This window comes from Vigna unguiculata, chromosome 7 (genome assembly GCF_037176805.1).
Source record: "Vigna unguiculata cultivar grain cowpea cultivar isolate G323 ecotype 2 chromosome 7, ASM3717680v1, whole genome shotgun sequence".
Taxonomy (NCBI): domain Eukaryota; kingdom Viridiplantae; phylum Streptophyta; class Magnoliopsida; order Fabales; family Fabaceae; genus Vigna; species Vigna unguiculata.
Genome location: NC_140798.1, coordinates 17,579,874 through 17,724,052, shown reverse-complemented (window position 1 = coordinate 17,724,052; position 144,179 = coordinate 17,579,874).

Sequence of the window (144,179 nt, the reverse complement as noted above, 5' to 3'; positions counted from 1 at the left end):
GGTGGCCTTCGATTAAACACCTTGTTTCTGTACTACCTTTTCCATCATCTTTTTCTTTACTTCCTTTTCTTTTTCTTCAATTTCCCTTCCTTCTGCAGTTTATATTTGTTCTTTTTCTATTCTTTCTTTTTCAATTTTCTCCTTCAGCCTATGTTGATCCTTACTAGCTTGTCTTGCTGTCATAAATTTTAACTTCATTTGATGTCCCTCATGCCTCAAATAAAGGGAACGTTCATCAAGATTGAGCGTTTTAAAATGAAGCCATACCCATCTTAAAAGAAGATGACAAGAGTTCGTGGAAGCAATATCACATAATACTTCTTTTACATATTGTCCTGTAGTGAATTTGATCCATGCTTGATTCGGATGAAAGCTTGGTTGTAACTAGAGTTTCTCCACCAATCTTTAGCTTACAACATTGTTGTCGCTTTCGTAAACGAATGCAACTAAACATGGGTGGCCCTCGATTAAACACTTTGTTTCTGTACTACCTTTTCCATCATCTTTTTCTTTACTTCCTTTTGTTTTTCTTCAATTTCCCTACCTTCTTGTGTTTATATTTGTTCTTTTTCTATTCTTTATTTTTCTATTTTCTCCTTCAGCCTATGTTGAACCTTACTGGCTTGTCTTGGTGTCATAAATTTTAAATTCATTTGATGTCCCTCAAGCCTTAAATAAAGAGAACGTTCATCAAGATTGAGCGTTTTCAAATGAAGATATCCCCATCTCAAAAGAAGATGACAAGAGTTCATCGGAGCAATATCACATAATACTTTTTTCACACATTTTCCTGTACTGAATTTGATCCATGCTTGATTCGGATGAAAGCTTGTTGGTAACTGGACTTTCTACACCAATCTTTGGCTTACAACATTGTTGTCGCTTTCGTAAACGAATGCAACTAAACATGGGTAGCCTTCGATTAAACACCCTGTTTCTCTACTAGCTTTTCCATCATCTTTTTCTTTACTTCCTTTTCTTTTTCTTCAATTTCCCTTCCTTCTGCAACTTATATTTGTTCTTTTTCTATTCTTTCTTTTTCTATTTTCTCCTTCAGCCTATGTTGATCCTTACTGGCTTGTCTTGGTGTCATAAATTTCAACTTCATTTCATGTCCCTCATGCCTCAAAAAAAGGGAACGTTCATCAAGATTGAGCATTTTAAAATGAAGCCATGCCCATCTCAAAAGAAGATGACAAGAGTTCGTGGAAGCAATATCACATAATACTTCTTTCACACATTGTCCTGTAGTGAATTTGATCCTTGCCTGATTCGGATGAAAGCTTGGTGGTAACTGGACTTTCTCCACCAATCTTTGGCTTACAACATTGTTGTCGCTTTCGAGAACGAATGTAACTAAATATGGGTGGCCTTCAATTAAACACCTTGTTTCTGTACTACCTCTTCCATCATCTTTTCCTTTACTTCCTTTTGTTTTTCTTCAATTTCCCTTCCTTCTGCAGTTTATATTTGTTCTTTTTCTATTCTTTCTTTTTCAATTTTCTCCTTCAGCCTATGTTGATCCTTACTAGCTTGTCTTGCTGTCATAAATTTTAACTTCATTTGATGTCCCTCATGCCTCAAATAAAGGGAACGTTCATCAAGATTGAGCGTTTTAAAGTGAAGCCATGCCCATCTCAAAAGAAGATTACAAGAGTTCGTGAAAGCAATATCACCTAATACTTCTTTCACACATTGTCCTGTAGTGAATTTGATCCATGCTTGATTTGGATGAAAGCTTGGTTGTAACTAGAGTTTCTCCACCAATCTTTAGCTTACAACATTGTTGTCGCTTTCGTCAACGAATGCAACTAAACATGGGTGGCCTTCGATTAAACACTTTGTTTCTGTACTACCTTTTCCATCATCTTTTTCTTTACTTCCTTTTGTTTTTCTTCAATTTCCCTTCCTTCTGCAATTTATATTTGTTCTTTTTCTATTCTTTCTTTTTCTATTTTCTCCTTCAGCCTATGTTGATCCTTACTGGCTTGTCTTGGTGTCATAAATTTCAACTTCATTTGATGTCCCTCATGCCTCAAATAAAGGGAACGTTCATCAAGATTGAGCATTTTAAAATGAAGCCATGCCCATCTCAAAAGAAGATGACAAGAGTTGGTGGAAGCAATATCACATAATACTTCTTTCACAGATTGTCCTGTAGTGAATTTGATCCTTGCCTGATTCGGATGAATGCTTGGTGGTAACTGGACTTTCACCAAAAATCTTTGGCTTACAACATTTTTGTCGCTTTCGAGAACGAATGTAACTAAATATGGGTGGCCTTCAATTAAACACCTTGTTTCTGTACTACCTCTTCCATCATCTTTTCCTTTACTTCCTTTTGTTTTTCTTCAATTTCCCTTCCTTCTGCAGTTTATATTTGTTTTTTTTCTATTTTTTGTTTTTCTAATTTCTCCTTCAGCCTATGTTGATCCTTACTGGCTTGTCTTGCTGTCATAAATTTCAACTTCATTTGATGTCCCTCTTGCCTCAAATAAAGGGAACGTTCATCAAGATTGAGCGTTTTAAAATGAAGCCATGCCCTTCTCAAAAGAAGATGACAAGAGTTCGTGGAAGCAATATCACATAATACTTCTTTCACACATTGTCCTGTAGTGAATTTGATCATTGCTTGATTCAGATGAAAGCTTGGTGGTAACTAGAGTTTCTCCAGCAATCTTTGGCTTACAACATTGTTTTCGCTTTCGTAAACGAATGCAACTAAACGTGGATGGCCTTTGATTAAACACCTTGTTTCTATACTAACTTTTCCATCATCTTTTCCTTTACTTCCTTTTGTTTTTCTTCAATTTCCCTTCCTTCTGCAGTTTATATTTGTTTTTTTTCTATTTTTTGTTTTTCTATTTTCTCCTTCAGCCTATGTTGATCCTTACTGGCTTGTCTTGCTGTCATAAATTTCAACTTCATTTGATGTCCCTCATGCCTCAAATAAAGGGAACGTTCATCAAGATTGAGCATTTTAAAATGAAGCCATGCCCATCTCAAAAGAAGATGACAAGAGTTGGTGGAAGCAATATCACATAATACTTCTTTCACACATTGTCCTGTACTGAATTTGATCCTTCCTTGATTCGGATGAAAGCTTGTTGCTAACTGGACTTTCTCCACCAATCTTTGGCTTACAACATTGTTGTCGCTTTCGTAAACGAATGCAACTAAACATGGGTGGCCTTCGATTAAACACCCTGTTTCTCTACTACCTTTTCCATCATCTTTTTCTTTACTTCCTTTTCTTTTTCTTCAATTTCCCTTCCTTCTGTAATTTATATTTGTTCTTTTTCTATTCTTTCTTTTTCTATTTTCTCCTTCAGCCTATGTTGATCCTTACTGGCTTGTCTTGGTATCATAAATTTCAACTTCATTTCATGTCCCTCATGCCTCAAATAAAGGGAACGTTCATCAAGATTGAGCGTTTTAAAATGAAGCCATGCCCATCTCAAAAGAAGATGACAAGAGTTCGTGGAAGCAATATCACATAATACTTCTTTCACACATTGTCCTGTAGTGAATTTGATCCTTGCTTGATTCGGATGAAAGCTTGGTTGTAACTAGAGTTTCTCCACCAATCTTTAGCTTACAACATTGTTGTCGCTTTCGTAAACGAATGCAACTAAACATGGGTGGCCTTCGATTAAACACCTTGTTTCTGTACTACCTTTTCCATCATCTTTTTCTTTACTTCCTTTTCTTTTTCTTCAATTTCCCTTCCTTCTGCAGTTTATATATGTTCTTTTTCTATTCTTTCTTTTTCTATTTTCTCCTTCAGCCTATGTTGATCCTTACTGGCTTGTCTTGGTGTCATAAATTTCAACTTCATTTCATGTCCCTCATGCCTCAAATAAAGGGAACGTTCATCAAGATTTAGCGTTTTAAAATGAAGCCATGCCCATCTCAAAAGAAGATGACAAGAGTTCGTGGAAGCAATATCACATAATACTTCTTTCACACATTGTCCTGTAGTGAATTTGATCCTTGCTTGATTCGGATGAAAGCTTGGTTGTAACTAGAGTTTCTCCACCAATCTTTGGCTTACAACATTGTTGTCGCTTTCGTAAACGAATGCAACTAAACATGGGTGGCCTTCGATTAAACACCTTGTTTCTGTACTACATTTTCCATCATCTTTTTCTTTACTTCCTTTTCTTTTTCTTCAATTTCCCTTCCTTCTGCAGTTTATATTTGTTTTTTTTCTATTTTTTGTTTTTCTATTTTCTCCTTCAGCCTATGTTGATCCTTACTGGCTTGTCTTGCTATCATAAATTTTAACTTCATTTGATGTCCCTCATGCCTCAAATAAAGGGCACGTTCATCAAGATTGAGCGTTTTAAAGTGAAGCCATGCCCATCTCAAAAGAAGATTACAAGAGTTCGTGGAAGCAATATCACATAATACTTCTTTCACACATTGTCCTGTAGTGAATTTGATCCATGCTTGATTCGGATGAAAGCATGGTTGTAACTAGAGTTTCTCCACCAATCTTTAGCTTACAACATTTTTGTCGCTTTCGTGAACGAATGCAACTAAACATGGGTGGCCTTCGATTAAACACCTTGTTTCTGTACTACCTTTTCCATCATCTTTTTCTTTACTTCCTTTTCTTTTTCTTCAATTTCCCTTCCTTCTGCAGTTTATATTTGTTTTTTTTCTATTTTTTGTTTTTCTATTTTCTCCTTCAGCCTATGTTGATCCTTACTGGCTTGTCTTGCTGTCATAAATTTCAACTTCATTTGATGTCCCTCTTGCCTCAAATAAAGGGAACGTTCATCAAGATTGAGCGTTTTAAAATGAAGCCATGCCCTTCTCAAAAGAAGATGACAAGAGTTCGTGGAAGCAATATCACATAATACTTCTTTCACACATTGTCCTGTAGTGAATTTGATCATTGCTTGATTCAGATGAAAGCTTGGTGGTAACTAGAGTTTCTCCAGCAATCTTTGGCTTACAACATTTTTTTCGCTTTCGTAAACGAATGCAACTTAACGTGGATGGCCTTTGATTAAACACCTTGTTTCTATACTAACTTTTCCATCATCTTTTCCTTTACTTCCTTTTGTTTTTCTTCAATTTCCCTTCCTTCTGCAGTTTATATTTGTTTTTTTTCTATTTTTTGTTTTTCTATTTTCTCCTTCAGCCTATGTTGATCCTTACTGGCTTGTCTTGCTTTCATATATTTCAACTTCATTTGATGTCCCTCATGCCTCAAATAAAGGGAACGTTCATCAAGATTGAGCATTTTAAAATGAAGCCATGCCCATCTCAAAAGAAGATGACAAGAGTTGGTGGAAGCAATATCACATAATACTTCTTTCACACATTGTCCTGTAGTGAATTTGATCCTTGCCTGATTCGGATGAATGCTTGGTGGTAACTGGACTTTCACCAAAAATCTTTGGCTTACAACATTGTTGTCGCTTTCGAGAACGAATGTAACTAAATATGGGTGGCCTTCAATTAAACACCTTGTTTCTGTACTACCTCTTCCATCATCTTTTCCTTTACTTCCTTTTGTTTTTCTTCAATTTCCCTTCCTTCTGCAGTTTATATTTGTTCTTTTTCTATTCTTTCTTTTTCAATTTTCTTCTTCAGCCTATGTTGATCCTTACTAGCTTGTCTTGCTGTCATAAATTTTAACTTCATTTGATGTCCCTCATGCCTCAAATAAAGGGAACGTTCATCAAGATTGAGCGTTTTAAAATGAAGCCATGCCCATCTCAAAAGAAGATTACAAGAGTTCGTGGAAGCAGTATCACATAATACTTCTTTCACACATTGTCTTGTAGTGAATTTGATCATTGCTTGATTCGGATGAAAGCTTGGTTGTAACTAGAGTTTCTCCACCAATCTTTACCTTACAAAAGTGTTGTCGCTTTCGTAAACGAATGCAACTAAACATGGGTGGCCTTCGATTAAACACTTTGTTTCTGTACTACCTTTTCCATCATCTCTTTCTTTACTTCCTTTTGTTTTTCCTCAATTTCCCTACCTTCTGTAGTTTATATTTGTTCTTTTTCAATTCTTTCTTTTTCTATTTTCTCCTTCAGCCTATGTTGAACCTTACTAGCTTGTCTTGGTGTCATAAATTTTAAATTCATTTGATGTCCCTCATACCTTAAATAAAGAGAACGTTCATCAAGATTGAGCGTTTTAAAATGAAGCCATCCCCATCTCAAAAGAAGATGACAAGAGTTCATCGGAGCAATATCACATAATACTTCTTTCACACATTTTACTGTACTGAATTTGATCCTTCCTTGATTCGGATGAAAGCTTGTTGCTAACTGGACTTTCTCCACCAATCTTTGGCTTACAACATTGTTGTCGCTTTCGTAAACGAATGCAACTAAACATGGGTGGCCTTCGATTAAACACCCTGTTTCTCTACTACCTTTTCCATCATCTTTTTCTTTACTTCCTTTTCTTTTTCTTCAATTTCCCTTCCTTCTGTAATTTATATTTGTTCTTTTTCTATTCTTTCTTTTTCTATTTTCTCCTTCAGCCTATGTTGATCCTTACTGGCTTGTCTTGGTGTCATAAATTTCAACTTCATTTCATGTCCCTCATGCCTCAAATATAGGGAACGTTCATCAAGATTTAGCGTTTTAAAATGAAGCCATGCCCATCTCAAAAGAAGATGACAAGAGTTCGTGGAAGCAATATCACATAATACTTCTTTCACACATTGTCCTGTAGTGAATTTGATCCTTGCTTGATTCGGATGAAAGCTTGGTTGTAACTAGAGTTTCTCCACCAATCTTTGGCTTACAACATTGTTGTCGCTTTCGTAAACGAATGCAACTAAACATGGGTGGCCTTCGATTAAACACCTTGTTTCTGTACTACCTTTTCCATCATCTTTTTCTTTACTTCCTTTTCTTTTTCTTCAATTTCCCTTCCTTCTGCAGTTTATATTTGTTTTTTTTCTATTTTTTGTTTTTCTATTTTCTCCTTCAGCCTATGTTGATCCTTACTGGCTTGTCTTGCTATCATAAATTTTAACTTCATTTGATGTCCCTCATGCCTCAAATAAAGGGCACGTTCATCAAGATTGAGCGTTTTAAAGTGAAGCCATGCCCATCTCAAAAGAAGATTACAAGAGTTCGTGGAAGCAATATCACATAATACTTCTTTCACACATTGTCCTGTAGTGAATTTGATCCATGCTTGATTCGGATGAAAGCTTGGTTGTAACTAGAGTTTCTCCACCAATCTTTAGCTTACAACATTTTTGTCGCTTTCGTGAACGAATGCAACTAAACATGGGTGGCCTTCGATTAAACACCTTGTTTCTGTACTACCTTTTCCATCATCTTTTTCTTTACTTCCTTTTCTTTTTCTTCAATTTCCCTTCCTTCTGTAGTTTATATTTGTTCTTTTTTTATTCTTTGTTCTTCTATTTTCTCCTTCAGCCTATGTTGAACCTTACTGGCTTGTCTTGGTCTCACAAATTTTAAATTCTTTTGATGTCCCTCATGCCTTAAATAAAGAGAATGTTCATCAAGATTGAGCGTTTTAAAATGAAGCCATCCACATCTCAAAAGAAGATGACAAGAGTTCATCGGAGCAATATCATATAATACTTCTTTCACACATTTTCCTGTACTGAATTTGATCCTTGCTTGATTTGGATGAAAGCTTGTTCGTAACTGGATTTTCTCCACCAATCTTTGGCTTACAACATTGTTGTCGCTTTCGTAAACGAATGCAACTAAACATGGGTGGCCTTCGATTAAACACCCTGTTTCTCTACTACCTTTTCCATCATCTTTTTCTTTTCTTCGTTTTCTTTTTCTTCAATTTCCCTTCCTTCTACAATTTATATTTGTTCTTTTTCTATTCTTTCTTTTTCTATTTTCTCCTTCAGCCTATGTTGATCCTTACTAGCTTGTCTTGGTGTCATAAATTTCAACTTCATTTCATTTCCCTCATGCCTCAAATAAAGGGAACGTTCATCAAGATGGAGCGTTTTAAAATGAAGCCATGCCCATCTCAAAAGAAGATGACAAGAGTTCGTGGAAGCAATATCACATAATACTTCTTTCACACATTGTCCTGTAGTGAATTTGATCATTGCTTGATTCGGATGAAAGCTTGGTGGTAACTAGAGTTTCTCCAGCAATCTTTGGCTTACAACATTGTTTTCGCTTTCGTAAACGAATGCAACTAAACGTGGATGGCCTTTGATTAAACACCTTGTTTCTATACTACCTTTTCCATCATCTTTTCCTTTACTTCCCTTTGTTTTTCTACAATTTCCCTTCCTTCTGCAGTTTATATTTGTTTTTTTTCTATTTTTTGTTTTTCTATTTTCTCCTTCAGCCTATGTTGATCCGTTCTGGCTTGTCTTGCTGTCATAAATTTCAACTTCATTTGATGTCCCTCATGCCTCAAATAAAGGGAACGTTTATCAAGATTGAGCATTTTAAAATGAAGCCATGCCCATCTTAAAAGAAGATGACAAGAGTTCGTGGAAGCAATATCACATAATACTTCTTTCACACATTGTCATGTAGTGAATTTGGTCCTTGCCTGATTCGGATGAAAGCTTGGTGGTAACTGGACTTTCTCCACCAATCTTTGGCTTACAACATTGTTGTCGCTTTCGAGAACGAATGTAACTAAATATGGGTGGCCTTCAATTAAACACCTTGTTTCTGTACTACCTCTTCCATCATCTTTTCCTTTACTTGCTTTTGTTTTTCTTCAATTTCCCTTCCTTCTGCAGTTTATATTTGTTCTTTTTCTATTCTTTCTTTTTCAATTTTCTCCTTCAGCCTATGTTGATCCTTACTAGCTTGTCTTGCTGTCATAAATTTTAACTTCATTTGATATCCCTCATGCCAAAAAATAAAGGGAACGTTCATCAAGATTGAGCGTTTTAAAGTGAAGCCGTGCCCATCTCAAAAGAAGATTACAAGAGTTCGTGGAAGCAATATCACATAATACTTCTTTCACACATTGTCCTGTAGTGAATTTGATCCATGCTTGATTCGGATGAAAGCTTGGTTGTAACTAGAGTTTCTCCACCAATCTTTAGCTTACAACATTGTTGTCGCTTTTGTAAACGAATGCAACTAAACATGGATGGCCTTCGATTAAACACCTTGTTTCTGTACTACCTTTTCCATCATCTTTTTCTTTACTTCCTTTTCTTTTTCTTCAATTTCCCTTCCTTCTGCAGTTTATATTTGTTCTTTTTCTATTCTTTGTTTCTCTATTTTCTCCTTCAGCCTATGTTGATCCTTACTGGCTTGTCTTGCTGTCATAAATTTCAACTTCATTTGATGTCCCTCTTGCCTCAAATAAAGGGAACGTTCATCAAGATTGAGCGTTTTAAAATGAAGCCATGCCCATCTCAAAAGAAGATGACAAGAGTTCGTGGAAGCAATATCACATAATACTTCTTTCACACATTGTCCTGTAGTGAATTTGGTCATTGCTTGATTCGGATGAAAGCTTGGTGGTAACTAGAGTTTCTCCAGCAATCTTTGGCTTACAACATTGGTTTCGCTTTCGTAAACGAATGCAGCTAAACGTGGATGGCCTTTGATTAAACACCTTGTTTCTATACTAACTTTTCCATCGTCTTTTCCTTTACTTCCTTTTGTTTTTCTTCAATTTCCCTTCCATTCTGCAGTTTATATTTGTTTTTTTTCTATTCTTTGTTTTTCTATTTTCTCCTTCAGCCTACGTTGATCCTTACTGGCTTGTCTTGCTGTCATAAATTTGAACTTCATTTGATGTCCCTCATGACTCAAATAAAGGGAACTTTCATCAAGATTGAGCATTTTAAAATGAAGCCATGCCCATCTCAAAAGAAGATGACAAGAGTTCGTGGAAGCAATATCACATAATACTTCTTTCACACATTGTCCTGTAGTGAATTTGATCCTTGCCTGATTCGGATGAAAGCTTGGTGGTAACTGGACTTTCTCCACCAATCTTTGGCTTACAACATTGTTGTCGCTTTCGAGAACGAATGTAACTAAATATGGGTGGCCTTCAATTAAACACCTTGTTTCTGTACTACCTCTTCCATCATCTTTTCCTTTACTTCCTTTTGTTTTTCTTCAATTTCCCTTCCTTCTGCAGTTTATATTTGTTCTTTTTCTATTCTTTTTCAATTTTCTCCTTCAGCCTATGTTGATGCTTACTAGCTTGTCTTGGTGTCATAAATTTTAACTTCATTTGATGTCCCTCATGCCTCAAATAAAGGGAACGTTAATCAAGATTGAGCGTTTTAAAATGAAGCCATGCCCATCTCAAAAGAAGATTTCAAGAGTTCGTGGAAGCAATATCACATAATACTTCTTTCACACATTGTCCTGTAGTGAATTTGATCCATGCTTGATTCGGATGAAAGCTTGGTTGTAACTAGAGTTTCTCCACAAATCTTTAGCTTACAACATTGTTGTCGCTTTCGTAAACGAATGCAACTAAACATGGGTGGCCTTCGATTAAACACCCTGTTTCTCTACTACCTTTTCCATGATCTTTTTCTTTACTTCCTTTTCTTTTTCTTCAATTTCCCTTCCTTCTGCATTTTATATTTGTTCTTTTTCTATTCTTTCTTTTTCTATTTTCTCCTTCAGCCTATGTTGAACCTTACTGGCTTGTCTTGGTGTCACAAATTTCAACTTCATTTCATGTCCCTCAAGCCTCAAATAAAGGGAACGTTCATCAAGATTGAGTGTTTTAAAATGAAGCCATGCCGATCTCAAAAGAACATGACAAGAGTTCGTGGAAGCAATATCACATAATACTTCTTTCACACATTGTCTTGTACTGAATTTGATCATTGCTTGATTCAGATGAAAGCTTGTTGGTAACTGGAATTTCTCCACCAATCTTTGGCTTACAACATTGTTGTCGCTTTCGTAAAGGAATGCAACTAAACGTGGGTGGCCTTTGATTATACACCTTGTTTCTGTACTACCTTTTCCATCATCTTTTTCTTTACTTCCTTTTCTTTTTCTTCAATTTCCCTTCCTTCTGTAGTTTATATTTGTTCTTTTTTTATTCTTTGTTCTTCTATTTTCTCCTTCAGCCTATGTTGAACCTTACTGGCTTGTCTTGGTCTCACAAATTTTAAATTCTTTTGATGTCCCTCATGCCTTAAATAAAGAGAATGTTCATCAAGATTGAGCGTTTTAAAATGAAGCCATCCACATCTCAAAAGAAGATGACAAGAGTTCATCGGAGCAATATCATATAATACTTCTTTCACACATTTTCCTGTACTGAATTTGATCCTTGCTTGATTTGGATGAAAGCTTGTTCGTAACTGGATTTTCTCCACCAATCTTTGGCTTACAACATTGTTGTCGCTTTCGTAAACGAATGCAACTAAACATGGGTGGCCTTCGATTAAACACCCTGTTTCTCTACTACCTTTTCCATCATCTTTTTCTTTTCTTCGTTTTCTTTTTCTTCAATTTCCCTTCCTTCTACAATTTATATTTGTTCTTTTTCTATTCTTTCTTTTTCTATTTTCTCCTTCAGCCTATGTTGATCCTTACTGGCTTGTCTTGGTGTCATAAATTTCAACTTCATTTCATTTCCCTCATGCCTCAAATAAAGGGAACGTTCATCAAGATGGAGCGTTTTAAAATGAAGCCATGCCCATCTCAAAAGAAGATGACAAGAGTTCGTGGAAGCAATATCACATAATACTTCTTTCACACATTGTCCTGTAGTGAATTTGATCATTGCTTGATTCGGATGAAAGCTTGGTGGTAACTAGAGTTTCTCCAGCAATCTTTGGCTTACAACATTGTTTTCGCTTTCGTAAACGAATGCAACTAAACGTGGATGGCCTTTGATTAAACACCTTGTTTCTATACTACCTTTTCCATCATCTTTTCCTTTACTTCCCTTTGTTTTTCTACAATTTCCCTTCCTTCTGCAGTTTATATTTGTTTTTTTTCTATTTTTTGTTTTTCTATTTTCTCCTTCAGCCTATGTTGATCCGTTCTGGCTTGTCTTGCTGTCATAAATTTCAACTTCATTTGATGTCCCTCATGCCTCAAATAAAGGGAACGTTTATCAAGATTGAGCATTTTAAAATGAAGCCATGCCCATCTTAAAAGAAGATGACAAGAGTTCGTGGAAGCAATATCACATAATACTTCTTTCACACATTGTCATGTAGTGAATTTGGTCCTTGCCTGATTCGGATGAAAGCTTGGTGGTAACTGGACTTTCTCCACCAATCTTTGGCTTACAACATTGTTGTCGCTTTCGAGAACGAATGTAACTAAATATGGGTGGCCTTCAATTAAACACCTTGTTTCTGTACTACCTCTTCCATCATCTTTTCCTTTACTTGCTTTTGTTTTTCTTCAATTTCCCTTCCTTCTGCAGTTTATATTTGTTCTTTTTCTATTCTTTCTTTTTCAATTTTCTCCTTCAGCCTATGTTGATCCTTACTAGCTTGTCTTGCTGTCATAAATTTTAACTTCATTTGATATCCCTCATGCCAAAAAATAAAGGGAACGTTCATCAAGATTGAGCGTTTTAAAGTGAAGCCGTGCCCATCTCAAAAGAAGATTACAAGAGTTCGTGGAAGCAATATCACATAATACTTCTTTCACACATTGTCCTGTAGTGAATTTGATCCATGCTTGATTCGGATGAAAGCTTGGTTGTAACTAGAGTTTCTCCACCAATCTTTAGCTTACAACATTGTTGTCGCTTTTGTAAACGAATGCAACTAAACATGGATGGCCTTCGATTAAACACCTTGTTTCTGTACTACCTTTTCCATCATCTTTTTCTTTACTTCCTTTTCTTTTTCTTCAATTTCCCTTCCTTCTGCAGTTTATATTTGTTCTTTTTCTATTCTTTGTTTCTCTATTTTCTCCTTCAGCCTATGTTGATCCTTACTGGCTTGTCTTGCTGTCATAAATTTCAACTTCATTTGATGTCCCTCTTGCCTCAAATAAAGGGAACGTTCATCAAGATTGAGCGTTTTAAAATGAAGCCATGCCCATCTCAAAAGAAGATGACAAGAGTTCGTGGAAGCAATATCACATAATACTTCTTTCACACATTGTCCTGTAGTGAATTTGGTCATTGCTTGATTCGGATGAAAGCTTGGTGGTAACTAGAGTTTCTCCAGCAATCTTTGGCTTACAACATTGGTTTCGCTTTCGTAAACGAATGCAGCTAAACGTGGATGGCCTTTGATTAAACACCTTGTTTCTATACTAACTTTTCCATCGTCTTTTCCTTTACTTCCTTTTGTTTTTCTTCAATTTCCCTTCCATTCTGCAGTTTATATTTGTTTTTTTTCTATTCTTTGTTTTTCTATTTTCTCCTTCAGCCTACGTTGATCCTTACTGGCTTGTCTTGCTGTCATAAATTTGAACTTCATTTGATGTCCCTCATGACTCAAATAAAGGGAACTTTCATCAAGATTGAGCATTTTAAAATGAAGCCATGCCCATCTCAAAAGAAGATGACAAGAGTTCGTGGAAGCAATATCACATAATACTTCTTTCACACATTGTCCTGTAGTGAATTTGATCCTTGCCTGATTCGGATGAAAGCTTGGTGGTAACTGGACTTTCTCCACCAATCTTTGGCTTACAACATTGTTGTCGCTTTCGAGAACGAATGTAACTAAATATGGGTGGCCTTCAATTAAACACCTTGTTTCTGTACTACCTCTTCCATCATCTTTTCCTTTACTTCCTTTTGTTTTTCTTCAATTTCCCTTCCTTCTGCAGTTTATATTTGTTCTTTTTCTATTCTTTTTCAATTTTCTCCTTCAGCCTATGTTGATGCTTACTAGCTTGTCTTGGTGTCATAAATTTTAACTTCATTTGATGTCCCTCATGCCTCAAATAAAGGGAACGTTAATCAAGATTGAGCGTTTTAAAATGAAGCCATGCCCATCTCAAAAGAAGATTTCAAGAGTTCGTGGAAGCAATATCACATAATACTTCTTTCACACATTGTCCTGTAGTGAATTTGATCCATGCTTGATTCGGATGAAAGCTTGGTTGTAACTAGAGTTTCTCCACAAATCTTTAGCTTACAACATTGTTGTCGCTTTCGTAAACGAATGCAACTAAACATGGGTGGCCTTCGATTAAACACCCTGTTTCTCTACTACCTTTTCCATGATCTTTTTCTTTACTTCCTTTTCTTTTTCTTCAATTTCCCTTCCTTCTGCATTTTATATTTGTTCTTTTTCTATTCTTTCTTTTTCTATTTTCTCCTTCAGCCTATGTTGAACCTTACTGGCTTGTCTTGGTGTCACAAATTTCAACTTCATTTCATGTCCCTCAAGCCTCAAATAAAGGGAACGTTCATCAAGATTGAGTGTTTTAAAATGAAGCCATGCCGATCTCAAAAGAACATGACAAGAGTTCGTGGAAGCAATATCACATAATACTTCTTTCACACATTGTCTTGTACTGAATTTGATCATTGCTTGATTCAGATGAAAGCTTGTTGGTAACTGGAATTTCTCCACCAATCTTTGGCTTACAACATTGTTGTCGCTTTCGTAAAGGAATGCAACTAAACGTGGGTGGCCTTTGATTATACACCTTGTTTCTGTACTACCTTTTCCATCATCTTTTCCTTTACTTCCTTTTGTTTTTCTTCAATTTCCCTTCCTTCTGCAACTTATTTTTGTTCTTTTGCTATTCTTTCTTTTTGTATTTTCTCCTTCAGCCTATGTTGATCCACACTAGCTTGTCTTGGTGTCATAAATTTTAACTTCATTTGATGTCCCTCATGCCTTAAATATAGGGAACGTTCATCAAGATTGAGCATTTTAAAATGAAGCCATGCCCATCTCAAAAGAAGATGACAAGAGTTCATCGGAGCAATATCATATAATACTTCTTTCACACATTTTCCTGTACTGAATTTGATCCTTTCTTTATTCGGATGAAAGCTTGTTGGTAACTGGACTTTCTCCACCAATCTTTGGCTTACAACATTGTTGTCGCTTTCGTAAACGAATGCAACTAAACATGGGTGGCCTTCGATTAAACACCCTGTTTCTCTGCTACCTTTTCCATCATCTTTTTCTTTACTTCCTTTTCTTTTTCTTCATTTTCCCTTCCTTCTACAGTTTATATTTGTTCTTTTTCTATTCTTTCTTTTTCTATTTTCTCCTTCAGCCTATGTTGATCCTTACTGGCTTGTCTTGTTGTCATCAATTTCAACTTCATTTCATGTCCCTAATGCCTCAAATAAAGGGAACATTCATCAAGATTCAGCGTTTTAAAATGAAGCCATGCCTATCTCAAAAGAAGATGACAAAAGTTCATGGAAGAAATATCACATAATACTTCTTTCACACATTGTCCTGTACTGAATTTGATCCTTGCTTGATTCGAATGAAAGCTTGTTGGTAACTGGACTTTCTCCACCAATCTTTAGCTTACAACATTGTTATCGCTTTCGTAAACGAATGCAACTAAACATGGGTTGCCTTCGATTAAACACATTGTTTCTCTACTTCCTTTTCAATCATCATTTTCTTTACTTCCTTTTCTTTTTCTTCAATTTCCTTTCCTTCTGCATTGTATATTTGTTCTTTTTCTATTCTTTCTTTCTCTATTTTCTCCTTCACCCTATGTTGATCCTTACAGGCTTGTCTTGCTGTCATAAATTTCAACTTCATTTCATGTCCCTTATGCCTCAAATAAAGGGAACCTTCATCGAGATTGAGCGTTTTAAAATGAAGCCATGGACATCTCAATAGAAGATGACAAGAGTTCGTGGGAGCAATATCACATAATACTTCTTTCTCACATTGTCCTGTACTGAATTTGGTCCTTGCTTGATTCGGATGAAAGCTTGTTGGTAACTAGACTTTCTCCACCAATCTTTGGCTTACAACATTGTTGTCACTTTCGTAAAGGAATGCAACTAAACGTGGGTGGCCTTTGATTAAACATCTTGTTTCTGTTCTACCTTTTCCATCATCTTTTTCTTTGCTTCCTTTTGTTTTTCTTCAATTTCCCTTCCTTCTGCAGTTTCTATTTGTTCTTTTTCTATTCTTTCTTTTTCTATTTTCTCCTTCAGCCTATGTTGATCGAAACTGGCTTGTTTTGGTGTCATAAATTTTAACTTCATTTGATGTTCCTCATGCCTCAAATAAAGCGAATGTTGATCAAGATTGAGCGTTTTAAAATGAAGCCATGGACATCTCAAAAGAAGATGACAAGAGTTCGTGGGAGCAATATCACATAATACTTCTTTCACACATTGTCATGCACTGAATTTGATCCTTGCTTGATTCGGATGAAAGCTTGTTGGTAACTGGACTTTCTCCACCAATCTTTGGCTTACAACATTGTTGTCGCTTTCGTAAAGGAATGCAACTAAACGTGGGTGGCCTTTGATTAAACACCTTGTTTCTGTACTACCTTTTCCATCATCTTTTCCTTAACTTCCTTTTGTTTTTCTTCAATTTCCCTTCCTTCTGCAGCTTATTTTTGTTCTTTTGCTATTCTTTCTTTTTGTATTTTCTCCTTCAGCCTATGTTGATCCACACTAGCTTGTCTTGGTGTCATAAATTTTAACTTCATTTGATGTCCCTCATGCCTTAAATATAGGGAACGTTCATCAAGATTGAGCATTTTAAAATGAAGCCATGCCCATCTCAAAAGAAGATGACAAGAGTTCATCGGAGCAATATCATATAATACTTCTTTCACACATTTTCCTGTACTGAATTTGATCCTTTCTTTATTCGGATGAAAGCTTGTTGGTAACTGGACTTTCTCCACCAATCTTTGGCTTACAACATTGTTATCGCTTTCGTAAACGAATGCAACTAAACATGGGTTGCCTTCGATTAAACACATTGTTTCTCTACTTCCTTTTCAATCATCATTTTCTTTACTTCCTTTTCTTTTTCTTCAATTTCCTTTCCTTCTGCATTGTATATTTGTTCTTTTTCTATTCTTTCTTTTTCTATTTTCTCCTTCACCCTATGTTGATCCTTACAGGCTTGTCTTGCTGTCATAAATTTCAACTTCATTTCATGTCCCTTATGCCTCAAATAAAGGGAACCTTCATCGAGATTGAGCGTTTTAAAATGAAGCCATGGACATCTCAATAGAAGATGACAAGATTTCGTGGGAGCAATATCACATAATACTTCTTTCTCACATTGTCCTGTACTGAATTTGATCCTTGCTTGATTCGGATGAAAGCTTGTTGGTAACTAGACTTTCTCCACCAATCTTTGGCTTACAACATTGTTGTCACTTTCGTAAAGGAGTGCAACTAAACGTGGGTGGCCTTTGATTAAACATCTTGTTTCTGTTCTACCTTTTCCATCATCTTTTTCTTTGCTTCCTTTTGTTTTTCTTCAATTTCCCTTCCTTCTGCAGTTTCTATTTGTTCTTTTTCTATTCTTTCTTTTTCTATTTTCTCCTTCAGCCTATGTTGATCGAAGCTGGCTTGTTTTGGTGTCATAAATTTTAACTTCATTTGATGTCCCTCATGCCTCAAATAAAGCGAATGTTGATCAAGATTGAGCGTTTTAAAATGAAGCCATGGACATCTCAAAAGAAGATGACAAGAGTTCGTGGGAGCAATATCACATATTACTTCTTTCACACATTGTCCTGCACTGAATTTGATCCTTGCTTGATTCGGATGAAAGCTTGTTGGTAACTGGACTTTCTCCACCAATCTTTGGCTTACAACATTGTTGTCGCTTTCGTAAAGGAATGCAACTAAACGTGGGTGGCCTTTGATTAAACACCTTGTTTCTGTACTACCTTTTCCATCATCTTTTCCTTAACTTCCTTTTGTTTTTCTTCAATTTCCCTTCCTTCTGCAGCTTATTTTTGTTCTTTTGCTATTCTTTCTTTTTGTATTTTCTCCTTCAGCCTATGTTGATCCACACTAGCTTGTCTTGGTGTCATAAATTTTAACTTCATTTGATGTCCCTCATGCCTTAAATATAGGGAACGTTCATCAAGATTGAGCATTTTAAAATGAAGCCATGCCCATCTCAAAAGAAGATGACAAGATGATGAAGGCATGACCACCTCCTTAGAAGCTCCATCAAGAAGGATCACTAGAAGCATGTCTAGAGGGGAGTCTTCTATTCCATCACCTTTATCTTTGTTTTGCATTACTTTAGTTTGAATTCCCTAAGTTGGTTTCTAGTTGATTTATTTTGGTTGACTTGTTGACTTTGATCCAAAGTTGACCTTTGACCAAGATTAGATTAACTTAAACCAACATGCTAATCCTTGTTTGTCTTGTTTTGTAGGTAATTAAGAGAAAGTAGAGCATGGCTAGGTGGCACTTGGTGATTGGAGCACTTGGATGAAGTGGAAGAGAGAGGAAAGCAAAAAGCATAAAGCAAAAGCAAAAGTAGACATGATGATGAAGGCATGACCACCTTCTTAGAAGCTCCATCAAGAAGGATCACTAGAAGCATGTCTAGAGGGGAGTCTTCTATTCCATCACCTTTATCTTTGTTTTGCATTACTTTAGTTTGAATTCCCTAAGTTGGTTTCTAGTTGATTTATTTTGGTTGACTTGTTGACTTTGATCCAAAGTTGACCTTTGACAAAGATTAGATTAACTTAAACCAACATGCTAATCCTTGTTTGTCTTGTTTTGTAGGTAATTAAGAGAAAGTAGAGCATGGCTAGGTGGCACTTGGTGATTGGAGCACTTGGATGAAGTGGAAGAGAGAGGAAAGCAAAAAGCATAAAGCAAAAGCAAAAGTAGACATGTACCTTGTCTCCTTTTGCCTTTGTGGTTTATGCCTTAGAAGGTCACTTGGTCTCCTTCCTCTTTTGGCCTAGAATCCTCATGGGAATGCCTCCACCAATCATCTTCCTTCACTTGGCCAAGACTCACTCTCACATTAGGTTTAGGGTTTGCTAGTTAATCCTTTTTCATGTTTTTGTATTTGCTAAAGGACCCCTATGAACTCCTATTTAAAGGGTGCTCCTTGTCTTGTAAAAGGGTTGATCATTTTGTTTCTAAACTATTGTGTTTCAACCTTTAAATTTTCGTGAGCTCTCCTTCCTAGAAGTGAACTCACCTTTGCCTTATCTTGCTTGCAAGTGGCGGCACCATCACTCATCTCTAGGGCTTGGTTGGCTTAGATCCCCCCCTATGAGTGGCGTGCTTCTTCCATGCTTCATCTTCTATGCTTTCCATTTTTAATGTTTCTTCTTTCATTTTGGTTCTTTAAGTGTTGTTAATGTTGTGTGAGTTTAAGCTTGAATCCAACTCTCTTCTTCCTTTCATGAGCTTGAGAAATGAACCTTCACATCTAGATAGCTTGCTATCTTAATGTCCAGTGGGAATTTTCAAAAAGCTTTCTTAAATAACTTCACCATATTCATAACTCTAAAAGGAAACAAGATAATCCTTCATCACAAGAGTTCATCGGAGCAATATCATATAATACTTCTTTCACACATTTTCCTGTACTGAATTTGATCCTTTCTTTATTCGGATGAAAGCTTGTTGGTAACTGGACTTTCTTCACCAATCTTTGGCTTACAACATTGCTGTCGCTTTCGTAAACGAATGCAACTAAACATGGGTGGCCTTCGATTAAACACCTTGTTTCTCTACTACCTTTTCCATCATCTTTTTCTTTACTTCCTTTTCTTTTTCTTCATTTTCCCTTCCTTCTACAATTTATATTTGTTCTTTTTCTATTCTTTCTTTTTCTATTTTCTCCTTCAGCCTATGTTGATCCTTACTGGCTTGTCTTGTTGTCATCAATTTCAACTTCATTTCATGTCCCTAATGCCTCAAATAAAGGGAACATTCATCAAGATTCAGCGTTTTAAAATGAAGCCATGCCTATCTCAAAAGAAGATGACAAAAGTTCATGGAAGAAATATCACATAATACTTCTTTCACACATTGTCCTGTACTGAATTTGATCCTTGCTTGATTCGAATGAAAGCTTGTTGGTAACTGGACTTTCTCCACCAATCTTTGGCTTACAACATTGTTATCGCTTTCGTAAACGAATGCAACTAAACATGGGTTGCCTTCGATTAAACACATTGTTTCTCTACTTCCTTTTCAATCATCATTTTCTTTACTTCCTTTTATTTTTCTTCAATTTCCATTCCTTCTGCATTGTATATTTGTTCTTTTTCTATTCTTTCTTTTTCTATATTCTCCTTCGCCCTATGTTTATCCTTACAGGCTTGTCTTGCTGTCATAAATTTCAACTTCATTTCATGTCCCTTATGCCTCAAATAAAGGGAACCTTCATCGAGATTGAGCGTTTTAAAATGAAGCCATGGACATCTCAATAGAAGATGACAAGAGTTCGTGGGAGCAATATCACATAATACTTCTTCCACACATTGTCCTGTACTGAATTTGATCCTTGCTTGATTCGGATGAAAGCTTGTTGGTAACTAGACTTTCTCCACCAATCTTTGGCTTACAACATTGTTGTCGCTTTCGTAAAGGAATGCAACTAAACGTGGGTGGCCTTTGATTAAACACCTTGTTTCTGTACTACCTTTTCCATCATCTTTTCCTTAACTTCCTTTTGTTTTTCTTCAATTTCCCTTCCTTCTGCAGTTTATATTTGTTCTTTTTCTATTCTTTCTTTTTCTATTTTCTCCTTCAGCCTATGTTGATCTACACTAGCTTGTGTTGGTGTCATAAATTTTAACTTCATTTGATGTCCCTCATGCCTTAAATATAGGGAACGTTCATCAAGATTGAGCGTTTTAAAATGAAGCCATGCCCATCTCAAAGGAAGATGACAAGAGGTCATCGGAGCAATATCATATAATACTTCTTTCACACATTTTCCTGTACTGAATTTGATCCTTTCTTTATTCGGATGAAAGCTTGTTGGTAACTGGACTTTCTCCACCAATCTTTGGCTTACAACATTGTTGTCGCTTTCGTAAACGAATGCACCTAACCGTGGGTGGCCTTTGATTAAACACCTTGTTTCTGTACTACCTTTTCCATCATCTTTTCCTTAACTTCCTTTTGATTTTCTTCAATTTCCCTTCCTTCTGCAGCTTATTTTTGTTCTTTTGCTATTCTTTCTTTTTGTATTTTCTCCTTCAGCCTATGTTGATCCTTACTGGCTTGTCTTGTTGTCATCAATTTCAACTTCATTTCATGTCCCTAATGCCTCAAATAAAGGGAACATTCATCAAGATTGAGCGTTTTAAAATGAAGCCATGCCTATCTCAAAAGAAGATGACAAGAGTTCATGGAAGAAATATCACATAATACTTCTTTCACACATTGTCCTGTACTGAATTTGATCCTTGCTTGATTCGAATGAAAGCTTGTTGGTAACTGGACTTTCTCCACCAATCTTTGGCTTACAACATTGTTATCGCTTTCGTAAACGAATGCAACTAAACATGGGTTGCCTTCGATTAAACACATTGTTTCTCTACTTCCTTTTCAATCATCATTTTCTTTACTTCCTTTTCTTTTTCTTCAATTTCCTTTCCTTCTGCATTGTATATTTGTTCTTTTTCTATTCTTTCTTTTTCTATTTTCTCCTTCACCCTATGTTGATCCTTACAGGCTTGTCTTGCTGTCATAAATTTCAACTTCATTTCATGTCCCTTATGCCTCAAATAAAGGGAACCTTCATCGAGATTGAGCGTTTTAAAATGAAGCCATGGACATCTCAATAGAAGATGACAAGAGTTCGTGGGAGCAATATCACATAATACTTCTTTCTCACATTGTCCTGTACTGAATTTGATCCTTGCTTGATTCGGATGAAAGCTTGTTGGTAACTAGACTTTCTCCACCAATCTTTGGCTTACAACATTGTTGTCACTTTCGTAAAGGAATGCAACTAAACGTGGGTGGCCTTTGATTAAACATCTTGTTTCTGTTCTACCTTTTCCATCATCTTTTTCTTTGCTTCCTTTTGTTTTTCTTCAATTTCCCTTCCTTCTGCAGTTTCTATTTGTTCTTTTTCTATTCTTTCTTTTTCTATTTTCTCCTTCAGCCTATGTTGATCGAAACTGGCTTGTTTTGGTGTCATAAATTTTAACTTCATTTGATGTCCCTCATGCCTCAAATAAAGGGAATGTTGATCAAGATTGAGCGTTTTAAAATGAAGCCATGGACATCTCAAAAGAAGATGACAAGAGTTCGTGGGAGCAATATCACATAATACTTCTTTCACACATTGTCCTGCACTGAATTTGATACTTGCTTGATTCGGATGAAAGCTTGTTGGTAACTGGACTTTCTCCACCAATCTTTGGCTTACAACATTGTTGTCGCTTTCGTAAAGGAATGCAACTAAACGTGGGTGGCCTTGGATTAAACACCTTGTTTCTGTACTACCTTTTCCATCATCTTTTCCTTAACTTCCTTTTGTTTTTCTTCAATTTCCCTTCCTTCTGCAGTTTATATTTGTTCTTTTTCTATTCTTTCTTTTTCTATTTTCTCCTTCAGCCTATGTTGATCTACACTAGCTTGTGTTGGTGTCATAAATTTTAACTTCATTTGATGTCCCTCATGCCTTAAATATAGGGAACGTTCATCAAGATTGAGCGTTTTAAAATGAAGCCATGCCCATCTCAAAGGAAGATGACAAGAGGTCATCAGAGCAATATCATATAATACTTCTTTCACACATTTTCCTGTACTGAATTTGATCCTTTCTTTATTCGGATGAAAGCTTGTTGGTAACTGGACTTTCTCCACCAATCTTTGGCTTACATCATTGTTGTCGCTTTCGTAAACGAATGCAACTAAACGTGGGTGGCCTTCGATTAAACACCCTGTTTCTCTACTACCTTTTCCATCATCTTTTTCTTTACTTCCTTTTCTTTTTCTTCATTTTCCCTTCCTTCTACAGTTTATATTTGTTCTTTTTCTATTCTTTCTTTTTCTATTTTCTCCTTCAGCCTATGTTGATCCTTACTGGCTTGTCTTGTTGTCATCAATTTCAACTTCATTTCATGTCCCTAATGCCTCAAATAAAGGGAACATTCATCAAGATTGAGCGTTTTAAAATGAAGCCATGCCTATCTCAAAAGAAGATGACAAGAGTTCATGGAAGAAATATCACATAATACTTCTTTCACACATTGTCCTGTACTGAATTTGATCCTTGCTTGATTCGAATGAAAGCTTGTTGGTAACTGGACTTTCTCTACCAATCTTTGGCTTACAACATTGTTATCGCTTTCGTAAACGAATGCAACTAAACATGGGTTGCCTTCGATTAAACACATTGTTTCTCTACTTCCTTTTCAATCATCATTTTCTTTACTTCCTTTTATTTTTCTTTAATTTCCTTTCCTTCTGCATTGTATATTTGTTCTTTTTCTATTCTTTCTTTTTCTATTTTCTCCTTCACCCTATGTTCATCCTTACAGGCTTGTCTTGCTGTCATAAATTTCAACTTCATTTCATGTCCCTTATGCCTCAAATAAAGGGAACCTTCATCGAGATTGAGCGTTTTAAAATGAAGCCATGGACATCTCAATAGCAGATGACAAGAGTTCGTGGGAGCAATATCACATAATACTTCTTTCACACATTGTTCTGTACTGAATTTGATCCTTACTTGATTCGGATGAAAGCTTGTTGGTAACTAGACTTTCTCCACCAATCTTTGGCTTACAACATTGTTGTCGCTTTCGTAAAGGAATGCAACTAAACATGGGTGGCCTTGGATTAAACACCTTGTTTCTGTACTACCTTTTCCATCATCTTTTTCTTTACCTCCTTTTGTTTTTCTTCAATTTCCCTTCCTTCTGCAGTTTATATTTGTTCTTTTTCTATTCTTTCTTTTTCTATTTTCTCCTTCAGACTATGTTGATCAAAACTGGCTTGTCTTGGTGTCATAAAATTTAACTTCATTTGATGTCCCTCATGCCTTAAATAAAGGGAACGTTCATCAAGATTGAGCGTTTTAAAATGAAGTCATGCCCATCTCAAAAGAAGATGACAAGAGTTCGTCGGAGCAATATCATATAATACTTCTTTCACACATTTTCTTGTACTGAATTAGATCCTTTCTTGATTCGGATGAAAGCTTGTTTGTAACTGGACTTTCTCCACCAATCTTTGGCTTACAACATTGTTGTCGCTTTCGTAAACGAATGCAACCAAACATGGGTGGCCTTCGATTAAAGACCTTGTTTCTCTACTACCGTTTCCATCATCTTTTCCTTTATTTCCTTTTGTTTTTCTTCAATTTCCCTTCCTTCTGCGGTTTATATTTGTTCTTTTTGTATTTTCTCCTTCAGCCTATATTGATCAACACTGCCTTGTCTTGGTGTCATAAATTTCAACTTCATTTCATGTCCCTCATGCCTCAAATAAAGGGAACGTTCATCAAGATTGAGCGTTTTAAAATGAAGCCATGGACATCTCAAAAGAAGATGACAAGAGTTCGTGGGAGCAATATCACATAATACTTCTTTCACAGATTGTCCTATACTGAATATGATCCTTGCTTGATTCGGATGAAAGCTTGTTGGTAACGGGACTTTCTCCACCAATCTTTGGCTTACAACATTGTTGTCGCTTTCGTAAACGAATGCAACTAAACATGAGTGGGCTTCGATTAAACACCCTGTTTCTCTACTACCTTTTCCTTCATCTTTTTCTTTACTTCCTTTTGTTTTTCTTCAATTTCCCTTCCTTCTGCAGTTTATATTTGTTCTTTTTCTATTCTTTCTTTTTCTATTTTCTCCTTTAGCCTATGTTGATCCACACTGGCTTGTCTTGGTGTCATAAATTTTAACTTCATTCGATGTCCCTCATGCCTTAAATATAGGGAACGTTCATCAAGATTGAGCGTTTTAAAATGAAGTCATGCCCATCTCAAAGGAAGATGACAAGAGTTCATTGGAGCAATATCATATAATACTTCTTTCACACACTTTCCTGTACTGAATTTGATCCTTTCTTGATTCGGATGAAAGCTTGTTGGTAACTGGACTTTCTCCACCAATCTTTGGCTTACAACATTGTTGTCGCTTTCGTAAACGAATGCAACTAAACATGGGTGGCCATCGATTAAACACCTTGTTTCTCTACTACCTTTTCCATCATCTTTTCCTTTACTTCCTTTTGTTTTTCTTCAATTTCCCTTCCTTCTGCAGTTTATATTTGTTCTTTTTCTATTCTTTCTTTTTCTATTTTCTCCTTTAGCCTATGTTGATCCACACTGGCTTGTCTTGGTGTCATAAATTTTAACTTCGTTTGATGTCCCTCATGCCTTAAATATAGGGAACGTTCATCAAGATTGAGCGTTTTAAAATGAAGCCATGCCCATCTCAAAAGAAGATGACAAGAGTTCATGGAAGCAATATCACATAATACTTCTTTCACACATTGTCCTGTACTGAATTTGATCCTTGCTTGATTCGAATGAAAGCTTGTTGGTAACTAGACTTTCTCCACCAATCTTTGGCTTACAACATTGTTATCGCTTTCGTAAAGGAATGCAACTAAACATGGGTGGCTTTCGATTAAACACCTAGTTTCTCTACTACCTTTTCCATCATCTTTTTCATTACTTCCTTTTGTTTTTCTTCAATTTCCCTTCCATCTGCAGTTTATATTTCTTCTTTTTCTATTCTTTCTTTGTCTATTTTCTCCTTCAGCCTATGTTGATCCTTACTGGCTTGTCTTGCTGTCATAAATTTCAACTTCATTTCATGTCCCTCATGCCTCAAATAAAGGGAACGTTCATCAAGATTGAGCGTTTTAAAATGAAGCCATGGACATCTCAAAAGAAGATTACAAGAGTTCGTGGGAGCAATATCACATAATACTTCTTTCACAGATTGTCCTATACTGAATATGATCCTTGCTTGATTCGGATGAAAGCTTGTTGGTAACGGGACTTTCTCCACCAATTTTTGGCTTACAACATTGTTGTCGCTTTCGTAAACGAATGCAACTAAACATGAGTGGCCTTCGATTAAACACCCTGTTTCTCTACTACCTTTTCCATCATCTTTTTCTTTACTTCCTTTTGTTTTTCTTCAATTTCCCTTCCTTCTGCAGTTTATATTTGTTCTTTTTCTATTCTTTCTTTTTCTATTTTCTCCTTTAGCCTATGTTGATCCACATTGGCTTGTCTTGGTGTCATAAATTTTAACTTCATTCGATGTCCCTCATGCCTTAAATATAGGGAACGTTCATCAAGATTGAGCGTTTTAAAATGAAGTCATGCCCATCTCAAAAGAAGATGACAAGAGTTCATCAGAGCAATATCATATAATACTTCTTTCACACACTTTCCTGTACTGAATTTGATCCTTTCTTGATTCGGATGAAAGCTTGTTGGTAACTGGACTTTCTCCACCAATCTTTGGCTTACAACATTGTTGTCGCTTTCGTAAACGAATGCAACTAAACATGGGTGGCCATCGATTAAACACCTTGTTTCTCTACTACCTTTTCCATCATCTTTTCCTTTACTTCCTTTTGTTTTTCTTCAATTTCCCTTCCTTCTGCAGTTTATATTTGTTCTTTTTCTATTCTTTCTTTTTCTATTTTCTCCTTCAGCCTATGTTGATCCACACTGGCTTGTCTTGGTGTCATAAATTTTAACTTCGTTTGATGTCCCTCATGCCTTAAATATAGGGAACGTTCATCAAGATTGAGCGTTTTAAAATGAAGCCATGCCCATCTCAAAAGAAGATGACAAGAGTTCATGGAAGCAATATCACATAATACTTCTTTCACACATTGTCCTGTACTGAATTTGATCCTTGCTTGATTCGAATGAAAGCTTGTTGGTAACTAGACTTTCTCCACCAATCTTTGGCTTACAACATTGTTATCGCTTTCGTAAAGGAATGCAACTAAACATGGGTGGCTTTCGATTAAACACCTAGTTTCTCTACTACCTTTTCCATCATCTTTTTCATTACTTCCTTTTGTTTTTCTTCAATTTCCCTTCCATCTGTAGTTTATATTTCTTCTTTTTCTATTCTTTCTTTGTCTATTTTCTCCTTCAGCCTATGTTGATCCTTACTGGCTTGTCTTGCTGTCATAAATTTCAACTTCATTTCATGTCCCTCATGCCTCAAATAAAGGGAACGTTCATCAAGATTGAGCATTTTAAAATGAAGTCGTGCCCATCTCAAAAGAAGATGACAAGAGTTCATCGGAGCAATATCACATAATACTTCTTTCACACATTTTCCTGCACTGAATTTGATCCTTGCTTGATTCGGGTGAAAGCTTGTTGGTAACTGGACTTTCTCCACCAATCTTTGGCTTACAACATTGTTGTCGCTTTCGTAAACGAATGCAACTAATCATGGGTGGCCTTCGATTAAACACCCTGTTTCTCTACTACCTTTTCCATCATCTTTTTCATTACTTCCTTTTGTTTTTCTTCAATTTCCCTTCCTTCTGTAGTTTATATTTCTTCTTTTTCTATTCTTTCTTTTTCTATTTTCAACTTCAGCCTATGTTGATCCTTACTGGCTTGTCTTGCTGTCATAAATTTCAACTTCATTTCATGTCCCTCATGCCTCAAATAAAGGGAACGTTCATCAAGATTGAGCATTTTAAAATGAAGTCGTGCCCATCTCAAAAGAAGATGACAAGAGTTCATCGGAGCAATATCACATAATACTTCTTTCACACATTTTCCTGTACTGAATTTGATCCTTGCTTGATTCGGGTGAAAGCTTGTTGGTAACTGGACTTTCTCCACCAATCTTTGGCTTACAACATTGTTGTCGCTTTCGTAAAGGAATGCAACTAAACATGGGTGGCCTTCGATTAAACACCTGGTTTCTCTACTACCTTTTCCATCATCTTTTTCATTACTTCCTTTTGTTTTTCTTCAATTTCACTTCCTTCTGTAGTTTATATTTCTTCTTTTTCTATTCTTTCTTTTTCTATTTTCTCCTTCAGCCTATGTTTATCCACACTAGCTTGTCTTGGTGTCATAAATTTTAACTTCGTTTGATGTCCCTCATGCCTTAAATATAGGGAACGTTCATCAAGATTGAGCGTTTTAAAATGAAGCCATGCCCATCTCAAAAGAAGATGACAAGAGTTCATGGAAGCAATATCACATAATACTTCTTTCACACATTGTCCTGTACTGAATTTTATCCTTGCTTGATTCGGATGAAAGCTTGTTGGACTTTCTCCACCAATCTTTGGTTTACAACATTATTGTCACTTTCGTAAAGGAATGCAACTAAACGTGGGTGGCCTTCGATTAAACACGCTGTTTCTCTAATACCTTTTCCATCATCTTTTTCATTACTTCCTTTTGTTTTTCTTCAATTTCCCTTCCTTCTGTAGTTTATATTTCTTCTTTTTCTATTCTTTCTTTTTCTATTTTCTCCTTCAGCCTATGTTGATCCTTACTGGCTTGTCTTGCTGTCAAAAATTTCAACTTCATTTCATGTCCCTCATGCCTCAAATAAAGGGAACGTTCATCAAGATTGGGCATTTTAAAATGAAGCCGTGCCCATCTCAAAAGAAGATGACAAGAGTTCATCGGAGCAATATCACATAATACTTCTTTCACACATTTTCCTGTACTGAATTTGATCCTTGCTTGATTCGGGTGAAAGCTTCTTGGTAACTGGACTTTCTCCACCAATCTTTGGCTTACAACATTGTTGTCGCTTTCGTAAAGGAATGCAACTAAACATGGGTGGCCTTCGATTAAACACCTAGTTTCTCTACTACGTTTTCCATCATCTTTTTCATTACTTCCTTTTGTTTTTCTTCAATTTCCCTTCCATCTGTAGTTTATATTTCTTCTTTTTCTATTCTTTCTTTGTCTATTTTCTCCTTTAGCCTATGTTGATCCTTACTGGCTTGTCTCGCTGTCATAAATTTCAACTTCATTTCATGTCCCTCATGCCTCAAATAAAGGGAACGTTCATCAAGATTGAGCATTTTAAAATGAAGTCGTGCCGATCTCAAAAGAAGATGACAAGAGTTCATCAGAGCAATATCATATAATACTTCTTTCACACATTTTCCTGTACTGAATTTGATCCTTTCTTGATTCGGATGAAAGCTTGTTGGTAACTGGACTTTCTCCACCAATCTTTCGCTTACAACATTGTTGTCGCTTTCGTAAAGGAATGCAACTAAACATGGGTGGCTTTCGATTAAACACCTAGTTTCTCTACTACCTTTTCCATCATCTTTTTCATTACTTCCTTTTGTTTTTCTTCAATTTCCCTTCCATCTGTAGTTTATATTTCTTCTTTTTCTATTCTTTCTTTGTCTATTTTCTCCTTCAGCCTATGTTGATCCTTACTGGCTTGTCTTGCTGTCATAAATTTCAACTTCATTTCATGTCCCGCATGCCTCAAATAAAGGGAACGTTCATCAAGATTGAGCATTTTAAAATGAAGTCGTGCCCATCTCAAAAGAAGATGACAAGAGTTCATCGGAGCAATATCACATAATACTTCTTTCACACATTTTCCTGTACTGAATTTGATCCTTGCTTGATTCGGGTGAAAGCTTGTTGGTAACTGTACTTTCTCCACCAATCTTTGGCTTACAACATTGTTGTCGCTTTCGTAAACGAATGCAACTAAACATGGGTGGCCTTCGATTAAACACGCTGTTTCTCTAATACCTTTTCCATCATCTTTTTCATTACTTCCTTTTGTTTTTCTTCAATTTCCCTTCCTTCTGTAGTTTATATTTCTTCTTTTTCTATTCTTTCTTTTTCTATTTTCTCTTTCAGCCTATGTTGATCCTTACTGGCTTGTCTTGCTGTCAAAAATTTCAACTTCATTTCATGTCCCTCATGCCTCAAATAAAGGGAACGTTCATCAAGATTGGGCATTTTAAAATGAAGCCGTGCCCATCTCAAAAGAAGATGACAAGAGTTCATCGGAGCAATATCACATAATACTTCTTTCACACATTTTCCTGTACTGAATTTGATCCTTGCTTGATTCGGGTGAAAGCTTCTTGGTAACTGGACTTTCTCCACCAATCTTTGGCTTACAACATTGTTGTCGCTTTCGTAAAGGAATGCAACTAAACATGGGTGGCCTTCGATTAAACACCTAGTTTCTCTACTACCTTTTCCATCATCTTTTTCATTACTTCCTTTTGTTTTTCTTCAATTTCCCTTCCTTCTGTAGTTTATATTTCTTCTTTTTCTATTCTTTCTTTTTCTATTTTCTCCTTCAGCCTATGTTGATCCTTACTGGCTTGTCTTGCTGTCATAAATTTCAACTTCATTTCATGTCCCTCATGCCTCAAATAAAGGGAACGTTCATCAAGATTGAGCATTTTAAAATGAAGTCGTGCCCATCTCAAAAGAAGATGACAAGAGTTCATCGGAGCAATATCATATAATACTTCTTTCACACATTTTCCTGTACTGAATTTGATCCTTTCTTGATTCGGATGAAAGCTTTTTGGTAACTGGACTTTCTCCACCAATCTTTGGCTTACAACATTGTTGTCGCTTTCGTAAAGGAATGCAACTAAACATGGGTGGCCTTCGATTAAACACCTAGTTTCTCTACTACCTTTTCCATCATCTTTTTCATTACTTCCTTTTGTTTTTCTTCAATTTCCCTTCCATCTGTAGTTTATATTTCTTCTTTTTCTATTCTTTCTTTGTCTATTTTCTCCTTCAGCCTATGTTGATCCTTACTGGCTTGTCTTGCTGTCATAAATTTCAACTTCATTTCATGTCCCGCATGCGTCAAATAAAGGGAACATTCATCAAGATGGAGCATTTTAAAATGAAGTCGTGCCCATCTCAAAAGAAGCTGACAAGAGTTCATCGGAGCAATATCACATAATACTTCTTTCACACATTTTCCTGTACTGAATTTGATCCTTGCTTGATTCGGGTGAAAGCTTGTTGGTAACTGGACTTTCTCCACCAATCTTTGGCTTACAACATTGTTGTCGCTTTCGTAAACGAATGCAACTAAACATGGGTGGCCTTCGATTAAACACCTAGTTTCTCTACTACCTTTTCCATCATCTTTTTCATTACTTCCTTTTGTTTTTCTTCAATTTCCCTTCCATCTGTAGTTTATATTTCTTCATTTTCTATTCTTTCTTTGTCTCTTTTCTCCTTCAGCCTATGTTGATCCTTACTGGCTTGTCTTGCTGTCATAAATTTCAACTTCATTTCATGTCCCGCATGCCTCAAATAAAGGGAACGTTCATCAAGATTGAGCATTTTAAAATGAAGTCGTGCCCATCTCAAAAGAAGATGACAAGAGTTCATCGGAGCAATATCACATAATACTTCTTTCACACATTTTCCTGTACTGAATTTGATCCTTGCTTGATTCGGGTGAAAGCTTGTTGGTAACTGTACTTTCTCCACCAATCTTTGGCTTACAACATTGTTGTCGCTTTCGTAAACGAATGCAACTAAACATGGGTGGCCTTCGATTAAACACGCTGTTTCTCTACTACCTTTTCCATCATCTTTTTCATTACTTCCTTTTGTTTTTCTTCAATTTCCCTTCCTTCTGTAGTTTATATTTCTTCTTTTTCTATTCTTTCTTTTTCTATTTTCTCCTTCAGCCTATGTTGATCCTTACTGGCTTGTCTTGCTGTCATAAATTTCAACTTCATTTCATGTCCCTCATGCCTCAAATAAAGGGAACGTTCATCAAGATTGGGCATTTTAAAATGAAGCCGTGCCCATCTCAAAAGAAGATGACAAGAGTTCATCGGAGCAATATCACATAATACTTCTTTCACACATTTTCCTGTACTGAATTTGATCCTTGCTTGATTCGGGTGAAAGCTTGTTGGTAACTGGACTTTCTCCACCAATCTTTGGCTTACAACATTGTTGTCGCTTTCGTAAAGGAATGCAACTAAACATGGGTGGCCTTCGATTAAACACCTAGTTTCTCTACTACCTTTTCCATCATCTTTTTCATTACTTCCTTTTGTTTTTCTTCAATTTCCCTTCCTTCTGTAGTTTATATTTCTTCTTTTTCTATTCTTTCTTTTTCTATTTTCTCCTTCAGCCTATGTTGATCCTTACTGGCTTGTCTTGCTGTCATAAATTTCAACTTCATTTCATGTCCCTCATGCCTCAAATAAAGGGAACGTTCATCAAGATTGAGCATTTTAAAATGAAGTCGTGCCCATCTCAAAAGAAGATGACAAGAGTTCATCGGAGCAATATCATATAATACTTCTTTCACACATTTTCCTGTACTGAATTTGATCCTTTCTTGATTCGGATGAAAGCTTTTTGGTAACTGGACTTTCTCCACCAATCTTTGGCTTACAACATTGTTGTCGCTTTCGTAAAGGAATGCAACTAAACATGGGTGGCCTTCGATTAAACACCTAGTTTCTCTACTACCTTTTCCATCATCTTTTTCATTACTTCCTTTTGTTTTTCTTCAATTTCCCTTCCATCTGTAGTTTATATTTCTTCTTTTTCTATTCTTTCTTTGTCTATTTTCTCCTTCAGCCTATGTTGATCCTTACTGGCTTGTCTTGCTGTCATAAATTTCAACTTCATTTCATGTCCCGCATGCGTCAAATAAAGGGAACGTTCATCAAGATGGAGCATTTTAAAATGAAGTCGTGCCCATCTCAAAAGAAGCTGACAAGAGTTCATCGGAGCAATATCACATAATACTTCTTTCACACATTTTCCTGTACTGAATTTGATCCTTGCTTGATTCGGGTGAAAGCTTGTTGGTAACTGGACTTTCTCCACCAATCTTTGGCTTACAACATTGTTGTCGCTTTCGTAAACGAATGCAACTAAACATGGGTGGCCTTCGATTAAACACCTAGTTTCTCTACTACCTTTTCCATCATCTTTTTCATTACTTCCTTTTGGTTTTCTTCAATTTCCCTTCCATCTGTAGTTTATATTTCTTCATTTTCTATTCTTTCTTTGTCTCTTTTCTCCTTCAGCCTATGTTGATCCTTACTGGCTTGTCTTGCTGTCATAAATTTCAACTTCATTTCATGTCCCGCATGCCTCAAATAAAGGGAACGTTCATCAAGATTGAGCATTTTAAAATGAAGTCGTGCCCATCTCAAAAGAAGATGACAAGAGTTCATCGGAGCAATATCACATAATACTTCTTTCACACATTTTCCTGTACTGAATTTGATCCTTGCTTGATTCGGGTGAAAGCTTGTTGGTAACTGTACTTTCTCCACCAATCTTTGGCTTACAACATTGTTGTCGCTTTCGTAAACGAATGCAACTAAACATGGGTGGCCTTCGATTAAACACGCTGTTTCTCTACTACCTTTTCCATCATCTTTTTCATTACTTCCTTTTGTTTTTCTTCAATTTCCCTTCCTTCTGTAGTTTATATTTCTTCTTTTTCTATTCTTTCTTTTTCTATTTTCTCCTTCAGCCTATGTTGATCCTTACTGGCTTGTCTTGCTGTCATAAATTTCAACTTCATTTCATGTCCCTCATGCCTCAAATAAAGGGAACGTTCATCAAGATTGGGCATTTTAAAATGAAGCCGTGCCCATCTCAAAAGAAGATGACAAGAGTTCATCGGAGCAATATCACATAATACTTCTTTCACACATTTTCCTGTACTGAATTTGATCCTTGCTTGATTCGGGTGAAAGCTTCTTGGTTACTGGACTTTCTCCACCAATCTTTGGCTTACAACATTGTTGTCGCTTTCGTAAAGGAATGCAACTAAACATGGGTGGCCTTCGATTAAACACCTGGTTTCTCTACTACCTTTTCCATCATCTTTTTCATTACTTCCTTTTGTTTTTCTTCAATTTCCCTTCCTTCTGTAGTTTATATTTCTTCTTTTTCTATTCTTTCTTTTTCTATTTTCTCCTTCAGCCTATGTTGATCCTTACTGGCTTGTCTTGCTGTCATAAATTTCAACTTCATTTCATGTCCCTCATGCCTCAAATAAAGGGAACGTTCATCAAGATTGAGCATTTTAAAATGAAGTCGTGCCCATCTCAAAAGAAGATGACAAGAGTTCATCGGAGCAATATCATATAATACTTCTTTCACACATTTTCCTGTACTGAATTTGATCCTTTCTTGATTCGGATGAAAGCTTTTTGGTAACTGGACTTTCTCCACCAATCTTTGGCTTACAACATTGTTGTCGCTTTCGTAAAGGAATGCAACTAAACATGGGTGGCCTTCGATTAAACACCTAGTTTCTCTACTACCTTTTCCATCATCTTTTTCATTACTTCCTTTTGTTTTTCTTCAATTTCGCTTCCATCTGTAGTTTATATTTCTTCTTTTTCTATTCTTTCTTTGTCTATTTTCTCCTTCAGCCTATGTTGATCCTTACTGGCTTGTCTTGCTGTCATAAATTTCAACTTCATTTCATGTCCCGCATGCGTCAAATAAAGGGAACGTTCATCAAGATGGAGCATTTTAAAATGAAGTCGTGCCCATCTCAAAAGAAGCTGACAAGAGTTCATCGGAGCAATATCACATAATACTTCTTTCACACATTTTCCTGTACTGAATTTGATCCTTGCTTGATTCGGGTGAAAGCTTGTTGGTAACTGGACTTTCTCCACCAATCTTTGGCTTACAACATTGTTGTCGCTTTCGTAAACGAATGCAACTAAACATGGGTGGCCTTCGATTAAACACGCTTTTTCTCTACTACCTTTTCCATCATCTTTTTCATTACTTCCTTTTGTTTTTCTTCAATTTCCCTTCCTTATGTAGTTTATATTTCTTCTTTTTCTATTCTTTCTTTTTCTATTTTCTCCTTCAGCCTATGTTGATCCTTACTGGCTTGTCGTGCTGTCATAAATTTCAACTTCATTTCATGTCCCTCATGCCTCAAATAAAGGGAACGTTCATCAAGATTGGGCATTTTAAAATGAAGCCGTGCCCATCTCAAAAGAAGATGACAAGAGTTCATCGGAGCAATATCACATAATACTTCTTTCACACATTTTCCTGTACTGAATTTGATCCTTGCTTGATTCGGGTGAAAGCTTCTTGGTAACTGGACTTTCTCCACCAATCTTTGGCTTACAACATTGTTGTCGCTTTCGTAAAGGAATGCAACTAAACATGGGTGGCCTTCGATTAAACACCTGGTTTCTCTACTACCTTTTCCATCATCTTTTTCATTACTTCCTTTTGTTTTTCTTCAATTTCCCTTCCTTCTGTAGTTTATATTTCTTCTTTTTCTATTCTTTCTTTTTCTATTTTCTCCTTCAGCCTATGTTGATCCTTACTCGCTTGTCTTGCTGTCATAAATTTCAACTTCATTTCATGTCCCTCATGCCTCAAATAAAGGGAACGTTCATCAAGATTGAGCATTTTAAAATGAAGTCGTGCCCATCTCAAAAGAAGATGACAAGAGTTCATCGGAGCAATATCATATAATACTTCTTTCACACATTTTCCTGTACTGAATTTGATCCTTTCTTGATTCGGATGAAAGCTTTTTGGTAACTGGACTTTCTCCACCAATCTTTGGCTTACAACATTGTTGTCGCTTTCGTAAAGGAATGCAACTAAACATGGGTGGCCTTCGATTAAACACCTAGTTTCTCTACTACCTTTTCCATCATCTTTTTCATTACTTCCTTTTGTTTTTCTTCAATTTCCCTTCCATCTGTAGTTTATATTTCTTCTTTTTCTATTCTTTCTTTGTCTATTTTCTCCTTCAGCCTATGTTGATACTTACTGGCTTGTCTTGCTGTCATAAATTTCAACTTCATTTCATGTCCCGCATGCGTCAAATAAAGGGAACGTTCATCAAGATGGAGCATTTTAAAATGAAGTCGTGCCCATCTCAAAAGAAGATGACAAGAGTTCATCGGAGCAATATCACATAATACTTCTTTCACACATTTTCCGGTACTGAATTTGATCCTTGCTTGATTCGGGTGAAAGCTTGTTGGTAACTGGACTTTCTCCACCAATCTTTGGCTTACAACATTGTTGTCGCTTTCGTAAACGAATGCAACTAAACACGGGTGGCCTTCGATTAAACACGCTTTTTCTCTACTACCTTTTCCATCATCTTTTTCATTACTTCCTTTTGTTTTTCTTCAATTTCCCTTCCTTCTGTAGTTTATATTTCTTCTTTTTCTATTCTTTCTTTTTCTATTTTCTCCTTCAGCCTATGTTGATCCTTACTGGCTTGTCTTGCTGTCATAAATTTCAACTTCATTTCATGTCCCTCATGCCTCAAATAAAGGGAACGTTCATCAAGATTGAGCATTTTAAAATGAAGCCGTTCCCATCTCAAAAGAAGATGACAAGAGTTCATCGGAGCAATATCACATAATACTTCTTTCACACATTTTCCTGTACTGAATTTGATCCTTGCTTGATTCGGGTGAAAGCTTCTTGGTAACTGGACTTTCTCCACCAATCTTTGGCTTACAACATTGTTGTCACTTTCGTAAAGGAATGCAACTAAACATGGGTGGCCTTCGATTAAACACCTAGTTTCTCTACTACCTTTTCCATCATCTTTTTCATTTCTTCCTTTTGTTTTTCTTCAATTTCCCTTCCATCTGTAGTTTATATTTCTTCTTTTTCTATTCTTTCTTTGTCTATTTTCTCCTTCAGCCTATGTTGATCCTTACTGGCTTGTCTTGCTGTCATAAATTTCAACTTCATTTCATGTCCCGCATGCCTCAAATAAAGGGAACGTTCATCAAGATTGAGCATTTTAAAATGAAGTCGTGCCCATCTCAAAAGAAGATGACAAGAGTTCATCGGAGCAATATCATATAATACTTCTTTCACACATTTTCCTGTACTGAATTTGATCCTTTCTTGATTCGGATGAAAGCTTTTTGGTAACTGGACTTTCTCCACCAATCTTTGGCTTACAACATTGTTGTCGCTTTCGTAAAGGAATGCAACTAAACATGGGTGGCCTTCGATTAAACACCTAGTTTCTCTACTACCTTTTCCATCATCTTTTTCATTACTTCCTTTTGTTTTTCTTCAATTTCGCTTCCATCTGTAGTTTATATTTCTTCTTTTTCTATTCTTTCTTTGTCTATTTTCTCCTTCAGCCTATGTTGATCCTTACTGGCTTGTCTTGCTGTCATAAATTTCAACTTCATTTCATGTCCCGCATGCGTCAAATAAAGGGAACGTTCATCAAGATGGAGCATTTTAAAATGAAGTCGTGCCCATCTCAAAAGAAGCTGACAAGAGTTCATCGGAGCAATATCACATAATACTTCTTTCACACATTTTCCTGTACTGAATTTGATCCTTGCTTGATTCGGGTGAAAGCTTGTTGGTAACTGGACTTTCTCCACCAATCTTTGGCTTACAACATTGTTGTCGCTTTCGTAAACGAATGCAACTAAACATGGGTGGCCTTCGATTAAACACGCTTTTTCTCTACTACCTTTTCCATCATCTTTTTCATTACTTCCTTTTGTTTTTCTTCAATTTCCCTTCCTTCTGTAGTTTATATTTCTTCTTTTTCTATTCTTTCTTTTTCTATTTTCTCCTTCAGCCTATGTTGATCCTTACTGGCTTGTCGTGCTGTCATAAATTTCAACTTCATTTCATGTCCCTCATGCCTCAAATAAAGGGAACGTTCATCAAGATTGGGCATTTTAAAATGAAGTCGTGCCCATCTCAAAAGAAGATGACAAGAGTTCATCGGAGCAATATCACATAATACTTCTTTCACACATTTTCCTGTACTGAATTTGATCCTTGCTTGATTCGGGTGAAAGCTTCTTGGTAACTGGACTTTCTCCACCAATCTTTGGCTTACAACATTGTTGTCGCTTTCGTAAAGGAATGCAACTAAACATGGGTGGCCTTCGATTAAACACCTGGTTTCTCTACTACCTTTTCCATCATCTTTTTCATTACTTCCTTTTGTTTTTCTTCAATTTCCCTTCCTTCTGTAGTTTATATTTCTTCTTTTTCTATTCTTTCTTTTTCTATTTTCTCCTTCAGCCTATGTTGATCCTTACTGGCTTGTCTTGCTGTCATAAATTTCAACTTCATTTCATGTCCCTCATGCCTCAAATAAAGGGAACGTTCATCAAGATTGAGCATTTTAAAATGAAGTCGTGCCCATCTCAAAAGAAGATGACAAGAGTTCATCGGAGCAATATCATATAATACTTCTTTCACACATTTTCCTGTACTGAATTTGATCCTTTCTTGATTCGGATGAAAGCTTTTTGGTAACTGGACTTTCTCCACCAATCTTTGGCTTACAACATTGTTGTCGCTTTCGTAAAGGAATGCAACTAAACATGGGTGGCCTTCGATTAAACACCTAGTTTCTCTACTACCTTTTCCATCATCTTTTTCATTACTTCCTTTTGTTTTTCTTCAATTTCCCTTCCATCTGTAGTTTATATTTCTTCTTTTTCTATTCTTTCTTTGTCTATTTTCTCCTTCAGCCTATGTTGATACTTACTGGCTTGTCTTGCTGTCATAAATTTCAACTTCATTTCATGTCCCGCATGCGTCAAATAAAGGGAACGTTCATCAAGATGGAGCATTTTAAAATGAAGTCGTGCCCATCTCAAAAGAAGATGACAAGAGTTCATCGGAGCAATATCACATAATACTTCTTTCACACATTTTCCTGTACTGAATTTGATCCTTGCTTGATTCGGGTGAAAGCTTGTTGGTAACTGGACTTTCTCCACCAATCTTTGGCTTACAACATTGTTGTCGCTTTCGTAAACGAATGCAACTAAACATGGGTGGCCTTCGATTAAACACGCTTTTTCTCTACTACCTTTTCCATCATCTTTTTCATTACTTCCTTTTGTTTTTCTTCAATTTCCCTTCCTTCTGTAGTTTATATTTCTTCTTTTTCTATTCTTTCTTTTTCTATTTTCTCCTTCAGCCTATGTTGATCCTTACTGGCTTGTCTTGCTGTCATAAATTTCAACTTCATTTCATGTCCCTCATGCCTCAAATAAAGGGAACGTTCATCAAGATTGAGCATTTTAAAATGAAGCCGTTCCCATCTCAAAAGAAGATGACAAGAGTTCATCGGAGCAATATCACATAATACTTCTTTCACACATTTTCCTGTACTGAATTTGATCCTTGCTTGATTCGGGTGAAAGCTTCTTGGTAACTGGACTTTCTCCACCAATCTTTGGCTTACAACATTGTTGTCACTTTCGTAAAGGAATGCAACTAAACATGGGTGGCCTTCGATTAAACACCTAGTTTCTCTACTACCTTTTCCATCATCTTTTTCATTTCTTCCTTTTGTTTTTCTTCAATTTCCCTTCCATCTGTAGTTTATATTTCTTCTTTTTCTATTCTTTCTTTGTCTATTTTCTCCTTCAGCCTATGTTGATCCTTACTGGCTTGTCTTGCTGTCATAAATTTCAACTTCATTTCATGTCCCGCATGCCTCAAATAAAGGGAACGTTCATCAAGATTGAGCATTTTAAAATGAAGTTGTGCCCATCTCAAAAGAAGATGACAAGAGTTCATCGGAGCAATATCACATAATACTTCTTTCACACATTTTCCTGTACTGAATTTGATCCTTACTTGATTCGGGTGAAAGCTTCTTGGTAATTGGACTTTCTCCACCAATCTTTGGCTTACAACATTGTTGTCGCTTTCGTAAAGGAATGCAACTAAACATGGGTGGCCTTCGATTAAACACCTAGTTTCTCTACTACCTTTTCCATCATCTTTTTCATTACTTCCTTTTGTTTTTCTTCAATTTCCCTTCCATCTGTAGTTTATATTTCTTCTTTTTCTATTCTTTCTTTGTCTATTTTCTCCTTCAGCCTATGTTGATCCTTACTGGCTTGTCTTGCTGTCATAAATTTCAACTTCATTTCATGTCCCGCATGCCTCAAATAAAGGGAACGTTCATCAAGATTGAGCATTTTAAAATGAAGTCGTGCCCATCTCAAAAGAAGATGACAAGAGTTCATCGGAGCAATATCACATAATACTTCTTTCACACATTTTCCTGTACTGAATTTGATCCTTGCTTGATTCGGGTGAAAGCTTGTTGGTAACTGGACTTTCTCCACCAATCTTTGGCTTACAACATTGTTGTCGCTTTCGTAAAGGAATGCAACTAAACATGGGTGGCCTTCGATTAAACACCTAGTTTCTCTACTACCTTTTCCATCATCTTTTTCATTACTTCCTTTTGTTTTTCTTCAATTTCCCTTCCATCTGTAGTTTATATTTCTTCTTTTTCTATTCTTTCTTTGTCTATTTTCTCCTTCAGCCTATGTTGATCCTTACTGGCTTGTCTTGCTGTCATAAATTTCAACTTCATTTCATGTCCCGCATGCCTCAAATAAAGGGAACGTTCATCAAGATTGAGCATTTTAAAATGAAGTCGTGCCCATCTCAAAAGAAGATGACAAGAGTTCATCGGAGCAATATCACATAATACTTCTTTCACACATTTTCCTGTACTGAATTTGATCCTTGCTTGATTCGGGTGAAAGCTTGTTGGTAACTGGACTTTCTCCACCAATCTTTGGCTTACAACATTGTTGTCGCTTTCGTAAACGAATGCAACTAAACATGGGTGGCCTTCGATTAAACACGTTGTTTCTCTACTACCTTTTCCATCATCTTTTTCATTACTTCCTTTTGTTTTTCTTCAATTTCCCTTCCTTCTGTAGTTTATATTTCTTCTTTTTCTATTCTTTCTTTTTCTATTTTCTCCTTCAGCCTATGTTGATCCTTACTGGCTTGTCTTGCTGTCATAAATTTCAACTTCATTTCATGTCCCTCATGCCTCAAATAAAGGGAACGTTCATCAAGATTGAGCATTTTAAAATGAAGTCGTGCCCATCTCAAAAGAAGATGACAAGAGTTCATCGGAGCAATATCACATAATACTTCTTTCACACATTTTCCTGTACTGAATTTGATCCTTGCTTGATTCGGGTGAAAGCTTGTTGGTAACTGGACTTTCTCCACCAATCTTTGGCTTACAACATTGTTGTCGCTTTCGTAAACGAATGCAACTAAACATGGGTGCCCTTCGATTAAACACCTAGTTTCTCTACTACCTTTTCCATCATCTTTTTCATTACTTCCTTTTGTTTTTCTTCAATTTCCCTTCCATCTGTAGTTTATATTTCTTCATTTTCTATTCTTTCTTTGTCTCTTTTCTCCTTCAGCCTATGTTGATCCTTACTGGCTTGTCTTGCTGTCATAAATTTCAACTTCATTTCATGTCCCGCATGCCTCAAATAAAGGGAACGTTCATCAAGATTGAGCATTTTAAAATGAAGTCGTGCCCATCTCAAAAGAAGATGACAAGAGTTCATCGGAGCAATATCACATAATACTTCTTTCACACATTTTCCTGTACTGAATTTGATCCTTGCTTGATTCGGGTGAAAGCTTGTTGGTAACTGTACTTTCTCCACCAATCTTTGGCTTACAACATTGTTGTCGCTTTCGTAAACGAATGCAACTAAACATGGGTGGCCTTCGATTAAACACGCTGTTTCTCTACTACCTTTTCCATCATCTTTTTCATTACTTCCTTTTGTTTTTCTTCAATTTCCCTTCCTTCTGTAGTTTATATTTCTTCTTTTTCTATTCTTTCTTTTTCTATTTTCTCCTTCAGCCTATGTTGATCCTTACTGGCTTGTCTTGCTGTCATAAATTTCAACTTCATTTCATGTCCCTCATGCCTCAAATAAAGGGAACGTTCATCAAGATTGGGCATTTTAAAATGAAGCCGTGCCCATCTCAAAAGAAGATGACAAGAGTTCATCGGAGCAATATCACATAATACTTCTTTCACACATTTTCCTGTACTGAATTTGATCCTTGCTTGATTCGGGTGAAAGCTTCTTGGTTACTGGACTTTCTCCACCAATCTTTGGCTTACAACATTGTTGTCGCTTTCGTAAAGGAATGCAACTAAACATGGGTGGCCTTCGATTAAACACCTGGTTTCTCTACTACCTTTTCCATCATCTTTTTCATTACTTCCTTTTGTTTTTCTTCAATTTCCCTTCCTTCTGTAGTTTATATTTCTTCTTTTTCTATTCTTTCTTTTTCTATTTTCTCCTTCAGCCTATGTTGATCCTTACTGGCTTGTCTTGCTGTCATAAATTTCAACTTCATTTCATGTCCCTCATGCCTCAAATAAAGGGAACGTTCATCAAGATTGAGCATTTTAAAATGAAGTCGTGCCCATCTCAAAAGAAGATGACAAGAGTTCATCGGAGCAATATCATATAATACTTCTTTCACACATTTTCCTGTACTGAATTTGATCCTTTCTTGATTCGGATGAAAGCTTTTTGGTAACTGGACTTTCTCCACCAATCTTTGGCTTACAACATTGTTGTCGCTTTCGTAAAGGAATGCAACTAAACATGGGTGGCCTTCGATTAAACACCTAGTTTCTCTACTACCTTTTCCATCATCTTTTTCATTACTTCCTTTTGTTTTTCTTCAATTTCGCTTCCATCTGTAGTTTATATTTCTTCTTTTTCTATTCTTTCTTTGTCTATTTTCTCCTTCAGCCTATGTTGATCCTTACTGGCTTGTCTTGCTGTCATAAATTTCAACTTCATTTCATGTCCCGCATGCGTCAAATAAAGGGAACGTTCATCAAGATGGAGCATTTTAAAATGAAGTCGTGCCCATCTCAAAAGAAGCTGACAAGAGTTCATCGGAGCAATATCACATAATACTTCTTTCACACATTTTCCTGTACTGAATTTGATCCTTGCTTGATTCGGGTGAAAGCTTGTTGGTAACTGGACTTTCTCCACCAATCTTTGGCTTACAACATTGTTGTCGCTTTCGTAAACGAATGCAACTAAACATGGGTGGCCTTCGATTAAACACGCTTTTTCTCTACTACCTTTTCCATCATCTTTTTCATTACTTCCTTTTGTTTTTCTTCAATTTCCCTTCCTTATGTAGTTTATATTTCTTCTTTTTCTATTCTTTCTTTTTCTATTTTCTCCTTCAGCCTATGTTGATCCTTACTGGCTTGTCGTGCTGTCATAAATTTCAACTTCATTTCATGTCCCTCATGCCTCAAATAAAGGGAACGTTCATCAAGATTGGGCATTTTAAAATGAAGCCGTGCCCATCTCAAAAGAAGATGACAAGAGTTCATCGGAGCAATATCACATAATACTTCTTTCACACATTTTCCTGTACTGAATTTGATCCTTGCTTGATTCGGGTGAAAGCTTGTTGGTAACTGGACTTTCTCCACCAATCTTTGGCTTACAACATTGTTGTCGCTTTCGTAAAGGAATGCAACTAAACATGGGTGGCCTTCGATTAAACACCTGGTTTCTCTACTACCTTTTCCATCATCTTTTTCATTACTTCCTTTTGTTTTTCTTCAATTTCCCTTCCTTCTGTAGTTTATATTTCTTCTTTTTCTATTCTTTCTTTTTCTATTTTCTCCTTCAGCCTATGTTGATCCTTACTCGCTTGTCTTGCTGTCATAAATTTCAACTTCATTTCATGTCCCTCATGCCTCAAATAAAGGGAACGTTCATCAAGATTGAGCATTTTAAAATGAAGTCGTGCCCATCTCAAAAGAAGATGACAAGAGTTCATCGGAGCAATATCATATAATACTTCTTTCACACATTTTCCTGTACTGAATTTGATCCTTTCTTGATTCGGATGAAAGCTTTTTGGTAACTGGACTTTCTCCACCAATCTTTGGCTTACAACATTGTTGTCGCTTTCGTAAAGGAATGCAACTAAACATGGGTGGCCTTCGATTAAACACCTAGTTTCTCTACTACCTTTTCCATCATCTTTTTCATTACTTCCTTTTGTTTTTCTTCAATTTCCCTTCCATCTGTAGTTTATATTTCTTCTTTTTCTATTCTTTCTTTGTCTATTTTCTCCTTCAGCCTATGTTGATACTTACTGGCTTGTCTTGCTGTCATAAATTTCAACTTCATTTCATGTCCCGCATGCGTCAAATAAAGGGAACGTTCATCAAGATGGAGCATTTTAAAATGAAGTCGTGCCCATCTCAAAAGAAGATGACAAGAGTTCATCGGAGCAATATCACATAATACTTCTTTCACACATTTTCCTGTACTGAATTTGATCCTTGCTTGATTCGGGTGAAAGCTTGTTGGTAACTGGACTTTCTCCACCAATCTTTGGCTTACAACATTGTTGTCGCTTTCGTAAACGAATGCAACTAAACACGGGTGGCCTTCGATTAAACACGCTTTTTCTCTACTACCTTTTCCATCATCTTTTTCATTACTTCCTTTTGTTTTTCTTCAATTTCCCTTCCTTCTGTAGTTTATATTTCTTCTTTTTCTATTCTTTCTTTTTCTATTTTCTCCTTCAGCCTATGTTGATCCTTACTGGCTTGTCTTGCTGTCATAAATTTCAACTTCATTTCATGTCCCTCATGCCTCAAATAAAGGGAACGTTCATCAAGATTGAGCATTTTAAAATGAAGCCGTTCCCATCTCAAAAGAAGATGACAAGAGTTCATCGGAGCAATATCACATAATACTTCTTTCACACATTTTCCTGTACTGAATTTGATCCTTGCTTGATTCGGGTGAAAGCTTCTTGGTAACTGGACTTTCTCCACCAATCTTTGGCTTACAACATTGTTGTCACTTTCGTAAAGGAATGCAACTAAACATGGGTGGCCTTCGATTAAACACCTAGTTTCTCTACTACCTTTTCCATCATCTTTTTCATTTCTTCCTTTTGTTTTTCTTCAATTTCCCTTCCATCTGTAGTTTATATTTCTTCTTTTTCTATTCTTTCTTTGTCTATTTTCTCCTTCAGCCTATGTTGATCCTTACTGGCTTGTCTTGCTGTCATAAATTTCAACTTCATTTCATGTCCCGCATGCCTCAAATAAAGGGAACGTTCATCAAGATTGAGCATTTTAAAATGAAGTCGTGCCCATCTCAAAAGAAGATGACAAGAGTTCATCGGAGCAATATCATATAATACTTCTTTCACACATTTTCCTGTACTGAATTTGATCCTTTCTTGATTCGGATGAAAGCTTTTTGGTAACTGGACTTTCTCCACCAATCTTTGGCTTACAACATTGTTGTCGCTTTCGTAAAGGAATGCAACTAAACATGGGTGGCCTTCGATTAAACACCTAGTTTCTCTACTACCTTTTCCATCATCTTTTTCATTACTTCCTTTTGTTTTTCTTCAATTTCGCTTCCATCTGTAGTTTATATTTCTTCTTTTTCTATTCTTTCTTTGTCTATTTTCTCCTTCAGCCTATGTTGATCCTTACTGGCTTGTCTTGCTGTCATAAATTTCAACTTCATTTCATGTCCCGCATGCGTCAAATAAAGGGAACGTTCATCAAGATGGAGCATTTTAAAATGAAGTCGTGCCCATCTCAAAAGAAGCTGACAAGAGTTCATCGGAGCAATATCACATAATACTTCTTTCACACATTTTCCTGTACTGAATTTGATCCTTGCTTGATTCGGGTGAAAGCTTGTTGGTAACTGGACTTTCTCCACCAATCTTTGGCTTACAACATTGTTGTCGCTTTCGTAAACGAATGCAACTAAACATGGGTGGCCTTCGATTAAACACGCTTTTTCTCTACTACCTTTTCCATCATCTTTTTCATTCTTTCCTTTTGTTTTTCTTCAATTTCCCTTCCTTCTGTAGTTTATATTTCTTCTTTTTCTATTCTTTCTTTTTCTATTTTCTCCTTCAGCCTATGTTGATCCTTACTGGCTTGTCGTGCTGTCATAAATTTCAACTTCATTTCATGTCCCTCATGCCTCAAATAAAGGGAACGTTCATCAAGATTGGGCATTTTAAAATGAAGTCGTGCCCATCTCAAAAGAAGATGACAAGAGTTCATCGGAGCAATATCACATAATACTTCTTTCACACATTTTCCTGTACTGAATTTGATCCTTGCTTGATTCGGGTGAAAGCTTCTTGGTAACTGGACTTTCTCCACCAATCTTTGGCTTACAACATTGTTGTCGCTTTCGTAAAGGAATGCAACTAAACATGGGTGGCCTTCGATTAAACACCTGGTTTCTCTACTACCTTTTCCATCATCTTTTTCATTACTTCCTTTTGTTTTTCTTCAATTGCCCTTCCTTCTGTAGTTTATATTTCTTCTTTTTCTATTCTTTCTTTTTCTATTTTCTCCTTCAGCCTATGTTGATCCTTACTCGCTTGTCTTGCTGTCATAAATTTCAACTTCATTTCATGTCCCGCATGCCTCAAATAAAGGGAACGTTCATCAAGATTGAGCATTTTAAAATGAAGTTGTGCCCATCTCAAAAGAAGATGACAAGAGTTCATCGGAGCAATATCACATAATACTTCTTTCACACATTTTCCTGTACTGAATTTGATCCTTGCTTGATTCGGGTGAAAGCTTCTTGGTAATTGGACTTTCTCCACCAATCTTTGGCTTACAACATTGTTGTCGCTTTCGTAAAGGAATGCAACTAAACATGGGTGGCCTTCGATTAAACACCTAGTTTCTCTACTACCTTTTCCATCATGTTTTTCATTACTTCCTTTTGTTTTTCTTCAATTTCCCTTCCATCTGTAGTTTATATTTCTTCTTTTTCTATTCTTTCTTTGTCTATTTTCTCCTTCAGCCTATGTTGATCCTTACTGGCTTGTCTTGCTGTCATAAATTTCAACTTCATTTCATGTCCCGCATGCCTCAAATAAAGGGAACGTTCATCAAGATTGAGCATTTTAAAATGAAGTCGTGCCCATCTCAAAAGAAGATGACAAGAGTTCATCGGAGCAATATCACATAATACTTCTTTCACACATTTTCCTGTACTGAATTTGATCCTTGCTTGATTCGGGTGAAAGCTTGTTGGTAACTGGACTTTCTCCACCAATCTTTGGCTTACAACATTGTTGTCGCTTTCGTAAACGAATGCAACTAAACATGGGTGGCCTTCGATTAAACACGTTGTTTCTCTACTACCTTTTCCATCATCTTTTTCATTACTTCCTTTTGTTTTTCTTCAATTTCCCTTCCTTCTGTAGTTTATATTTCTTCTTTTTCTATTCTTTCTTTTTCTATTTTCTCCTTCAGCCTATGTTGATCCTTACTGGCTTGTCTTGCTGTCATAAATTTCAACTTCATTTCATGTCCCTCATGCCTCAAATAAAGGGAACGTTCATCAAGATTGAGCATTTTAAAATGAAGCCGTGCCCATCTCAAAAGAAGATGACAAGAGTTCATCGGGGCAATATCACATAATACTTCTTTCACACATTTTCCTGTACTGAATTTGATCCTTGCTTGATTCGGGTGAAAGCTTCTTGGTAACTGGACTTTCTCCACCAATCTTTGGCTTACAACATTGTTGTCGCTTTCGTAAAGGAATGCAACTAAACATGGGTGGCCTTCGATTAAACACCTGGTTTCTCTACTACCTTTTCCATCATCTTTTTCATTACTTCCTTTTGTTTTTCTTCAATTTCCCTTTCTTCTGTAGTTTATATTTCTTCTTTTTCTATTCTTTCTTTTTCTATTTTCTCCTTCAGCCTATGTTGATCCTTACTGGCTTGTCTTGCTGTCATAAATTTCAACTTCATTTCATGTCCCTCATGCCTCAAATAAAGGGAACGTTCATCAAGATTGAGCATTTTAAAATGAAGTCGTGCCCGTCTCAAAAGAAGATGACAAGAGTTCATCGGAGCAATATCATATAATACTTCTTTCACACATTTTCCTGTACTGAATTTGATCCTTTCTTGATTCGGATGAAAGCTTGTTGGTAACTGGACTTTCTCCACCAATCTTTGGCTTACAACATTGTTGTCGCTTTCGTAAAGGAATGCAACTAAACATGGGTGGCCTTCGATTAAACACCTAGTTTCTCTACTACCTTTTCCATCATCTTTTTCATTACTTCCTTTTGTTTTTCTTCAATTTCCCTTCCATCTGTAGTTTATATTTCTTCTTTTTCTATTCTTTCTTTGTCTATTTTCTCCTTCAGCCTCTGTTGATCCTTACTGGCTTGTCTTGCTGTCATAAATTTCAACTTCATTTCATGTCCCGCATGCCTCAAATAAAAGGAACGTTCATCAAGATTGAGCATTTTAAAATGAAGTCGTGCCCATCTCAAAAGAAGATGACAAGAGTTCATCGGAGCAATATCACATAATACTTCTTTCACACATTTTCCTGTACTGAATTTGATCCTTGCTTGATTCGGGTGAAAGCTTCTTGGTAACTGGACTTTCTCCACCAATCTTTGGCTTACAACATTGTTGTCGCTTTCGTAAACGAATGCAACTAAACATGGGTGGCCTTCGATTAAACACCTGGTTTCTCTACTACCTTTTCCATCATCTTTTTCATTACTTCCTTTTGTTTTTCTTCAATTTCCCTTCCTTCTGTAGTTTATATTTCTTCTTTTTCTATTCTTTCTTTTTCTATTTTCTCCTTCAGCCTATGTTGATCCTTACTGGCTTGTCTTGCTGTCATAAATTTCAACTTCATTTCATGTCCCTCATGCCTCAAATAAAGGGAACGTTCATCAAGATTGAGCATTTTAAAATGAAGTCGTGCCCATCTCAAAAGAAGATGACAAGAGTTCATCGGAGCAATATCATATAATACTTCTTTCACACATTTTCCTGTACTGAATTTGATCCTTTCTTGATTTGGATGAAAGCTTGTTGGTAACTCGACTTTCTCCACCAATCTTTGGCTTACAACATTGTTGTCGCTTTCGTAAAGGAATGCAACTAAACGTGGGTGGCCTTCGATTAAACACCTAGTTTCTCTACTACCTTTTCATCGGAGCAATATCACATAATACTTCTTTCACACATTTTCCTGTACTGAATTTGTTCCTTGCTTGATTCGGGTGAAAGCTTGTTGGTAACTGGACTTTCTCCACTAATCTTTGGCTTACAACATTGTTGTCGCTTTCGTGAACGAATGCAACTAAACCTGGGTGGCCTTCGATTAAACACGCTATTTCTCTACTACCTTTTCCATCATCTTTTTCATTACTTCCTTTTGTTTTTCTTCAATTTCCCTTCCTTCTGTAGTTTATATTTCTTCTTTTTCTATTCTTTCTTTTTCTATTTTCTCCTTCAGCCTATGTTGATCCTTACTGGCTTGTCTTGTTGTCATAAATTTCAACTTCATTTCATGTCCCTCATGCCTCAAATAAAGGGAACGTTCATCAAGATTGAGCATTTTAAAATGAAGTAGTGCCCATCTCAAAAGAAGATGACAAGAGTTCATCGGAGCAATATCATATAATACTTCTTTCACACATTTTCCTGTACTGAATTTGATCCTTTCTTGATTCGGATGAAAGCTTGTTGGTAACTGGACTTTCTCCACCAATCTTTGGCTTACAACATTGTTGTCGCTTTCGTAAACGAATGCAACTAAACATGGGTGGCCATCGATTAAACACCTTGTTTCTCTACTACCTTTTCCATCATCTTTTCCTTTACTTCCTTTTGTTTTTCTTCAATTTCCCTTCCTTCTGCAGTTTATATTTGTTCTTTTTCTATTCTTTCTTTTTCTATTTTCTCCTTCAGCCTATGTTGATCCACACTAGCTTGTCTTGGTGTCATAAATTTTAACTTCGTTTGATGTCCCTCATGCCTTAAATATAGGGAACGTTCATCAAGACTGAGCGTTTTAAAATGAAGCCATGCCCATCTCAAAAGAAGATGACAAGAGTTCATGGAATCAATATCACATAATACTTCTTTCACACATTGTCCTATACTGAATTTGATCCTTGCTTGATTCGAATGAAAGCTTGTTGGTAACTGGACTTTCTCCACCAATCTTTGGCTTACAACATTGTTGTCACTTTCGTAAAGGAATGCAACTAAACATGGGTGGCCTTCGATTAAACACCTGGTTTCTCTACTACCTTTTCCATCATCTTTTTCATTACTTCCTTTTGTTTTTCTTCAATTTCCCTTCCTTCTGTAGTTTATATTTCTTCTTTTTCTATTCTTTCTTTTTCTATTTTCTCCTTCAGCCTATGTTGATCCTTACTGGCTTGTCTTGCTGTCATAAATTTCAACTTCATTTCATGTCCCTCATGCCTCAAATAAAGGGAACGTTCATCAAGATTGAGCATTTTAAAATGAAGTCGTGCCCATCTCAAAAGAAGATGACAAGAGTTCATCGGAGCAATATCATATAATACTTCTTTCACACGTTTTCCTGTACTGAAATTGATCCTTTCTTGATTCGGATGAAAGCTTGTTGGTAACTCGACTTTCTCCACCAATCTTTGGCTTACAACATTGTTGTCGCTTTCGTAAACGAATGCAACCAAACATGGGTGGCCTTCGATTAAACACCTTATTTCTCTACTACCTTTTCCATCATCTTTTCCTTTACTTCCTTCTGTTTTTCTTCAATTTCCCTTCCTTCTGCGGTTTATATTTGTTCTTTTTCTTTTCTTTCTTTTTCTATTTTCTCCTTCAGCCTATGTTGATCCTTACTGGCTTGTCTTGCTGTCATAAATTTCAACTTCATTTCATGTCCCTCATGCCTCAAGTAAAGGGAACGTTCATCAAGATTGAGCATTTTAAAATGAAGTCGTGCCCATCTCAAAAGAAGATGACAAGAGTTCATCGGAGCAATATCACATAATACTTCTTTCACACATTTTCCTGTACTGAATTTGATCCTTGCTTGATTCGGGTGAAAGCTTCTTGGTAACTGGACTTTCTCCACCAATCTTTGGCTTACAACATTGTTGTCGCTTTCGTAAAGGAATGCAACTAAACATGGGTGGCCTTCGATTAAACACCTGGTTTCTCTACTACCTTTTCCATCATCTTTTTCATTACTTCCTTTTGTTTTTCTTCAATTTCCCTTCCTTCTGTAGTTTATATTTCTTCTTTTTCTATTCTTTCTTTTTCTATTTTCTCCTTCAGCCTATGTTGATCCTTACTGGCTTGTCTTGTTGTCATAAATTTCAACTTCATTTCATGTCCCTCATGCCTCAAATAAAGGGAACGTTCATCAAGATTGAGCATTTTAAAATGAAGTAGTGCCCATCTCAAAAGAAGATGACAAGAGTTCATCGGAGCAATATCATATAATACTTCTTTCACACATTTTCCTGTACTGAATTTGATCCTTTCTTGATTCGGATGAAAGCTTGTTGGTAACTGGACTTTCTCCACCAATCTTTGGCTTACAACATTGTTGTCGCTTTCGTAAACGAATGCAACTAAACATGGGTGGCCATCGATTAAACACCTTGTTTCTCTACTACCTTTTCCATCATCTTTTCCTTTACTTCCTTTTGTTTTTCTTCAATTTCCCTTCCTTCTGCAGTTTATATTTGTTCTTTTTCTATTCTTTCTTTTTCTATTTTCTCCTTCAGCCTATGTTGATCCACACTAGCTTGTCTTGGTGTCATAAATTTTAACTTCGTTTGATGTCCCTCATGCCTTAAATATAGGGAACGTTCATCAAGACTGAGCGTTTTAAAATGAAGCCATGCCCATCTCAAAAGAAGATGACAAGAGTTCATGGAATCAATATCACATAATACTTCTTTCACACATTGTCCTATACTGAATTTGATCCTTGCTTGATTCGAATGAAAGCTTGTTGGTAACTGGACTTTCTCCACCAATCTTTGGCTTACAACATTGTTGTCACTTTCGTAAAGGAATGCAACTAAACATGGGTGGCCTTCGATTAAACACCTGGTTTCTCTACTACCTTTTCCATCATCTTTTTCATTACTTCCTTTTGTTTTTCTTCAATTTCCCTTCCTTCTGTAGTTTATATTTCTTCTTTTTCTATTCTTTCTTTTTCTATTTTCTCCTTCAGCCTATGTTGATCCTTACTGGCTTGTCTTGCTGTCATAAATTTCAACTTCATTTCATGTCCCTCATGCCTCAAATAAAGGGAACGTTCATCAAGATTGAGCATTTTAAAATGAAGTCGTGCCCATCTCAAAAGAAGATGACAAGAGTTCATCGGAGCAATATCATATAATACTTCTTTCACACGTTTTCCTGTACTGAAATTGATCCTTTCTTGATTCGGATGAAAGCTTGTTGGTAACTCGACTTTCTCCACCAATCTTTGGCTTACAACATTGTTGTCGCTTTCGTAAACGAATGCAACCAAACATGGGTGGCCTTCGATTAAACACCTTATTTCTCTACTACCTTTTCCATCATCTTTTCCTTTACTTCCTTCTGTTTTTCTTCAATTTCCCTTCCTTCTGCGGTTTATATTTGTTCTTTTTCTTTTCTTTCTTTTTCTATTTTCTCCTTCAGCCTATGTTGATCCTTACTGGCTTGTCTTGCTGTCATAAATTTCAACTTCATTTCATGTCCCTCATGCCTCAAGTAAAGGGAACGTTCATCAAGATTGAGCATTTTAAAATGAAGTCGTGCCCATCTCAAAAGAAGATGACAAGAGTTCATCGGAGCAATATCACATAATACTTCTTTCACACATTTTCCTGTACTGAATTTGATCCTTGCTTGATTCGGGTGAAAGCTTCTTGGTAACTGGACTTTCTCCACCAATCTTTGGCTTACAACATTGTTGTCGCTTTCGTAAAGGAATGCAACTAAACATGGGTGGCCTTCGATTAAACACCTGGTTTCTCTACTACCTTTTCCATCATCTTTTTCATTACTTCCTTTTGTTTTTCTTCAATTTCCCTTCCTTCTGTAGTTTATATTTCTTCTTTTTCTATTCTTTCTTTTTCTATTTTCTCCTACAGCCTATGTTGATCCTTACTGGCTTGTCTTGTTGTCATAAATTTCAACTTCATTTCATGTCCCTCATGCCTCAAATAAAGGGAACGTTCATCAAGATTGAGCATTTTAAAATGAAGTAGTGCCCATCTCAAAAGAAGATGACAAGAGTTCATCGGAGCAATATCATATAATACTTATTTCACACATTTTCCTGTACTGAATTTGATCCTTTCTTGATTCGGATGAAAGCTTGTTGGTAACTGGACTTTCTCCACCAATCTTTGGCTTACAACATTGTTGTCGCTTTCGTAAACGAATGCAACTAAACATGGGTGGCCATCGATTAAACACCTTGTTTCTCTACTACCTTTTCCATCATCTTTTCCTTTACTTCCTTTTGTTTTTCTTCAATTTCCCTTCCTTCTGCAGTTTATATTTGTTCTTTTTCTATTCTTTCTTTTTCTATTTTCTCCTTCAGCCTATGTTGATCCACACTAGCTTGTCTTGCTGTCATAAATTTCAACTTCATTTCATGTCCCTCATGCCTCAAATAAAGGGAACGTTCATCAAGATTGAGCATTTTAAAATGAAGTCGTGCCCATCTCAAAAGAAGATGACAAGAGTTCATCGGAGCAATATCATATAATACTTCTTTCACACATTTTCCTGTACTGAATTTGATCCTTTCTTGATTCGGATGAAAGCTTGTTGGTAACTGGACTTTCTCCACGAATCTTTGGCTTACAACATTGTTGTCATTTTCGTAAACGAATGCAACTAAACATGGGTGGCCTTCGATTAAACACCCTGTTTCTCTACTACCTTTTCCATCATCTTTTCCTTTACTTCCTTTTGTTTTTCTTCAATTTCCCTTCCTTCTGTAGTTTATATTTCTTCTTTTTCTATCCTTTCTTTTTCTATTTTCTCCTTCAGCCTATGTTGATCCACACTAGCTTGTCTTGGTGTCATAAATTTTAACTTCGTTTGATGTCCCTCATGCCTTAAATATAGGGAACGTTCATCAAGATTGAGCGTTTTAAAATGAAGCCATGCCCATCTCAAAAGAAGATGACAAGAGTTCATGGAATCAATATCACATAATACTTCTTTCACACATTGTCCTGTACTGAATTTGATCCTTGCTTGATTCGAATGAAAGCTTGTTGGTAACTGGACTTTCTCCACCAATCTTTGGCTTACAACATTGTTGTCGCTTTCGTAAAGGAATGCAACTAAACATGGGTGGCCTTCGATTAAACACCTGGTTTCTCTACTACCTTTTCCATCATCTTTTTCATTACTTCCTTTTGTTTTTCTTCAATTTCCCTTCCTTTTGTAGTTTATATTTCTTCTTTTTCTATTCTTTCTTTTTCTATTTTCTCCTTCAGCCTATGTTGATCCTTACTGGCTTGTCTTGCTGTCATAAATTTCAACTTCATTTCATGTCCCTCATGCCTCAAATAAAGGGAACGTTCATCAAGATTGAGCATTTTAAAATGAAGCCATGCCCATCTCAAAAGAAGATGACAAGAGTTCATGGAATCAATATCACATAACACTTCTTTCACACATTGTCCTGTACTGAATTTGATCCTTGCTTGATTCGAATGAAAGCTTGTTGGTAACTGGACTTTCTCCACCAATCTTTGGCTTACAACATTGTTGTCGCTTTCGTAAAGGAATGCAACTAAACATGGGTGGCCTTCGATTAAACACCTGGTTTCTCTACTACCTTTTCCATCATCTTTTTCATTACTTCCTTTTGTTTTTCTTCAATTTCCCTTCCTTCTGTAGTTTATATTTCTTCTTTTTCTATTCTTTCTTTGTCTATTTTCTCCTTCAGCCTATGTTGATCCTTACTGGCTTGTCTTGCTGTCATAAATTTCAACTTCATTTCATGTCCCTCATGCCTCAAATAAAGGGAACGTTCATCAAGATTGAGCATTTTAAAATGAAGTCGTGCCCATCTCAAAAGATGATGACAAGAGTTCATCGGAGCAATATCATATAATACTTCTTTCACACATTTTCCTGTACTGAATTTGATCCTTTCTTGATTCGGATGAAAGCTTGTTGGTAACTGGACTTTCTCCACGAATCTTTGGCTTACAACATTGTTGTCATTTTCGTAAACGAATGCAACTAAACATGGGTGGCCTTCGATTAAACACCCTGTTTCTCTACTACCTTTTCCATCATCTTTTTCATTACTTCGTTTTGTTTTTCTTCAATTTCCCTTCCTTCTGTAGTTTATATTTCTTCTTTTTCTATCCTTTCTTTTTCTATTTTCTCCTTCAGCCTATGTTGATCCTTACTGGCTTGTCTTGGTGTCATAAATTTCAACTTCATTTGATGTCCCTCATGCCTCAAATAAAGGGAACGTTCATCAAGATTGAGCGTTTTAAAATGAAGCCATGCCCATCTCAAAAGAAGATGACAAGAGTTCATGGAATCAATATCACATAACACTTCTTTCACACATTGTCCTGTACTGAATTTGATCCTTGCTTGATTCGAATGAAAGCTTGTTGGTGACTGGACTTTCTCCACCAATCTTTGGCTTACAACATTGTTGTCGCTTTCGTAAAGGAATGCAACTAAACATGGGTGGCCTTCGATTAAACACCTGGTTTCTCTACTACCTTTTCCATCATCTTTTTCATTACTTCCTTTTGTTTTTCTTCAATTTCCCTTCCTTCTGTAGTTTATATTTCTTCTTTCTCTATTCTTTCTTTTTCTATTTTCTCCTTCAGCCTATGTTGATCCTTACTGGCTTGTCTTGCTGTCATAAATTTCAACTTCTTTTCATGTCCCTCATGCCTCAAATAAAGGGAACGTTCATCAAGATTGAGCATTTTAAAATGAAGTCGTGCCCATCTCAAAAGAAGATGACAAGAGTTCATCGGAGCAATATCATATAATACTTCTTTCACACATTTTTCTGTACTGAATTTGATCCTTTCTTGATTCGGATGAAAGCTTGTTGGTAACTGGACTTTCTCCACGAATCTTTGGCTTACAACATTGTTGTCATTTTCGTAAACGAATGCAACTAAACATGGGTGGCCTTCGATTAAACACCCTGTTTCTCTACTACCTTTTCCATCATCTTTTTCATTACTTCCTTTTGTTTTTCTTCAATTTCCCTTCCTTCTGTAGTTTATATTTCTTCTTTTTCTATCCTTTCTTTTTCTATTTTCTCCTTCAGCCTATGTTGATCCTTACTGGCTTGTCTTGGTGTCATAAATTTCAACTTCATTTGATGTCCCTCATGCCTCAAATAAAGGGAACGTTCATCAAGATTGAGCGTTTTAAAATGAAGCCATGCCCATCTCAAAAGAAGATGACAAGAGTTCATGGAATCAATATCACATAATACTTCTTTCACACATTGTCCTGTACTGAATTTGATCCTTGCTTGATTCGAATGAAAGCTTGTTGGTAACTGGACTTTCTCCACCAATCTTTGGCTTACAACATTGTTGTCGCTTTCGTAAAGGAATGCAACTAAACATGGGTGGCCTTCGATTAAACACCTGGTTTCTCTACTACCTTTTCCATCATCTTTTTCATTACTTCCTTTTGTTTTTCTTCAATTTCCCTTCCTTCTGTAGTTTATATTTCTTCTTTTTCTATTCTTTCTTTTTCTATTTTCTCCTTCAGCCTATGTTGATCCTTACTGGCTTGTCTTGTTGTCATAAATTTCAACTTCATTTCATGTCCCTCATGCCTCAAATAAAGGGAACGTTCATCAAGATTGAGCATTTTAAAATGAAGTAGTGCCCATCTCAAAAGAAGATGACAAGAGTTCATCGGAGCAATATCATATAATACTTATTTCACACATTTTCCTGTACTGAATTTGATCCTTTCTTGATTCGGATGAAAGCTTGTTGGTAACTGGACTTTCTCCACCAATCTTTGGCTTACAACATTGTTGTCGCTTTCGTAAACGAATGCAACTAAACATGGGTGGCCATCGATTAAACACCTTGTTTCTCTACTACCTTTTCCATCATCTTTTCCTTTACTTCCTTTTGTTTTTCTTCAATTTCCCTTCCTTCTGCAGTTTATATTTGTTCTTTTTCTATTCTTTCTTTTTCTATTTTCTCCTTCAGCCTATGTTGATCCACACTAGCTTGTCTTGCTGTCATAAAATTCAACTTCATTTCATGTCCCTCATGCCTCAAATAAAGGGAACGTTCATCAAGATTGAGCATTTTAAAATGAAGTCGTGCCCATCTCAAAAGAAGATGACAAGAGTTCATCGGAGCAATATCATATAATACTTCTTTCACACATTTTCCTGTACTGAATTTGATCCTTTCTTGATTCGGATGAAAGCTTGTTGGTAACTGGACTTTCTCCACGAATCTTTGGCTTACAACATTGTTGTCATTTTCGTAAACGAATGCAACTAAACATGGGTGGCCTTCGATTAAACACCCTGTTTCTCTACTACCTTTTCCATCATCTTTTCCTTTACTTCCTTTTGTTTTTCTTCAATTTCCCTTCCTTCTGTAGTTTATATTTCTTCTTTTTCTATCCTTTCTTTTTCTATTTTCTCCTTCAGCCTATGTTGATCCACACTAGCTTGTCTTGGTGTCATAAATTTTAACTTCGTTTGATGTCCCTCATGCCTTAAATATAGGGAACGTTCATCAAGATTGAGCGTTTTAAAATGAAGCCATGCCCATCTCAAAAGAACATGACAAGAGTTCATGGAATCAATATCACATAATACTTCTTTCACACATTGTCCTGTACTGAATTTGATCCTTGCTTGATTCGAATGAAAGCTTGTTGGTAACTGGACTTTCTCCACCAATCTTTGGCTTACAACATTGTTGTCGCTTTCGTAAAGGAATGCAACTAAACATGGGTGGCCTTCGATTAAACACCTGGTTTCTCTACTACCTTTTCCATCATCTTTTTCATTACTTCCTTTTGTTTTTCTTCAATTTCCCTTCCTTCTGTAGTTTATATTTCTTCTTTTTCTATTCTTTCTTTTTCTATTTTCTCCTTCAGCCTATGTTGATCCTTACTGGCTTGTCTTGCTGTCATAAATTTCAACTTCATTTCATGTCCTTCATGCCTCAAATAAAGGGAACGTTCATCAAGATTGAGCATTTTAAAATGAAGTCGTGCCCATCTCAAAAGAAGATGACAAGAGTTCATCGGAGCAATATCATATAATACTTCTTTCACACATTTTCCTGTACTGAATTTGATCCTTTCTTGATTCGGATGAAAGCTTGTTGGTAACTGGACTTTCTCCACCAATCTTTGGCTTACAACATTGTTGTCGCTTTCGTAAACGAATGCAACTAAACATGGGTGGCCTTCGAGTAAACACCCTGTTTCTCTACTACCTTTTCCATCATCTTTTTCATTACTTCCTTTTGTTTTTCTTCAATTTCCCTTCCTTTTGTAGTTTATATTTCTTCTTTTTCTATTCGTTCTTTTTCTATTTTCTCCTTCAGCCTATGTTGATCCTTACTGGCTTGTCTTGCTGTCATAAATTTCAACTTCATTTCATGTCCCTCATGCCTCAAATAAAGGGAACGTTCATCAAGATTGAGCATTTTAAAATGAAGCCATGCCCATCTCAAAAGAAGATGACAAGAGTTCATGGAATCAATATCACATAACACTTCTTTCACACATTGTCCTGTACTGAATTTGATCGTTGCTTGATTCGAATGAAAGCTTGTTGGTAACTGGACTTTCTCCACCAATCTTTGGCTTACAACATTGTTGTCGCTTTCGTAAAGGAATGCAACTAAACATGGGTGGCCTTCGATTAAACACCTGGTTTCTCTACTACCTTTTCCATCATCTTTTTCATTACTTCCTTTTGTTTTTCTTCAATTTCCCTTCCTTCTGTAGTTTATATTTCTTCTTTCTCTATTCTTTCTTTTTCTATTTTCTCCTTCAGCCTATGTTGATCCTTACTGGCTTGTCTTGCTGTCATAAATTTCAACTTCATTTCATGTCCCTCATGCCTCAAATAAAGGGAACGTTCATCAAGATTGAGCATTTTAAAATGAAGTCGTGCCCATCTCAAAAGAAGATGACAAGAGTTCATCGGAGCAATATCATATAATACTTCTTTCACACATTTTCCTGTACTGAATTTGATCCTTTCTTGATTCGGATGAAAGCTTGTTGGTAACTGGACTTTCTCCACGAATCTTTGGCTTACAACATTGTTGTCATTTTCGTAAACGAATGCAACTAAACATGGGTGGCCTTCGATTAAACACCCTGTTTCTCTACTACCTTTTCCATCATCTTTTCCTTTACTTCCTTTTGTTTTTCTTCAATTTCCCTTCCTTCTGTAGTTTATATTTCTTCTTTTTCTATCCTTTCTTTTTCTATTTTCTCCTTCAGCCTATGTTGATCCACACTAGCTTGTCTTGGTGTCATAAATTTTAACTTCGTTTGATGTCCCTCATGCCTTAAATATAGGGAACGTTCATCAAGATTGAGCGTTTTAAAATAAAGCCATGCCCATCTCAAAAGAAGATGACAAGAGTTCATGGAATCAATATCACATAATACTTCTTTCACACATTGTCCTGTACTGAATTTGATCCTTGCTTGATTCGAATGAAAGCTTGTTGGTAACTGGACTTTCTCCACCAATCTTTGGCTTACAACATTGTTGTCGCTTTCGTAAAGGAATGCAACTAAACATGGGTGGCCTTCGATTAAACACCTGGTTTCTCTACTACCTTTTCCATCATCTTTTTCATTACTTCCTTTTGTTTTTCTTCAATTTCCCTTCCTTCTGTAGTTTATATTTCTTCTTTTTCTATTCTTTCTTTTTCTATTTTCTCCTTCAGCCTATGTTGATCCTTACTGGCTTGTCTTGCTGTCATAAATTTCAACTTCATTTCATGTCCTTCATGCCTCAAATAAAGGGAACGTTCATCAAGATTGAGCATTTTAAAATGAAGTCGTGCCCATCTCAAAAGAAGATGACAAGAGTTCATCGGAGCAATATCATATAATACTTCTTTCACACATTTTCCTGTACTGAATTTGATCCTTTCTTGATTCGGATGAAAGCTTGTTGGTAACTGGACTTTCTCCACCAATCTTTGGCTTACAACATTGTTGTCGCTTTCGTAAACGAATGCAACTAAACATGGGTGGCCTTCGAGTAAACACCCTGTTTCTCTACTACCTTTTCCATCATCTTTTTCATTACTTCCTTTTGTTTTTCTTCAATTTCCCTTCCTTTTGTAGTTTATATTTCTTCTTTTTCTATTCGTTCTTTTTCTATTTTCTCCTTCAGCCTATGTTGATCCTTACTGGCTTGTCTTGCTGTCATAAATTTCAACTTCATTTCATGTCCCTCATGCCTCAAATAAAGGGAACGTTCATCAAGATTGAGCATTTTAAAATGAAGCCATGCCCATCTCAAAAGAAGATGACAAGAGTTCATGGAATCAATATCACATAACACTTCTTTCACACATTGTCCTGTACTGAATTTGATCGTTGCTTGATTCGAATGAAAGCTTGTTGGTAACTGGACTTTCTCCACCAATCTTTGGCTTACAACATTGTTGTCGCTTTCGTAAAGGAATGCAACTAAACATGGGTGGCCTTCGATTAAACACCTGGTTTCTCTACTACCTTTTCCATCATCTTTTTCATTACTTCCTTTTGTTTTTCTTCAATTTCCCTTCCTTCTGTAGTTTATATTTCTTCTTTCTCTATTCTTTCTTTTTCTATTTTCTCCTTCAGCCTATGTTGATCCTTACTGGCTTGTCTTGCTGTCATAAATTTCAACTTCATTTCATGTCCCTCATGCCTCAAATAAAGAGAACGTTCATCAAGATTGAGCATTTTAAAATGAAGTCGTGCCCATCTCAAAAGAAGATGACAAGAGTTCATCGGAGCAATATCATATAATACTTCTTTCACACATTTTCCTGTACTGAATTTGATCCTTTCTTGATTCGGATGAAAGCTTGTTGGTAACTGGACTTTCTCCACGAATCTTTGGCTTACAACATTGTTGTCATTTTCGTAAACGAATGCAACTAAACATGGGTGGCCTTCGATTAAACACCCTGTTTCTCTACTACCTTTTCCATCATCTTTTTTATTACTTCGTTTTGTTTTTCTTCAATTTCCCTTCCTTCTGTAGTTTATATTTCTTCTTTTTCTATCCTTTCTTTTTCTATTTTCTCCTTCAGCCTATGTTGATCCTTACTGGCTTGTCTTGGTGTCATAAATTTCAACTTCATTTGATGTCCCTCATGCCTCAAATAAAGGGAACGTTCATCAAGATTGAGCGTTTTAAAATGAAGCCATGCCCATCTCAAAAGAAGATGACAAGAGTTCATGGAATCAATATCACATAACACTTCTTTCACACATTGTCCTGTACTGAATTTGATCCTTGCTTGATTCGAATGAAAGCTTGTTGGTGACTGGACTTTCTCCACCAATCTTTGGCTTACAACATTGTTGTCGCTTTCGTAAAGGAATGCAACTAAACATGGGTGGCCTTCGATTAAACACCTGGTTTCTCTACTACCTTTTCCATCATCTTTTTCATTACTTCCTTTTGTTTTTCTTCAATTTCCCTTCCTTCTGTAGTTTATATTTCTTCTTTCTCTATTCTTTCTTTTTCTATTTTCTCCTTCAGCCTATGTTGATCCTTACTGGCTTGTCTTGCTGTCATAAATTTCAACTTCTTTTCATGTCCCTCATGCCTCAAATAAAGGGAACGTTCATCAAGATTGAGCATTTTAAAATGAAGTCGTGCCCATCTCAAAAGAAGATGACAAGAGTTCATCGGAGCAATATCATATAATACTTCTTTCACACATTTTTCTGTACTGAATTTGATCCTTTCTTGATTCGGATGAAAGCTTGTTGGTAACTGGACTTTCTCCACGAATCTTTGGCTTACAACATTGTTGTCATTTTCGTAAACGAATGCAACTAAACATGGGTGGCCTTCGATTAAACACCCTGTTTCTCTACTACCTTTTCCATCATCTTTTTCATTACTTCCTTTTGTTTTTCTTCAATTTCCCTTCCTTCTGTAGTTTATATTTCTTCTTTTTCTATCCTTTCTTTTTCTATTTTCTCCTTCAGCCTATGTTGATCCTTACTGGCTTGTCTTGGTGTCATAAATTTCAACTTCATTTGATGTCCCTCATGCCTCAAATAAAGGGAACGTTCATCAAGATTGAGCGTTTTAAAATGAAGCCATGCCCATCTCAAAAGAACATGACAAGAGTTCATGGAATCAATATCACATAATACTTCTTTCACACATTGTCCTGTACTGAATTTGATCCTTGCTTGATTCGAATGAAAGCTTGTTGGTAACTGGACTTTCTCCACCAATCTTTGGCTTACAACATTGTTGTCGCTTTCGTAAAGGAATGCAACTAAACATGGGTGGCCTTCGATTAAACACCTGGTTTCTCTACTACCTTTTCCATCATCTTTTTCATTACTTCCTTTTGTTTTTCTTCAATTTCCCTTCCTTCTGTAGTTTATATTTCTTCTTTTTCTATTCTTTCTTTTTCTATTTTCTCCTTCAGCCTATGTTGATCCTTACTGGCTTGTCTTGTTGTCATAAATTTCAACTTCATTTCATGTCCCTCATGCCTCAAATAAAGGGAACGTTCATCAAGATTGAGCATTTTAAAATGAAGTAGTGCCCATCTCAAAAGAAGATGACAAGAGTTCATCGGAGCAATATCATATAATACTTATTTCACACATTTTCCTGTACTGAATTTGATCCTTTCTTGATTCGGATGAAAGCTTGTTGGTAACTGGACTTTCTCCACCAATCTTTGGCTTACAACATTGTTGTCGCTTTCGTAAACGAATGCAACTAAACATGGGTGGCCATCGATTAAACACCTTGTTTCTCTACTACCTTTTCCATCATCTTTTCCTTTACTTCCTTTTGTTTTTCTTCAATTTCCCTTCCTTCTGCAGTTTATATTTGTTCTTTTTCTATTCTTTCTTTTTCTATTTTCTCCTTCAGCCTATGTTGATCCACACTAGCTTGTCTTGCTGTCATAAATTTCAACTTCATTTCATGTCCCTCATGCCTCAAATAAAGGGAACGTTCATCAAGATTGAGCATTTTAAAATGAAGTCGTGCCCATCTCAAAAGAAGATGACAAGAGTTCATCGGAGCAATATCATATAATACTTCTTTCACACATTTTCCTGTACTGAATTTGATCCTTTCTTGATTCGGATGAAAGCTTGTTGGTAACTGGACTTTCTCCACGAATCTTTGGCTTACAACATTGTTGTCATTTTCGTAAACGAATGCAACTAAACATGGGTGGCCTTCGATTAAACACCCTGTTTCTCTACTACCTTTTCCATCATCTTTTCCTTTACTTCCTTTTGTTTTTCTTCAATTTCCCTTCCTTCTGTAGTTTATATTTCTTCTTTTTCTATCCTTTCTTTTTCTATTTTCTCCTTCAGCCTATGTTGATCCACACTAGCTTGTCTTGGTGTCATAAATTTTAACTTCGTTTGATGTCCCTCATGCCTTAAATATAGGGAACGTTCATCAAGATTGAGCGTTTTAAAATGAAGCCATGCCCATCTCAAAAGAACATGACAAGAGTTCATGGAATCAATATCACATAATACTTCTTTCACACATTGTCCTGTACTGAATTTGATCCTTGCTTGATTCGAATGAAAGCTTGTTGGTAACTGGACTTTCTCCACCAATCTTTGGCTTACAACATTGTTGTCGCTTTCGTAAAGGAATGCAACTAAACATGGGTGGCCTTCGATTAAACACCTGGTTTCTCTACTACCTTTTCCATCATCTTTTTCATTACTTCCTTTTGTTTTTCTTCAATTTCCCTTCCTTTTGTAGTTTATATTTCTTCTTTTTCTATTCTTTCTTTTTCTATTTTCTCCTTCAGCCTATGTTGATCCTTACTGGCTTGTCTTGCTGTCATAAATTTCAACTTCATTTCATGTCCCTCATGCCTCAAATAAAGGGAACGTTCATCAAGATTGAGCATTTTAAAATGAAGTCGTGCCCATCTCAAAAGAAGATGACAAGAGTTCATCGGAGCAATATCATATAATACTTCTTTCACACATTTTCCTGTACTGAATTTGATCCTTTCTTGATTTGGATGAAAGCTTGTTGGTAACTCGACTTTCTCCACCAATCTTTGGCTTACAACATTCTTGTCGCTTTCGTAAAGGAATGCAACTAAACATGGGTGGCCTTCGATTAAACACCTAGTTTCTCTACTACCTTTTCATCGGAGCAATATCACATAATACTTCTTTCACACATTTTCCTGTACTGAATTTGTTCCTTGCTTGATTCGGGTGAAAGCTTGTTGGTAACTGGACTTTCTCCACTAATCTTTGGCTTACAACATTGTTGTCGCTTTCGTGAACGAATGCAACTAAACCTGGGTGGCCTTCGATTAAACACGCTATTTCTCTACTACCTTTTCCATCATCTTTTTCATTACTTCCTTTTGTTTTTCTTCAATTTCCCTTCCTTCTGTAGTTTATATTTCTTCTTTTTCTATTCTTTCTTTTTCTATTTTCTCCTTCAGCCTATGTTGATCCTTACTGGCTTGTCTTGCTGTCATAAATTTCAACTTCATTTCATGTCCCTCATGCCTCAAATAAAGGGAACGTTCATCAAGATTGAGCATTTTAAAATGAAGCCGTGCCCATCTCAAAAGAAGATGACAAGAGTTCATCGGAGCAATATCACATAATACTTCTTTCACACATTTTCCTGTACTGAATTTGATCCTTGCTTGATTCGGGTGAAAGCTTCTTGGTAACTGGACTTTCTCCACCAATCTTTGGCTTACAACATTGTTGTCGCTTTCGTAAAGGAATGCAACTAAACATGGGTGGCCTTCGATTAAACACCTGGTTTCTCTACTACCTTTTCCATCATCTTTTTCATTACTTCCTTTTGTTTTTCTTCAATTTCCCTTCCTTCTGTAGTTTATATTTCTTCTTTTTCTATTCTTTCTTTTTCTATTTTCTCCTTCAGCCTATGTTGATCCTTACTGGCTTGTCTTGTTGTCATAAATTTCAACTTCATTTCATGTCCCTCATGCCTCAAATAAAGGGAACGTTCATCAAGATTGAGCATTTTAAAATGAAGTAGTGCCCATCTCAAAAGAAGATGACAAGAGTTCATCGGAGCAATATCATATAATACTTCTTTCACACATTTTCCTGTACTGAATTTGATCCTTTCTTGATTCGGATGAAAGCTTGTTGGTAACTGGACTTTCTCCACCAATCTTTGGCTTACAACATTGTTGTCGCTTTCGTAAACGAATGCAACTAAACATGGGTGGCCATCGATTAAACACCTTGTTTCTCTACTACCTTTTCCATCATCTTTTCCTTTACTTCCTTTTGTTTTTCTTCAATTTCCCTTCCTTCTGCAGTTTATATTTGTTCTTTTTCTATTCTTTCTTTTTCTATTTTCTCCTTCAGCCTATGTTGATCCACACTAGCTTGTCTTGGTGTCATAAATTTTAACTTCGTTTGATGTCCCTCATGCCTTAAATATAGGGAACGTTCATCAAGACTGAGCGTTTTAAAATGAAGCCATGCCCATCTCAAAAGAAGATGACAAGAGTTCATGGAATCAATATCACATAATACTTCTTTCACACATTGTCCTATACTGAATTTGATCCTTGCTTGATTCGAATGAAAGCTTGTTGGTAACTGGACTTTCTCCACCAATCTTTGGCTTACAACATTGTTGTCACTTTCGTAAAGGAATGCAACTAAACATGGGTGGCCTTCGATTAAACACCTGGTTTCTCTACTACCTTTTCCATCATCTTTTTCATTACTTCCTTTTGTTTTTCTTCAATTTCCCTTCCTTCTGTAGTTTATATTTCTTCTTTTTCTATTCTTTCTTTTTCTATTTTCTCCTTCAGCCTATGTTGATCCTTACTGGCTTGTCTTGCTGTCATAAATTTCAACTTCATTTCATGTCCCTCATGCCTCAAATAAAGGGAACGTTCATCAAGATTGAGCATTTTAAAATGAAGTCGTGCCCATCTCAAAAGAAGATGACAAGAGTTCATCGGAGCAATATCATATAATACTTCTTTCACACGTTTTCCTGTACTGAAATTGATCCTTTCTTGATTCGGATGAAAGCTTGTTGGTAACTCGACTTTCTCCACCAATCTTTGGCTTACAACATTGTTGTCGCTTTCGTAAACGAATGCAACCAAACATGGGTGGCCTTCGATTAAACACCTTATTTCTCTACTACCTTTTCCATCATCTTTTTCATTACTTCCTTTTGTTTTTCTTCAATTTCCCTTCCTTCTGTAGTTTATATTTCTTCTTTTTCTATTCTTTCTTTTTCTATTTTCTCCTTCAGCCTATGTTGATCCTTACTGGCTTGTCTTGTTGTCATAAATTTCAACTTCATTTCATGTCCCTCATGCCTCAAATAAAGGGAACGTTCATCAAGATTGAGCATTTTAAAATGAAGTAGTGCCCATCTCAAAAGAAGATGACAAGAGTTCATCGGAGCAATATCATATAATACTTATTTCACACATTTTCCTGTACTGAATTTGATCCTTTCTTGATTCGGATGAAAGCTTGTTGGTAACTGGACTTTCTCCACCAATCTTTGGCTTACAACATTGTTGTCGCTTTCGTAAACGAATGCAACTAAACATGGGTGGCCATCGATTAAACACCTTGTTTCTCTACTACCTTTTCCATCATCTTTTCCTTTACTTCCTTTTGTTTTTCTTCAATTTCCCTTCCTTCTGCAGTTTATATTTGTTCTTTTTCTATTCTTTCTTTTTCTATTTTCTCCTTCAGCCTATGTTGATCCACACTAGCTTGTCTTGCTGTCATAAATTTCAACTTCATTTCATGTCCCTCATGCCTCAAATAAAGGGAACGTTCATCAAGATTGAGCATTTTAAAATGAAGTCGTGCCCATCTCAAAAGAAGATGACAAGAGTTCATCGGAGCAATATCATATAATACTTATTTCACACATTTTCCTGTACTGAATTTGATCCTTTCTTGATTCGGACGAAAGCTTGTTGGTAACTGGACTTTCTCCACGAATCTTTGGCTTACAACATTGTTGTCATTTTCGTAAACGAATGCAACTAAACATGGGTGGCCTTCGATTAAACACCCTGTTTCTCTACTACCTTTTCCATCATCTTTTCCTTTACTTCCTTTTGTTTTTCTTCAATTTCCCTTCCTTCTGTAGTTTATATTTCTTCTTTTTCTATCCTTTCTTTTTCTATTTTCTCCTTCAGCCTATGTTGATCCACACTAGCTTGTCTTGGTGTCATAAATTTTAACTTCGTTTGATGTCCCTCATGCCTTAAATATAGGGAACGTTCATCAAGATTGAGCGTTTTAAAATGAAGCCATGCCCATCTCAAAAGAACATGACAAGAGTTCATGGAATCAATATCACATAATACTTCTTTCACACATTGTCCTGTACTGAATTTGATCCTTGCTTGATTCGAATGAAAGCTTGTTGGTAACTGGACTTTCTCCACCAATCTTTGGCTTACAACATTGTTGTCGCTTTCGTAAAGGAATGCAACTAAACATGGGTGGCCTTCGATTAAACACCTGGTTTCTCTACTACCTTTTCCATCATCTTTTTCATTACTTCCTTTTGTTTTTCTTCAATTTCCCTTCCTTCTGTAGTTTATATTTCTTCTTTTTCTATTCTTTCTTTTTCTATTTTCTCCTTCAGCCTATGTTGATCCTTACTGGCTTGTCTTGCTGTCATAAATTTCAACTTCATTTCATGTCCCTCATGCCTCAAATAAAGGGAACGTTCATCAAGATTGAGCATTTTAAAATGAAGTCGTGCCCATCTCAAAAGAAGATGACAAGAGTTCATCGGAGCAATATCATATAATACTTCTTTCACACATTTTCCTGTACTGAATTTGATCCTTTCTTGATTTGGATGAAAGCTTGTTGGTAACTCGACTTTCTCCACCAATCTTTGGCTTACAACATTCTTGTCGCTTTCGTAAAGGAATGCAACTAAACATGGGTGGCCTTCGATTAAACACCTAGTTTCTCTACTACCTTTTCATCGGAGCAATATCACATAATACTTCTTTCACACATTTTCCTGTACTGAATTTGTTCCTTGCTTGATTCGGGTGAAAGCTTGTTGGTAACTGGACTTTCTCCACTAATCTTTGGCTTACAACATTGTTGTCGCTTTCGTGAACGAATGCAACTAAACCTGGGTGGCCTTCGATTAAACACGCTATTTCTCTACTACCTTTTCCATCATCTTTTTCATTACTTCCTTTTGTTTTTCTTCAATTTCCCTTCCTTCTGTAGTTTATATTTCTTCTTTTTCTATTCTTTCTTTTTCTATTTTCTCCTTCAGCCTATGTTGATCCTTACTGGCTTGTCTTGCTGTCATAAATTTCAACTTCATTTCATGTCCCTCATGCCTCAAATAAAGGGAACGTTCATCAAGATTGAGCATTTTAAAATGAAGCCGTGCCCATCTCAAAAGAAGATGACAAGAGTTCATCGGAGCAATATCACATAATACTTCTTTCACACATTTTCCTGTACTGAATTTGATCCTTGCTTGATTCGGGTGAAAGCTTCTTGGTAACTGGACTTTCTCCACCAATCTTTGGCTTACAACATTGTTGTCGCTTTCGTAAAGGAATGCAACTAAACATGGGTGGCCTTCGATTAAACACCTGGTTTCTCTACTACCTTTTCCATCATCTTTTTCATTACTTCCTTTTGTTTTTCTTCAATTTCCCTTCCTTCTGTAGTTTATATTTCTTCTTTTTCTATTCTTTCTTTTTCTATTTTCTCCTTCAGCCTATGTTGATCCTTACTGGCTTGTCTTGTTGTCATAAATTTCAACTTCATTTCATGTCCCTCATGCCTCAAATAAAGGGAACGTTCATCAAGATTGAGCATTTTAAAATGAAGTAGTGCCCATCTCAAAAGAAGATGACAAGAGTTCATCGGAGCAATATCATATAATACTTCTTTCACACATTTTCCTGTACTGAATTTGATCCTTTCTTGATTCGGATGAAAGCTTGTTGGTAACTGGACTTTCTCCACCAATCTTTGGCTTACAACATTGTTGTCGCTTTCGTAAACGAATGCAACTAAACATGGGTGGCCATCGATTAAACACCTTGTTTCTCTACTACCTTTTCCATCATCTTTTCCTTTACTTCCTTTTGTTTTTCTTCAATTTCCCTTCCTTCTGCAGTTTATATTTGTTCTTTTTCTATTCTTTCTTTTTCTATTTTCTCCTTCAGCCTATGTTGATCCACACTAGCTTGTCTTGGTGTCATAAATTTTAACTTCGTTTGATGTCCCTCATGCCTTAAATATAGGGAACGTTCATCAAGACTGAGCGTTTTAAAATGAAGCCATGCCCATCTCAAAAGAAGATGACAAGAGTTCATGGAATCAATATCACATAATACTTCTTTCACACATTGTCCTATACTGAATTTGATCCTTGCTTGATTCGAATGAAAGCTTGTTGGTAACTGGACTTTCTCCACCAATCTTTGGCTTACAACATTGTTGTCACTTTCGTAAAGGAATGCAACTAAACATGGGTGGCCTTCGATTAAACACCTGGTTTCTCTACTACCTTTTCCATCATCTTTTTCATTACTTCCTTTTGTTTTTCTTCAATTTCCCTTCCTTCTGTAGTTTATATTTCTTCTTTTTCTATTCTTTCTTTTTCTATTTTCTCCTTCAGCCTATGTTGATCCTTACTGGCTTGTCTTGCTGTCATAAATTTCAACTTCATTTCATGTCCCTCATGCCTCAAATAAAGGGAACGTTCATCAAGATTGAGCATTTTAAAATGAAGTCGTGCCCATCTCAAAAGAAGATGACAAGAGTTCATCGGAGCAATATCATATAATACTTCTTTCACACGTTTTCCTGTACTGAAATTGATCCTTTCTTGATTCGGATGAAAGTTTGTTGGTAACTCGACTTTCTCCACCAATCTTTGGCTTACAACATTGTTGTCGCTTTCGTAAACGAATGCAACCAAACATGGGTGGCCTTCGATTAAACACCTTATTTCTCTACTACCTTTTCCATCATCTTTTCCTTTACTTCCTTTTGTTTTTCTTCAATTTCCCTTCCTTCTGCGGTTTATATTTGTTCTTTTTCTTTTCTTTCTTTTTCTATTTTCTCCTTCAGCCTATGTTGATCCTTACTGGCTTGTCTTGCTGTCATAAATTTCAACTTCATTTCATGTCCCTCATGCCTCAAGTAAAGGGAACGTTCATCAAGATTGAGCATTTTAAAATGAAGTCGTGCCCATCTCAAAAGAAGATGACAAGAGTTCATCGGAGCAATATCACATAATACTTCTTTCACACATTTTCCTGTACTGAATTTGATCCTTGCTTGATTCGGGTGAAAGCTTCTTGGTAACTGGACTTTCTCCACCAATCTTTGGCTTACAACATTGTTGTCGCTTTCGTAAAGGAATGCAACTAAACATGGGTGGCCTTCGATTAAACACCTGGTTTCTCTACTACCTTTTCCATCATCTTTTTCATTACTTCCTTTTGTTTTTCTTCAATTTCCCTTCCTTCTGTAGTTTATATTTCTTCTTTTTCTATTCTTTCTTTTTCTATTTTCTCCTTCAGCCTATGTTGATCCTTACTGGCTTGTCTTGTTGTCATAAATTTCAACTTCATTTCATGTCCCTCATGCCTCAAATAAAGGGAACGTTCATCAAGATTGAGCATTTTAAAATGAAGTAGTGCCCATCTCAAAAGAAGATGACAAGAGTTCATCGGAGCAATATCATATAATACTTATTTCACACATTTTCCTGTACTGAATTTGATCCTTTCTTGATTCGGATGAAAGCTTGTTGGTAACTGGACTTTCTCCACCAATCTTTGGCTTACAACATTGTTGTCGCTTTCGTAAACGAATGCAACTAAACATGGGTGGCCATCGATTAAACACCTTGTTTCTCTACTACCTTTTCCATCATCTTTTCCTTTACTTCCTTTTGTTTTTCTTCAATTTCCCTTCCTTCTGCAGTTTATATTTGTTCTTTTTCTATTCTTTCTTTTTCTATTTTCTCCTTCAGCCTATGTTGATCCACACTAGCTTGTCTTGCTGTCATAAATTTCAACTTCATTTCATGTCCCTCATGCCTCAAATAAAGGGAACGTTCATCAAGATTGAGCATTTTAAAATGAAGTCGTGCCCATCTCAAAAGAAGATGACAAGAGTTCATCGGAGCAATATCATATAATACTTCTTTCACACATTTTCCTGTACTGAATTTGATCCTTTCTTGATTCGGATGAAAGCTTGTTGGTAACTGGACTTTCTCCACGAATCTTTGGCTTACAACATTGTTGTCATTTTCGTAAACGAATGCAACTAAACATGGGTGGCCTTCGATTAAACACCCTGTTTCTCTACTACCTTTTCCATCATCTTTTCCTTTACTTCCTTTTGTTTTTCTTCAATTTCCCTTCCTTCTGTAGTTTATATTTCTTCTTTTTCTATCCTTTCTTTTTCTATTTTCTCCTTCAGCCTATGTTGATCCACACTAGCTTGTCTTGGTGTCATAAATTTTAACTTCGTTTGATGTCCCTCATGCCTTAAATATAGGGAACGTTCATCAAGATTGAGCGTTTTAAAATGAAGCCATGCCCATCTCAAAAGAAGATGACAAGAGTTCATGGAATCAATATCACATAATACTTCTTTCACACATTGTCCTGTACTGAATTTGATCCTTGCTTGATTCGAATGAAAGCTTGTTGGTAACTGGACTTTCTCCACCAATCTTTGGCTTACAACATTGTTGTCGCTTTCGTAAAGGAATGCAACTAAACATGGGTGGCCTTCGATTAAACACCTGGTTTCTCTACTACCTTTTCCATCATCTTTTTCATTACTTCCTTTTGTTTTTCTTCAATTTCCCTTCCTTCTGTAGTTTATATTTCTTCTTTTTCTATTCTTTCTTTTTCTATTTTCTCCTTCAGCCTATGTTGATCCTTACTGGCTTGTCTTGCTGTCATAAATTTCAACTTCATTTCATGTCCCTCATGCCTCAAATAAAGGGAACGTTCATCAAGATTGAGCATTTTAAAATGAAGCCATGCCCATCTCAAAAGAAGATGACAAGAGTTCATGGAATCAATATCACATAACACTTCTTTCACACATTGTCCTGTACTGAATTTGATCCTTGCTTGATTCGAATGAAAGCTTGTTGGTAACTGGACTTTCTCCACCAATCTTTGGCTTACAACATTGTTGTCGCTTTCGTAAAGGAATGCAACTAAACATGGGTGGCCTTCGATTAAACACCTGGTTTCTCTACTACCTTTTCCATCATCTTTTTCATTACTTCCTTTTGTTTTTCTTCAATTTCCCTTCCTTCTGTAGTTTATATTTCTTCTTTTTCTATTCTTTCTTTGTCTATTTTCTCCTTCAGCCTATGTTGATCCTTACTGGCTTGTCTTGCTGTCATAAATTTCAACTTCATTTCATGTCCCTCATGCCTCAAATAAAGGGAACGTTCATCAAGATTGAGCATTTTAAAATGAAGTCGTGCCCATCTCAAAAGATGATGACAAGAGTTCATCGGAGCAATATCATATAATACTTCTTTCACACATTTTCCTGTACTGAATTTGATCCTTGCTTGATTCGGGTGAAAGCTTCTTGGTAACTGGACTTTCTCCACCAATCTTTGGCTTACAACATTGTTGTCGCTTTCGTAAAGGAATGCAACTAAACATGGGTGGCCTTCGATTAAACACCTGGTTTCTCTACTACCTTTTCCATCATCTTTTTCATTACTTCCTTTTGTTTTTCTTCAATTTCCCTTCCTTCTGTAGTTTATATTTCTTCTTTTTCTATTCTTTCTTTTTCTATTTTCTCCTTCAGCCTATGTTGATCCTTACTGGCTTGTCTTGTTGTCATAAATTTCAACTTCATTTCATGTCCCTCATGCCTCAAATAAAGGGAACGTTCATCAAGATTGAGCATTTTAAAATGAAGTAGTGCCCATCTCAAAAGAAGATGACAAGAGTTCATCGGAGCAATATCATATAATACTTATTTCACACATTTTCCTGTACTGAATTTGATCCTTTCTTGATTCGGATGAAAGCTTGTTGGTAACTGGACTTTCTCCACCAATCTTTGGCTTACAACATTGTTGTCGCTTTCGTAAACGAATGCAACTAAACATGGGTGGCCATCGATTAAACACCTTGTTTCTCTACTACCTTTTCCATCATCTTTTCCTTTACTTCCTTTTGTTTTTCTTCAATTTCCCTTCCTTCTGCAGTTTATATTTGTTCTTTTTCTATTCTTTCTTTTTCTATTTTCTCCTTCAGCCTATGTTGATCCACACTAGCTTGTCTTGCTGTCATAAATTTCAACTTCATTTCATGTCCCTCATGCCTCAAATAAAGGGAACGTTCATCAAGATTGAGCATTTTAAAATGAAGTCGTGCCCATCTCAAAAGAAGATGACAAGAGTTCATCGGAGCAATATCATATAATACTTCTTTCACACATTTTCCTGTACTGAATTTGATCCTTTCTTGATTCGGATGAAAGCTTGTTGGTAACTGGACTTTCTCCACGAATCTTTGGCTTACAACATTGTTGTCATTTTCGTAAACGAATGCAACTAAACATGGGTGGCCTTCGATTAAACACCCTGTTTCTCTACTACCTTTTCCATCATCTTTTCCTTTACTTCCTTTTGTTTTTCTTCAATTTCCCTTCCTTCTGTAGTTTATATTTCTTCTTTTTCTATCCTTTCTTTTTCTATTTTCTCCTTCAGCCTATGTTGATCCACACTAGCTTGTCTTGGTGTCATAAATTTTAACTTCGTTTGATGTCCCTCATGCCTTAAATATAGGGAACGTTCATCAAGATTGAGCGTTTTAAAATGAAGCCATGCCCATCTCAAAAGAAGATGACAAGAGTTCATGGAATCAATATCACATAATACTTCTTTCACACATTGTCCTGTACTGAATTTGATCCTTGCTTGATTCGAATGAAAGCTTGTTGGTAACTGGACTTTCTCCACCAATCTTTGGCTTACAACATTGTTGTCGCTTTCGTAAAGGAATGCAACTAAACATGGGTGGCCTTCGATTAAACACCTGGTTTCTCTACTACCTTTTCCATCATCTTTTTCATTACTTCCTTTTGTTTTTCTTCAATTTCCCTTCCTTCTGTAGTTTATATTTCTTCTTTTTCTATTCTTTCTTTTTCTATTTTCTCCTTCAGCCTATGTTGATCCTTACTGGCTTGTCTTGCTGTCATAAATTTCAACTTCATTTCATGTCCCTCATGCCTCAAATAAAGGGAACGTTCATCAAGATTGAGCATTTTAAAATGAAGCCATGCCCATCTCAAAAGAAGATGACAAGAGTTCATGGAATCAATATCACATAACACTTCTTTCACACATTGTCCTGTACTGAATTTGATCCTTGCTTGATTCGAATGAAAGCTTGTTGGTAACTGGACTTTCTCCACCAATCTTTGGCTTACAACATTGTTGTCGCTTTCGTAAAGGAATGCAACTAAACATGGGTGGCCTTCGATTAAACACCTGGTTTCTCTACTACCTTTTCCATCATCTTTTTCATTACTTCCTTTTGTTTTTCTTCAATTTCCCTTCCTTCTGTAGTTTATATTTCTTCTTTTTCTATTCTTTCTTTGTCTATTTTCTCCTTCAGCCTATGTTGATCCTTACTGGCTTGTCTTGCTGTCATAAATTTCAACTTCATTTCATGTCCCTCATGCCTCAAATAAAGGGAACGTTCATCAAGATTGAGCATTTTAAAATGAAGTCGTGCCCATCTCAAAAGATGATGACAAGAGTTCATCGGAGCAATATCATATAATACTTCTTTCACACATTTTCCTGTACTGAATTTGATCCTTTCTTGATTCGGATGAAAGCTTGTTGGTAACTGGACTTTCTCCACGAATCTTTGGCTTACAACATTGTTGTCATTTTCGTAAACGAATGCAACTAAACATGGGTGGCCTTCGATTAAACACCCTGTTTCTCTACTACCTTTTCCATCATCTTTTTCATTACTTCGTTTTGTTTTTCTTCAATTTCCCTTCCTTCTGTAGTTTATATTTCTTCTTTTTCTATCCTTTCTTTTTCTATTTTCTCCTTCAGCCTATGTTGATCCTTACTGGCTTGTCTTGGTGTCATAAATTTCAACTTCATTTGATGTCCCTCATGCCTCAAATAAAGGGAACGTTCATCAAGATTGAGCGTTTTAAAATGAAGCCATGCCCATCTCAAAAGAAGATGACAAGAGTTCATGGAATCAATATCACATAACACTTCTTTCACACATTGTCCTGTACTGAATTTGATCCTTGCTTGATTCGAATGAAAGCTTGTTGGTGACTGGACTTTCTCCACCAATCTTTGGCTTACAACATTGTTGTCGCTTTCGTAAAGGAATGCAACTAAACATGGGTGGCCTTCGATTAAACACCTGGTTTCTCTACTACCTTTTCCATCATCTTTTTCATTACTTCCTTTTGTTTTTCTTCAATTTCCCTTCCTTCTGTAGTTTATATTTCTTCTTTCTCTATTCTTTCTTTTTCTATTTTCTCCTTCAGCCTATGTTGATCCTTACTGGCTTGTCTTGCTGTCATAAATTTCAACTTCTTTTCATGTCCCTCATGCATCAAATAAAGGGAACGTTCATCAAGATTGAGCATTTTAAAATGAAGTCGTGCCCATCTCAAAAGAAGATGACAAGAGTTCATCGGAGCAATATCATATAATACTTCTTTCACACATTTTTCTGTACTGAATTTGATCCTTTCTTGATTCGGATGAAAGCTTGTTGGTAACTGGACTTTCTCCACGAATCTTTGGCTTACAACATTGTTGTCATTTTCGTAAACGAATGCAACTAAACATGGGTGGCCTTCGATTAAACACCCTGTTTCTCTACTACCTTTTCCATCATCTTTTTCATTACTTCCTTTTGTTTTTCTTCAATTTCCCTTCCTTCTGTAGTTTATATTTCTTCTTTTTCTATCCTTTCTTTTTCTATTTTCTCCTTCAGCCTATGTTGATCCTTACTGGCTTGTCTTGGTGTCATAAATTTCAACTTCATTTGATGTCCCTCATGCCTCAAATAAAGGGAACGTTCATCAAGATTGAGCGTTTTAAAATGAAGCCATGCCCATCTCAAAAGAAGATGACAAGAGTTCATGGAATCAATATCACATAATACTTCTTTCACACATTGTCCTGTACTGAATTTGATCCTTGCTTGATTCGAATGAAAGCTTGTTGGTAACTGGACTTTCTCCACCAATCTTTGGCTTACAACATTGTTGTCGCTTTCGTAAAGGAATGCAACTAAACATGGGTGGCCTTCGATTAAACACCTGGTTTCTCTACTACCTTTTCCATCATCTTTTTCAATACTTTTGTTTTTCTTCAATTTCCCTTCCTTCTGTAGTTTATATTTCTTCTTTTTCTATTCTTTCTTTTTCTATTTTCTCCTTCAGCCTATGTTGATCCTTACTGGCTTGTCTTGTTGTCATAAATTTCAACTTCATTTCATGTCCCTCATGCCTCAAATAAAGGGAACGTTCATCAAGATTGAGCATTTTAAAATGAAGTAGTGCCCATCTCAAAAGAAGATGACAAGAGTTCATCGGAGTAATATCATATAATACTTATTTCACACATTTTCCTGTACTGAATTTGATCCTTTCTTGATTCGGATGAAAGCTTGTTGGTAACTGGACTTTCTCCACCAATCTTTGGCTTACAACATTGTTGTCGCTTTCGTAAACGAATGCAACTAAACATGGGTGGCCATCGATTAAACACCTTGTTTCTCTACTACCTTTTCCATCATCTTTTCCTTTACTTCCTTTTGTTTTTCTTCAATTTCCCTTCCTTCTGCAGTTTATATTTGTTCTTTTTCTATTCTTTCTTTTTCTATTTTCTCCTTCAGCCTATGTTGATCCACACTAGCTTGTCTTGCTGTCATAAAATTCAACTTCATTTCATGTCCCTCATGCCTCAAATAAAGGGAACGTTCATCAAGATTGAGCATTTTAAAATGAAGTCGTGCCCATCTCAAAAGAAGATGACAAGAGTTCATCGGAGCAATATCATATAATACTTCTTTCACACATTTTCCTGTACTGAATTTGATCCTTTCTTGATTCGGATGAAAGCTTGTTGGTAACTGGACTTTCTCCACGAATCTTTGGCTTACAACATTGTTGTCATTTTCGTAAACGAATGCAACTAAACATGGGTGGCCTTCGATTAAACACCCTGTTTCTCTACTACCTTTTCCATCATCTTTTCCTTTACTTCCTTTTGTTTTTCTTCAATTTCCCTTCCTTCTGTAGTTTATATTTCTTCTTTTTCTATCCTTTCTTTTTCTATTTTCTCCTTCAGCCTATGTTGATCCACACTAGCTTGTCTTGGTGTCATAAATTTTAACTTCGTTTGATGTCCCTCATGCCTTAAATATAGGGAACGTTCATCAAGATTGAGCGTTTTAAAATGAAGCCATGCCCATCTCAAAAGAAGATGACAAGAGTTCATGGAATCAATATCACATAATACTTCTTTCACACATTGTCCTGTACTGAATTTGATCCTTGCTTGATTCGAATGAAAGCTTGTTGGTAACTGGACTTTCTCCACCAATCTTTGGCTTACAACATTGTTGTCGCTTTCGTAAAGGAATGCAACTAAACATGGGTGGCCTTCGATTAAACACCTGGTTTCTCTACTACCTTTTCCATCATCTTTTTCATTACTTCCTTTTGTTTTTCTTCAATTTCCCTTCCTTCTGTAGTTTATATTTCTTCTTTTTCTATTCTTTCTTTTTCTATTTTCTCCTTCAGCCTATGTTGATCCTTACTGGCTTGTCTTGCTGTCATAAATTTCAACTTCATTTCATGTCCTTCATGCCTCAAATAAAGGGAACGTTCATCAAGATTGAGCATTTTAAAATGAAGTCGTGCCCATCTCAAAAGAAGATGACAAGAGTTCATCGGAGCAATATCATATAATACTTCTTTCACACATTTTCCTGTACTGAATTTGATCCTTTCTTGATTCGGATGAAAGCTTGTTGGTAACTGGACTTTCTCCACCAATCTTTGGCTTACAACATTGTTGTCGCTTTCGTAAACGAATGCAACTAAACATGGGTGGCCTTCGAGTAAACACCCTGTTTCTCTACTACCTTTTCCATCATCTTTTTCATTACTTCCTTTTGTTTTTCTTCAATTTCCCTTCCTTCTGTAGTTTATATTTCTTCTTTTTCTATTCGTTCTTTTTCTATTTTCTCCTTCAGCCTATGTTGATCCTTACTGGCTTGTCTTGCTGTCATAAATTTCAACTTCATTTCATGTCCCTCATGCCTCAAATAAAGGGAACGTTCATCAAGATTGAGCATTTTAAAATGAAGCCATGCCCATCTCAAAAGAAGATGACAAGAGTTCATGGAATCAATATCACATAACACTTCTTTCACACATTGTCCTGTACTGAATTTGATCGTTGCTTGATTCGAATGAAAGCTTGTTGGTAACTGGACTTTCTCCACCAATCTTTGGCTTACAACATTGTTGTCGCTTTCGTAAAGGAATGCAACTAAACATGGGTGGCCTTCGATTAAACACCTGGTTTCTCTACTACCTTTTCCATCATCTTTTTCATTACTTCCTTTTGTTTTTCTTCAATTTCCCTTCCTTCTGTAGTTTATATTTCTTCTTTCTCTATTCTTTCTTTTTCTATTTTCTCCTTCAGCCTATGTTGATCCTTACTGGCTTGTCTTGCTGTCATAAATTTCAACTTCATTTCATGTCCCTCATGCCTCAAATAAAGGGAACGTTCATCAAGATTGAGCATTTTAAAATGAAGTCGTGCCCATCTCAAAAGAAGATGACAAGAGTTCATCGGAGCAATATCATATAATACTTCTTTCACAAATTTTCCTGTACTGAATTTGATCCTTTCTTGATTCGGATGAAAGCTTGTTGGTAACTGGACTTTCTCAACGAATCTTTGGCTTACAACATTGTTGTCATTTTCGTAAACGAATGCAACTAAACATGGGTGGCCTTCGATTAAACACCCTGTTTCTCTACTACCTTTTCCATCATCTTTTTCATTACTTCGTTTTGTTTTTCTTCAATTTCCCTTCCTTCTGTAGTTTATATTTCTTCTTTTTCTATCCTTTCTTTTTCTATTTTCTCCTTCAGCCTATGTTGATCCTTACTGGCTTGTCTTGGTGTCATAAATTTCAACTTCATTTGATGTCCCTCATGCCTCAAATAAAGGGAACGTTCATCAAGATTGAGCGTTTTAAAATGAAGCCATGCCCATCTCAAAAGAAGATGACAAGAGTTCATGGAATCAATATCACATAACACTTCTTTCACACATTGTCCTGTACTGAATTTGATCCTTGCTTGATTCGAATGAAAGCTTGTTGGTGACTGGACTTTCTCCACCAATCTTTGGCTTACAACATTGTTGTCGCTTTCGTAAAGGAATGCAACTAAACATGGGTGGCCTTCGATTAAACACCTGGTTTCTCTACTACCTTTTCCATCATCTTTTTCATTACTTCCTTTTGTTTTTCTTCAATTTCCCTTCCTTCTGTAGTTTATATTTCTTCTTTCTCTATTCTTTCTTTTTCTATTTTCTCCTTCAGCCTATGTTGATCCTTACTGGCTTGTCTTGCTGTCATAAATTTCAACTTCATTTCATGTCCCTCATGCCTCAAATAAAGGGAACGTTCATCAAGATTGAGCATTTTAAAATGAAGTCGTGCCCATCTCAAAAGAAGATGACAAGAGTTCATCGGAGCAATATCATATAATACTTCTTTCACACATTTTTCTGTACTGAATTTGATCCTTTCTTGATTCGGATGAAAGCTTGTTGGTAACTGGACTTTCTCCACGAATCTTTGGCTTACAACATTGTTGTCATTTTCGTAAACGAATGCAACTAAACATGGGTGGCCTTCGATTAAACACCCTGTTTCTCTACTACCTTTTCCATCATCTTTTTCATTACTTCCTTTTGTTTTTCTTCAATTTCCCTTCCTTCTGTAGTTTATATTTCTTCTTTTTCTATCCTTTCTTTTTCTATTTTCTCCTTCAGCCTATGTTGATCCTTACTGGCTTGTCTTGGTGTCATAAATTTCAACTTCATTTGATGTCCCTCATGCCTCAAATAAAGGGAACGTTCATCAAGATTGAGCGTTTTAAAATGAAGCCATGCCCATCTCAAAAGAAGATGACAAGAGTTCATGGAATCAATATCACATAATACTTCTTTCACACATTGTCCTGTACTGAATTTGATCCTTGCTTGATTCGAATGAAAGCTTGTTGGTAACTGGACTTTCTCCACCAATCTTTGGCTTACAACATTGTTGTCGCTTTCGTAAAGGAATGCAACTAAACATGGGTGGCCTTCGATTAAACACCTGGTTTCTCTACTACCTTTTCCATCATCTTTTTCATTACTTCCTTTTGTTTTTCTTCAATTTCCCTTCCTTCTGTAGTTTATATTTCTTCTTTTTCTATTCTTTCTTTTTCTATTTTCTCCTTCAGCCTATGTTGATCCTTACTGGCTTGTCTTGTTGTCATAAATTTCAACTTCATTTCATGTCCCTCATGCCTCAAATAAAGGGAACGTTCATCAAGATTGAGCATTTTAAAATGAAGTAGTGCCCATCTCAAAAGAAGATGACAAGAGTTCATCGGAGCAATATCATATAATACTTATTTCACACATTTTCCTGTACTGAATTTGATCCTTTCTTGATTCGGATGAAAGCTTGTTGGTAACTGGACTTTCTCCACCAATCTTTGGCTTACAACATTGTTGTCGCTTTCGTAAACGAATGCAACTAAACATGGGTGGCCATCGATTAAACACCTTGTTTCTCTACTACCTTTTCCATCATCTTTTCCTTTACTTCCTTTTGTTTTTCTTCAATTTCCCTTCCTTCTGCAGTTTATATTTGTTCTTTTTCTATTCTTTCTTTTTCTATTTTCTCCTTCAGCCTATGTTGATCCACACTAGCTTGTCTTGCTGTCATAAATTTCAACTTCATTTCATTTCCCTCATGCCTCAAATAAAGGGAACGTTCATCAAGATTGAGCATTTTAAAATGAAGTCGTGCCCATCTCAAAAGAAGATGACAAGAGTTCATCGGAGCAATATCATATAATACTTCTTTCACACATTTTCCTGTACTGAATTTGATCCTTTCTTGATTCGGATGAAAGCTTGTTGGTAACTGGACTTTCTCCACGAATCTTTGGCTTACAACATTGTTGTCATTTTCGTAAACGAATGCAACTAAACATGGGTGGCCTTCGATTAAACACCCTGTTTCTCTACTACCTTTTCCATCATCTTTTCCTTTACTTCCTTTTGTTTTTCTTCAATTTCCCTTCCTTCTGTAGTTTATATTTCTTCTTTTTCTATCCTTTCTTTTTCTATTTTCTCCTTCAGCCTATGTTGATCCACACTAGCTTGTCTTGGTGTCATAAATTTTAACTTCGTTTGATGTCCCTCATGCCTTAAATATAGGGAACGTTCATCAAGATTGAGCGTTTTAAAATGAAGCCATGCCCATCTCAAAAGAACATGACAAGAGTTCATGGAATCAATATCACATAATACTTCTTTCACACATTGTCCTGTACTGAATTTGATCCTTGCTTGATTCGAATGAAAGCTTGTTGGTAACTGGACTTTCTCCACCAATCTTTGGCTTACAACATTGTTGTCGCTTTCGTAAAGGAATGCAACTAAACATGGGTGGCCTTCGATTAAACACCTGGTTTCTCTACTACCTTTTCCATCATCTTTTTCATTACTTCCTTTTGTTTTTCTTCAATTTCCCTTCCTTCTGTAGTTTATATTTCTTCTTTTTCTATTCTTTCTTTTTCTATTTTCTCCTTCAGCCTATGTTGATCCTTACTGGCTTGTCTTGCTGTCATAAATTTCAACTTCATTTCATGTCCTTCATGCCTCAAATAAAGGGAACGTTCATCAAGATTGAGCATTTTAAAATGAAGTCGTGCCCATCTCAAAAGAAGATGACAAGAGTTCATCGGAGCAATATCATATAATACTTCTTTCACACATTTTCCTGTACTGAATTTGATCCTTTCTTGATTCGGATGAAAGCTTGTTGGTAACTGGACTTTCTCCACCAATCTTTGGCTTACAACATTGTTGTCGCTTTCGTAAACGAATGCAACTAAACATGGGTGGCCTTCGAGTAAACACCCTGTTTCTCTACTACCTTTTCCATCATCTTTTTCATTACTTCCTTTTGTTTTTCTTCAATTTCCCTTCCTTCTGTAGTTTATATTTCTTCTTTTTCTATTCTTTCTTTTTCTATTTTCTCCTTCAGCCTATGTTGATCCTTACTGGCTTGTCTTGCTGTCATAAATTTCAACTTCATTTCATGTCCCTCATGCCTCAAATAAAGGGAACGTTCATCAAGATTGAGCATTTTAAAATGAAGCCATGCCCATCTCAAAAGAAGATGACAAGAGTTCATGGAATCAATATCACATAACACTTCTTTCACACATTGTCCTGTACTGAATTTGATCCTTGCTTGATTCGAATGAAAGCTTGTTGGTAACTGGACTTTCTCCACCAATCTTTGGCTTACAACATTGTTGTCGCTTTCGTAAAGGAATGCAACTAAACATGGGTGGCCTTCGATTAAACACCTGGTTTCTCTACTACCTTTTCCATCATCTTTTTCATTACTTCCTTTTGTTTTTCTTCAATTTCCCTTCCTTCTGTAGTTTATATTTCTTCTTTCTCTATTCTTTCTTTTTCTATTTTCTCCTTCAGCCTATGTTGATCCTTACTGGCTTGTCTTGCTGTCATAAATTTCAACTTCATTTCATGTCCCTCATGCCTCAAATAAAGGGAACGTTCATCAAGATTGAGCGTTTTAAAATGAAGCCATGCCCATCTCAAAAGAAGATGACAAGAGTTCATGGAATCAATATCACATAATACTTCTTTCACACATTGTCCTGTACTGAATTTGATCCTTGCTTGATTCGAATGAAAGCTTGTTGGTAACTGGACTTTCTCCACCAATCTTGGGCTTACAACATTGTTGTCGCTTTCGTAAAGGAATGCAACTAAACATGGGTGGCCTTCGATTAAACACCTGGTTTCTCTACTACCTTTTCCATCATCTTTTTCATTACTTCCTTTTGTTTTTCTTCAATTTCCCTTCCTTCTGTAGTTTATATTTCTTCTTTTTCTATTCTTTCTTTTTCTATTTTCTCCTTCAGCCTATGTTGATCCTTACTGGCTTGTCTTGCTGTCATAAATTTCAACTTCATTTCATGTCCCTCATGCCTCAAATAAAGGGAACGTTCATCAAGATTGAGCATTTTAAAATGAAGCCGTGCCCATCTCAAAAGAAGATGACAAGAGTTCATCGGAGCAATATCACATAATACTTCTTTCACAAATTTTCCTGTACTGAATTTGATCCTTGCTTGATTCGGGTGAAAGCTTGTTGGTAACTGGACTTTCTCCACCAATCTTTGGCTTACAACATTGTTGTCGCTTTCGTAAAGGAATGCAACTAAACATGGGTGGCCTTCGATTAAACACCTGGTTTCTCTACTACCTTTTCCATCATCTTTTTCATTACTTCCTTTTGTTTTTCTTCAATTTCCCTTCCTTCTGTAGTTTATATTTCTTCTTTTTCTATTCTTTCTTTTTCTATTTTCTCCTTCAGCCTATGTTGATCCTTACTGGCTTGTCTTGCTGTCATAAATTTCAACTTCATTTCATGTCCCTCATGCCTCAAATAAAGGGAACGTTCATCAAGATTGAGCATTTTAAAATGAAGCCGTGCCCATCTCAAAAGAAGATGACAAGAGTTCATCGGAGCAATATCACATAATACTTCTTTCACAAATTTTCCTGTACTGAATTTGATCCTTGCTTGATTCGGGTGAAAGCTTGTTGGTAACTGGACTTTCTCCACCAATCTTTGGCTTACAACATTGTTGTCGCTTTCGTAAACGAATGCAACTAAACATGGATGGCCATCGATTAAACACCTTGTTTCTCTACTACCTTTTCCATCATCTTTTCCTTTACTTCCTTTTGTTTTTCTTCAATTTCCCTTCCTTCTGCAGTTTATATTTGTTCTTTTTCTATCCTTTCTTTTTCTATTTTCTCCTTCAGCCTATGTTGATCCACACTAGCTTGTCTTGGTGTCATAAATTTTAACTTCGTTTGATGTCCCTCATACCTTAAATATAGGGAACGTTCATCAAGATTGAGCGTTTTAAAATGAAGCCATGCCCATCTCAAAAGAAGATGACAAGAGTTCATGGAATCAATATCACATAATACTTCTTTCACACATTGTCCTGTACTGAATTTGATCCTTGCTTGATTCGAATGAAAGCTTGTTGGTAACTGGACTTTCTCCACCAATCTTTGGCTTACAACATTGTTGTCGCTTTCGTAAAGGAATGCAACTAAACATGGGTGGCCTTCGATTAAACACATTGTTTCTCTACTTCCTTTTCAATCATCTTTTTCTTTACTTCCTTTTCTTTTTTTTCAATTTCCCTTCCTTTTGCATTGTATATTTGTTCTTTTTCTATTCTTTCTTTTTCTATTTTCTCCTTCACCCTATGTTGATCCTTATAGGCTTGTCTTGCTGTCATAAATTTCAACTTCATTTCATGTCCCTTATGCCTCAAATAAAGGGAACGCTCATCGAGATTCAGCATTTTAAAATTAAGCCATGGACATCTCAATAGAAGATGACAAGAGTTCGTGGGAGCAATATCACATAATACTTCTTTCCCACATTGTCCTGTACTGAATTTGATCCTTGCTTGATTCGGATGAAAGCTTGTTGGTAACTGGACTTTCTCCCCCAATCTTTGGCTTACAACATTGTTGTCACATTCATAAAGGAATGCAACTAAACGTGGGTGGCCTTTGATTAAACACCTTGTTTCCGTACTACCTTTTCCATCATCTTTTCCTTTACTTCATTTTGTTTTTCTTCAATTTCCCTTCCTTCTGCAGTTTATATTTGTTCTTTTTCTATTCTTTCTTTTTCTATTTTCTCCTTCAGCCTATGTTGATCCAAACTGGCTTGTCCTGGTGTCCTAAATTTTAACTTCATTTGATTTCCCTCATGCCTTAAATAAAGGGAACGTTCATCAAGATTGAGCGTTTTAAAATGAAACCATGCCCATCGCAAAATAAGATGACAAGAGTTCATCGGAGCAATATCATATAATACTTCTTTCACACATTTTCCTGTACTAAATTTGATCCTTTCTTGATTCGGATGAAAGCTTGTTGGAAACTGGACTTTCTCCACCAATCTTTGGCTTACAACATTGTTGTCGCCTTCGTAAACGAATGCAACCAAACATGGGTGGCCTTCGATTAAACACCTTATTTCTCTACTACCTTTTCCATCATCTTTTCCTTTACTTCCTTCTGTTTTTCTTCAATTTCCCTTCCTTCTGCGGTTTATATTTGTTCTTTTTCTTTTCTTTCTTTTTCTATTTTCTCCTTCAGCCTAAGTTGATCCACACTGGCTTGTCTTGATGTCATAAATTTCAACTTCATTTAATGTCCCTCATGCCTCAAATAAAGGGAACGTTGATCGAGATTGAGCGTTTTAAAATGAAGCCATGGACATCTCAAAAGAAGATGACAAGAGTTCATGGGAGCAATATCACATAATACTACTTTCACACATTGTCCTGTACTGAATTTGATCCTTGCTTGATCCGGATGAAAGCTTGTTGGTAACTAGACTTTCTCCACCAATCTTTGGCTTACAACATTGTTATCGCTTTCGTAAAGGAATGCAACTAAACGTGGGTGGCCTTTGATTAAACACCTTGTTTCTGTACTACTTTTTCCATCATCTTTTCCTTTACTTCCTTTTGTTTTTCTTCAATTTCCCTTTCTTCTGCAGTTTATATTTGTTCTTTTTCTATTCTTTCTTTTTCTATTTTCTCCTTCAGCCTATGTTGATCCACACTGGCTTGTCTTGGTGTCATAAATTTTAACTTCATTTGATGTCCCTCATGCCTTAAATATAGGGAACGTTCATCATGATTGAGCGTTTTAAAATGAAGCCATGCCCATCTCAAAAGAAGATGACAAGAGTTCATCGGAGCAATATCATATAATACTTCTTTCACACATTTTCCTGTACTGAATTTGATCCTTTCTTGATTCGGATGAAAGCTTGTTGGAAACTGGACTTTCTCCACCAATCTTTGGCTTACAACATTGTTGTCGCCTTCGTAAACGAATGCAACCAAACATGGGTGGCCTTCGATTAAACACCTTGTTTCTCTAATACCTTTTCCATCATCTTTTCCTTTACTTCCTTTTGTTTTTCTTCAATTTCCCTTTCTTCTGTGGTTTATATTTGTTCTTTTTCTTTTCTTTCTTTTTCTATTTTCTCCTTCAGCGTATGTTGATCCACACTGGCTTGTCTTGGTGTCATAAATTTCAACTTCATTTCATGTCCCTCATGCCTTAGATAAAGGGAACGTTCATCAAGATTGAGCGTTTTAAAATGAAGCCATGGACATCTCAAAAGAAGATGACAAGAGTTCGTGGGAGCAATATCACATAATACTTCTTTCACACATTGTCCTGTACTGAATTTGATCCTTGCTTGATTCGGATGAAATCTTGTTGGTAACTAGACTTTGTCCACCAATCTTTGGCTTACAACATTGTTGTCGCTTTCGTAAACGAATGCAACTAAGCATGGGTCGCCTTCGATTAAACACTATGTTTCTCTACTACCTTTTCCATCATCTTTTTGTTTACTTCCTTTTGTTTTTCTTCAATTTCCCTTCCTTCTGAAGTTTATATTTGTTCTTTTTCTATTCTTTCTTTTTCTATTTTCTCCTTCAGCCTATGTTGATCCTTACTGGCTTGTCTTGGTGTCATAACTTTCAACTTCATTTCATGTCCCTCATGCCTCAAATAAAGGGAACGTTCATCAAGATTGAGCGTTTTAAAATAAAGCCATGACCATCTCAAAAGAAGATGACAAAAGTTCATCAGAGCAATATCACATAATACTTCTTTCACACATTTTCCTGTACTGAATTTGATCCTTGCTTGATACGGATGAAATCTTGTTGGTAACTAGACTTTGTCCACCAATCTTTGGCTTACAACATTGTTGTCGCTTTCGTAAACGAATGCAACTAAACATGGGTCGCCTTCGATCAAACACTATGTTTCTCTACTACCTTTTCCATCATCTTTTCGTTTACTTCCTTTTGTTTTTCTTCAATTTCCCTTCCTTCTGAAGTTTATATTTGTTCTTTTTCTATTCTTTCTTTTTCTATTTTCTCCTTCAGCCTGTGTTGATCATTACTGGCTTATCTTGGTGTTATAAATTTCAACTTCATTTCATGTCCCTCATGCCTCAAATAAAGGGAACGTTCATCAAGATTGAGGGTTTTAAAATGAAGCCATGCCCATCTCAAAAGAAGATGACAAGAGTTCGTGGGAGCAATATCACATAATACTTCTTTCACACATTGTCCTGTAGTGAATTTGATCCTTGCTTGATTCGGATGAAAGCTTGTTGGTAACTATACTTTCTCCACCAATCTTTGGCTTACAACATTGTTGTCGCATACGTAAACGAATGCAACTAAACATGGGTTGCCTTCGATTGAACACCTTGTTTCTCTACTTCCTTTTCCATCATCTTTTTCTTTGCTTCCTTTTCTTTTTCTTCAATTTCCCTTCCTTCTGTAGTTTATATTTCTTCTTTTTCTATTCTTTCTTTTTCTATTTTCTCTTTCAGCCTGTGTTGATCATTACTAGCTTGTCTTGGTGTCATAAATTTCAACTTCATTTCATGTCCCACATGCCTCAAATAAAGGGAACATTCATCAAGATTGAGCGTTGTAAAATGAAGCCATGCCCATCTCAAAAGAAGATGACAAGAGTTCGTAGGAGCAATATCACATAATACTACTTTCACACATTGTCCTGTAGTGAATTTGATCCTTGCTTGATTCGGATGAAAGCTTGGTGGTAACTAGAGTTTCTCCACCAATCTTTAGCTTACAACATTGTTGTCGCTTTCGTAAATGAATGCAACTAAACATGGGTGGCCTTCGATTAAACACCTTGTTTCTCTACTACCTTTTCCATCATCTTTTTCTTTACTTCCTTTTGTTTTTCTTCAATTTCCCTTCCTTCTGCAGTTTATATTTGTTCTTTTCCTATTCTTTCTTTTTCTATTTTCTCCTTAAGCCTATGTTGATCCTTACTGGCTTGTCTTGGTGTCATAAATTTCAACTTCATTTCATGTCCCTCATGCCTCAAATAAAGGGAACGTTCATCAAGATTGAGCGTTTTAAAATGAAGCCATGGACATCTCAAAAGAAGATGACAAGAGTTCGTGGGAGCAATATCACATAATACTTCTTTCACACATTGTCCTGTACTGAATTTGATCCTTGCTTGATTCGGATGAAATCTTGTTGGTAACTAGACTTTGTCCACCAATCTTTGGCTTACAACATTGTTGTCGCTTTCGTAAACGAATGCAACTAAGCATGGGTCGTCTTCGATTAAACACTATGTTTCTCTACTACCTTTTCCATCATCTTTTTGTTTACTTCCTTTTGTTTTTCTTCAATTTCCCTTCCTTCTGAAGTTTATATTTGTTCTTTTTCTATTCTTTCTTTTTCTATTTTCTCCTTCAGCCTATGTTGATCCTTACTGGCTTGTCTTGGTGTCATAACTTTCAACTTCATTTCATGTCCCTCATGCCTCAAATAAAGGGAACGTTCATCAAGATTGAGCGTTTTAAAATAAAGCCATGACCATCTCAAAAGAAGATGACAAAAGTTCATCAGAGCAATATCACATAATACTTCTTTCACACATTTTCCTGTACTGAATTTGATCCTTGCTTGATACGGATGAAATCTTGTTGGTAACTAGACTTTGTCCACCAATCTTTGGCTTACAACATTGTTGTCGCTTTCGTAAACGAATGCAACTAAACATGGGTCGGCTTCGATTAAACACTATGTTTCTCTACTACCTTTTCCATCATCTTTTCGTTTACTTCCTTTTGTTTTTCTTCAATTTCCCTTCCTTCTGAAGTTTATATTTGTTCTTTTTCTATTCTTTCTTTTTCTATTTTCTCCTTCAGCCTGTGTTGATCATTACTGGCTTATCTTGGTGTTATAAATTTCAACTTCATTTCATGTCCCTCATGCCTCAAATAAAGGGAACGTTCATCAAGATTGAGGGTTTTAAAATGAAGCCATGCCCATCTCAAAAGAAGATGACAAGAGTTCGTGGGAGCAATATCACATAATACTTCTTTCACACATTGTCCTGTAGTGAATTTGATCCTTGCTTGATTCGGATGAAAGCTTGGTGGTAACTAGAGTTTCTCCACCAATCTTTAGCTTACAACATTGTTGTCGCTTTCGTAAACGAATGCAATTAAACATGGGTGGCCTTCGATTAAACACCTTGTTTCTCTACTACCTTTTCCATCATCTTTTTCTTTACTTCCTTTTGTTTTTCTTCAATTTCCCTTCCTTCTGTAGTTTATATTTCTTCTTTTTCTATTCTTTCTTTTTCTATTTTCTCCTTCAGCCTATGTTGATCCTTACTGGCTTGACTTGGTGTCATAAATTTCAACTTCATTTCATGTCCCTCATGCCTCAAATAAAGGGAACGTTCATCAAGATTGAGCGTTTGAAAATGAAGTCGTGCCCATCTCAAAAGAAGATGACAAGAGTTCATCGGAGCAATATCACACAATACTTCTTTCACACATTTTCCTGTACTGAATTTGATCCTTGCTTGATTCTGATGAAAGCTTGGTGGTAACTAGAGTTTCTCAACCAATCTTTGGCTTACAACATTGTTGTAGCTTTCATAAAGGAATGCAACTAAACGTGGGTGGCCTTTGATTAAACACCTTGTTTCTGTACTACCTTTTCCATCATCTTTTCCTTTACCTCCTTTTCTTTTTCTTCAATTTCCCTTCCTTCTGCAATTTATATTTGTTCTTTTTCTATTCTTTATTTTTCTATTTTCTCCTTCAGCCTATGTTGATCCTTACTGAATTGTCTTGGTGTCATAAATTTCAACTTCATTTCATGTCCCTCATGCCTCAAATAAAGGGAACGTTCATGAAGATTGAGCGCTTTAAAATGAAGCCATGCCTATCTCAAAAGAAGATAACAAGAGTTCATCGGAGCAATAACACATAATACTTCTTTCACACATTTTCCTGTACTGAATTTGATCCTTGCTTGATTCGGATGAAAGCTTGTTGGTAACTATACTTTCTCCACCAATCTTTGGCTTACAACATTGTTGTCGCATACGTAAACGAATGCAACTAAACATGGGTTGCCTTCGATTGAACACCTTGTTTCTCTACTTCCTTTTCCATCATCTTTTTCTTTGCTTCCTTTTCTTTTTCTTCAATTTCCCTTCCTTCTGTAGTTTATATTTCTTCTTTTTCTATTCTTTCTTTTTCTATTTTCTCTTTCAGCCTGTGTTGATCATTACTAGCTTGTCTTGGTGTCATAAATTTCAACTTCATTTCATGTCCCACATGCCTCAAATAAAGGGAACGTTCATCAAGATTGAGCGTTGTAAAATGAAGCCATGCCCATCTCAAAAGAAGATGACAAGAGTTCGTAGAAGCAATATCACATAATACTACTTTCACACATTGTCCTGTAGTGAATTTGATCCTTGCTTGATTCGGATGAAAGCTTGGTGGTAACTAGAGTTTCTCCACCAATCTTTAGCTTACAACATTGTTTTCGCTTTCGTAAATGAATGCAACTAAACATGGGTGGCCTTCGATTAAACACCTTGTTTCTCTACTACCTTTTCCATCATCTTTTTCTTTACTTCCTTTTGTTTTTCTTCAATTTCCCTTCCTTCTGCAGTTTATATTTGTTCTTTTCCTATTCTTTCTTTTTCTATTTTCTCCTTAAGCCTATGTTGATCCTTACTGGCTTGTCTTGGTGTCATAAATTTCAACTTCATTTCATGTCGCTCATGCCTCAAATAAAGGGAACATTCATCAAGATTGAGTGTTTTAAAATGAAGCCATGCCCATCTCAAAAGAAGATGACAAGAGTTCGTGGGAGCAATATCACATAACACTTCTTTCACACATTGTCCTGTAGCGAATTTGATCCTTGCTTGATTCGGATGAAAGCTTGTTGGTAAGTAGAGTTTCTCCACCAATCTTTAGCTTACAACATTTTTGTCGCTTTCGTAAACGACTGCAACTAAACATGGGTCGCCTTCGATTAAACACCTTGTTTCTGTACTACCTTTTCCATCATCTTTTCCGTTACTTCCTTTTGTTTTTCTTCAATTTCCCTTCCTTCTGAAGTTTATATTTGTTCTTTTTCTAATCTTTCTTTTTCTATTTTCTCCTTCAGCCTATGTTGATCCTTACTGGCTTGTCTTGGTGTCATAACTTTCAACTTCATTTCATGTCCCTCATGCCTCAAATAAAGGGAACGTTCATCAAGATTGAGCGTTTTAAAATGAAGCCATGACCATCTCAAAAGAAGATGACAAGAGTTCATCAGAGACATATCACATAATACTTCTTTCACACATTTTCCTGTACTGAATTTGATCCTTGCTTGATTCGGATGAAATTTTGTTGGTAACTAGACTTTGTCCACCAATCTTTGGCTTACAACATTGTTGTTGCTTTCGTAAACGAATGCAACTAAACATGGGTCGCCTTCGATTGAACACCTTGTTTCTCTACTTCCTTTTCCATCATCTTTTTCTTTGCTTCCTTTTCTTTTTCTTCAATTTCCCTTCCTTCTGTAGTTTATATTTCTTCTTTTTCTATTCTTTCTTTTTCTATTTTCTCCTTCAACCTGTGTTGATCATTACTAGCTTGTCTTGGTGTCATAAATTTCAACTTCATTTCATGTCCCTCATGCCTCAAATAAAGGGAACGTTCATCAAGATTGAGGGTTTTAAAATGAAGCCATGCCCATCTCAAAAGAAGATGACAAGAGTTCGTGGGAGCAATATCACTTAATACTTCTTTCACACATTGTCCTGTAGTGAATTTGATCCTTGCTTGATTCGGATGAAAGCTTGGTGGTAACTAGAGTTTCTCCACCAATCTTTAGCTTACAACATTGTTGTCGCTTTCGTAAACGAATGCAATTAAACATGGGTGGCCTTCGATTAAACACCTTGTTTCTCTACTACCTTTTCCATCATCTTTTTCTTTACTTCCTTTTGTTTTTCTTCAAATTCCCTTCCTTCTGTAGTTTATATTTCTTCTTTTTCTATTCTTTCTTTTTCTATTTTCTCCTTCAGCCTATGTTGATCCTTACTGGCTTGAGTTGGTGTCATAAATTTCAACTTCATTTCATGTCCCTCATGCCTCAAATAAAGGGAACGTTCATCAAGATTGAGCGTTTTAAAATGAAGTCGTGCCCATCTCAAAAGAAGATGACAAGAGTTCATCGGAGCAATATCACATAATACTTCTTTCACACATTTTCCTGTACTGAATTTGATCCTTGCTTGATTCTGATGAAAGCTTGGTGGTAACTAGAGTTTCTCCACCAATCTTTAGCTTACAACATTTTTGTCGCTTTCGTAAACGAATGCATCTAAACATGGGTCACCTTCGATTAAACACCTTGTTTCTGTACTACCTTTTCCATCATCTTTTCCTTTACTTCCTTTTGTTTTTCTTCAATTTCCCTTCCTTCTGCAGTTTATATTTGTTCTTTTCCTATTCTTTCCTTTTCTATTTTCAACTTAAGCCTATGTTGATCCTTACTGGCTTGTCTTGGTGTCATAAATTTCAACTTCATTTCATGTCCCTCATGCCTCAAATAAAGGGAACGTTCATTAAGATTGAGCGTTGTAAAATGAAGCCATGCCCATCTCAAAAGAAGATGACAAGAGTTCGTGGGAGCAATATCACATAATACTACTTTCACACATTGTCCTGTAGTGAATTTGATCCTTGCTTGATTCGGACGAAAGCTTGGTGGTAACTAGAGTTTCTCCACCAATCTTTAGCTTACAACATTGTTGTCGCTTTCGTAAATGAATGCAACTAAACATGGGTGGCCTTCGATTAAACACCTTGTTTCTCTACTACCTTTTCCATCATCTTTTTCTTTACTTCCTGTTGTTTTTCTTCAATTTCCCTTCCTTCTGCAGTTTATATTTATTCTTTTCCTATTCTTTCTTTTTCTATTTTCTCCTTAAGCCTATGTTGATCCTTACTGGCTTGAGTTGGTGTCATAAATTTCAACTTCATTTCATGTCCCTCATGCCTCAAATAAAGGGAACGTTCATCAAGATTGAGCGTTTTAAAATGAAGTCGTGCCCATCTCAAAAGAAGATGACAAGAGTTCATCGGAGCAATATCACATAATACTTCTTTCACACATTTTCCTGTACTGAATTTGATCCTTGCTTGATTCTGATGAAAGCTTGGTGGTAACTAGACTTTGTCCACCAATCTTTGGCTTACAACATTGTTGTTGCTTTCGTAAACGAATGCAACTAAACATGGGTCGCCTTCGATTGAACACCTTGTTTCTCTACTTCCTTTTCCATCATCTTTTTCTTTGCTTCCTTTTCTTTTTCTTCAATTTCCCTTCCTTCTGTAGTTTATATTTCTTCTTTTTCTATTCTTTCTTTTTCTATTTTCTCCTTCAGCCTATGTTGATCCTTATTGGCTTGACTTGGTGTCATAAATTTCAACTTCATTTCATGTCCCTCATGCCTCAAATAAAGGGAACGTTCATCAAGACTGAGCGTTTTAAAATGAAACCGTGCCCATCTCAAAAGAAGATGACAAGAGTTCATCGGAGCAATGTCACATAATACTTTTTTCACACATTTTCCTGTACTGAATTTGATCCTCGCTTGATTCGGATGAAAGCTTGTTGGTAACTAGACTTTGTCTACCAATCTTTGGCTTACAACATTGTCGTCGCTTACGTAAACGAATGCAACTAAACATGGGTTGCCTTCGATTAAACACCTTGTTTCTCTACTACCTTTTCCATCATCTTTTTCTTTACTTCCTCTTGTTTTTCTTCAATTTCCCTTCCTTCTGTAGTTTATATTTGTTCGTTTTCTATTCTTTCTTTTTCTATTTTCTCCTTCAGCCTATGTTGATCCTTACTGGCTTGACTTGGTGTGTTAAATTTCAACTTCATTTCATGTCCCTCATGCCTCAAATAAAGTGAACGTTCATCAAGATTGAGCGTTTTAAAATGACGTCGTGCCTATCTCAAAAGAAGATGACAAGAGTTCATCGGAGCAATATCACATAATACTTCTTTCACACATTTTCCTGTACTGAATTTGATCCTTGCTTGATTCTGATGAAAGCTTGGTGGTAACTAGAGTTTCTCCACCAATCTTTAGCTTACAACATTTTTGTCGCTTTCGTAAACGAATGCATCTAAACATGGGTCACCTTCGATTAAACACCTTGTTTCTGTACTACCTTTTCCATCATCTTTTCCTTTACTTCCTTTTGTTTTTCTTCAATTTCCCTTCCTTCTGAAGTTTATATTTGTTCTTTTTCTATTCTTTCCTTTTCTATTTTCTCCTTCAGCCTGTGTTGATCCTTACTGGCTTGTCTTGCTGTCATAAATTTCAACTTCATTTCATATCCCTCATGCCTCAAATAAAGGGAACGTTCATCAAGACTGAGCGTTTTAAAATGAAGCCGTGCCCATCTCAAAAGAAGATGACAAGAGTTCATCGGAGCAATGTCACATAATACTTTTTTCACACATTTTCCTGTACTGAATTTGATCCTTGCTTGATTCGGAAGAAAGCTTGTTGGAAACTAGACTTTGTCCGCCAATCTTTGGCTTACAACATTGTTGTCGCTTACGTAAATGAATGCAACTAAACATGGGTTGCCTTCGATTGAGCACCTTGTTTCTCTACTTCCTTTTCCATCATCTTTTTCTTTACTTCCTTTTCATTTTCTTTAATTTCCCTTCCTTCTGCAGTTTATATTTGTTCTTTTTCTATTCTTTCTTTTTCTATTTTCTCCTTAAGCCTGTGTTGATCATTACTGGCTTGTCTTGGTGTTATAAATTTCAACATCATTTCATGTCCCACATGCCTCAAATAAAGGGAACATTCATCAAGATTGAGCGTTTTAAAATGAAGCCGTCCCCATCTCAAAAGAAGATGACAAGAGTTCATCGGAGCAATATCACATAATACTTCTTTCACACATTTTCCTTTACTGAATTTGATCCTTGCTTGATTCGGATGAAATCTTGTTGGTAACTAGACTTTGTCCACCAATCTTTGGCTTACAACATTGTTGTCGCTTTCGTAAACGAATGCAACTAAACATGGGTCGCCTTCGATTAAACACTATGTTTCTCTACTACCTTTTCCATCATCTTTTCCTTTATTTCCTTTTGTTTTTCTTCAATTTCCCTTCCTTCTAAAGTTTATATTTGTTCGTTTTCTATTCTTTCTTTTTCTATTTTCTCCTTCAGCCTGTGTTGATCATTACTGGCTTGTCTTGGTGTTATAAATTTCAACTTCATTTCATGTCCCTCGTGCCTCAAATAAAGGGAACGTTGATCAAGATTGAGCGTTTTAAAATGAAGCCATGCCCATCTCAAAAGAAGATGACAAGAGTTCGTGGGAGCAATATCACATAATACTGCTTTCACACATTGTCCTGTACTGAATTTGATGCTTGCTTGATTTGGATGAAAGCTTGGTGGTAACTAGAGTTTCTCCACCAATCTTTAGCTTACAACATTGTTGTCGCTTTCGTAAACGAATGCAACTAAACATGGGTGGCCTTCGATTAAACACCTTGTTTCTCTACTACCTTTTCCATCATCTTTTTCTTTACTTCCTTTTGTTTTTGTTCAATTTCCCTTCCTTCTGTAGTTTATATTTCTTCTTTTTCTACTCTTTCTTTTTCTATTTTCTCCTTCAGCCTATGTTGATCCTTATTGGCTTGACTTGGTGTCATAAATTTCAACATCATTTCATGTCCCACACGCCTCAAATAAAGGGAACATTCATCAAGATTGAGCGTTTTAAAATGAAGTCGTCCCCATCTCAAAAGAAGATGACAAGAGTTCATCGGAGCAATATCACATAATACTTCTTTCACACATTTTCCTGTACTGAATTTGATCCTTGCTTGATTCGGATGAAAGGTTGTTGGTAACTAGAGTTTCTCCACCAATCTTTAGCTTACAACATTGTCGTCGCTTTCGTAAACGAATGCAACTAAACATGGGTCGCCTTCGATTAAACACTATGTTTCTCTACTACCTTTTCCATCATCTTTTCCTTTATTTCCTTTTGTTTTTCTTCAATTTCCCTTCCTTCTAAAGTTTATATTTGTTCGTTTTCTATTCTTTCTTTTTCTATTTTCTCCTCCAGCCTGTGTTGATCATTACTGGCTTGTCTTGGTGTTATAAATTTCAACTTCGTTTCATGTCCCTCGTGCCTCAAATAAAGGGAACGTTCATCAAGATTGAGCGTTTTAAAATGAAGCCATGCCCATCTCAAAAGAAGATGACAAGAGTTCGTGAGAGCAATATCACATAATACTTCTTTCACACATTTTCCTGTACTGAATTTGATCCTTGCTTGATTCTGATGAAAGCTTGGTGGTAACTAGAGTTTCTCCACCAATCTTTAGCTTACAACATTGTCGTCGCTTTCGTAAACGAATGCAACTAAACATGGGTGGCCTTCGATTAAACACCTTGTTTCTCTACTACCTTTTCCATCATCTTTTTCTTTACTTCCTTTTGTTTTTCTTCAATTTCCCTTCCTTCTGTAGTTTATATTTCTTCTTTTTCTATTCTTTCTTTTTCTATTTTCTCCTTCAGCCTATGTTGATCCTTACTGGCTTGACTTGGTGTCATAAATTTCAGCTTCATTTCATGTCCCTCATGCCTCAAATAAAGGGAACGTTCATCAAGATTGAGCGTTTTAAAATGAAGCCGTGCCTATCTCAAAAGAAGATGACAAGAGTTCATCGGAGCAATATCACATAATACTTCTTTCACACATTTTCCTGTACTGAATTTGATCCTTGCTTGATTCTGATGAAAGCTTGGTGGTAACTAGAGTTTCTCCACAAATCTTTAGCTTACAACATTTTTGTCGCTTTCGGAAACGAATGAATCTAAACATGGGTCACCTTCGATTAAACACCTTGTTTCTGTACTACCTTTTCCATCATCTTTTCCTTTACTTCCTTTTGTTTTTCTTCAATTTCCCTTCCTTCTGAAGTTTATATTTGTTCTTTTTCTATTCTTTCCTTTTCTATTTTCTCCTTCAGCCTATTTTGATCCTTACTGGCTTTTCTTGCTGTCATAAATTTCAACTTCATTTCATGTCCCTCATGCCTCAAATAAAGGGAACATTCATCAAGACTGAGCGTTTTAAAATGAAGCCGTGCCCATCTCAAAAGAAGATGACAAGAGTTCATCGGAGCAATGTCACATAATACTTCTTTCACACATTTTCCTGTACTGAATTTGATCCTTGCTTGATTCGGATGAAAGCTTGTTGGTAACTGGACTTTCTCCACCAATCTTTGGCTTACAACATTGTTGTCGCTTTCGTAAACGAAGGCAACTAAACATGAGTGGCCTTCGATTGAACACCTTGTTTCTCTACTTCCTTTTCCATCATCTTTTTCTTTGCTTCCTTTTCTTTTTCTTCAATTTCCCTTCCTTCTGTAGTTTATATTTCTTGTTTTTCTATTCTTTCTTTTTCTATTTTCTCCTTCAGCCTGTGTTGATCATTACTGGCTTGTCTTGGTGTCATAAATTTCAACTTCATTTCATATCCCTCATGCCTCAAATAAAGGGAACATTCATCAAGATTGAGTGTTTTAAAATGAAGCCATGCCCATCTCAAAAGAAGATGACAAGAGTTCGTGGGAGCAATATCACATAATACTTCTTTCACACATTGTCCTGTAGTGAATTTGATCCTTGCTTGATTCGGATTAAAGCTTGTTGGTAACTAGAGTTTCTCCACCAATCTTTAGCTTACAACATTGTCGTCGCTTTCGTAAACGAATGCAACTAAACATGGGTCGCCTTCGATTAAACACTATGTTTCTCTACTACCTTTTCCATCATCTTTTCCTTTATTTCCTTTTGTTTTTCTTCAATTTCCCTTCCTTCTAAAGTTTATATTTGTTCGTTTTCTATTCTTTCTTTTTCTATTTTCTCCTCCAGCCTGTGTTGATCATTATTGGCTTGTCTTGGTGTTATAAATTTCAACTTCGTTTCATGTCCCTCGTGCCTCAAATAAAGGGAACGTTCATCAAGATTGAGCGTTTTAAAATGAAGCCATGCCCATCTCAAAAGAAGATGACAAGAGTTCGTGAGAGCAATATCACATAATACTTCTTTCACACCTTGTCCTGTACTGAATTTGATCCTTGCTTGATTCGGATGAAAGCTTGGTGGTAACTAGAGTTTCTCCACCAATCTTTAGCTTACAACATTGTTGTCGCTTTCGTAAACGAATGCAACTAAACATCGGTGGCCTTCGATTAAACACCTTGTTTCTCTACTACCTTTTCCATCATCTTTTTCTTTACTTCCTTTTGTTTTTGTTCAATTTCCCTTCCTTCTGTAGTTTATATTTCTTCTTTTTCTATTCTTTCTTTTTCTATTTTCTCCTTCAGCCTATGTTGATCCTTATTGGCTTGACTTGGTGTCATAAATTTCAACATCATTTCATGTCCCTCATGCCTCAAATAAAGGGAACGTTCATCAAGATTGAGGGTTTTAAAATGAAGTCGTCCCCATCTCAAAAGAAGATGACAAGAGTTCATCGGAGCAATATCACATAATACTTCTTTCACACATTTTCCTGTACTGAATTTGATCCTTGCTTGATTCTGATGAAAGCTTGGTGGTAACTAGAGTTTCTCCACCAATCTTTAGCTTAAAACATTGTCATCGCTTTCGTAAACGAATGTAACTAAACATGGGTGGCCTTCGATTAAACACCTTGTTTCTCTACTACCTTTTCCATCATCTTTTTCTTTACTTCCTTTTGTTTTTCTTCAATTTCCCTTCCTTCTGTAGTTTATATTTCTTCTTTTTCTATTTTCTCCTTCAGCCTATGTTGATCCTTACTGGCTTGACTTGGTGTCTTAAATTTCAACTTCATTTCATGTCCCTCATGCCTCAAATAAAGGGAACGTTCATCAAGATTGAGCGTTTTAAAATGAAGCTGTGCCTATCTCAAAAGAAGATGACAAGAGTTCATCGGAGCAATATCACATAATACTTCTTTCACACATTTTCCTGTACTGAATTTGATCCTTGCTTGATTCTGATGAAAGCTTGGTGGTAACTAGAGTTTCTCCACCAATCTTTAGCTTACAACATTTTTGTCGCTTTCGTAAACGAATGCATCTAAACATGGGTCACCTTCGATTAAACACCTTGTTTCTGTACTACCTTTTCCATCATCTTTTCCTTTACTTCCTTTTGTTTTTCTTCAATTTCCCTTCCTTCTGAAGTTTATTTTTGTTCTTTTTCTATTCTTTCCTTTTCTATTTTCTCCTTCAGCCTATTTTGATCCTTACTGGCTTGTCTTGCTGTCATAAATTTCAACTTCATTTCATGTCCCTCATTCCTCAAATAAAGGGAACGTCATTCAAGACTGAGCGTTTTAAAATGAAGCCGTGCCCATCTCAAAAGAAGATGACAAGAGTTCATCGGAGCAATGTCACATAATACTTCTTTCACACATTTTCCTGTACTGAATTTGATCCTTGCTTGATTCGGATGAAAGCTTGTTGGTAACTGGACTTTCTCCACCAATCTTTGGCTTACAACATTGTTGTCGCTTTCGTAAACGAAGGCAACTAAACATGAGTGGCCTTCGATTAAACACCTTGTTTCTCTACTACCTTTGCCATCATCTTTATCTTTACTTCCTTTTGTTTTTCTTCAATTTCCCTTCCTTCTGTAGTTTATATTTGTTCTTTTTCTATTCTTTCTTTTTCTATTTTCTCCTTCAGCCTATGTTGATCCTTATTGGCTTGTCTTGGTGTCATAAATTTCAACTTCATTTCATGTTCCTCATGCCTCAAATAAAGGGAACGTTCATCAAGACTGAGTGTTTTAAAATGAAGCCGTGCCCATCTCAAAAGAAGATGACAAGAGTTCATCGGAGCAATATCACATAATACTTCTTTCACACATTTTTCTGTACTGAATTTGATCCTTGCTTGATTCGGATGAAAGCGTGTTGGTAACTAGACTTTCTCCACCAATCTTTGGCTTACGACATTGTTGTCGCTTACGTAAACGAATGCAACTAAACATGGGTTGCCTTCGATTGAACACCTTGTTTCTCTACTTCCTTTTCCATCATCTTTTACTTTTCTTCCTTTTCTTTTTCTTCAATTTCCCTTCCTTCTGTAGTTTATATTTCTTCTTTTTCTATTCTTTCTTTTTCTATTTTCTCCTTCAGCCTGTGTTGATCATTACTGGCTTGTCTTGGTGTCATAAATTTCAACTTCATTTCATATCCCTCATGCCTCAAATAAAGGGAACATTCATCAAGATTGAGTGTTTTAAAATGAAGCCATGCCCATCTCAAAAGAAGATGACAAGAGTTCGTGGGAGCAATATCACATAATACTTCTTTGACACATTGTCCTGTAGTGAATTTGATCCTTGCTTGATTCGGATGAAAGCTTGTTGGTAACTAGAGTTTCTCCACCAATCTTTAGCTTACAACATTTTTGTCGCTTTCGTAAACGAATGCAACTAAACATGGGTCGCCTTCGATTAAACACCTTGTTTCTATACTACCTTCTCCATCATCTTTTCCTTTACTTCCTTTTGTTTTTCTTCAATTTCCCTTCCTTCTGAAGTTTATATTTGTTCTTTTTCTATTCTTTCTTTTTCTATTTTCTACTTCAGCCTATGTTGATCCTTATTGGCTTGTCTTGGTGTCATAAATTTCAACTTCATTTCATGTCCCTCATGCCTCAAATAAAGGGAACGTTCATCAAGACTGAGTGTTTTAAAATGAAGCCGTGCCCATCTCAAAAGAAGATGACAAGAGTTCATCGGAGCAATATCACATAATACTTCTTTCACACATTTTCCTGTACTGAATTTGATCCTTGCTTGATTCGGATGAAAGCGTGTTGGTAACTAGACTTTCTCCACCAATCTTTGGCTTACGACATTGTTGTCGCTTACGTAAACGAATGCAACTAAACATGGGTTGCCTTCGATTGAACACCTTGTTTCTCTACTTCCTTTTCCATCATCTTTTACTTTGCTTGCTTTTCTTTTTCTTCAATTTCCCTTCCTTCTGTAGTTTATATTTCTTCTTTTTCTATTCTTTCTTTTTCTATTTTCTCCTTCAGCCTGTGTTGATCATTACTGGCTTGTCTTGGTGTTATAAATTTCAACTTCATTTCATATCCCTCATGCCTCAAATAAAGGGAACATTCATCAAGATTGAGTGTTTTAAAATGAAGCCATGCCCATCTCAAAAGAAGATGACAAGAGTTCGTGGGAGCAATATCACATAATACTTCTTTCACACATTGTCCTGTAGTGAATTTGATCCTTGCTTGATTCGGATGAAAGCTTGTTGGTCACTAGAGTTTCTCCACCAATCTTTAGCTTACAACATTTTTGTCGCTTTCGTAAACGAATGCAAATAAACATGGGTCGCCTTCGATTAAACACCTTGTTTCTATACTACCTTTCCATCATCTTTTCCTTTACTTCCTTTTGTTTTTCTTCAATTTCCCTTCCTTCTGAAGTTTATATTTGTTCGTTTTCTATTCTTTCTTTTTCTATTTTCTCCTCCAGCCTGTGTTGATCATTACTGGCTTGTCTTGGTGTTATAAATTTCAACTTCGTTTCATGTCCCTCGTGCCTCAAATAAAGGGAACGTTCATCAAGATTGAGCGTTTTAAAATGAAGCCATGCCCATCTCAAAAGAAGATGACAAGAGTTCATCAGAGCAATATCACATAATACTTCTTTCACACATTGTCCTGTAGTGAATTTGATCCTTGCTTGATTCGGATGAAAGCTTGTTGGTCACTAGAGTTTCTCCACCAATCTTTAGCTTACAACATTTTTGTCGCTTTCGTAAACGAATGCAAATAAACATGGGTCGCCTTCGATTAAACACCTTGTTTCTATACTACCTTTCCATCATCTTTTCCTTTACTTCCTTTTGTTTTTCTTCAATTTCCCTTCCTTCTGAAGTTTATATTTGTTCGTTTTCTATTCTTTCTTTTTCTATTTTCTCCTCCAGCCTGTGTTGATCCTTATTGGCTTGTCTTGGTGTCATAAATTTCAACATCATTTCATGTCCCTCATGCCTCAAATAAAGGGTACGTTCATCAAGACTAAGCGTTTTAAAATGAAGCCGTGCCCATCTCGAAAGAAGATGACAAGAGTTCATCGGAGCAATATCACATAATACTTCTTTCACACATTGTCCTGTACTGAATGTGATCCTTGCTTGATTCGGATGAAAGCTTGGTGGTAACTAGAGTTTCTCCACCAATCTTTAGCTTACAACATTGTTGTCGCTTTCGTAAACGAATGCAACTAAACATCGGTGGCCTTCGATTAAACACCTTGTTTCTCTACTACCTTTTCCATCATCTTTTTCTTTACTTCCTTTTGTTTTTGTTCAATTTCCCTTCCTTCTGTAGTTTATATTTCTTCTTTTTCTATTCTTTCTCTTTCTATTTTCTCCTTCAGCCTATGTTGATCCTTATTGGCTTGACTTGGTGTCATAAATTTCAACATCATTTCATGTCCCTCATGCCTCAAATAAAGGGAACGTTCATCAAGATTGAGGGTTTTAAAATGAAGTCGTCCCCATCTCAAAAGAAGATGACAAGAGTTCATCGGAGCAATATCACATAATACTTCTTTCACACATTTTCCTGTACTGAATTTGATCCTTGCTTGATTCTGATGAAAGCTTGGTGGTAACTAGAGTTTCTCCACCAATCTTTAGCTTAAAACATTGTCATCGCTTTCGTAAACGAATGTAACTAAACATGGGTGGCCTTCGATTAAACACCTTGTTTCTCTACTACCTTTTCCATCATCTTTTTCTTTACTTCCTTTTGTTTTTCTTCAATTTCCCTTCCTTCTGTAGTTTATATTTCTTCTTTTTCTATTTTCTCCTTCAGCCTATGTTGATCCTTACTGGCTTGACTTGGTGTCTTAAATTTCAACTTCATTTCATGTCCCTCATGCCTCAAATAAAGGGAACGTTCATCAAGATTGAGCGTTTTAAAATGAAGCCGTGCCTATCTCAAAAGAAGATGACAAGAGTTCATCGGAGCAATATCACATAATACTTCTTTCACACATTTTCCTGTACTGAATTTGATCCTTGCTTGATTCTGATGAAAGCTTGGTGGTAACTAGAGTTTCTCCACCAATCTTTAGCTTACAACATTTTTGTCGCTTTCGTAAACGAATGCATCTAAACATGGGTCACCTTCGATTAAACACCTTGTTTCTGTACTATCTTTTCCATCATCTTTTCCTTTACTTCCTTTTGTTTTTCTTCAATTTCCCTTCCTTCTGAAGTTTATATTTGTTCTTTTTCTATTCTTTCCTTTTCTATTTTCTCCTTCAGCCTATTTTGATCCTTACTGGCTTGTCTTGCTGTCATAAATTTCAACGTCATTTCATGTCCCTCATGCCTCAAATAAAGGGAACGTCATTCAAGACTGAGCGTTTTAAAATGAAGCCGTGCCCATCTCAAAAGAAGATGACAAGAGTTCATCGGAGCAATGTCACATAATACTTCTTTCACACATTTTCCTGTACTGAATTTGATCCTTGCTTGATTCGGATGAAAGCTTGTTGGTAACTGGACTTTCTCCACCAATCTTTGGCTTACAACATTGTTGTCGCTTTCGTAAACGAAGGCAACTAAACATGAGTGGCCTTCGATTAAACACCTTGTTTCTCTACTACCTTTGCCATCATCTTTATCTTTACTTCCTTTTGTTTTTCTTCAATTTCCCTTCCTTCTGTAGTTTATATTTGTTCTTTTTCTATTCTTTCTTTTTCTATTTTCTCCTTCAGCCTATGTTGATCCTTATTGGCTTGTCTTGGTGTCATAAATTTCAACTTCATTTCATGTCCCTCATGCCTCAAATAAAGGGAACGTTCATCAAGACTGAGTGTTTTAAAATGAAGCCGTGCCCATCTCAAAAGAAGATGACAAGAGTTCATCGGAGCAATATCACATAATACTTTTTTCACACATTTTTCTGTACTGAATTTGATCCTTGCTTGATTCGGATGAAAGCGTGTTGGTAACTAGACTTTCTCCACCAATCTTTGGCTTACGACATTGTTGTCGCTTACGTAAACGAATGCAACTAAACATGGGTTGCCTTCGATTGAACACCTTGTTTCTCTACTTCCTTTTCCATCATCTTTTACTTTTCTTCCTTTTCTTTTTCTTCAATTTCCCTTCCTTCTGTAGTTTATATTTCTTCTTTTTCTATTCTTTCTTTTTCTATTTTCTCCTTCAGCCTGTGTTGATCATTACTGGCTTGTCTTGGTGTCATAAATTTCAACTTCATTTCATATCCCTCATGCCTCAAATAAAGGGAACATTCATCAAGATTGAGTGTTTTAAAATGAAGCCATGCCCATCTCAAAAGAAGATGACAAGAGTTCGTGGGAGCAATATCACATAATACTTCTTTGACACATTGTCCTGTAGTGAATTTGATCCTTGCTTGATTCGGATGAAAGCTTGTTGGTAACTAGAGTTTCTCCACCAATCTTTAGCTTACAACATTTTTGTCGCTTTCGTAAACGAATGCAACTAAACATGGGTCGCCTTCGATTAAACACCTTGTTTCTATACTACCTTTTCCATCATCTTTTCCTTTACTTCCTTTTGTTTTTCTTCAATTTCCCTTCCTTCTGAAGTTTATATTTGTTCTTTTTCTATTCTTTCTTTTTCTATTTTCTACTTCAGCCTATGTTGATCGTTATTGGCTTGTCTTGGTGTCATAAATTTCAACTTCATTTCATGTCCCTCATGCCTCAAATAAAGGGAACGTTCATCAAGACTGAGTGTTTTAAAATGAAGCCGTGCCCATCTCAAAAGAAGATGACAAGAGTTCATCGGAGCAATATCACATAATACTTCTTTCACACATTTTCCTGTACTGAATTTGATCCTTGCTTGATTCGGATGAAAGCGTGTTGGTAACTAGACTTTCTCCACCAATCTTTGGCTTACGACATTGTTGTCGCTTACGTAAACGAATGCAACTAAACATGGGTTGCCTTCGATTGAACACCTTGTTTCTCTACTTCCTTCTCCATCATCTTTTACTTTGCTTCCTTTTCTTTTTCTTCAATTTCCCTTCCTTCTGTAGTTTATATTTCTTCTTTTTCGATTCTTTCTTTTTCTATTTTCTCCTTCAGCCTGTGTTGATCATTACTGGCTTGTCTTGGTGTTATAAATTTCAACTTCATTTCATATCCCTCATGCCTCAACTAAAGGGAACATTCATCAAGATTGAGTGTTTTAAAATGAAGCCATGCCCATCTCAAAAGAAGATGACAAGAGTTCGTGGGAGCAATATCACATAATACTTCTTTCACACATTGTCCTGTAGTGAATTTGATCCTTGCTTGATTCGGATGAAAGCTTGTTGGTAACTAGAGTTTCTCCACCAATCTTTAGCTTACAACATTTTTGTCGCTTTCGTAAACGAATGCAACTAAACATGGGTCGCCTTCGATTAAACACCTTGTTTCTATACTACCTTTTCCATCATCTTTTCCTTTACTTCCTTTTGTTTTTCTTCAATTTCCCTTTCTTCTGAAGTTTATATTTGTTCTTTTCCTATTCTTTCTTTTTCTATTTTCTCCTTCAGCCTATGTTCATCCTTACTGGCTTGTCTTGGTGTCATAAATTTCAACTTCATTTCATGTCCCTCATGCCTCAAATAAAGGGAACGTTCATCAAGATTGAGCGTTTTAAAATGAAGCCATGACCATCTCAAAAGAAGATGACAAGAGTTCATCAGAGCAATATCACATAATACTTCTTTCACACATTTTCCTGTACTGAATTTGATCCTTGCTTGATTCGGATGAAATCTTGTTGGTAACTAGACTTTGTCCACCAATCTTTGGCTTACAACATTGTTGTCGCTTTCGTAAACGAATGCAACTAAACATGGGTCGCCTTCGATTAAACACTATGTTTCTCTACTACCTTTTCCATCATCTTTTCCTTTATTTCCTTTTGTTTTTCTTCAATTTCCCTTCCTTCTAAAGTTTATATTTGTTCTTTTTCTATTCTTTCTTTTTCTATTTTCTCCTTCAGCCTGTGTTGATCATTACTGGCTTGTCTTGGTGTTATAAATTTCAACTTCATTTCATGTCCCTCGTGCCTCAAATAAAGGGAATGTTCATCAAGATTGAGCGTTTTAAAATGAAGCCATGCCCATCTCAAAAGAAGATGACAAGAGTTCGTGGGAGCAATATCACATAATACTTCTTTCACACATTGTCCTGTACTGAATTTGATCCTTGCTTGATTCGGATGAAAGCTTCGTGGTAACTACAGTTTCTCCACCAATCTTTAGCTTACAACATTGTTGTCGCTTTCGTAAACGAATGCAACTAAACATGGGTGGCCTTCGATTAAACACCTTGTTTCTCTACTACCTTTTCCATCATCTTTTTCTTTACTTCCTTTTGTTTTTGTTCAATTTCCCTTCCTTCTGTAGTTTATATTTCTTCTTTTTCTATTCTTTCTTTTTCTATTTTCTCCTTCAGCCTATGTTGATCCTTACTGGCTTCACTTGGTGTCATAAATTTCAACTTCATTTCATGTCCCTCATGCCTCAAATAAAGGGAACGTTCATCAAGATTGAGCGTTTTAAAATGAAGTCGTGCCTATCTCAAAAGAAGATGACAAGAGTTCATCGGAGCAATATCACATAATACTTCTTTCACACATTTTCCTGTACTGAATTTGATCCTTGCTTGATTCTGATGAAAGCTTGGTGGTAACTAGAGTTTCTCCACCAATCTTTAGCTTACAACATTTTTGTCGCTTTCGTAAACGAATGCATCTAAACATGGGTCACCTTCGATTAAACACCTTGTTTCTGTACTACCTTTTCCATCATCTTTTCCTTTACTTCCTTTTGTTTTTCTTCAATTTCCCTTCCTTCTGAAGTTTATATTTGTTCTTTTTCTATTCTTTCCTTTTCTATTTTCTCCTTCAGCCTATTTTGATCCTTACTGGCTTTTCTTGCTGTCATAAATTTCAACTTCATTTCATGTCCCTCATGCCTCAAATAAAGGGAACATTCATCAAGACTGAGCGTTTTAAAATGAAGCCGTGCCCATCTCAAAAGAAGATGACAAGAGTTCATCGGAGCAATGTCACATAATACTTCTTTCACACATTTTCCTGTACTGAATTTGATCCTTGCTTGATTCGGATGAAAGCTTGTTGGTAACTGGAATTTCTCCACCAATCTTTGGCTTACAACATTGTTGTCGCTTTCGTAAACGAAGGCAACTAAACATGAGTGGCCTTCGATTAAACACCTTGTTTCTCTACTACCTTTGCCATCATCTTTATCTTTACTTCCTTTTGTTTTTCTTCAATTTCCCTTCCTTCTGTAGTTTATATATGTTCTTTTTCTATTCTTTCTTTTTCTATTTTCTCCTTCAGCCTATGTTGATCCTTATTGGCTTGTCTTGGTGTCATAAATTTCAACTTCATTTCATGTCCCTCATGCCTCAAATAAAGGGAACGTTCATCAAGACTGAGTGTTTTAAAATGAAGCTGTGCCCATCTCAAAAGAAGATGACAAGAGTTCATCGGAGCAATATCACATAATACTTCTTTCACACATTTTCCTGTACTGAATTTGATCCTTGCTTCATTCGGATGAAAGCGTGTTGGTATCTAGACTTTCTCCACCAATCTTTGGCTGACGACATTGTTGTCGCTTACGTAAACGAATGCAACTAAACATGGGTTGCCTTCGATTCAACACCTTGTTTCTCTACTTCCTTTTCCATCATCTTTTTCTTTGCTTCCTTTTCTTTTTCTTCAATTTCCCTTCCTTCTGTAGTTTATATTTCTTCTTTTTCTATTCTTTCTTTTTCTATTTTCTCCTTCAGCCTGTGTTGATCATTACTGGCTTGTCTTGGTGTTATAAATTTCAACTTCATTTCATGTCCCTCATGCCTCAAATAAAGGGAACGTGCATCAAGATTGAGCGTTTTAAAATGAAGCCATGCCCTTCTCAAAAGAAGATGACAAGAGTTCGTGGGAGCAATATCACATAATACTTCTTTCACACATTTTCCTGTACTGAATTTGATCCTTGCTTGATTCTGATGAAAGCTTGGTGGTAACTAGAGTTTCTCCACAAATCTTTAGCTTACAACATATTTGTCGCTTTCGTAAACGAATGCATCTAAACATGGGTCACCTTCGATTAAGCACCTTGTTTCTGTACTACCTTTTCCATCATCTTTTCCTTTACTTCCTTTTGTTTTTCTTCAATTTTCCTTCCTTCTGAAGTTTATATTTGTTCTTTTTCTATTCTTTCCTTTTCTATTTTCTCCTTCAGCCTATTTTGATCCTTACTGGCTTGTCTTGCTGTCATAAATTTCAACTTCATTTCATGTCCCTCATGCCTCAAATAAAGGGAACGTGCATCAAGATTGAGCGTTTTAAAATGAAGCCGTGCCCATCTCAAAGGAAGATGACAAGAGTTCATCGGAGCAATGTCACATAATATTTCTTTCACACATTTTCCTGTACTGAATTTGATCCTTTGCCTTATTCGGATGAAAGCTTGTTGGTAACTGGACTTTCTCCACCAATCTTTGGCTTACAACATTGTTGTCGCTTTCGTAAACGAGGGCAACTAAACATGAGTGGCCTTCGATTAAACACCTTGTTTCTCTACTACCTTTGCCATCATCTTTATCTTTACTTCCTTTTGTTTTTCTTCAATTTCCCTTCCTTCTGTAGTTTATATTTGTTCTCTTTCTATTCTTTCTTTTTCTATTTTCTCCTTCAGCCTATGTTGATCCTTACTGGCTTGTCTTGGTGTCATAAATTTCAACTTCATTTCATGTCCCTCATGCCTCAAATAAAGGGAACGTTCATCAAGACTGAGTGTTTTAAAATGAAGCCGTGCCCTTCTCAAAAGAAGATGACAAGAGTTCGTGGGAGCAATATCACATAATACTTCTTTCACACATTTTCCTGTACTGAATTTGATCCTTGCTTGATTCTGATGAAAGCTTGGTGGTAACTAGAGTTTCTCCACAAATCTTTAGCTTACAACATATTTGTCGCTTTCGTAAACGAATGCATCTAAACATGGGTCACCTTCGATTAAGCACCTTGTTTCTGTACTACCTTTTCCATCATCTTTTCCTTTACTTCCTTTTGTTTTTCTTCAATTTTCCTTCCTTCTGAAGTTTATATTTGTTCTTTTTCTATTCTTTCCTTTTCTATTTTCTCCTTCAGCCTATTTTGATCCTTACTGGCTTGTCTTGCTGTCATAAATTTCAACTTCATTTCATGTCCCTCATGCCTCAAATAAAGGGAACGTGCATCAAGATTGAGCGTTTTAAAATGAAGCCGTGCCCATCTCAAAGGAAGATGACAAGAGTTCATCGGAGCAATGTCACATAATATTTCTTTCACACATTTTCCTGTACTGAATTTGATCCTTTGCCTTATTCGGATGAAAGCTTGTTGGTAACTGGACTTTCTCCACCAATCTTTGGCTTACAACATTGTTGTCGCTTTCGTAAACGAAGGCAACTAAACATGAGTGGCCTTCGATTAAACACCTTGTTTCTCTACTACCTTTGCCATCATCTTTATCTTTACTTCCTTTTGTTTTTCTTCAATTTCCCTTCCTTCTGTAGTTTATATTTGTTCTCTTTCTATTCTTTCTTTTTCTATTTTCTCCTTCAGCCTATGTTGATCCTTACTGGCTTGTCTTGGTGTCATAAATTTCAACTTCATTTCATGTCCCTCATGCCTCAAATAAAGGGAACGTTCATCAAGACTGAGTGTTTTAAAATGAAGCCGTGCCCATCTCAAAAGAAGATGACAAGAGTTCATCGGAGCAATATCACATAATACTTCTTTCACACATTTTCCTGTACTGAATTTGATCCTTGCTTGATTCGGATGAAAGCTTGTTGGTAACTAGACTTTCTCCACCAATCTTTGGGTTACGACATTGTTGTCGCTTACGTAAACGAATGCAACCAAACATGGGTTGCCTTCGATTGAACACCTTGTTTCTCTACTTCCTTTTCCATCATCTTTTTCTTTGCTTCCTTTTCTTTTTCTTCAATTTCCCTTCCTTCTGTAGTTTATATTTCTTCTTTTTCTATTCTTTCTTTTTCTATTTTCTCCTTCAGCATATGTTGATCATTACTGGCTTGTCTTGGTGTTATAAATTTCAACTTCATTTCATGTCCCTCATGCCTCAAATAAAGGGAACGTGCATCAAGATTGAGCGTTTTAAAATGAAGCCATGCCCATCTCAAAAGAAGATGACAAGAGTTCGTGGGAGCAATATCACATAATACTTCTTTCACACATTGTCCTTGATAGAGGCCGTACCCCACCAAATTAAAACATATTAAATGCAGTACATGAAAGTGAACCAAGTCGTCTCCCAACGACCAATATTTTCATTCAAAGCGAATTTTCCAGATGAACACAACAATAAAACACAGGGGGGGGTTGGCAGACAGATTCGGAATGTTAATCAATAGATTAATTTAAATGCTACAGTGACTAAAACCGTATTGACATCCCTGATTCAAACGCAATTTCACTTATCATAGGCCACCAAATTAACACCAACCCTGCCTTGTCTCAATCCACTAGATAATAATTCACTAAGCGAAAATTATAATCTAGCTTCATTATGCAATTAAGCAATGCACACATCCTTAAATTCGTGACAGCCAAGCTACATACATTAAGCATGAACATATCTTAAACAAAACACATGCAAGTACTCTGTAAATTAAGCATTGATAGATTCACCACATGCATTCCACGAATTCAGAATAAAAACATGGCAGATTTCACAAAACAAGCACAACCTCAAAGCTTCATTGCATTTTTTTCATCAAGGAGTCAATAAACGAATTTAGCTAGACATGGAAATGAGTAATTAAACACTTCAAAACTGAAATCACAAAAATCAGAACCAAGAACCCTAACCTATCAAATCTGAAAACGCAATTTAAGAGCAAAAATTGAGATTTCAAAGCTTAAATGGAATGCAAAACGGTGATATCATATATAAATGCGAAAACCCCATGAATGGGTATTGTTCCAAGTCAATAAAACCCACAAAACGAACTGCCCAAGCAAGAAAACGAATTCAAAACGTAAAATCCTCAATGGGTGCTGTCAAAGATGCATAAAAACGGTAAAAATGAGCCAAAAACGTGAAAAACCGCAAGGGGGACGTCCATGGAAGCTTGGAGAACGAAAATGGAGGTTTTGAAGAGAGGTTGAAGATGATGCGGCTGCCTCCCTCATGCAGACCTAATTCGTGGTCATATCACCCCCTGCCACTCAGAATTACAAAACTGCCATTATGAGCCGCAGAATTAAAAAAATGCCACTCTGGGCCTCAAATGTTGACCCATTGACTTTGCTGACGTGGAAATGACATGGAAATGATGTGGCAATGATGTGGAAAGTTTCTTCAACTAAATATTAATGTCCAAGCTCCAAAATTGCTTCACCCAAATACCTAAAAATAATTAAAAACAAAAATTAGGCCAAATAATGTGAAATTAGTCCAAATTCGGAACAGTGGCCCAATAAAGCCCAACAGATGAAAAACACTCTAATGATGAACAATTAAGATCTAATCAACTGTATAATGCGCACACAAAGGCTACTGAAATGGAAGAAAATAATGACTCATCAGTCCTGTAGTGAATTTGATCCTTGCTTGATTCGGATGAAAGCTTGGTGGTAACTAGAGTTTCTCCACCAATCTTTAGCTTACAACATTGTTGTCGCTTTCGTAAACGAATGAAACTAAACATGGGTGGCCTTCGATTAAACACCTTGTTTCTCTACTACCTTTTCCATCATCTTTTTCTTTACTTCCTTTTGTTTTTCTTCGATTTCCCTTCCTTCTATAGTTTATATTTCTTCTTTTTCTATTCTTTCTTTTTCTATTTTCTCCTTCAGCCTATGTTGATCCTTATTGGCTTGACTTGGTGTCATAAATTTCAACTTCATTTCATGTCCCTCATGCCTCAAATAAAGGGAACGTTCATCAAGATTGAGCGTTTTAAAATGAAACCACGACCATCTCAAAAGAAGATGACAAGAGTTCATCAGAGCAATATCACATAATACTTTTTTCACACATTGTCCTGTAGTGAATTTGATCCTTGCTTGATTCGGATGAAAGCTTGGTGGTAACTAGAGTTTCTCCACCAATCTTTAGCTTACAACATTTTTGTCGCTTTCGTAAACGAATGCATCTAAACATGGGTCGCCTTCGATTAAACACCTTGTTTCTGTACTACCTTTTCCATCATCTTTTCCTTTACTTCCTTTTGTTTTTCTTCAATTTCCCTTCCTTCTCAAGTTTATATTTGTTCTTTTTCTATTCTTTCTTTTTCTATTTTCTCCTTCAGCCTATGTTGATCCTTACTAGCTTGTCTTGCTGTCATAAATTTCAACTTCATTTCATGTCCCTCATGCCTCAAATAAAGGGTACGTTCATCAAGACTGAGCATTTTAAAATGAAGCCGTGCCCATCTCAAAAGAAGATGACAAGAGTTCATCGGAGCAATATCACATAATACTCCTTTCACACATTGTCCTGTAGTGAATTTGATCCTTGCTTGATTCGGATGAAGCTTGTTGGTAACTAGACTTTCTCCACCAATCTTTAGCTTACAACATTTTTGTCGCTTCCGTAAACGAATGCAGCTAAACATGGGTCGCCTTCGATTAAACACCTTGTTTCTGTACTACCTTTTCCATCATCTTTTCCTTTACTTCCTTTTGTTTTTCTTCAATTTCCCTTCCTTCTGAAGTTTATATTTGTTCTTTTTCTATTCTTTCTTTTTCTATTTTCTCCTTCAGCCTATGTTGATCCTTACTAGCTTGTCTTGCTGTCATAAATTTCAACTTCATTTCATGTCCCTCATGCCTCAAATAAAGGGTACATTCATCAAGACTGAGCGTTTTGAAATGAAGTCGTGCCCATCTCAAAAGAAGATGACAAGAGTTCATCGGAGCAATATCACATAATACTTCTTTCACACATTTTCCTGTACTGAATTTGATCCTTGCTTGATTCGGATGAAAGCTTGCTGGTAACTAGACTTTCTCCACCAATCTTTGGCTTACAACATTGTTGTCGCTTACGTAAACGAATGCAACTAAACATGCGTTGCCTTCGATTGAACACCTTGTTTCTCTACTTCATTTTCCATCATCTTTTTCTTTGCTTCCTTTTTTTTTTCTTCAATTTCCCTTCCTTCTCAAGTTTATATTTGTTCTTTTTCTATTCTTTCTTTTTCTATTTTCTCCTTCAGCCTATGTTGATCCTTACTGGCTTGTCTTGCTGTCATAAATTTCAACTTCATTTCATGTCCCTCATGCCTCAAATAAAGGGAACGTTCATCAAGATTGAGCGTTTTAAAATGAAGCCGTGCCCATCTCAAAAGAAGATGACAAGAGTTCATCGGAGCAATATCACATAATACTTCTTTCACACATTTTCCTGTACTGAATTTGGTCCTTGCTTGATTCGGATGAAAGCTTGTTGGTAACTAGACTTTCTCCACCAATCTTTGGCTTACAACATTATTGTCACTTTCGTAAACAAATGCAACCAAAAATAGGTGGCCTTCGATTAAACACCTTGTTTCTCTACTACCTTTGCCATCATCTTTTTCTTTACTTCCTTTTGTTTTTCTTCAATTTCCCTTCCTTCTGCAGTTTATACTTGTTCTTTTTCTATTCTTTCTTTTTCTATTTTCTCCTTTAGCCTATGTTTATCCTTACAGGATTGTCTTGCTGTCATAAATTTCAACTTCATTTCATGTCCCTCATGCCTCAAATAAAGGGAACGTTCATCAAGATTGAGCGTTTTAAAGTGAAGCCATGACCATCTCAAAAGATGATGACAAGAGTTCATCAGAGCAATATCACATAATACTTCTTTCACACATTTTCCTGTACTGAATTTGATCCTTGCTTGATTCGGATGAAATCTTGTTGGTAACTAGACTTTGTCCACCAATCTTTCACTTACAACATTGTTGTCGCTTTCGTAAAAGAATGCAACTAAACATGGGTCGCCTTCGATTAAACACTATGTTTCTCTACTACCTTTTCCATCATCTTTTCCTTTACTTCCTTTTGTTGTTCTTCAATTTCCCTTCCTTCTGAAGTTTATATTTGTTTCTTTTCTATTCTTTCTTTTTCTATTTTCTCCTTCAGCCTATGTTGATCCTTACTGGCTTGTCTTGGTGTCATAAATTTCAACTTCATTTCGTGTCCCTCATGCCTCAAATAAAGGGAACATTCATCAAGATTGAGTGTTTTAAAATGAAGCTATGCCCATCTCAAAAGAAGATGACAAGAGTTCGTGGGAGCAATATCACATAATACTTCTTTCACACATTGTCCTGTAGTGAATTTGATCCTTGCTTGATTCGGATGAAAGCTTGTTGGTAACTAGACTTTCTCCACCAATCTTTGGCTTACAACATTGTTGTCGCTTTCGTAAACGAATGCAACTAAACATGGGTTGCCTTCGATTGATACTCTGTTTCTCTACTTCCTTTTCCATCATCTTTTTCTTTACTTCCTTTTCTTTTTCTTCAATTTCCCTTCCTTCTGCAGTTTATACTTGTTCTTTTTCTATCCTTTCTTTTTTTATTTTCTCCCTCAGCCTATGTTGATCCTTACTGGCTTGTCTTGGTGTCATAAATTTCAACTTCATTTCATGTCCCTCATGCCTCAAATAAAGGGAACGTTCATCAAGATTGAGCGTTTTAAAATGAAGCCACGGACATCTCAAAAGAAGATGACAAGAGTTCGTGGGAGCAATATCACATAATACTTCTTTCACACATTGTCCTGTAGTGAATTTGATCCTTGCTTGATTCGGATGAAAGCTTGTTGGTAACTAGACTTTCTCCACCAATCTTTGGCTTACAACATTATTGTCGCTTACGTAAATGAATGCAACTAAACATGGGTTGCCTTCGATTGAACACCTTGTTTCTCTACTTCCTTCTCCATCATCTTTTTCTTTGCTTCCTTTTCTTTTTCTTCAATTTCCCTTCCTTTTATAGTTTATATTTCTTCTTTTTCTATTCTTTCTTTTTCTATTTTCTCCTTCCGCTTGTGTTGATCCTTACTGGCTTGTCTTGGTGTCATAAATTTCAACTTCATTTCATGTCCCTCATGCCTCAAATAAAGGGAACGTTCATCAAGATTGAGCGTTTTAAAATGAAGCCACGGACATCTCAAAAGAAGATGACAAGAGTTCGTGGGAGCAATATCACATAATACTTCTTTCACACATTGTCCTGTACTGAATTTGATCGTTGCTTGATTCGAATGAAAGCTTGTTGGTAACTGGACTTTCTCCACCAATCTTTGGCTTACAACATTGTTGTCGCTTTCGTAAACGAATGCAACCAAACATAGGTGGCCTTCGATTAAACACCTTGTTTCTCTACTACCTTTGCCATCATCTTTTTCTTTACTTCCTTTTGTTGTTCTTCAATTTCCCTTCCTTCTGAAGTTTATATTTGTTCTTTTTCTATTCTTTCTTTTTCTATTTTCTCCTTCAGCTTGTGTTGATCCTTACTGGCCTGTCTTGGTGTCCTAAATTTCAACTTCATTTCATGTCCCTCATGCCTCAAATAAAGGGAACGTTCATCAAGATTGAGCGTTTTAAAATGAAGCCATGACCATCTCAAAAGAAGATGACAAGAGTTCATCAGAGCAATATCACATAATACTTCTTTCACACATTTTCCTGTACTGAATTTGATCCTTGCTTGATTCGGATGAAATCTTGTTGGTAACTAGACTTTGTCCACCAATCTTTCACTTATAACATTGTTGTCGCTTTCGTAAACGAATGCAACTAAACATGGGTCGCCTTCGATTAAACACTATGTTTCTCTACTACCTTTTCCATCATCTTTTCCTTTACTTCCTTTTGTTGTTCTTCAATTTCCCTTCCTTCTGAAGTTTATATTTGTTCTTTTTCTATTCTTTCTTTTTCTATTTTCTCCTTCAGCTTGTGTTGATCCTTACTGGCCTGTCTTGGTGTCCTAAATTTCAACTTCATTTCATGTCCCTCATGCCTCAAATAAAGGGAACGTTCATCAAGATTGAGCGTTTTAAAATGAAGCGATGACCATCTCAAAAGAAGATGACAAGAGTTCATCAGAGCAATATCACATAATACTTCTTTCACACATTGTCCTGTACTGAATTTGATCGTTGCTTGATTTGAATGAAAGCTTGTTGGTAACTGGACTTTCTCCACCAATCTTTGGCTTACAACATTGTTGTCGCTTTCGTAAACGAATGCAACTAAACATGGGTCGCCTTCGATTAAACACTATGTTTCTCTACTACCTTTTCCATCATCTTTTCCTTTACTTCCTTTTGTTTTTCTTCAATTTCCCTTCTTTCTGAAGTTTATATTTGCTCTTTTTCTATTCTTTCTTTTTCTATTTTCTCCTTCAGCCTATGTTGATCCTTACTGGCTTGTCTTGCTGTCATAAATTTCAACTTCATTTCATGTCCCTCATGCCTCAAATAAAGGGAACGTTCATCAAGATTGAGCGTTTTAAAATGAAGCCATGACCATCTCAAAAGAAGATGACAAGAGTTCATCAGAGCAATATCACATAATAGTTCTTTCACACATTTTCCTGTACTGAATTTGATCCTTGCTTGATTCGGATGAAAGCTTGTTGGTAACTAGACTTTCTCCACCAATCTTTGGCTTATAACATTGTTGTCGCTTACGTAAACGAATGCAACTAAACATGGGTTGCCTTCGATTGAACACCTTGTTTCTCTACTTCCTTTTCCATCATCTTTTTCTTTGCTTCCTTTTCTTTTTCTTCAATTTCCGTTCCTTCTATAGTTTATATTTCTTCTTTTTCTATTCTTTCTTTTTCTATTTTCTCCTTCAGCTTGTGTTGATCCTTACTGGCCTGTCTTGGTGTCCTAAATTTCAACTTCATTTCATGTCCCACATGCCTCAAATAAAGGGAACGTTCATCAAGATTGAGCGTTTTAAAATGAAGCCACAAACATCTCAAAAGAAGATGACAAGAGTTCGTGGGAGCAATATCACATAATACTTCTTTCACACGTTGTGCTGTACTGAATTTGATCGTTGCTTGATTCGAATGAAAGCTTGTTGGTAACTGGAATTTTTCCACCAATCTTTGGCTTACAACATTGTTGTCGCTTTCGTAAACGAATGCAACCAAACATAGGTGGCCTTCGATTAAACACCTTATTTCTCTACTACCTTTGCCATCATCTTTTTCTTTACTTCCTTTTGTTTTTCTTCAATTTCCCTTCCTTCTGCAGTTTATACTTGTTCTTTTTCTATTCTTTCTTTTTCTATTTTCTCCTTTAGCCTATGTTTATCCTTACAGGATTGTCTTGCTGTCATAAATTTCAACTTCATTCCATGTCCCTCATGCCTCAAATAAAGGGAACGTTCATCAAGATTGAGCGTTTTAAAATGAAGCCATGACCATCTCAAAAGAAGATGACAAGAGTTCATCAGAGCAATATCACATAATACTTCTTTCACACATTTTCCTGTACTGAATTTGATCCTTGCTTGATTCGGATGAAATCTTGTTGGTAACTAGACTTTGTCCACCAATCTTTCGCTTACAACATTGTTGTCGCTTTCGTAAACGAATGCAACTAAACATGGGTCGCCTTCGATTAAACACTATGTTTCTCTACTACCTTTTCCATCATCTTTTCCTTTACTTCCTTTTGTTTTTCTTCAATTTCCCTTCTTTCTGAAGTTTATATTTGTTCTTTTTCTATTCTTTCTTTTTCTATTTTCTCCTTCAGCCTATGTTGATCCTTACTGGCTTGTCTTGGTGTCATAAATTTCAACTTCATTTCATGTCCCTCATGCCTCAAATAAAGGGAACATTCATCAAGATTGAGTGTTTTAAAATGAAGCTATGCCCATCTCAAAAGAAGATGACAAGAGTTCGTGGGAGCAATATCACATAATAGTTCTTTCACACATTGTCCTGTACTGAATTTGATCCTTGCCTGATTCGGATGAAACCTTGGTGGTAACTAGAGTTTCTCTACCAATCTTTAGCTTACAACATTTTTGTCGCTTTCGTCAACGAATGCATCTAAACATGGGTCGCCTTCGATTAAACACCTTGTTTCTGTACTACCTTTTCCATCATCTTTTCCTTTACATCCTTTTTTTTTCTTCAATTTCCCTACCTTCTGAAGTTTATATTTGTTCTTTTTCTATTCTTTCTTTTTCTATTTTCTCCTTCAGCCTATGTTGATCCTTACTGGCTTGTCTTGCTGTCATAAATTTCAACTTCATTTCATGTCCCTCATGCCTCAAATAAAGGGTACGTTCATCAAGACTGAGCATTTTAAAATGAAGCCGTGCCCATCTCAAAAGAAGATGACAAGAGTTCATCGGAGCAATATCACATAATACTGCTTTCACACATCTTCCTGTACTGAATTTGGTCCTTGCTTGATTCGGATGAAAGCTTGTTGGTAACTAGACTTTCTCCACCAATCTTTAGCTTACAACATTTTTGTCGCTTTCGTAAACGAATGCAACTAAACATGGGTCTCCTTCGATTAAACACCTTGTTTCTGTACTTCCTTTTCCATCATCTTTTTCTTTGCTTCCTTTTCTTTTTCTTCAATTTCCCTTCCTTCTATAGTTTATATTTCTTCTTTTTCTATTTTCTCCTTCAACATGTGTTGATCCTTACTGGCTTGTCTTGGTGTCATAAATTTCAACTTCATTTCATGTCCCTCATGCCTCAAATAAAGGGAACGTTCATCAAGATTGAGCGTTTAAAATGAAGCCACGAACATCTCAAAAGAAGATGACAAGAGTTCGTGGGAACAATATCACATAATACTTCTTTCACACATTGTCCTGTACTGAATTTGATCGTTGCTTTATTTGAATGAAAGCTTGTTGGTAACTGGACTTTCTCCACCAATCTTTGGCGTACAACATTGTTGTCGCTTTCGTAAACGAATGCAACCAAAAATAGGTGGCCTTCGATTAAACACCTTGTTTCTCTACTACCTTTGCCATCATCTTTTTCTTTACTTCCTTTTGTTTTTCTTTAATTTCCCTTCCTTCTGCAGTTTATACTTGTTCTTTTTCTATTATTTCTTTTTCTATTTTCTCCTTCAGCCTATGTTTATCCTTACAGGCTTGTCTTACTGTCATAAATTTCAACTTCATTTCATGTCCCTCATGCCTCAAATAAAGGGAACGTTCATCAAGATTTAGCGTTTTAAAATGAAGCCATGACCATCTCAAAAGAAGATGACAAGAGTTCATCAGAGCAATATCACATAATACTTCTTTCACACATTTTCCTGTACAGAATTTGATCCTTGCTTGATTCGGATGAAATCTTGTTGGTAACTAGACTTTGTCCACCAATCTTTCACTTACAACATTATTGTCGCTTTCGTAAACGAATGCAACTAAACATGGGTCGCCTTCGATTAAACACTATGTTTCTCTACTACCTTTTCCATCATCTTTTCCTTTACTTCCTTTTGTTTTTCTTCAATTTCCCTTCCTTCTGAAGTTTATATTTGTTCTTTTTCTATTTTCTCCTTCAGCCTATGTTTATCCTTACAGGCTTGTCTTGCTGTCATAAATTTCAACATCATTTCATGTCCCTCATGCCTCAAATAAAGGGAACGTTCATCAAGATTGAGTGTTTTAAAATGAAGCTATGCCCATCTCAAAAGAAGATGACAAGAGTTCGTCGGAGCAATATCACATAATACTTCTTACACACATTGTCCTGTAGTGAATTTGATCCTTGCTTGATTCAGATGAAAGCTTGGTGGTAACTAGAGTTTCTCCACCAATCTTTAGCTTACAACATTTTTGTCGCTTTCGTAAACGAATGCATCTAAACATGGGTCGCCTTCGATTAAACACCTTGTTTCTGTACTACCTTTTCCATCATCTTTTCCTTTACTTCCTTTTTTTTTCTTCAATTTCCCTTCCTTCTGAAGTTTATATTTGTTCTTTTTCTATTCTTTCTTTTTCTATTTTCTCCTTCAGCCTATGTTGATCCTTACTGGCTTGTCTTGCTGTCATAAATTTCAACTTCATTTCATGTCCCTCATGCCTCAAATAAAGGGTACGTTCATCAAGATTGAGCGTTTTAAAATGAAGCCACGGACATCTCAAAAGAAGATGACATGAGTTCGTGGGAGCAATATCACATAATACTTCTTTCACACATTGTCCTGTACTGAATTTGATCGTTGCTTGATTCGAATGAAAGCTTGTTGGTAATTGGACTTTCTCCACCAATCTTTGGCTTACAACATTATTGTCGCTTTCGTAAACGAATGCAACCAAACATAGGTGGCCTTCGATTAAACACCTTGTTTCTCTACTACCTTTGCCATCATCTTTTTCTTTACTTCCTTTTGTTTTTCTTCAATTTCCCTTCCTTCAGCAGTTTATACTTGTTCTTTTTCTATTTTCTCCTTCAGCCTATGTTTATCCTTACAGGCTTGTCTTGCTGTCATAAATTTCAACATCATTTCATGTCCCTCATGCCTCAAATAAAGGGTACGTTCATCAAGACTAAGCGTTTTAAAATGAAGCCGTGCCCATCTCGAAAGAAGATGACAAGAGTTCATCGGAGCAATATCACATAATACTTCTTTCACACATTTTCCTGTACTGAATTTGATCCTTGCTTGATTCGGATGAAAGCTTGTTGGTAACTAGACTTTCTCCACCAATCTTTGGCTTACAACATTGTTGTCGCTTTCGTAAACGAATGCAACTAAACATGGGTTGCCTTCGATTGATACTCTGTTTCTCTACTTCCTTTTCCATCATCTTTTTCTTTACTTCCTTTTCTTTTTCTTCAATTTCCCTTCCTTCTGCAGTTTATACTTGTTCTTTTTCTATCCTTTCTTTTTTTATTTTCTCCCTCAGCCTATGTTGATCCTTACTGGCTTGTCTTGGTGTCATAAATTTCAACTTCATTTCATGTCCCTCATGCCTCAAATAAAGGGAACGTTCATCAAGATTGAGCGTTTTAAAATGAAGCCATGCCCATCTCAAAAGAAGATGACAAGAGTTCGTGGGAGCAATACCACATAATACTTCTTCCACACATTGTCCTGTACTGAATTTGATCGTTGCTTTATTTGAATGAAAGCTTGTTGGTAACTGGACTTTCTCCACCAATCTTTGGCGTACAACATTGTTGTCGCTTTCGTAAACGAATGCAACCAAAAATAGGTGGCCTTCGATTAAACACCTTGTTTCTCTACTACCTTTGCCATCATCTTTTTCTTTACTTCCTTTTGTTTTTCTTTAATTTCCCTTCCTTCTGCAGTTTATACTTGTTCTTTTTCTATTATTTCTTTTTCTATTTTCTCCTTCAGCCTATGTTTATCCTTACAGGCTTGTCTTACTGTCATAAATTTCAACTTCATTTCATGTCCCTCATGCCTCAAATAAAGGGAACGTTCATCAAGATTTAGCGTTTTAAAATGAAGCCATGACCATCTCAAAAGAAGATGACAAGAGTTCATCAGAGCAATATCACATAATACTTCTTTCACACATTTTCCTGTACAGAATTTGATCCTTGCTTGATTCGGATGAAATCTTGTTGGTAACTAGACTTTGTCCACCAATCTTTCACTTACAACATTATTGTCGCTTTCGTAAACGAATGCAACTAAACATGGGTCGCCTTCGATTAAACACTATGTTTCTCTACTACCTTTTCCATCATCTTTTCCTTTACTTCCTTTTGTTTTTCTTCAATTTCCCTTCCTTCTGAAGTTTATATTTGTTCTTTTTCTATTTTCTCCTTCAGCCTATGTTTATCCTTACAGGCTTGTCTTGCTGTCATAAATTTCAACATCATTTCATGTCCCTCATGCCTCAAATAAAGGGAACGTTCATCAAGATTGAGTGTTTTAAAATGAAGCTATGCCCATCTCAAAAGAAGATGACAAGAGTTCGTCGGAGCAATATCACATAATACTTCTTACACACATTGTCCTGTAGTGAATTTGATCCTTGCTTGATTCGGATGAAAGCTTGGTGGTAACTAGAGTTTCTCCACCAATCTTTAGCTTACAACATTTTTGTCGCTTTCGTAAACGAATGCATCTAAACATGGGTCGCCTTCGATTAAACACCTTGTTTCTGTACTACCTTTTCCATCATCTTTTCCTTTACTTCCTTTTTTTTTCTTCAATTTCCCTTCCTTCTGAAGTTTATATTTGTTCTTTTTCTATTCTTTCTTTTTCTATTTTCTCCTTCAGCCTATGTTGATCCTTACTGGCTTGTCTTGCTGTCATAAATTTCAACTTCATTTCATGTCCCTCATGCCTCAAATAAAGGGTACGTTCATCAAGATTGAGCGTTTTAAAATGAAGCCACGGACATCTCAAAAGAAGATGACATGAGTTCGTGGGAGCAATATCACATAATACTTCTTTCACACATTGTCCTGTACTGAATTTGATCGTTGCTTGATTCGAATGAAAGCTTGTTGGTAATTGGACTTTCTCCACCAATCTTTGGCTTACAACATTATTGTCGCTTTCGTAAACGAATGCAACCAAACATAGGTGGCCTTCGATTAAACACCTTGTTTCTCTACTACCTTTGCCATCATCTTTTTCTTTACTTCCTTTTGTTTTTCTTCAATTTCCCTTCCTTCAGCAGTTTATACTTGTTCTTTTTCTATTTTCTCCTTCAGCCTATGTTTATCCTTACAGGCTTGTCTTGCTGTCATAAATTTCAACATCATTTCATGTCCCTCATGCCTCAAATAAAGGGTACGTTCATCAAGACTAAGCGTTTTAAAATGAAGCCGTGCCCATCTCGAAAGAAGATGACAAGAGTTCATCGGAGCAATATCACATAATACTTCTTTCACACATTTTCCTGTACTGAATTTGATCCTTGCTTGATTCGGATGAAAGCTTGTTGGTAACTAGACTTTCTCCACCAATCTTTGGCTTACAACATTGTTGTCGCTTTCGTAAACGAATGCAACTAAACATGGGTTGCCTTCGATTGATACTCTGTTTCTCTACTTCCTTTTCCATCATCTTTTTCTTTACTTCCTTTTCTTTTTCTTCAATTTCCCTTCCTTCTGCAGTTTATACTTGTTCTTTTTCTATCCTTTCTTTTTTTATTTTCTCCCTCAGCCTATGTTGATCCTTACTGGCTTGTCTTGGTGTCATAAATTTCAACTTCATTTCATGTCCCTCATGCCTCAAATAAAGGGAACGTTCATCAAGATTGAGCGTTTTAAAATGAAGCCATGCCCATCTCAAAAGAAGATGACAAGAGCTCGTGGGAGCAATACCACATAATACTTCTTCCACACATTGTCCTGTACTGAATTTGATCGTTGCTTTATTTGAATGAAAGCTTGTTGGTAACTGGACTTTCTCCACCAATCTTTGGCGTACAACATTGTTGTCGCTTTCGTAAACGAATGCAACCAAAAATAGGTGGCCTTCGATTAAACACCTTGTTTCTCTACTACCTTTGCCATCATCTTTTTCTTTACTTCCTTTTGTTTTTCTTTAATTTCCCTTCCTTCTGCAGTTTATACTTGTTCTTTTTCTATTATTTCTTTTTCTATTTTCTCCTTCAGCCTATGTTTATCCTTACAGGCTTGTCTTACTGTCATAAATTTCAACTTCATTTCATGTCCCTCATGCCTCAAATAAAGGGAACGTTCATCAAGATTTAGCGTTTTAAAATGAAGCCATGACCATCTCAAAAGAAGATGACAAGAGTTCATCAGAGCAATATCACATAATACTTCTTTCACACATTTTCCTGTACAGAATTTGATCCTTGCTTGATTCGGATGAAATCTTGTTGGTAACTAGACTTTGTCCACCAATCTTTCACTTACAACATTATTGTCGCTTTCGTAAACGAATGCAACTAAACATGGGTCGCCTTCGATTAAACACTATGTTTCTCTACTACCTTTTCCATCATCTTTTCCTTTACTTCCTTTTGTTTTTCTTCAATTTCCCTTCCTTCTGAAGTTTATATTTGTTCTTTTTCTATTTTCTCCTTCAGCCTATGTTTATCCTTACAGGCTTGTCTTGCTGTCATAAATTTCAACATCATTTCATGTCCCTCATGCCTCAAATAAAGGGAACGTTCATCAAGATTGAGTGTTTTAAAATGAAGCTATGCCCATCTCAAAAGAAGATGACAAGAGTTCGTCGGAGCAATATCACATAATACTTCTTACACACATTGTCCTGTAGTGAATTTGATCCTTGCTTGATTCGGATGAAAGCTTGGTGGTAACTAGAGTTTCTCCACCAATCTTTAGCTTACAACATTGTTGTCGCTTTCGTAAACGAATGCAACTAAACATGGGTTGCCTTCGATTGAACACCTTGTTTCTCTACTTACTTTTCCATAATCTTTTTCTTTACTTCCTTTTCTTTTTATTCAATTTCCCTGCCTTTTGCAATTTATATTTGTTCTTTTTCTATTCTTTCTTTTTTTATTTTCTCCCTCAGCCTATGTTGATCCTTACTGACTTGTCTTGGTGTCATAAATTTCAACTTCATTTCTTGCCCCTCATGCCTCAAATAAAGGGAACATTCATCAAGACTGAGTGTTTTAAAATGAAGCCATGCCCATCTCAAAAGAAGATGACAAGAGTTCATCAGAGCAATATCACATAATACTTCTTTCACCCATCATCCTGTACTGAATTTGATCCTTGCTTGATTCGAATGAAAGCTTCTTGGTAACTGGACTTTCTCCACCAATCTTTGGCTTACAACATTGTTGTCGCTTTTGTATACGAATGCAACTAAACATGGGTGGCCTTCGATTAAAGACCCTGTTTCTCTACTACCTTTTCCATCATCTTTTTCTTTACTTCCTTTTCTTTTTGTTCAATTTCCCTTCCTTCTGCAGTTTATATTTCTTCTTTTTCTATTCTTTCTTTTCCTATTTTCTCCTTCAGCCTGTGTTGATCCTTACTGGCTTGTGTTGTTGTCATAAATTTCAACTTCATTTCATGTCCCTCATGCCTCAAATAAGGGGAACGTTCATCAAGACTGAGCGTTTTAAAATGAAGCCATGCCCATCTCAAAAGAAGATGACAAGAGTTCATCGGAGCAATATCACATAATACTTCTTTCAACCATTCTCCTGTACTGAATTTGATCCTTGCTTGATTCGAATGAAAGCTTGTTGGTAACTGGACTTTTTCCACCAATCTTTGTCTTACAACATTGTTGTCGCTTTCGTAAACGAATGCAACTAAACATGGGTTGCCTTCGATTGAACACCTTGTTTCTCTACTTCCTTTTCCATCATCTTTTTCTTTACTTCCTTTTCTTTTTCTTCAATTTCCCTTCCTTCTGCAGTTTATATTTGTTCTTTTTCTATTCTTTCTTTTTCTATTTTCTCCTTCAGCCTATGTTGATCATTATTGGATTGTCTTGGTGTTATAAATTTCAACTTCATTTCATGTCCCTCATGCCTCAAATAAAGGGAACGTTCATCAAGATTGAGCGTTTTAAAATGAAGCCATGCCCATCTCAATAGCAGATGACAAGAGTTCGTGGGAGCAATATCACATAATACTTCTTTCACACATTGTCCTGTAGTGGATTTGATCCTTGCTTGATTCGGATGAAAGCTTAGTGGTAACTAGAGTTTCTCCACCAATCTTTAGCTTACAACATTGTTGTCGCTTTCGTAAATGAATGCAACTAAACATGGGTGGCCTTCGATTAAACACCTTGTTTCTCTACTACCTTTTCCATCATCTTTTTCTTTACTTCCTTTTGTTTTTCTTCCATTTCCCTTCCTTCTGTAGTTTATATTTCTTCTTTTTCTATTCTTTCTTTTTCTATTTTCTCCTTCAGCCTGTGTTGATCCTTACTGGCTTGACTTGGTGTCATAAATTTCAACTTCATTTCATGTCCCTCATGCCTCAAATAAAGGGAACGTTCATCAAGATTGAGCGTTTTAAAATGAAGCCATGACTATCTCAAAAGAAGATGACAAGAGTTCATCAGAGCAATATCACATAATACTTCTTTAACACATTGTCCGGTAGTGAATTTGATCCTTGCTTGATTCGGATGAAAACTTGGTGGTAACTAGAGTTTCTCCACCAATCTTTACCTTACAACATTTTTGTCGCTTTCATAAACGAATGCATCTAAACACGGGTCGCCTTCGATTAAACACCTTGTTTCTGTACTACCTTTTCCATCATCTTTTCCTTTACTTCCTTTTGTTTTTCTTCAATTTCCCTTCCTTCTGCAGTTTATACTTGTTCTTTTTCTATTCTTTCTTTTTCTATTTTCTCCTTCAGCCTATGTTGATCCTTACTAGCTTTTCTTGGTGTCATAAATTTCAACTTCATTTCATGTCCCTCATGCCTCAAATAAAGGGAACGTTCATCAAGATTGAGCGTTTTAAAATAAAGCCATGACCATCTCAAAAGAAGATGACAAGAGTTCGTGGGAGCAATATCACATAATATTTCTTTCACATATTTTCCTGTACTGAATTAGATCCTTGCTTGATTCGAATGAAAGCTTGTTGGTAACTGGACTTTCTCCATCAATCTTTGGCTTACAACATTGTTGTCGCTTTCGTAAACGAATGCAACCAAACATGGGTGGCCTTCGATTAAACACCTTGTTTCTCTACTACCTTTTCCATCATCTTTTCCTTTACTTGCTTTTGTTTTTCTTCAATTTCCCTTGCTTCTGCAGTTTATACTTGTTCTTTTTCTATTCTTTCTTTTTTTATTTTCTCCCTCAGCCTATGTTGATCCTTACTGACTTGTCTTGGTGTCATAAATTTCAACTTCATTTCTTGCCCCTCATGCCTCAAATAAAGGGAACATTCATCAAGACTGAGTGTTTTAAAATGAAGCCATGCCCATCTGAAAAGAAGATGACAAGAGTTCATCAGAGCAATATCACATAATACTTCTTTCACCCATCATCCTGTACTGAATTTGATCCTTGCTTGATTCGAATGAAAGCTTCTTGGTAACTGGACTTTCTCCACCAATCTTTGGCTTACAACATTGTTGTCGCTTTTGTATACGAATGCAACTAAACATGGGTGGCCTTCGATTAAAGACCCTGTTTCTCTACTACCTTTTCCATCATCTTTTTCTTTACTTCCTTTTCTTTTTGTTCAATTTCCCTTCCTTCTGCAGTTTATATTTCTTCTTTTTCTATTCTTTCTTTTCCTATTTTCTCCTTCAGCCTGTGTTGATCCTTACTGGCTTGTGTTGTTGTCATAAATTTCAACTTCATTTCATGTCCCTCATGCCTCAAATAAGGGGAACGTTCATCAAGACTGAGCGTTTTAAAATGAAGCCATGCCCATCTCAAAAGAAGATGACAAGAGTTCATCGGAGCAATATCACATAATACTTCTTTCAACCATTCTCCTGTACTGAATTTGATCCTTGCTTGATTCGAATGAAAGCTTGTTGGTAACTGGACTTTTTCCACCAATCTTTGTCTTACAACATTGTTGTCGCTTTCGTAAACGAATGCAACTAAACATGGGTTGCCTTCGATTGAACACCTTGTTTCTCTACTTCCTTTTCCATCATCTTTTTCTTTACTTCCTTTTCTTTTTCTTCAATTTCCCTTCCTTCTGCAGTTTATATTTGTTCTTTTTCTATTCTTTCTTTTTCTATTTTCTCCTTCAGCCTATGTTGATCATTATTGGATTGTCTTGGTGTTATAAATTTCAACTTCATTTCATGTCCCTCATGCCTCAAATAAAGGGAACGTTCATCAAGATTGAGCGTTTTAAAATGAAGCCATGCCCATCTCAATAGCAGATGACAAGAGTTCGTGGGAGCAATATCACATAATACTTCTTTCACACATTGTCCTGTAGTGGATTTGATCCTTGCTTGATTCGGATGAAAGCTTAGTGGTAACTAGAGTTTCTCCACCAATCTTTAGCTTACAACATTGTTGTCGCTTTCGTAAATGAATGCAACTAAACATGGGTGGCCTTCGATTAAACACCTTGTTTCTCTACTACCTTTTCCATCATCTTTTTCTTTACTTCCTTTTGTTTTTCTTCCATTTCCCTTCCTTCTGTAGTTTATATTTCTTCTTTTTCTATTCTTTCTTTTTCTATTTTCTCCTTCAGCCTGTGTTGATCCTTACTGGCTTGACTTGGTGTCATAAATTTCAACTTCATTTCATGTCCCTCATGCCTCAAATAAAGGGAACGTTCATCAAGATTGAGCGTTTTAAAATGAAGCCATGACTATCTCAAAAGAAGATGACAAGAGTTCATCAGAGCAATATCACATAATACTTCTTTAACACATTGTCCGGTAGTGAATTTGATCCTTGCTTGATTCGGATGAAAACTTGGTGGTAACTAGAGTTTCTCCACCAATCTTTACCTTACAACATTTTTGTCGCTTTCATAAACGAATGCATCTAAACACGGGTCGCCTTCGATTAAACACCTTGTTTCTGTACTACCTTTTCCATCATCTTTTCCTTTACTTCCTTTTGTTTTTCTTCAATTTCCCTTCCTTTTGCAGTTTATACTTGTTCTTTTTCTATTCTTTCTTTTTCTATTTTCTCCTTCAGCCTATGTTTATCCTTACAGGCTTGTCTTGGTGTCATAAATTTCAACTTCATTTCATGTCCCTCATGCCTCAAATAAAGGGAACGTTCATCAAGATTGAGCGTTTTAAAATGAAGCCACAGACATCTCAAAAGAAGATGACAAGATTTCGTGGGAGCAATATCACATAATACTTCTATCACACATTGTCCTGTACTGAATTTGATCATTGCTTGATTCGAATGAAAGCTTGTTGGTAAATGGACTTTCTCCACCAATCTTTGGCTTACAACATTGTTGTCGCTTTCGTAAACGAATGCAACCAAACATAGGTGGCCTTCGATTAAACACCTTGTTTCTCTACTACCTTTGCCATCATCTTTTTCTTTACTTCCTTTTGTTTTTCTTCAATTTCCCTTCCTTCTGCAGTTTATACTTATTCTTTTTCTATTCTTTCTTTTTCTATTTTCTCCTTCAGCCTATGTTTATCCTTACAGGCTTGTCTTGCTGTCATAAATTTCAACTTCATTTCATGTCCCTCATGCCTCAAATAAAGGGAACGTTCATCAAGATTGAGCGTTTTAAAATGAAGCCATGACCATCTCAAAAGAAGATGACAAGAGTTCATCGGAGCAATATCACATAATACTTCTTTCACACATTTTCCTGTACTGAATTTGATCCTTGCTTGATTCGAATGAAAGCTTGTTGGTAACTGGACTTTTTCCACCAATCGTTGTCTTACAACATTGTTGTCGCTTTCGTAAACGAATGCAACTAAACATGGGTTGCCTTCGATTGAACACCTTGTTTCTCTACTTACTTTTCCATAATCTTTTTCTTTACTTCGTTTTCTTTTTATTCAATTTCCCTGCCTTTTGCAGTTTATATTTGTTCTTTTTCTATTCTTTCTTTTTCTATTTTCTCCTTCAGCCTGTGTTGATCCTTACTGGCTTGTCTTGTTGTCACAAATTTCAACTTCATTTCATGACCCTCATGCCTCAAATAAAGGGAACGTTCATCAAGATTGAGCGTTTTAAAATGAAGCCATGACCATCTCAAAAGAAGATGACAAGAGTTCGTGGAAGCAATATAACATAATACTTCTTTCACACATTTTCCTGTACTGAATTTGATCCTTGCTTGATTCGGATGAAAGCTTGTTGGTAACTAGACTTTCTCCACCAATCTTTGGCTTACAACATTGTTGTCGCTTTCGTAAACGAATGTAACTAAACATGGGTTGCCTTCGATTGATACTCTGTTTCTCTACTTCCTTTTCCATCATCTTTTTCTTTACTTCCTTTTGTTTTTCTTCCATTTCCCTTCCTTCTGTAGTCTATATTTGTTCTTTTTCTATTCTTTCTTTTTCTATTTTCTCCTTCAGCCTGTGTTGATCCTTACTGGCTTGACTTGGTGTCATAAATTTCAACTTCATTTCATGTCCCTCATGCCTCAAATAAAGGGAACGTTCATCAAGATTGAGCGTTTTAAAATGAAGCCATGACTATCTCAAAAGAAGATGACAAGAGTTCATCAGAGCAATATCACATAATACTTCTTTAACACATTGTCCTGTAGTGAATTTGATCCTTGCCTGATTCGGATGAAAACTTGGTGGTAACTAGAGTTTCTCCACCAATCTTTACCTTACAACATTTTTGTCGCTTTCATAAACGAATGCATCTAAACATGGGTCGCCTTCGATTAAACACCTTGTTTCTGTACTACCTTTTCCATCATCTTTTCCTTTACTTCCTTTTGTTTTTCTTCAATTTCCCTTCCTTCTGAAGTTTATATTTGTTCTTTTTCTATTCTATGTTTTTCTATTTTCTCCTTCAGCCTATGTTGATCCTTACTGGCTTGTCTTGCTGTCATAAATTTCAACTTCATTTCATGTCCCTTACACCTCAAATAAAGGGTACGTTCATCAAGACTGAGCGTTTTAAAATGAAGCCATGACCATCTCAAAAGAAGATGACAAGAGTTCGTGGGAGCAATATCACATAATACTTCTTTCACACATTGTCCTGTACTGAATTTGATCGTTGCTTGATTCGATTGAAAGCTTGTTGGTAACTGGACTTTCTCCACCAATCTTTGGCTTACAACATTGTTGTCGCTTTCGTAAACGAATCCAAGCAAACATAGGTGGCCTTCGATTAAACACCTTGTTTCTCTCGTACCTTTGCAATCATCTTTTTCTTTACTTCCTTTTGTTTTTCTTCAATTTCCATTCCTTTTGCAGTTTATACTTGTTCTTTTTCTATTCTTTCTTTTTCTATTTTCTCCTTCAGCCTATGTTTATCCTTACAGGCTTGTCTTGCTGTCATAAATTTCAACTTCATTTCATGTCCCTCATGCCTCAAATAAAGGGTACGTTCATCAAGACTGAGCGTTTTAAAATGAAGCCTTGCCCATCTCAAAAGAAGATGACAAGAGTTCATCGGAGCAATATCACATAATACTTCTTTCACACATTTTCCTGTACTGAATTTGATCCTTGCTTGATTCGGATGAAAGCTTGTTGGTAACTAGACTTTCTCCACCAATCTTTGGCTTACAACATTGTTGTCGCTTACGTAAACGAATGCAACTAAACATGGGTTGCCTTCGATTGAACACCTTATTTCTCTACTTCCTTTTCCATCATCTTTTTCTTTGCTTCCTTTTCTTTTTCTTCAATTTCCCTTCCTTCTATAGTTTATATTTCTTCTTTTTCTATTCTTTCTTTTTCTATTTTCTCCTTCAGCCTGTGTTGATCCTTACTGGCTTGTCTTGGTGTCATAAATTTCAACTTCATTTCATGTCCCTCATGCCTCAAATAAAGGGAACGTTCATCAAGATTGAGCATTTTAAAATGAAGCCACAGACATCTCAAAAGAAGATGACAAGATTTCGTGGGAGCAATATCATATAATACTTCTATCACACATTGTCCTGTACTGAATTTGATCATTGCTTGATTCGAATGAAAGCTTGTTGGTAACTGGACTTTCTCCACCAATCTTTGGCTTACAACATTGTTGTCGCTTTCGTAAACGAATGCAACCAAACATAGGTGGACTTCGATTAAACACCTTGTTTCTCTACTACCTTTGCCATCATCTTTTTCTTTACTTCCTTTTGTTTTTCTTCAATTTCCCTTCGTTCTGCAGTTTATACTTATTCTTTTTCTATTCTTTCTTTTTCTATTTTCTCCTTCAGCCTATGTTTATCCTTACAAGCTTGTCTTGCTGTCATAAATTTCAACTTCATTTCATGTCCCTCATGCCTCAAATAAAGGGAACGTTCATCAAGATTGAGCGATTTAAAATGAAGCCATGACCATCTCAAAAGAAGATGACAAGAGTTCATCGGAGCAATATCACATAATACTTCTTTCACACATTTTCCTGTACTGAATTTGATCCTTGCTTGATTCGAATGAAAGCTTGTTGGTAACTGGACTTTTTCCACCAATCGTTGTCTTACAACATTGTTGTCGCTTTCGTAAACGAATGCAACTAAACATGGGTTGCCTTCGATTGAACACCTTGTTTCTCTACTTACTTTTCCATAATCTTTTTCTTTACTTCCTTTTCTTTTTATTCAATTTCCCTGCCTTTTGCAATTTATATTTGTTCTTTTTCTATTCTTTCTTTTTCTATTTTCTCCTTCAGCCTATGTTGATCATTACTGGATTGTCTTGGTGTTATAAATTTCAACTTCATTTCATGTCCCTCATGCCTCAAATAAAGGGAACGTTCATCAAGATTGAGTGTTTTAAAATGAAGCCATGCCCATCTCAAAAGTAGATGACAAGAGTTCGTGGGAGCAATATCACATAATACTTCTTTCACACATTGTCCTGTAGTGAATTTGATCCTTGCTTGATTCGGATGAAAGCTTGGTGGTAACTAGAGTTTCTCCACCAATCTTTAGCTTACAACATTGTTGTCGCTTTCGTAAACGAATGCAACTAAACATGGGTGGCCTTCGATTAAACACCCTGTTTCTGTACTACCTTTTCCATCATCTTTTTCTTTACTTCCTTTTCTTTTTCTTCAATTTCCCTTCCTTTTGCAGTTTATATTTGTTCTTTTTCTATTCTTTCTTTTTCTATTTTCTCCTTCAGCCTATGTTGATCATTACTGGATTGTCTTGGTGTTATAAATTTCAACTTCATTTCATGTCCCTAATGCCTCAAATAAAGGGAACGTTCATCAAGATTGAGCGTTTTAAAATGAAGCCATGCCCATCTCAAAAGCAGATGACAAGAGTTCGTGGGAGCAATATCACATAATACTTCTTTCACACATTGTCCTGTAGTGAATTTGATCCTTGCTTGATTCGGATGAAAGCTTGGTGGTAACTAGAGTTTCTCCACCAATCTTTAGCTTACAACATTGTTGTCGCTTTCGTAAACGAATGCAACTAAACATGGGTCGCCTTCGATTAAACACCCTGTTTCTGTACTACCTTTTCCATCATCTTTTTCCTTACTTCCTTTTCTTTTTCTTCAATTTCCCTTCCTTTTGCAGTTTATATTTGTTCTTTTTCTATTCTTTCTTTTTCTATTTTCTCCTTCAGCCTATGTTGATCCTTACTGGCTGGTCTTGGTGTCATAAATTTCAACTTCATTTCATGTCCCTCATGCCTGAAATAAAGGGAACGTTCATCAAGATTGAGCGTTTTAAAATGAAGCCATGCCCATCTCAAAAGCAGATGACAAGAGTTCGTGGGAGCAATATCACATAATACTTATTTCACACATTGTCCTGTACTGAATTAGATCCTTGCTTGATTCGAATGAAAGCTTGTTGGTAACTGGACTTTCTCCATCAATCTTTGGCTTACAACATTGTTGTCGCTTTCGTAAACGAATGCAACCAAACATGGGTGGCCTTCGATTAAACACCTTGTTTCTCTACTACCTTTGCCATCATCTTTTTCTTTACTTCCTTTTCTTTTTCTTCAATTTCCCTTCCTTCTGCAGTTTATATTTGTTCTTTTTCTATTCTTTCTTTTTCTATTTTCTCCTTCAGCCTATGTTGATCCTTACTAGCTTTTCTTGGTGTCATAAATGTCAACTTCATTTCATGTCCCTCATGCCTCAAATAAAGGGAACGTTCATCAAGATTGAGCATTTTAAAATGAAGCCATGACCATCTCAAAAGAAGATACAAGAGTTCGTGGAAGCAATATCACATAATACTTCTTTCACACATTTTCCAGTACTGAAGTTGATCCTTGCTTGATTCGGATGAAAGCTTGTTGGTAACTAGACTTTCTCCACCAATCTTTGGCTTACAACATTGTTGTCGCTTTCGTAAACGAATGCAACTAAACATGGGTTGCCTTCGATTGATACTCTGTTTCTCTACTTCCTTTTCCATCATCTTTTTCTTTACTTCCTTTTCTTTTTCTTCAATTTCCCTTCCTTCTGCAGTTTATACTTGTTCTTTTTCTATTCTTTCTTTTTTTATTTTCTCCCTCAGCCTATGTTGATCCTTACTGGCTTGTCTTGGTGTCATAAATTTCAACTTCATTTCTTGCCCCTCATGCCTCAAATAAAGGGAACATTCATCAAGACTGAGCGTTTTAAAATGAAGCCATGCCCATCTCAAAAGAAGATGACAAGAGTTCATCAGAGCAATATCACATAATACTTCTTTCACCCATCGTCCTGTACTGAATTTGATCCTTGCTTGATTCGAATGAAAGCTTCTTGGTAACTGGACTTTCTCCACCAATCTTTGGCTTACAACATTGTTGTCGCTTTTGTATACGAATGCAACTAAACATGGGTGGCCTTCGATTAAAGACCCTGTTTCTCTACTACCTTTTCCATCATCTTTTTCTTTACTTCCTTTTCTTTTTGTTCAATTTCCCTTCCTTCTGCAGTTTATATTTCTTCTTTTTCTATTCTTTCTTTTTCTATTTTCTCCTTCAGCCTGTGTTGATCCTTACTGGCTTGTCTTGGTGTCATAAATTTCAACTTCATTTCATGTCCCTCATGCCTGAAATAAAGGGAACGTTCATCAAGATTGAGCGTTTTAAAATGAAGCCATGCCCATCTCAAAAGAAGATGACAAGAGTTCATCGGAGCAATATCGCATAATACTTCTTTCACCCATTGTCCTGTACTGAATTAGATCCTTGCTTGATTCGAATGGAAGCTTGTTGGTAACTGGACTTTTTCCACCAATCTTTGTCTTACAACATTGTTGTCGCTTTCGTAAACGAATGCAACTAAACATGGGTTGCCTTCGATTGAACACCTTGTTTCTCTACTTACTTTTCCATAATCTTTTTCTTTACTTCCTTTTCTTTTTATTCAATTTCCCTGCCTTTTGCAGTTTATATTTGTTCTTTTTCTATTCTTTCTTTTTCTATTTTCTCCTTCAGCCTGTGTTGATCCTTACTGGCTTGTCTTGTTGTCACAAATTTCAACTTCATTTCATGACCCTCATGCCTCAAATAAAGGGAACGTTCATCAAGACTGAGCGTTTTAAAATGAACCCATGACCATCTAAAAAGAAGATGACAAGAGTTCATCGGAGCAATATCACATAATACTTCTTTCACCCATTGTCCTGTACTGAATTTGATCCTTCCTTGATTCGAATGAAAGCTTCTTGGTAACTGGACTATCTCCACCAATCTTTGGCTTACAAAATTGTTGTCGCTTTCGTAAACGAATGCAACTAAACATGGGTGGCCTTCGATTGAACACCTTGTTTCTCTACTACCTTTTCCATCATCTTTTTCTTTACTTCCTTTTGTTTTTCTTCAATTTCCATTCCTTCTGCAGTTTATATTTGTTCTTTTTCTGTTCTTTCTTTTTCTATTTTTTCCTTCAGCCTATGTTGATCCTTACTGGCTTGTCTTGGTGTCATAAATTTCAACTTCATTTCATGTCCCTCATGCCTCAAATAAGGGGAACGTTCATCAAGACTGAGCGTTTTAAAATGAAGCCATGCCCATCTCAAAAGCAGATGACAAGAGTTCGTGGGAGCAATATCACATAATACTTATTTCACACATTGTCCTGTACTGAATTAGATCCTTGCTTGATTCGAATGAAAGCTTGTTGGTAACTGGACTTTCTCCATCAATCTTTGGCTTACAACATTGTTGTCGCTTTCGTAAACGAATGCAACCAAACATGGGTGGCCTTCGATTAAACACCTTGTTTCTCTACTACCTTTGCCATCATCTTTTTCTTTACTTCCTTTTCTTTTTCTTCAATTTCCCTTCCTTCTGCAGTTTATATTTGTTCTGTTTCTATTCTTTCTTTTTCTATTTTCTCCTTCTGCCTGTGTTAATCCTTACTGGCTTGTCTTGTTGTCACAAATTTCAACTTCATTTCATGACCCTCATGCCTCAAATAAAGGGAACGTTCATCAAGACTGAGCGTTTTAAAATGAACCCATGACCATCTAAAAAGAAGATGACAAGAGTTCATCGGAGCAATATCACATAATACTTCTTTCACCCATTGTCCTGTACTGAATTTGATCCTTGCTTGATTCGAATGAAAGCTTCTTGGTAACTGGACTTTCTCCACCAATCTTTGGCTTACAACATTGTTGTCGCTTTTGTATACAAATCCAACTAAACATGGGTGGCCTTCGATTAAAGACCCTGTTTCTCTACTACCTTTTCCATCATCTTTTTCTTTACTTCCTTTTCTTTTTGTTCAATTTCCCTTCCTTCTGCAGTTTATATTTCTTCTTTTTCTATTCTTTCTTTTTCTATTTTCTCCTTCAGCCTGTGTTGATCCTTACTGGCTTGTCTTGGTGTCATAAATTTCAACTTCATTTCATGTCCCTCATGCCTGAAATAAAGAGAACGTTCATCAAGACTGAGCGTTTTAAAATGAAGCCATGCCCATCTCAAAAGAAGATGACAAGAGTTCATCGGAGCAATATCACATAATACTTCTTTCACCCATTGTCCTGTACTGAATTTGATCCTTGCTTGATTCGAATGAAAGCTTGTTGGTAACTGGACTTTTTCCACCAATCTTTGTCTTACAACATTGTTGTCGCTTTCGTAAACGAATGCAACTAAACATGGGTTGCCTTCGATTGAACACCTTGTTTCTCTACTTACTTTTCCATAATCTTTTTCTTTACTTCGTTTTCTTTTTATTCAATTTCCCTGCCTTTTGCAGTTTATATTTGTTCTTTTTCTATTCTTTCTTTTTCTATTTTCTCCTTCAGCCTGTGTTGATCCTTACTGGCTTGTCTTGTTGTCACAAATTTCAACTTCATTTCATGACCCTCATGCCTCAAATAAAGGGAACGTTCATCAAGACTGAGCGTTTTAAAATGAACCCATGACCATCTAAAAAGAAGATGACAAGAGTTCATCGGAGCAATATCACATAATACTTCTTTCACCCATTGTCCTGTACTGAATTTGATCCTTCCTTGATTCGAATGAAAGCTTCTTGGTAACTAGACTTTCTCCACCAATCTTTTGCTTACAACATTGTTGTCGCTTTCGTAAACGAATGCAACTAAACATGGGTTGCCTTCGATTGAACACCTTGTTTCTCTATATCGTTTTCCATCATCTTTTTCTTTACTTGCTTTTCTTTTACTTCAATTTCCCTTCCTTCTGCAGTTTATATTTTTTGTTCTTTTTCTAGTCTTTCTTTTTGTATTTTCTCCTTCAGCCTATGTTGATCCTTACTAGCTTGTCTTGGTGTCATAACTTTCAACTTCATTTCATGTCCCTCATGCATCAAATAAAGGGAACGTTCATCAAGATTGAGCGTTTTAAAATGAAGCCATGCCCATCTCAAAAGAAGATGACAAGAGTTCGTGGGAGCAATATTACATAATACTTCTTTCACACATTGTCCTGTACTGAATTTGATCCTTGCTTGATTCGAATGAAAGCTTGTTGGTAACTTGGCTTTCTCAACCAACCTTTGGCTTACAACATTGTTGTCGCTTTCGGAAACGAATGCAACTAAACATGGGTTGCCTTCGATTGAACACCTTGTTTCTCTACTTACTTTTCCATAATCTTTTTCTTTACTTCCTTTTCTTTTTGTTCAATTTCCCTTCCTTCTGCAGTTTATATTTCTTCTTTTTCTATTCTTTCTTTTTCTATTTTCTCCTTCAGCCTGTGTTGATCCTTACTGGCTTGTCTTGGTGTCATAAATTTCAACTTCATTTCATGTCCCTCATGCCTGAAATAAAGGGAACGTTCATCAAGATTGAGCGTTTTAAAATGAAGCCATGCCCATCTCAAAAGAAGATGACAAGAGTTCATCGGAGCAATATCACATAATACTTCTTTCACCCATTGTCCTGTACTGAATTAGATCCTTGCTTGATTCGAATGAAAGCTTGTTGGTAACTGGACTTTCTCCATCAATCTTTGGCTTACAACATTGTTGTCGCTTTCGTAAACGAATGCAACTAAACATGGGTGGCCTTCGATTAAAGACCCTGTTTCTCTACTACCTTTTCCATCATCTTTTTCTTTACTTCCTTTTCTTTTTGTTCAATTTCCCTTCCTTCTGCAGTTTATATTTCTTCTTTTTCTATTCTTTCTTTTTCTATTTTCTCCTTCAGCCTGTGTTGATCCTTACTGGCTTGTCTTGGTGTCATAAATTTCAACTTCATTTCATGTCCCTCATGCCTGAAATAAAGGGAACGTTCATCAAGACTGAGCGTTTTAAAATGAAGCCATGCCCATCTCAAAAGAAGATGACAAGAGTTCATCGGAGCAATATCACATAATACTTCTTTCACCCATTGTCCTGTACTGAATTTGATCCTTGCTTGATTCGAATGAAAGCTTGTTGGTAACTGGACTTTTTCCACCAATCTTTGTCTTACAACATTGTTGTCGCTTTCGTAAACGAATGCAACTAAACATGGGTTGCCTTCGATTGAACACCTTGTTTCTCTACTTACTTTTCCATAATCTTTTTCTTTACTTCGTTTTCTTTTTATTCAATTTCCCTGCCTTTTGCAGTTTATATTTGTTCTTTTTCTATTCTTTCTTTTTCTATTTTCTCCTTCAGCCTGTGTTGATCCTTACTGGCTTGTCTTGTTGTCACAAATTTCAACTTCATTTCTTGACCCTCATGCCTCAAATAAAGGGAACGTTCATCAAGACTGAGCGTTTTAAAATGAACCCATGACCATCTAAAAAGAAGATGACAAGAGTTCATCGGAGCAATATCACATAATACTTCTTTCACCCATTGTCCTGTACTGAATTTGATCCTTCCTTGATTCGAATGAAAGCTTCTTGGTAACTAGACTTTCTCCACCAATCTTTTGCTTACAACATTGTTGTTGCTTTCGTAAACGAATGCAACTAAACATGGGTTGCCTTCGATTGAACACCTTGTTTCTCTATATCGTTTTCCATCATCTTTTTCTTTACTTGCTTTTCTTTTACTTCAATTTCCCTTCCTTCTGCAGTTTATATTTTTTGTTCTTTTTCTAGTCTTTCTTTTTGTATTTTCTCCTTCAGCCTATGTTGATCCTTACTAGCTTGTCTTGGTGTCATAACTTTCAACTTCATTTCATGTCCCTCATGCATCAAATAAAGGGAACGTTCATCAAGATTGAGCGTTTTAAAATGAAGCCATGCCCATCTCAAAAGAAGATGACAAGAGTTCGTGGGAGCAATATTACATAATACTTCTTTCACACATTGTCCTGTACTGAATTTGATCCTTGCTTGATTCGAATGAAAGCTTGTTGGTAACTGGGCTTTCTCAACCAACCTTTGGCTTACAACATTGTTGTCGCTTTCGGAAACGAATGCAACTAAACATGGGTTGCCTTCGATTGAACACCTTGTTTCTCTACTTACTTTTCCATAATCTTTTTCTTTACTTCCTTTTCTTTTTGTTCAATTTCCCTTCCTTCTGCAGTTTATATTTCTTCTTTTTCTATTCTTTCTTTTTCTATTTTCTCCTTCAGCCTGTGTTGATCCTTACTGGCTTGTCTTGGTGTCATAAATTTCAACTTCATTTCATGTCCCTCATGCCTGAAATAAAGGGAACGTTCATCAAGATTGAGCGTTTTAAAATGAAGCCATGCCCATCTCAAAAGAAGATGACAAGAGTTCATCGGAGCAATATCACATAATACTTCTTTCACCCATTGTCCTGTACTGAATTAGATCCTTGCTTGATTCGAATGAAAGCTTGTTGGTAACTGGACTTTCTCCATCAATCTTTGGCTTACAACATTGTTGTCGCTTTCGTAAACGAATGCAACTAAACATGGGTGGCCTTCGATTAAAGACCCTGTTTCTCTACTACCTTTTCCATCATCTTTTTCTTTACTTCCTTTTCTTTTTGTTCAATTTCCCTTCCTTCTGCAGTTTATATTTCTTCTTTTTCTATTCTTTCTTTTTCTATTTTCTCCTTCAGCCTGTGTTGATCCTTACTGGCTTGTCTTGGTGTCATAAATTTCAACTTCATTTCATGTCCCTCATGCCTGAAATAAAGGGAACGTTCATCAAGACTGAGCGTTTTAAAATGAAGCCATGCCCATCTCAAAAGAAGATGACAAGAGTTCATCGGAGCAATATCACATAATACTTCTTTCACACATTTTCCTGTACTGAATTTGATCCTTGCTTGATTCGAATGAAAGCTTGTTGGTAACTGGACTTTTTCCACCAATCTTTGTCTTACAACATTGTTGTCGCTTTCGTAAACGAATGCAACTAAACATGGGTTGCCTTCGATTGAACACCTTGTTTCTCTACTTACTTTTCCATAATCTTTTTCTTTACTTCGTTTTCTTTTTATTCAATTTCCCTGCCTTTTGCAGTTTATATTTGTTCTTTTTCTATTCTTTCTTTTTCTATTTTCTCCTTCAGCCTGTGTTGATCCTTACTGGCTTGTCTTGTTGTCACAAATTTCAACTTCATTTCATGACCCTCATGCCTCAAATAAAGGGAACGTTCATCAAGACTGAGCGTTTTAAAATGAACCCATGACCATCTAAAAAGAAGATGACAAGAGTTCAGCGGAGCAATATCACATAATACTTCTTTCACCCATTGTCCTGTACTGAATTTGATCCTTCCTTGATTCGAATGAAAGCTTCTTGGTAACTAGACTTTCTCCACCAACCTTTGGCTTACAACATTGTTGTCGCTTTCGGAAACGAATGCAACTAAACATGGGTTGCCTTCGATTGATACTTTATTTCTTTACTTCCTTTTCCATCATGTTATTCTTTACTTCCTTTTCTTTTTATTCAATTTCCCTTCCCTCTGCAGTTTATATTTGTTCTTTTTCTATTCATTCTTTTTCTATTTTCTCCTTCAGCCTACGTTGATCCTTACTGGCTTGTCATGGTGTCATAAATTTCAACTTCATTTCATGCCCCTCATGCCTCAAATAAAGGGAACGTTCATCAAGATTGAGCATTTTAAAATGAAGCCATGGACATCTTAAAAGAAGATGACAAGGGTTCGTGGGAGCAATATCATATAATACTTCTTTCACTCATTGTACTGTAATGAATTTGATCCTTGCTTGATTCGAATGAAAGCTTGTTGGTAACATGGCTTTCTCAACCAATCTTTGGCTTACAACAATTTTGTCACTTTCGTAAACGAATGCAACTAAACATGGGTTCCCTTCGATTGAACACCTTGTTTCTCTACTTCCTTTTCCATCATCTTTTTCTTTACTTCCTTTTCTTTTTCTTCAATTTCCCTTCCTTCTGAAGTTTATATTTTTTCTTTTTCTATTCTTTCTTTTTCTATTTTCTCCTTCAGCCTATGTTGATCCTTACTGGCTTATCTTGGTGTCATAAATTTCAACTTTATTTCATGTCCCTTATGCCTCAAATAAAGGTTACGTTAATCAAGATTAAGCGTTTTAAAATGAAGCCATGCCCATTTCAAAAGAAGATGACAAGAGTTCGTGGGAGCAATATGACATAACACTTCTTTCACACATTGTCCTGTACAGAATTTGATCCTTCCTTCATTCGGATGAAAGCTTGGTGGTAACTAGAGTTTCTCCACCAATCTTTAGCTTACAACATTGTTGTCGCTTTCGTAAACGAATGCAACTAAATATGGGTCGCCTTCGATTAAACACCTTGTTTCTGTACTACCTTTTCCATCATCTTTTCCTTTACTTCCTTTTGTTTTTCTTCAATTTCCCTTCCTTCTGAAGTTTATATTTGTTCTTTTTCTATTCTTTCTTTTTCTATTTTCTCCTTCAGCCTGTGTTGATCCTTACGGGCTTGTCTTGTTGTCACAAATTTCAACTTCATTTCATGTCCCTCATGCCTGAAATAAAAGGAACGTTCATCAAGATTGAGCGTTTTAAAATGAAGCTATGACTATCTCAAACGAAGATGACAAGAGTTCGTGGGAGAAATATCACATAATACTTCTTTCACCCATTGACCTGTACTGAATTTAATCCTTACTTGATTCGAATGAAAGCTCGTTGGTAACTGGGCTTTCTCAACCAATCTTTGGCTTACTACATTGTTGTCGCTTTCGTAAACGAATGCAACTAAACATGGGTTCCCTTCGATTCAACACCTTGTTTCTCTACTTCCTTTTCCATCATCGTTTTCTTTACTTCCTTTTCTTTTTCTTCAATTTCCCTTCCTTCTATAGTTTATATTTTTTCTTTTTCTATGCTTTCTTTTTCTATTTTCTCCTTTACCCTATGTTGATCCTTACTGGCATGTCTTGGTGTCATAAATTTCAACTTTATTTCATGTCCCTCATGCCTCAAATAAAGGGAACGTTAATGAAGATTAAGTGTTTTAAAATGAAGCCATGCCCATCTCAAAAGAAGATGACAAGAGTTCGTGGGAGCAATATCACATAATACTTCTTTCACACATTGTCCTGTACTGGATCTGATCCTTCCTTGATTCGGATGAAAGCTTGGTGGTAACTAGAGTTTCTCCACCAATCTTTAGCTTACAACATTGTTGTCGCTTTCGTAAACGAATGCAACTAAACATGGGTGGCCTTCGATTAAAGACCCTGTTTCTCTACCACCTTTTCCATCATCTTTTTCTTTACCTCCTTTTCTTTTTCTTCAATTTCCCTTCCTTCTACAGTTTATATTTCTTCTTTTTCTATTCTTTCTTTTTCTATTTTCTCCTTTAGCCTATGTTGATCCTTACTGGCTTGTCTTGGTGTCATAAATTTCAACTTCATTTCATGTCCCTCATGCCTTAAATAAAGGGAACGTTCATCAAGATTGAGCGTTTTAAAATGAAGCCATGACTATCTCAAACGAAGATGACAAGAGTTCGTGGGAGAAATATCACATAATACTTCTTTCACACATTGTCCTGTACTGAATTTGATCCTTGCTTGATTCGAATGAAAGCTTGTTGGTAACTGGACTTTCTCCACCAATCTTTGGCTTACAACATTCTAGTCGTTTTCGTAAACGAATGCAACTAAACATGGGTGGCCTTCGATTAAACACGCTGTTTCTCTTCTACCTTTTCCATCATCTTTTTTCTTTATTTCCTTTTGTTTTTCTTCAACTTCCCTTCCTTCTGAAGTTTATATTTGTTCTTTTTCTATTCTTTCTTTTTCTATTTTCTCCTTCAGCCTATATTGATCCTTACTGGCTTATCTTGGTGTCATAAATTTCAACTTCATTTCATGTCCCTCATGCCTCAAATAAAGCGAACGTTCATCAAGACTGAGGGTTTTACAATGAAGCCATGGACATCTCAAAAGAAGATGACAAGAGTTCGTGGGAGCAATATCACATAATACTTCTTTCACACATTGTCCTGTACTGAATTTGATCCTTCCTTGATTCGGATGAAAGCTTGGTGGTAACGAGAGTTTCTCCACCAATCTTTAGCCTACAACATTGTTGTCGCTTTCGCAAACGAGTGCAACTAAACATGGGTGGCCTTCGATTAAAGACCCTGTTTCTCTACTACCTTTTCCATCATCTTTTTCTTTACTTCCTTTTCTTTTTCTTCAATTTCCCTTCCTTCTGCAGTTTATATTTCTTCTTTTTCTATTCTTTCTTTTTCAATTTTCTCTTTCAGTCTATGTTGATCCTTACTGGCTTGACTTGGTGTCATAAATTTCAACTTCATTTGATGTCCCTCATGCCTGAAATAAAGGGAACGTTCATCAAGACTGAGCATTTTAAAATGAAGCCATGCCCATCTCAAAAGAAGATGACAAGAGTTCATTGGGGCAATATCACATAATACTTCTTTCACCCATTGACCTGTACTGAATTTAATCCTTACTTGATTCGAATGAAAGCTCGTTGGTAACTGGGCTTTCTCAACCAATCT